Here is a 144179-nt window from a genome sequence, read left to right as displayed (position 1 = left end):
ATGCAATAATCGTCAAAAGTCTGTGACATAAACTCTCCAATGTTATCCAGCCAAATCAACTTGATCGGATAATTAGGGTGGTGAGCCCTTAGCTTAATAATTTGTGCTAGGAGTTTTGCAAATGTAGCGTTGCGTGTGGATAATAAGCAAACATGTGACCATCGTGTTGGTGCATCAACCAACACCATAAAGTATCTAAATGGTTTGCATGTTGGTTGGATAGGTTCAAAAATATCCCCTGAATAAACTTATGAGGGTTGTGAATAATCTTTGTAATTCTGGGTTGAGTATTCAACTGCCCTAAAGAACATGGTTTGCGTGGCGGGAATCCAATGTAGGGTTGGATAGGTGCATTATATCATGTTTGGGATGTCCCATACGGTCATGCCAAAGTAGCAAAGTGCTCTGGAACTCAAGCATAGGGTCGGCCACATGGTGGGCTTTTATGCTGCGAATGGTTGTGATGTACAACTCACTTGGGAGACAATCCAACTTCTCGTGAATATGCTTCTGGTCATACTCGTAAGAAGTGATACAAAGAAATTCATAACCATTCGCTTTAGTGGTTTCAATATGATAGTGATTATCTCGAATATCTCTAAAACTCAGCAACATTCTTCTGGAACGTGGAGAATAGAGGGCCTCTTTAATGCTTAAGATAGTACAATTAGATAACATGATACGGGCATTTCTGTATCTTTCAATCAAGTTGGATAAGCTTGAGAAAGTTGTCAGAGCTGCTTTCTTAGGTACAAAGTTAGTAAAATAGTGTCACTCATGCAATATGGTGTGTGTGGTAGCACTATTAGCCAAACAACTAAATTCCCCACTAGACATACCTAGAAATAAATTGATTGAATTAGTCACATGCATAAATATAATTCCATTCATTCAATTTATCAATTCGAGAAATAATATCCATAATTCAAAATAAACCAAAAATAAACAAATTATTTCAAATACTTAGAAAAAATGTCCAAAAATTAAACCATAAACCTAAAAATTAGGGGAGGGGGTCCAGCCACTCCTAGTGGGTTCGGCTACTAGGGGTAAAAACACCCTAAAAAAACATGTCTTGAAGAATAAAACCTATTCGTCCATAGGAGATGATGCCTCTTAAAAATCTGATATCTCCATGGATGTAGTAGCATATTCAGGATGTTCCATATGGGCAAAGTTAGACTCATGACGGGAATGATACTTGGCAATGGCCTTAGGGATAGCTTTGCATACACGTGACCAATGATCCTTTAAGCCATAGTGGTAGCACATGTCCATTTCAGTGAAAGCCGATTGAATAATAGTTTTTCCTTGGTTCTTGAAGTTTGAGGCCTTAGGGGTAAGGGGTTAGCGCTTCTAGGTTAAATTTCCTCCCTTGGGTAGGCCTTGGCTCTGTTGACCTTGGGCCCATGGTTGGGCTTGCCATTCATTACCATGGCCACGACGATTTTTTCGTCTTTTGTGGCTACTAGAATTGGTCGCATGGGCTTCAAGCGCGACGTTCGAGCTAGTGGGTTGAGCTTGATGATTTTTCATCAAAAGATGGTTCCGTTTTCAACAAGAAGTAAAACAAAGATCAAATCCAAAAATTTGGTGAACTTCTATATCCTATATTGTTGCTGCACGATAATATATGTGGCATGGAAGGTCTAATAGGTCTTCTCTAAGATATCTAATTCGGTTAAGTCCACTTTATAGAACTTAAGCAGTGATCAGATTCTACAAACTTCAAAGTTGTATTCATTCACAGATTTAAAGTCTTGGAAGCGTAGATGTTGCTAGTCATGTCTTGCTTCAGGCAAGTAAATGTCTTTCTAGTGATCAAAACGGTTGGCCAGAGCAAGCTAGAGGGTGCGTGGGTCCTCTTCAGCGAGGTACTCGATTTGTAATGCATTATGAATATGTCTTCGAATGAAGATCATTGCAGTAGCTTTCTAAGTTTCATTGACGGGTTTGTTGTCGGTAGATGCATCGATGGTGGCTTTAATACCCTTTGCAGTACGATTAAGCTTCACGTCTTAAACCCACTTCAGGTAGTTTCTTCCAGATACTTTCAGAGCGTCGAAATCAAGCTTGTTCAAGTTCCACATATCTCTAAAACGGAGGGTACAACAAAGAGTGATTAGTCATATGGTGATCTATATATATGTATTAGTTTAATTTAAGCATGAAAGCTATAGGTTTCATATGGTAAGTTTTGAATGAAAACTTCGGGTTTCAAAGGCACTAAATATGAAACTACAGGTTCAATTTACTTTTATAAACGATTAGTTCATAAAGGAGAGGTTCTTGCAATAATACAGAATGCAATATGCTAATTTAAGTGCAATGGATTTGAGTTGCATCAGGAACTCAAGTGTGAGAGCTTCGGAACTACGAAAGGATGTCAACGGTTCAAAGTATAAAAATAAATTATTGAATTGTTAATGTCCAAAAGTGATCTTCAGGTCAATAATTTTGGATTAATTATCAGATTAATGGATTAAAGGTCATTTTTAATTAATTCAATAGATTGGGACCAAATGGGGTCGATCGTGGAAGCAAAATAATGACATACTGGTCATATTAGCTTTAGTCGGTGATAAACCAAGTGACAATTAAATAATTAATTAGCGTAAACCAAGTACCCCAAAAATTATTTGGGTATGATTTATAACGCAGTGATGCTAAAATTGGCATTGGGTCAAAAAATAAAATAACGTGGCCTAGCCAAAAGTGGGCTGGCTACAATGTAGGGACGGGCCTTGCAGCACGACTACAGGCCACAGGGACACGGGGATGACTGCAGGCCTCGGGCTGAGTGATCTGGGTAAGCCCAACAGCAAAAGCTGCTGGTTTTGGGCCTAAAAACCATGCACGGGTGCAGGCCCAACATGTGCTGGCCTACGGGTTGGTGTGGAGAACCCCAGCCGAAGCTGGGTTTTAGGTCTTTGGGTCAGGGTAAGTCAAGCCCAGCAGCAGAAGGCTGTTGTCGAGTGGGCTAAAGGCTGAAACAAAGCCCAGCAAATAATAGGTTGATACGGGCAGGCCTGTCATGGGTCAAGGGAAGCACAACAACTCTAGGCTACTAGAGTTGGGCCAGGGACGCGCAAGACAGGGCTAAGAAGGTTGTAGGCTTCTCAGTTTGGGTTGAGGGACTTCAGGCCCATGTAAACCTACCAGGCCAAAGGCCTGGCACCTCTGTACGTGAGTAGTAAGTCCCAAAGGGCTGCCTTGTGGTCAAAGGTGTCAAAACGACATCGTTCCATGATTTGCTCCATGCGGCTAAGCTGCAAGCCAGCTTTGTGATTCAGCGGTGGTGCTCCTACTGTGTCGCAGAATCCCAGATTTTTCTTTTTGTTTTTCGACATCTCTAGGGTTTGAAAAACCCTAAATTGCTTCTAATTTATTGATTTGCTTTGACTCACAAATTCCACATAGCAAAATGCAAAATAATTGCGTAATGCATGAAACATATATATATATATATATTGACAAATATATGAAACATATACAATATATATATATATATATGTGTATATATATATATATATATCGGAAGGAAAATATAAATATAGGAGGTTCATGCATCATGGAGAATGTTTTCATGCTTCATGGTCGTTTCAAATATCTTACTTTATTTTAAGCGTACCTGATTGGCAGAAAACAAATAAAAGTGTTTGAATTTTGTAAAAGAGAAACTCCTCCTACGATCCTTCAAGCTTTTGGAAAGAATGTGTTGATAACATGTTGTAGGCTTATTTAACTGAACTATTCTAGGGCAATATAGAGGGGGAGGCTGGCGGCAATAAGAGAGAGAAGAGAGAAATTTAATTGTGAGGTGTGTGTTGTATCATCCCATTGTGTCTTTATTTATAGTAGTAGGATAGGTTAAATCCTTACCCTTTTAGGATTACAACTCTAATAGGATATTAACTACTAAAGGAAATATTCAAAGATATCCCTAGATACACTAGGATTTACACAATCACATTCCTATTCTAAATATGACTGCAACAAAATTTTATATTTTAATTTTAATTTTTCTATGCTAAGTGGCAAAGGTTTTCGATGAAAGTTGATTGTTCTATTTATAAAATGTGGGTGGAAGACTTAGGCGTTAGAGAAGGAATCTTGTCAAAGTCAACTGTAACTCTTAAGGATAGAAATTAATATTGTAATTTGCTTATGATTTGTACCTGTAGTAGTGTAGGATGAGATTCTTACTGGTATATCAAGCATATACATTGTATAAATATAAACCTTTGTGTTATGAATAAAATCATTCAAAATATATTTTCTTTATTAGGGGTTAGACGAGTGTCAATTGGAAGAGAAATTCTAAGCCGGGTTTTTTTTTTTTTTGGTGAAGAAATTCAATGGAAGCTAACAATGCATTACAAGATGGTTGCGGTGTCATGCCTAAAGATATATAATTAAGGGCTAATCACGCTGATTTTTTACATGCATAACATACCATGGTTGATCTTCATGACCTCAGACTTATGGTGACCTCAAATTTTTTACATAAGTACTATCACGTATATCTGATATGAAACTTCGTCGGTAGCAATTGGAACTTGTTTGTTTTGATAAGTTATAACAACATTAATATAGTTTATTATGTAAAAAGATTTGGTTGTCTACGAATTTTTAACCTTTTACGCTTTTAATTTTTAAATGTCGCACCCCACCCCTCTCCCCAACAATAATTCATGGTTTTGCCACTGATGAAATTCATACTTATTAAAGACAGTAACGACAATGTGGTAAATTTTGTGCATCTATATAGCATTACTAAAAAATATATTAATTAGGCTCATATTTTAGATATCAAACAACTTGAAATTGTGATAGTTGAAAAATCTAAGAGCATCTCGAAGAGAAGATGTAAAATAGTAGGCAAACAAGATTTGCTTGAACCACATAGGCAAAAAACTATTCCAATGTCGAGAAGATTGATTAAATAATTTCAACTCCCGTAAGGTCATCTGAATTTACAATGAACGAATTTGCAAGGAAGGAGTTTCATTCAATTTTATGTTTGGTTTTTTTTTTTTTTTTTTCCTGATATAAATAACCAAAAGAATGAAAAAGTATGTGGATCTCGGGTTCAACTTTCAAAGTGACGTGGCATTAAATGTTATAAGAATTAGATGGTATGGATTCACAAAACAACAACAAAAGTAATAATTCAAACTAATCTAAGTCATCCAATGCTTGTAATATTTAATACTACATAGCATGGAAGAATTTTTCGTAAATCTCAAAGATTTTCAATATGACATACTTGAAAACTGAAGGGATGAGATAAACATAGGGGGTTTTTTATCCCCCTAGTGGGTATGGCATTTGAGTCTTGTTTGCCTCTCATTTTCCTAGTGCATTGGAAACACTATCACAGGGTATTATTATTCACCTAATATAGCATGTGTATTTACTTATTTATACCACTTTTTTTTTTGTATTAATATAGGGAAGTGTTATTGACATTTCAAAATTTTCATTTTACGATCCTTACAATTGTATTTTTCTTTTTAAATATAGAAAGTTTGGAGTATAGAATGTAAATTTTAGAATGCCAATAACAATTCTCTTAATATATTTTAAAAATCGGACATATCAATTATGTCCTCCATTTATATTGTAATACATTAAAGTATTCTCAGTACGCACAAAAAATTTCTCATTTGATTAAATTACAGATTTAACCTATATAAACAATTTTACTTATTTAGTTTGCCTACACCGTAAGAGCAGCATATGCTTGATTAATCATACGTGAGAAACACAAGGAGTTGATTGGTAGAGCGTCTTTTACATTTTGAGGGTCTTGTGCTAATTTATTCAAAAGGTTCTTATTTAAAAAGGGTCTTGTGCTAATATGGAAAGATAAAAAATTTAGACACCTAGAAATTTAGAGCGTCTCATTGCCACACCCCAAACGCTACCACTGTTGCCTGGATCAAGTTGACTTGATGCAATTCATGCACGTCGCCAACTTGCCATGAAACAGCTTAATTATTTAGTAGTGAATTTTGTTGTGCTTCCTTGAATTTTGTTGTGCTTCCTTGCACTTTCGTTGTCCCTGACTCCCCTACCAAACGTTCCTCTGTATCGCGATTCGCGAGCCGACGTACCTGCAGGACCAGGCCAGCTTATAAGTCTAGGTCTTTCTCCCGTAGACTTTGTCTTGGAGACGACCAAGAAGAATGACTCTGATTTGGTATATAATATACTAGTCTTTTTCGGTATATAATATAGATAATTTTAACGAAAAATTTCATGTATTGTTCACTTTAACGAAAAATTATACTTTTACACTAAAAAATCAATTCTGATACAATTCACTTTACTCTTTTTTTTGTTTTTATCGTTAAAACTCAAAATTTTCAAATAATTTTTATTAATTTTTCTTATAATATACGTATCTTAGAGATGATCAACATAAATGTGTGACAATCGACACTTTTATTTTATTATTTATTTTTCTATTTGAAAAGAAACCAGAAAACAAAAAGGCAAACCAATAAATAATAATCTTACTAACCACTCATAGTCTTTGGGTGTTTTCTTTTATTTTTGTAAATTTGTTTTTCTTTTGAAACCCTAATGGGAGAAGCGTTATTTTGGGTTTATGAAAGCTTCATCATTTTTGCCTTCTCGCTTTATATCTATAGATATAGAGTAGAGTTTGATTTAACATTTATTTGCAGCATCTTTTTAATAAATGTAAGGTCTGCCAACACATGGGGATCTCATTTCTATTAGAAAATTAGTAAAAATGATGATAAAAATAAATAATAAGAATAACATTTTTGATATATAGGATATTAATGCAACAGGTTGTTTATCTCCTTCTGCATCTCTCTCTCACATCGCATAACCCCCTTAAAATTTGTAGGTTCATCCTATATGCTCGAGTAAGAGCTTAAAGTGATATTTTTATTAGTACTCCAAATTTTCATCATGCACTTTGTACTTTATATATTTTGAAAGAACTATACACTTTGTGAACACGAAAAATTCTTGAAAACAAGAGACAAGAATAACGTGTACAAAATAATATTTTTGTGTTTGATGATTTTGGGGTTACGATCTCTTTGTAATTTGGTCCTCTGATTCGATCTCCGTAAGATGTAGATTTGTTGATCCAAGGGCCGTCGAGGCTTGATCTTGGATGAACAGTTGTAAGTTTCTTCAAGGGCCATCGTGGCTTTGATCTTAAAGGTTGATGGAAATTTCTTCAAGGGCCTTCAGGGCTTGATCTTAAATGTTGATGGATGAGCGGATCTTCAAGGGCTTTTGGGCTTGATCTTGAAGAACGGTTGGTTTTCTTCAAGGGCCGTCGAGGCTTGATCTTGAATGAACAGTTGGTTTTCTTCAAGGGCTTTTGGGCTTGATCTTGAAGAATGGGTGCATGGGTTTGTTGAAGTTGTTGATCCAAAGGGCCGTTGGGGCTTGATCTTAGGATGAACGGATGATGAATGATGAACACTTTCTTCAAGGGGCCGTCGGGGCTTGATCTTGAGTTGGTGGGAGTTCTTCAAGGGCCGTTGGGGCTTGATCTTGAAGGAGGATTTGACGAAGAACGAAGAGTGCTTTCTTGATCCTTCGGGATTTTCTTGAGAGCTTTAGAACTTTAAGGCTTCAAGGTTTTGGTGTGTGTAGGGAGTATTCTCTTCCATTTTGGGAGTAGAGAAATGTATTTGTGAATTGGTGTCTCTTCCTCTTGATGGAGAAGCCTATTTATAGGCTTTGAGAGTGAATCACCACCATTCATTTTTTTGGTGAAGTGAGTGGATGATGTAGGTGAAGTGAGTGGAGGTTGTAGGTGAGGTAAATGGATGATGTAGGTGAAATGAGTGGAGGTTGTTGGTGAAGTGAGGGAATGATATAGGTGAAATAAGTGTTGTATTGGTTAACATTTATTTCACTGAAATTTCGATGTCTACACACTTATGAGAGCAAAATGAAAATTTTGAAGTACCAATAAAATAAAAAATAATAAAGCTGAGTAATTCTATTTGGACTTCACTTATCAATGTGATCAATAATTCTATGGAGGACTTGTTTGTATTAGATAGTTATCAATAATGTGATAAGTAAATGTGGCACAAACAGCAACACTCGTATATTAACAGTTAATTATAATTAACGTCTACCAACAATCTGGCTTAATTTAAACATAAGACTCAGTCAGTACCACTAGTTTGAGTACTTATTGTATAACCAAAAAAGAAAAATATATATAAAGGAACCGAGAGCAATTAAGCAATGCCAGCACGAGATCTCCGACTTGGAAAGACCTTGGGCGGACTTTCTTGTTGAATGCCTTGGATAGTCGTGCTTGGTAGCATTCCAAGTGTTGTTGAGCTTCAAGCCTTCTTTCATCCAGCACTTCCAACTCTTGAAGGCGCAACTTTGCATTTTCTTCATCAGTCAAGCCTTCTTGTATAGCCATCCTTAGTGAGGGGATTTGACTTCGAGCGGTAGCACAGCTTCCACGCCATATACAAGAGAATAAGGCGTAGCTTGGGTGGGAGTCCTGTATGTAGTCCTATATGCCCAAAGTGCTTCACTTATTCTTTCATGCCAGTCTCTCTTTGTTCGGCCGATTACCTTTTTTAGGAGGTTGCACAACGTCTTGTTGAATGCTTCTGCGAGGCCGTTGGCCGGAGCATGATACATGGAAGACTTGTGCTGCTTGAACTTGTATTTGTCGCAAAGCTCGTCCACGAGTCGGTTGGAGAACTGTTTTCCGTTGTCAGTGATAATGTAGCGAGGCACACCATATCGGTGGATGATATGCTCCTTGATGAAACGAACAACAGTTTCCTTTTTGACTTCCCTTAAAGGTATGGCTTCAGCCCACTTGGAGAAGTAATCTGTTGCAGCTAGGATGTAAGCTTCTCCTGCAGATGACTTTGGCGTAATTGTTCCTACAACGTCCAATCCCCATGCGTCAAACGGCCATGAAGCAACTGTAGGGTGTAATGGTTCAGGCAGTTGATGTATGAAGTTGGCGTGGAATTGGTAGGCTTGGCACCTTTTGGCGTGTTCCAGGCAGTCCTTCACCATGCTCGGCCAGTAGTAACCCATTCTTTTAAGCTGGAAATGTAGCTTTGGTCCAGACTGATGTGCCCCACACACACCTGAATGTGCTTCTTCCATGGCTTGATTAGCTTCTTTCTCACCTAGGCATCTCAAGAGCACTCCTTCAAAAGAGCGTCGGTAGAGTGTCCCTTTGTAGTAAAGGAAGCGAGGTGCTCGTCGACGTATTTCGGAACGGTGTCTAAGATCATCTGGAAGCTTTCCGTGCTCTAAGTAGTCGATCAGCGGTTGTCTCCACTCTTCAGCATCGACTGGAAGTACTGAGATGACATTTGTATCATCTAGTGACATTTCATTAACGAGCGGAATCACCCATCTTTGGCAAACTGGCACGTCTGCAGCTTCATCTTTTCTTAGTGTCATACTCGAGGCTAGATTGGCAAGAGCGTCTGCCATTTGATTTTCCTTTCTTGGCACATGTTCTAGTGTCACGGCCTCGAACTTTTGTAGCAGTTGAGTTGCCAGCCGAAAGTATGGGACAAGATCATCTTTCCTCACCTCATATTCAGTTAAGAGTTGATTAATTATGAGCTTAGAATCGCCATATACCTCAAGAGCTGTGATTTCCATGTTGATCGCCATTTGGAGCCCGATGATCAATGTTTGGTACTCAGCAACATTGTTGGAGCATAGCTCACTCAGTTGGAAGGAGTAAGGTAGTATTTGCCTTTGTGGCGACATGAATACTACTCCTGCCCCCGCTCCGTCTGCTCGTGCGGATCCGTCGAAGAACATCGTCCATGTCGGGAAGATGTCGATGTAGAACACCTCCTCGTCAGGCAAGTCGCCTGAGATTTTCCAATCAGCCGGGATTGGATGATCGGCAAGGAAGTCTGCTAGCGCTTGTCCCTTGACTGCTTTAGCTGGGACGTAGATGATCTCATATTGATTAAGAAGCAAAGCCCATTTGGCGAGTCGCCCTGTTAAGACTGGCTTGGACATGACGTATTTACAGGGTCGGCTTTAGCAACGAGGTGGATGGTGTAAGTATGCATGTAATGTCTAAGCTTCTGAATAGCAAACACCAAAGCGAGACACATTTTTTCTGTTGGGGAATAGTTCAACTCAGCGTCGGTGAGAGTTCGACTGAGGTAGTAAAGTGCTCCTTCTTTCTGGGATTCATTCTCTTGCACTAAGAGTGCTCCGATTGAACTTTCCTGAGCAGCAATATACAATATGAGCGGTTTCTCGGGCACAAGTGCCCCCAGGACAGGTGGACTTGACAAATATTTCTTTATGCTTTCAAAAGCATTATGGCATGCTTTGTCCCATACGAATGGAACATCTTTCTTCATAAGGCGACTAAACGGTTGACAACGCCTTGCGAGGTTGGAGATGAAGCGTCTGATGAAGGCTAGCCGTCCTTGTAGACTTTTCAGCTCGTGCAGGTTTCTTGGCTTGGGCATGCTTTGAATGGCCTTGATCTTTGATTGGTCTACTTCAATACCACGGTGCTTAACGATGAAGCTGAGGAATTTTCCAGAGGTGACGCCAAATGCACACTTTAACGGGTTCATCTTGAGGTTGTATTTTCGCAGCCTTTCGAACACTATTCGCAGATCCTTCAAGTGGTCTGATCTTTTCTTCGTCTTAACCACCACATCATCTACGTAACATTCTATGTTTTTGTGTAGCATGTCATTGAAGATTTTCTGCATTGCGCGTTGATACGTAGCTCCAGCGTTCTTTAGACCAAAGGGCATCACCTTGTAGCAGTAGATACCTTTTGGAGTACGAAAGGCTGTTAGTTCCTCGTCTTCGAGGGCCATGCGAATTTGATTGTACCCAGAAGAGCCATCCATGAATGATAATGCCTCATGGCCAGTGGTTGCATCCACCATGATTTCAATGATTGGCAAGGGGAAGTCATCCTTTGGGCAAGCATCGTTGAGGTCTCGGAAGTCTACGCAAACACGTATTTGTCCTGATTTCTTAAGGACAATGACGATGTTGGAGATCCACTTGGGGTATTGCACTTCTCGAATAAAGCCTGTTTCGATTAGCTTGTCAATCTCGACCTCGATTTGTGGGATAAACTCATATCGATAGCGTCTTTGAGTTTGCTTTATCGGTCGTGTTCCAGGACTGACCGCAAGATGATGAACAGTGATGATAGGGTCCAAGCCGGGCATTTCTTTGTAGGTCCAAGCAAAGACGTCTTTGTACTCTAACAACAGCTGATAATACTCCTCTATCTCATCCGTACTTAATAATGCACTTACGAAGATAGGCTTTGGTTCCTTACTTGTACCTAAGTTGAGTTCCTTGAGATCATCGACCGTGGCTTGCCCCCCATCTTCGAGCTGTGGTGGTGCAGCAGTGACATCCTCCTCGGGGATTTCGTCTTCTTTACATTCTTGTGGAAAACATCTTGGACTTCCTTTTTAGTGTTGTCTTCTCGAGCTTGTTGGCATAAGGATTGTCTGGTGTGGATGATAGTACGCCTTCTTACTTTCAGTGGTCCCTTTGTGTCGACCTCTAGGATTGCTTGGCGCTTCATCCTTGAAGGAATCAAGCTTCGAACGTCGCCTTTTTCTGCTAACCCATCGAACTTTTCTTCCTTTGGTGTTGTCTTCCTCTTTCCAAAAGGCTTCTTATTATCTTCAAATCTTTCCAAAGCTGATCGTCGCAGAGGAGAGATAGCTGTGTTGCTTTGTTTCTTAGGTTTTAACAACCTTTCAAACAGAGCTTTGGGATGTTGGCGCGTTAAGCCTCTCGAAAACAGAGGTTCGGTCTTGACTACCAATGCGATTAAGCACTGAAATTTTGGAGCTTGAATGGCTCATCCTATCGAAGACCGACGTCCGAGGGGCGGGTTTAGGCTCTTTTTGGTCTTGTTCAATGCTCACGCTGATGTGTTGAGCGCTAGCTTTCTTCACTTTGCTTGAAATCTTCACGGGTGCATTTGGTGGGAAGCTAAGTCCAGCTTTGTTGTTCTCAACTCCGTAATCATGCCCCTTCAACTTCTTTTGAGCCTTAGTGAGGTCACGATCTTTGTCGTTGACGATGTTTGAAACCTTCTTTCCAAGATTTGAAGAGAAAGCAAAGTCATGCCCAGCCTTTGACATGAGTTCGTAGGTGTTTGGGTTAAAGCCTTCTTCAGTCTTCTTAGTTGGAAGAGAGCTTGGTTTCACTTTGACGCCATGTTGCGCCTCCAGACGGTTGTTGAGTCCGGTGGTTTGCAAGTTTTTCTCCTCCACAGTCTTTGTGAGCTTTGCGATTGCTTCATTCATCTGAGCTAGCTGCTCCTCGATGCTAAAGTGTGTTGGCAGACCTTCTTCGGGTGTGAGGGTCTTTTCTACCTTAGTGGCGATAGCTTTGCCTTTTGAGGGCTCTTCTATTTCTACTTCAACCATGTGACAGGCCACAGTAGTGCACTGTTGGAAAAAGTCATTCGGGAAGTACTCATGCAAGGAAACGGGAATGCGTGGCTCCTGCTCCGTAGGTTCCTCAGCATATGTTGTCTTATCATGCTTTATGTTTCTTTTAGGCTTCGCATTGTTGCGGCCGTGGTGATTTCTTCTTTGTTCCATCTTTGGCTGTATGACTCGTGGTCTTGGTTTCCTTGTCTTTTTATAGGTTACCAATATCCATCATTCTTCATCATCAGCATGTGCATCTTGGTCGCTTCCCTCCAATGATGGTTATGTAGGAGGTGCCGTGCAACTTGAGCATTCACGGGAATGGTCAGGTGTCGTTTGGAGAGGCACAGGATTAAACGATCCAAACGCAATTGTAGTGGTATGCGTTGCGGCCGTGTCCTCAAGGTCGAGCTCAATTTGCCCTTGTTGTGCTAGCTTCATGATAAGTTCTTTAAGAACGAAGCACTTGCCAACAAGATGGCTCACAATACGATGGTACTTGCAGTACCTAGGATCGTTTGTGCAATTCATTTCTTCAGGACGCTTGCATGCGGGTAGCTCAATCATCTTTTTTTCCAGCAAGTCATCTAACATGGCAGCCATATCAGAGTCAGGAAAAGGGTACGTTTTCTATTTCAACTCTCTCAAAGTGCTCTTGTATATGTCTTGGGTGCGAGAAGGCTCACTTGCCTTTATCTCCTTCGCTTTCTTCTTGGAGGAGATCTTGATGGGTGCTGAGGTGGTCTTGATGGGGGTAGTGTTGACGGTGAAAGCTTCCTTAGCGGGCTTCTTCCCAGTCTTGTCTACATTTGGGGCGAATACTTTGTCCTTCTTGAAGTTAGTAATCAGCTCATTTTTCCCGTGATTAGCGATACTCTGCTCCATGTCGTGGGAACGAGTTGCCAGCTCTTCGAATGTTCTTGGTTTTATGCCTTGGAGGATGTAATGTAAACCCCAGTGCATGCCTTGAACGCACATCTCAATAGCAGAGGTTTCAGAAAACCGATCTTTGCAATCCAGACTTAAAAAACGCCATCTATTTATGTAGTCGACGACAGGTTCATCTTTCCACTGTTTCGTACTGGTCAGCTCTAGCATGCTTACAGTATGACGAGTGCTGTAGAAGCGGTTGAGGAATTCCCTTTCTAGCTGGTCCGAACTGTTGATAGACTCGGGTTTGAGGTCGGTGTACCAATCAAAAGCGTTACTTTTCAGTGAACGCACGAACTATTTGACGAGGTAGTCTCCCTCTGTCCCAGCATTGTTGCAAGTTTCAATGAAATGGGCGACATGTTGCTTCGGGTTGCCTTTTCCATCGAACTGCATGAATTTTGGGGGCTGATAACCCCTTGGCATCTTTAAAGCATCAATCTTCTTGGAGTAGGGCTTTGAGTACAGTACAGAGTCATGTGAACTTTCTTTGTACTGTGTCTTGATAGTGCTTGCAATCATCTCCTGTAGTTGCTGGATAGAGAGAGATCCCATGAACGTCGTTGCTTAGTCTAGCTTCAGCTTCTCTTCGACTTTCTCTGCTGGAGGCTCCTCTTCTTCGTCGACTTCTTTCTTTACTAGGCTATCATTTGGGTCGACTTTCACATCAGGCCGCGCATCTAGTTGGTTGACGAGTGCGGCAATCTGCAAGTCCTTCTCTTCCACAGTCCGTGTGAGCTTTGCGATTGCTTCATTCATCTGAGCTAGCTGCTCCTCGATTGAAGTTGCTCCAGTGGTCATGACTTGCATGGTTGTACTGCCGCTCGAATCAACGTCGGAGAGTAGGGACTCTGAGTATTTCCTCGGGCTTTCCCCTCTTGATGCCCTTAGCGAGGCTAGGGTGATCACAGGCTCGTGCCTCAGGTGCTCTTGTTCCTTTGACAGAGTTAATGCAGGGGCGGAAGCCGCGGCAAAAAGAGCTCTTGCCTTACTTCGGGTTATGATGCCCGAAATATCACCACTTGCGACGATGATGTTCTTGTTCTTTGCTTTGATTGCAGGAATAACTTGATCCTTTCTTGATGCCATTTGCGTTTTTCGATGATTTGAGGATAGAGATGAGAGGTAGAGATGTCCCACCGGGCGTGCCAAATTTGTGAACACGAAAAATTCCTGAAAACAAGAGACAAGAATAACTTGTACAAAATAATATTTTTGTGTTTGATGATTTTGGGGTTACGATCTCTTTGTAATTTGGTCCTCTGATTCGATCTCCGTAAGATGTAGATTTGTTGATCCAAGGGCCGTCGAGGCTTGATCTTGGATGAACAGTTGTAAGTTTCTTCAAGGGCCTTCGTGGCTTTGATCTTGAAGGTTGATGGAAATTTCTTCAAGGGCCTTCAGGGCTTGATCTTAAATGTTGATGGATGAGCGGATCTTCAAGGGCTTTTGGGCTTGATCTTGAAGAACGGTTGGTTTTCTTCAAGGGCCGTCGAGGCTTGATCTTGAATGAACAGTTGGTTTTCTTCAAGGGCTTTTGGGCTTGATCTTGAAGAATGGGTGTATGGGTTTGTTGAAGTTGTTGATCCAAAGGGCCGTTGGGGCTTGATCTTAGGATGAACGGATGATGAATGATGAACACTTTCTTCAAGGGGCTGTCGGGGCTTGATCTTGAGTTGGTGGGAGTTCTTCAAGGGCCGTTGGGGCTTGATCTTGAAGGAGGATTTGACGAAGAACGAAGAGTGCTTTCTTGATCCTTCGGGATTTTCTTGAGAGCTTTAGAACTTTAAGGCTTCAAGGTTTTGGTGTGTGTAGGGAGTATTCTCTTCCATTTTGGGAGTAGAGAAATATATTTGTGAATTGGTGTCTCTTCCTCTTGATGGAGAAGCCTATTTATAGGCTTTGAGAGTGAATCACCACCATTCATTTTTTTGGTGAAGTTAGTGGATGATGTAGGTGAAGTGAGTAGAGGTTGTAGGTGAGGTAAATGGATGATGTAGGTGAAATGAGTGGAGGTTGTTGGTGAAGTGAGGGAATGATATAGGTGAAATAAGTGTTGTATTGGTTAACATTTATTTCACTGAAATTTCGATGTCTACACACTTATGAGAGCAAAATGAAAATTTTGAAGTACCAATAAAATAAAAAATAATAAAGCTGAGTAATTCTATTTGGACTTCACTTATCAATGTGATCAATAATTCTATGGAGGACTTGTTTGTATTAGATAGTTATCAATAATGTGATAAGTAAATGTGGCACAAACAGCAACACTCAGTATATTAACAGTTAATTATAATTAACGTCTACCAACAATCTGGCTTAATTTAAACATAAGACTCAGTCAGTACCACTAGTTTGAGTACTTATTGTATAACCAAAAAAGAAAAATATATATAAAGGAACCGAGAGCAATTAAGCAGCCCAGGTGTCCTGTTCTACATGGAAATTGAAGAACCACATGCAGCTGCTTTATCATACTATTGCCATGGCACTCCAAAACTTCAACAGCTCGCATGGTCCTTCTTCCAAACCATGGACACAAACAACGACGGCCAAATCAGCTCGTCCGAATTTTACGAATTCTTCAGCAAAGCGGCTACAATTGGATTGTCAACGACCCTAGCTTCTTCGAAAAACTGGATCGCAACCGCGATGGCGGCCCGGATTTTTCCAAAGTACTCGCCTTCTACTACATCATCAAGACAAGGAACATCTTGTGCCGAGGGTGTAGAGTTTACCTCTGCGGCTTGTATTTTACTTGTGTTGCCTGCTTTGATTTTGGACTTGATCATCAAGGAACATATGATCTATGTGCCGCCTGCTATCCCAATAGTAATTTCTATCACCACCGTACATACTTCTTGGATAACCATGTATTGCTGCGCTCCAAACGAGGCCTTCCTCGTGCTCCACCAGATCTCAACCTGGTAAGTGTAGACTATTAATCTTATTATTTGTACCATATTCACTGACAAATCTTTGCTGATGGATTACATCTTTAATAAGGGTGAGACATAGTGTCATTTTTAGAGTCAGTAAATGTGATCCAAATAGTAATTTAGTTGCATTTTATTGTGATCCTGTTCTACCATAGAGAAGAGGATGGTTTAAACCCCAGACCAGCAACGATATTTAGACAAATTTAATTTATGGACCACCTTGTAGATCCTAGATAGATTAGGGTCATAAATATGTTTTATAGATCTCATGTGTAGTAAAAACTAGTAATAGAGCCAGCGCGGTGCTGCGGCATTGTGTCTTGGTACTGTACAATTTTATTTACATTAAGTATAATGAGTGGTGTCAAGAAGAAGTGATATTTCATTAACGGCAACAATAAAAAAAGGTACCTGGTTTTAAAGATTAGAATTATAAAGTGATTCTCATAGGATGATTAATCAGACTTGCAATGTGGCCACGACTGTACAATTTTGTTAATTTGTAATTCAAACCTGCAACCAAAATGAAAAACAACAAAGACTGTTGTGGAATAGTACATGAGAGTCAAATATACAAAATTTTGATGCTCGTCTGCTTGTGTTGGCATTGGTTCAACTTTCAATCAGAGCAAATCGAAAGACAAATAGAGACATGGTCATTTTGATTTACGAAATTACCCAAATGGTCGAAAAGACGTTCTCTGTAAGCTTAACCATACAATGAAGAAGACGAATAGAGATTAGCTTTTTAAGCTGGTTGTTTTGTTTATAATTCTTATCTTTATACATGAGCAAGAAAAGGGTAATGATAAGAATAAATGATAAGAATAACATTTTTGATATATAGGATATTAATGCAACAGGTTGTTTATCTCCTTCTGCATCTCTCTCTCTCACATCGCATAACCCCCTTAAAATTTGTAGGTTCATCCTATATGCTCGAGTTTGAGCTTATAGTGATATTTTTATTCGTACTTCAAATTTTCATCATGCACTTTGTACTTTATATATTTTGAAAGAATAATACAATTTTTTGAAGTACCAATAAAATCAAAAATAATAAAGCTGAGTAATTCTATTTGGACTTCACTTATCAATGTGATCAATAATTCTATGGAGGACTTGTTTGTATTAGATAGTTATCAATAATGTGATAAGTAAATGTGACACAAACAGCAACACTCGTATATTAACAGTTAATTAGAATTAACGTCTACCAACAATCTGGCTTAATTTAAACATAAGACTCAGTCAGTACCACTAGTTTGAGTACTTATTGTATAACCAAAAAAGAAAAATATATATAAAGGAACCGAGAGCAATTAAGCAGCCCAGGTGTCCAGTTCTACATGGAAATTGAAGAACTACATGCAGCTGCTTTATCATACCATTGCCATGGCACTCCAAAACTTCAACAGCTCGCATGGTCCTTCTTCCAATCCATGGACACAAACAACGGCCGAATCGGCTCGTCCGAATTTTACGAATTCTTCAGCAAAGCGGCTACAATTGGATTGTCAACGACCCTAGCTTCTTCGAAAAACTGGATCGCAACCGCAAAGGCGGCCTGGATTTTTCCGAAGTACTCGCCTTCTACTACATCATCAAGACAAGGAACATCTTGTGCCGAGGGTGTAGAGTTTACCTCTGCGGCTTGTATTTTACTTGTGTTGCCTGCCTTGATTTTGGACTTGATCATCTATGTGCCGCCTGCTATCCCAATAGTAATTTCTATCACCACCATACATACTTCTTGGATAACCATGTATTGCTACGCTCCAAACGAGGCCTTCCTCGTGCTCCACCAGATCTCAACCTGGTAAGTGTAGACTATTAATCTTATTATTTGTACCATATTCACTGACAAATCTTTGCTGATGGATTACATCTTTATTAAGGGTGAGACATAGCGTCATTTTTAGAGTCAGTGAATGTGATCCAAATAGTAATTTAGTTGCATTTTATTGTGATCCTGTTCTACCCTAGAGAAGAGGATGGTTTAAACCCCAGACCAGCAACGATGTTTAGACAAATTTAATTTATGGACCACCTTGTAGATCATAAATATGTTTTATAGATCTCATGTGTAGTAAAAACTAGTAATAGTGCCCACGGTGCTGCGGCGTTGTGTCTTGGTACTGTACAATTTTATTTACATTGAGTATAATGAGTGGTGTCAAGAAGAAGTGAGATTTCATTAACGGCAACAATAAAAAAGGGTACCTGGTTTTAAAGATTAGAATTATAAAGTGATTCTCTTAGGATGATTAATCAGACTTACAATGTGGCCACGACTGTACAGTTTTGTTAATTTGTAATTCAAACCTGCAACCAAAATGAAAAACAACAAAGACTGTTGTGGAATAGTACATGAGAGTCAAATATACAAAATGTTGATGCTCGTCTGCTTGTGTTGGCATTGGTTTGACTTTCAATCAGAGCAAATCGTAAGACAAATAGAGACATGGTCATTTTGATTTACGAAGTTACCCAAATGGTTGATAAGACGTTCTCTGTAAGCTTAACCATACAATGAAGAAGGCGAATAGAGACTAGCTTTTTAAGCTGGTTGTTTTGTTTATAATTCTTATCTTTATACATGACCAAGAAAAGGGTAATGTATTCTTCAGGTTAGAGAGCATAATAAGAAAAAGAAGCAGAACCTCTGTGGAGAGCAATGTATTCTGCGGTATACCTGCAGCTAGGTTGTGTAATCAATTTTAGCTGTGAACATTGGTAAATTGAACGTGGCGAAGTTAACATAAAATTGCGTTTAGTGTTATGATATTTATCTAAACCTGTGGCGTAGAATTATGCATGAAAGGGTAAAATGATTGTGAAATTTCAAGTAAATCATTATTAAATGAGTACAACACGGTAAAAATGATTGGATTCAGATGGTTTAATTGAATCAAAGAACATGATAGGAACAGCAGAATTGTTTAATTTATCTAACTAACAAAGAAATGCTACAAAGATTGATGTAACAATTGTTTGATTGTTTAAATGTTCTTTGGCTTAATTAAGGCATCTGGAATGGGTACATCTTCGGAGACAGTGTGTTCACCAGTGCTTTTAGATGCCCAGGTTAATTTATTAGTGGGGAAATTGGTAATTGGACGTGCGTTTAGAGTAGATGAAATGAAGATAGTGCATGCATAAATTCGTAAAAGTCAATTCCCCTAAAGAGAAACATCAATGAAGATAGAATATAAGCATAAAACATTAATGAAAATAAAGTAAAAATTTCTGAGTACTTTGACATACTATTGGTAGTTATATTGATGTATCCACAGAAGAAGCAGAGCAGATGATTGATTCAACCATTCTATATCACTGCGTATCATTTCTTTGTCAGTTTTTATTTTTATTTTTTATCAATCAAATCTAAACCAATCTCAATGGAAAAAATACCAAACAACACTTATTGTCTCTGTACGTAATTTAATCAGTACGGTGCAATGACAAATCAAATGATCAAACAAAGCAAAAAAACTAAACTGATCACAGAATTTAATCAGCAGAGCAAAGTCAGTGACAGGAATTTTTAAATCACATGTGCTCACAGATAACCAATGATCTTGGTATTTGCAAATTGCGGATAAACTGATCTGGAAACCAAAGTTGTATTAGTTTTGTAACCTGCAAGTGAACAACAATCTGTCAGGCCAATACTATTATGTTTTTGCATTAATCCACATAAACAAGATAGACTGAAATGCATAGATTTAACAAATCAAACATACATCTAACCCACCTGAGATAAAACTCAAACATGTAAAAAAAAATGTGTCTTTCAAGGTAGCCGATATATGGATTTATCCATTGACGTTGAGTTTAAGACTGGAAGAGATTTTTGAACTCTGAAAAAGGATTAACACCAATCGATATGACAACCAACACAATCAGTGAACACAATAGTCGCACAGAATTCGCACAGCACTAAGTAACACACAAAAAAAAAAAAAAAAAAAAAAAGAAGACAACATAATGGATATAAGCAAGGGCCTCTTTAGCCGACTCACTTTGCAGCACACACATCCTAAGTTTAAGCATCTAAAACTGAAATTGCAATTTAACCATTCTACATCACCGCCCATCGTTTTTTTCTGAGTTTCTTTCAAATCAAACCTAAAGCAGCCGAAACCCCAAAAAAAAGTATGAAACAGAGTTTACTATCTCTCTATGCAACTTAATCCATGCGAAGCAATGGCAAATCAAATAAGCAAACGAAATGAAAACACCAAACTAATTATAGAAATTTAATTAGCAGAAAAAACTCAGTGAGAATGTCAATTTATAAATCACATGTACCCACAGATAAATAACGATCTTGGTATTTGTGAATTAAGGATAAGTTGATTTGGAATCACAATTCGTAGCATTAGTCTTCAGACCTGTAAGTGACCAACAATCTGTCATAGCAATACCATTTTGTTTTTCCACTAATCCACATGTATAAGACAGATGCAGATACACAGGTTTAACAAATCAAACAGACATCTAACCCATATGAGATAAAACCCAAACATGTCAAAAAAATTTGTGCCTTTCAACGCAGTCAACACATGGATTTGTTCATGTTAAATCACAATCTAAACTAATGTTTCCTCTCCTCCTCTCCTCCTCTCTGTGTTTGTAACCCCCTGCAGCATAAAACCGAGAAAAAACAGACCTTCACACAATCTCAACAACTCCTCCCATCTTTTTCCCAAACACTACGAATCCATTTAAATCCAATAATTATCAATCCATGTCCGAACCGAAAAAAAATAGAAGCGCAAAAACTTACCCAAAAAATTACAGCAGCGTTGCAAATGCCAACAAATCCAAGATTTGCCAACCAAAGAACGAAAATGCAAAATTCTCTTTTAACAGGGAAACCCCAAGAGAGCACCACAACTGGCAATAAAAAAAAACGATTAAGGTTTCATTGAAACAAAGGAAAAACCAAAAATAAAAACCGAAAGAAAATGATTACAGGGGCTCGTTCAAAAACATAAATGGGTTTTAGGAGTGAATTCAATTATCTAATTATATGTATTTATTTTTTTAATGCTCATTTTATAATTTCTAAAAATATTAAAAATCAATTAAAATCTTCTAATATTATGAATTTTCAACCCCAAAAAATATAATTAATATCTTATAACAAAAAAATAATATATTGACATAAATCTATCTGCAAATCATTTTACCCTAACTCAAGTAACAAATATATGAATGTATATCATACATATAAATAAGATATGAAAATTAACTAAAAGGTAGAAAAAAAACATAATATATCTACAAGCAAGACAATGAATCTTACTTGATTATAAAAAAGAATCTGTCATACAGGTAGATAAATATAATTAACCTATGATATAGGTTGATTATAAAAATAAAAACTAAAATCTATAAATGGGGTTTAAAATGGGATAAAGAACAAGAAAGAACAAAATAAATAAATAATCAAAGAGATAATTAGGAAGAAATTTGATTTTTATAATAAATCTTATCATTTAAGAGGTAATTATTGATAAATAAAATAATAAGATTTAAGGAATTGGACTTATTTTAATAAATTAAAATTAGACTATTCCTACTATTGGCTTGAAAAATTAGACCTATATCAATTTCTCCATGATTTGATTATAAAATATACATTGGCTGAATCACACTTGTTCCACAGCGGGATGGAAAGACGCCAAAATCCTAGCCACAACCCAGAAATCCAAAACGGAAAAAAAGGGGCAAACATCAGGAATTCATTACCCTCGATCTCAAATGTCGAAACCTTCGGAACACAAAAAAAACCCAAGTCTAAATAGATGCATAACGGCTGGGCAACCACAAAAATCAGCAACCCTTTCTGCGAAACAAAGAACAGAGACCACAGAGAAGCAGAGGATTGGAAGAAAGAACGGGCAAAACGAAAAGACCAAAGCCGAAATCAGGAAAGGCAACGAAAGAACAGAACCCTAACTCGTTAAGAAGACTCCCGAAGTCAAGAGAATAAGGATGACCAACGCATGGAAAACAGGGGCAAAAGCATCTCTCCGGCGCAAGAACCAAGGGAGACAAACGGAAAGAAAATAGAGAAGCGAGGGCATTTTTGTTCGGACACTGGTGATCTACAGTGTCGGATGAAGCTCACGTTTAGTATATATGATGATATGGTCTTTAATGTATCTATTAGTATTACTAATTACTAATATTTATATTTGGAAGTTTTAAAGAAAAATTCCCCTTACGATTCACTTTTAATGAAAATGACATTTTTACTGTAAAAAGTTACTCTTCGTACTATTCACTTCCGACACATTTTTATTCTTTTGATCAGAACTGAAACTTTTCAAGTATTTTTTTATTAGTTTTCCTTTTATAGGAAGTTTTAACGAAACATTCATGATACTGTTCACTTTTAACGAAAATAACATTTTTACTCTAAAAAGTCACTCCTAGTATAAACTAATTTTAGTTTTTGGGTGTTTTGTAGTAAAAATTCTTTAAAAATCAGTGTTGCCCATCTAAAGACCACTTTTAGTTTTTGAGGACTTGTTAGAAACTAATTTACTGTAACCGTCAAATTTATCAAACGGTTGGAACTCTTAATTCTAACTCATCTTACCGCCTTGCGAATGAAGAACAACTAGCCTTTTTGCACACGCTCAAGCGCGTGCATAAGACATTTTTTGAATCACGGCGTACAACAAGCGACTTACACGTTTTAAATGTAATTTATATGCATAAATTGACAAAATGAAAGCCAAATATTTGAAGTAAATTAATAATCTTAGATCATGCTAGAACAAACCTCTCATAAACCAATTAAAACAGTTGAATCCACATAATAAAATCTGTCTCTATAGAATTTACGTTAAGAATAGAGAAAATAATATTTAATAAACAACTGATTAAATCACATGATTGCTAGCCCCATTGTGAGGCTAAACCCACCATTTCCCCTTAGTGTAGATAATATCGTTTGTCAAAAAAAAAACAATCATTTAACAACTAATTTAATCATATTATTATTCGCGTGTGAAATACTTTTTTTATAACCGGCAGTACATGCCTTTTAAGATGTTTTGAACGTGTTTAAAAATAGAGAAAATAATATTTAATAAATAACTTATTGAATCATATTATTACTAGCTCATTATAAGGCTAAGCCCACCCACTCCCCCTTAGTGTAGATAATATTGTTTGTTAAAAAAAAAAAAATCATTTGACAACTAATTTAATCACATTATTATCCGTGTGCAAAAGACCTTTTTTATAACTGGCATTACATGCCTCTTAAGATGTTTTGAATGTGTTTAAAAATAGAGAAATTAAATCACATTATTGCTAACCTTTGTGAGGTACTGATTATAAAAAAAATAAAAAAATAAAAAAAGCACAAAAAAACTAATTAAAAATGACGAAGACATTTTTTGAATCACGACGCCCGACTTACACGTTTTAAATGTATATGCGTATATTGACAAAAGGAAAGTCAAATATTTGAAGTAAATGAATAATCTTAGATCATGCTAGAAGAAACCCCTCATAAATCAATTAAAATAGTCGAATTCACATAATAAAATCGGTTTCTATATAATTTACATTAAGAATAGAGAAAATAATATTTAATAAACCATTAATTGAATCACATTATTGCTAGCCCATTGTGAATCTAAACTCACCCCACTCCCTCTTAGTGTAGATAATATCGTTTGTTAAAAAAAATAATCATTTGACAACTAATTTAATTACATTATTATCCATGTTTGAAAAATCTTTTTTTATATAGCATTACACACCTTTTAAAATGTTTTGAACGTTTTTAAAAATAGAGAAAATAATATTTAATAAACAACTGATTGAATCACATTATTGCTAGTCTATTGTGAGGCTACCCACCTCCTCCACCTTAGTGTAGATAATATCGTTTGTTAAAAAAAAAAATATATTTGACAAATAATTTAATGTAATTTAATCACATTTATTATCCGCATGCGAAAAACCTTTTTTATAACCGGCATTACACGCCTCTTAAGATGTTTTGAACATGTTTAAAAATCAAGAAAATAATATTTGATAAACAATTGATTGAATCACATTATTGCTAGCCCATCGTCCTTAGTGTAGATAATATCGTTTGTTAAAAAAAAAAAAAAAGTCATTTGACAACTAATTTAATCACATTATTATCTGCGTGTGAAAGACTTTTTTTTATAACCAACATTATACACCTCTGAAGATGTTTTGAACATGTTTAAAATAGAGAAAATAATACTTAATAAATAACTGATTGAATCACATTATTGTTAGCCCATTGTGAGGCTAAACACACCCCTCCCCCTTAGTATAAATAATATTGTTTGTTAAAAAAAAAAAAAAAAAACCTATTATTTGACAACTAATTTAATCACATTATTATCCACGTGAAAAATGACTTTTTTTATAACTGGTATTACACGCCTCTTAAGATGTTTTAAACGTGTTTAAAAATAGAGAAATTGAATCACATTATTGCTAGCTTATTGTGATGTACTAATTTTTTTTTTTTTTAAAAAAGAAAATTTATAAAAAAGACTTGAAAACTTTGAGTTTTAACGATAAAGACAAAATAAAGAGTAAAGCTAATAGTACCGGTATTGACTTTTTAGTGTAAAAATGTAGTTTTTTGTTAAAGTAAACAGTACCGAGAGCTTTTCGTTAAAGTTCCCTAAAAAAACCACCAAAAAAAAAAAAAACTAATAAAATGACGAAAATACCCTTACCTTATTTGATGTATTATTTTAGGATGCTTTTGAAATTTTTTGTCTTGGGGGCATTTTTGTTCAAACAATTTTTGTTGAAGCTTGGTGATACAAAAATTACTATTCACCTTTTCCATTGGCTTTATATATAGATAAACCCTTGAGTTCTTTTTAACGGCAAATCTATCTCTTTATCCTTCCTAGGCCTGGTAAACGGGTCGTGTCTGTTGTGTTCATATCATTTTTGTGTAATACTTATTATCTTAACGGGTCGGGTCGTGTCGCACCCGTTATCTTAACGGGTCCTTAACAGGTCGTGTCACTTTACACGAGTAAAGTGACCTGACCCGTTATGACCCGTTAAGAAAAATGTTTTTTTTCCTTAAATTTGCATATATCACACATTGCCACATAAATATTACTTCAAAACATTAAAACACATTTGTCGTTTAAGTACGACATCTACACTTGAAAATAAGAGCCTAATAAACAAACATCCATACACTACTAATCTATTACAAAATATTAAATGCGCAAGTATATGCAAAATGAAAGAGTTTTTGCTTTCAAGGTTGTAAAGCCTTTCTCAAAAGTTTAAACCTTGCCAATGGAACTCAAAGCTTGCATGTTATTCCTTTTACAAAATCCTCAATTTTCATCGATCATCATGACATAAGATTTTGTGGTATCCACTAGTGTAAATATTTTAAATTGAAGATCAAATTCATCTCTGAACGTTTGTTTTTTACGATTTTTGGCATATGCGATCTTGAAGCATATACAAATAAGTTTGACGGTTGGATCATTGAAATTATTTTCGTAGAATGCGTATCCCATCAAAACGATAGATTCGCTAACACTTGGAGTTTATTTATACTTTCATTAAGTATAACATAAGATTTTGTGGTATCTACTAGGGTAAATATTTTAAATTGAAGATCGAATTCATTCATTGTATTCATATAGGGTCAAGGACTGTAGCTGTAAAAAAATCATCAAAATCGGAGTTAAAATAACCATTAAATCGTGATTTTTCGTTGATAACCGTCGAAAAGTTTTATCCCATTACTTGATCTCTGAATGTTTGTTTTTTGAAATTTTTAGCGTATACAATCTTGAAGCATATTCAAACAAGTTTGACGGTTGGATCGTTGAAATTAATTTCATAGAACGTGTATCCCATCAAAATGATAGATTTACTAACACTTAAGAGTTTATTCATACTTTCTTTAAGTATAACATAAGTGTAAATATTTAAAATTGAAGATCGAGTTCATTCATTGTATTCACATAGGGTCAAGGAGTGTGGCTGTAAAAAATCATCAAAATTGGAGTTAAAATAACCGTTAAATAGTGATTTTTCAATGATAACCGTCGAAAACTTTTGTGCCGTTACTTGATCTTCAAATGTTTGTTTTTTGCAATTTGGTGTATGTGATCTCGAAGTATATACAAACATGTTTGACGGTTGGATCGTTGAAATTAGTTTCGTAGAATGTGTATCCCATCAAAATGATAAATTCACTAACACTAAAAAGTTTATTCATACTTTCATTAAGTGTAACATAAGATTTTGTGGTATCCACTAGTGTAAATATTTTAAATTGAAGATCGAGTTCATTCATGATATTCATATAGGGTCAAGGAGTGTAGCTGTAAAAAATCATCAAAATCGGAGTTAAAATAACTGTTAAATCGTGATTTTTCGTTGATAACCATCGAAACGTTTTGTCCCGTTACTTGATCTCTAAATGCTTGTTTTTTGAAATTTTTGGCGTATGCAATCTCGAAGCATATACAAACATGTTTGACAGTTGGATCGTTAGTTTCGTAGAATGCGTATCCTATCAAAGCAATAGATTCACTAACACTTAGAGTTTATTTATACTTTCATTAAATATAACATAAGATTTTGTGGTATCCACTTGTGTAAATATTTTAAATTGAAGATCGAATTCATTCATTGTATTCATATAGGGTCAAGGAGTGTAGTTGTAAAAAATCATCAAAATCAGAGTTAAAATAACCGTTAAATCGTGATTTTTCGTTGATAACCGTCGAAAAGTTTTGGCCTATTACTTGATCTCTGAATGTTTATTTTTTGAAATTTTTGACGTATGCGATCTCGAAACATATATAAACATGTTTGACGGTTGGATCATTGAAACTAGTTTCATAGAATACGTATCCTATCAAAACAATAGATTCACTAATACTTAGAGTTTATTTATACTTTCATTAAGTATAACATAAGATTTTGTAGTATCCACTAGTGTAAATATTTTAAATTGAAGATCGAGTTCATTCATGATATTCATATAGGGTCAATGAGTATAGCTGTAAAAAAATCATCAAAATTGAAGTTAAAATAACCGTTAAATCGTGATTTTTCGTTTATAACCGTGGAAATGTTTTGTCTCGTTACTTGATCTCTGAATGTTTATTTTTTTGAGATTTTTTGCTGATGTGATCTCGTAGCATATAAAAACAAGTTTAACGGTTAGGATCATTGAAATTAGTTTCGGAGAATTTGTATCCCATCAAAACGATAGATTGACTAACACTTAAAGTTTATTTATACTTTCATTAAGTATAATATAAGATTTTGTGGTATCTACTTGTTTAAATATTTTAAATTGAAGATCGAATTCATTCATTGTGTTCATATAGGGTCAAAGAGTGTAGTTATAAAAAATCATCAAAATCGGAGTTTAAATAACCGTTAAATCGTGATTTTTCGTTTATAACCGTCGAAAAGCTTTGTCCCGTTACTTAATCTCTGAATGTTTGTTTTTTGTGATTTTTTGCTGATGTGATCTCAAAGCATATACAAATAAGTTTGACGATTGAGATCGTTGAAATTAGTTTCGGATAATTCATATTTCATCAAAACGATAAATTGACTAACATTTAGAGTTTATTTATACTTTCATTAAGTGTAACATAAGATTTTGTGGTATTCACTTGTGTAAATATTTTAAATTGAAGATTGAATTCATTCATTGTATTAATATAGGGTCAAGTAGTGTAGCTGTAAAAAATCATCAAAATCAGAGTTAAAATAACCGTTAAATCGTGATTTTTCGTTTATAACCGTGGAAAAGTTTTGTCTCGTTACTTGATCTCTGAATGTATACAAACAAATTTGACGGTTCGGATCGTTGAAATTACACGTGGGTAACACGATACATGATAAGCACATGTAACGAATCAGGTCATTATCTTAACAGGTGCTTATCGGGTTACCCAATAACGACCTGATTCGTTATCGTGTCGATCCGAACACCTATTAATTTCGAATCATATCGTATTAGGTTATCGAATCGTGTCAAGAATTGCTAGACCTAGTCCTTCCCCACCTCTTTTCCCACTTTATAAGTTTCTAACACAGTAGTTAGGTCGTCTTTAACAGAAGAAATTTTCAAGCGGATCGGGAAACCCTTTTTTCATTCGTGGAGTTTTTACAAAACACCGAGAGATTAAAGCACGAAGACCTAAAATTCAAAGCATGAAAGTTCGATCAGATCGCTCCACGAGCACGATGTTCCATGATTGCATTGCTCCAAAATGGCACCTGAGGTCCTGCTACGAATCCAATTTAATTTTGGGCAAATATTAATCAACCCAAGATTTATGCTCTCTTGAACCAAAAAAAAATGTCTCAACAGTCAACCCCCATTGTTTATCTAACCATTTAATTTCTTAATGAAGCTTCCATTAATTTATTTTAAGCATGATTTCAGTTCCCACACATAATATTTTAGAGAAAAACCGAGTAGACATTTAAATTGAAGAATGACCCCAAAGAAAATTTCATAATGAATCAATTAGAACATGACAAGTGGAAATATGAGGATTTTTTTTTTCTCTGAGTGTTTATGTATAAACATATAGTTGAATGTTTTTTTTTTTTTTTTTAAATTTATTGTACATTTTTTAACATATAATCGTAGAAGAGGTAGAGATTTTGGATAGTTAGAAAATGGAGCGATTTAATTACCATGTTATCATTGAATTTTAAATTGATTTTCTGGTAAGACAATTTGTTAATTTGTGTTGTTATATCATGGATGCCGGCAATGACTCCAGTTCCACCGAGTCCACTAGTGATTTGTAACAGTTACTACTTCCAAGCACCTGAAAGGGTGAGTAAATTTCTACATTTGTATTTATAATTCTATTTTTGGTTAATTCATATTTAATTTTCTTTGGATATAAAAAGTAAATTTTGTTTTGTTAATTTGTTCATTTTATTTCAGAGTAAATGGTACGAAGCATATCGCCTGTTTGAGATGGCCGTTGCTGCTGCAAGTTTGGCTGCTAACTGCACAATCATGTGATGTGTACATGGATGTATTGGTTTCCCCACAAAATAAAATTCAAGTTATAATCACGATGAGACAAGTCTCATGTGGAAAGAAATGACCAAACCATATGTTTTAGATTTTTAATATTTCCATTGGTGTATGTTGTATTAAAAAAAATATGAAACGGTGATTTTAGAGAGAGGAAAATTATGGTTGGGCAACAAATATGTTGCTAGAAAAAGTAGCAAAAATGTGTTGTTGGAATTTTCGGATTGTTTGAGTAATTTTCAAGAGAAGATTATAGAAAGCAAGATTTAGATTTAATTATTTTGGTATATTCTATATCTTTATATTGTCTATGTTTTTTATTTTATGGAGTTGTATTTAGCCTCATGGTTAGTGTTACTAAGTAGGATGAGTATTTCTTCGTTCGAAAGAGAAAATTCAAGATTGGTAAGGAGGTTTAAAATGATGGATTTAATTTTCTAAAATATTGTGAAGTACTGTGGCTATGGTGATGATGGGTGGCAGTGGCAATGTTGTCAACTCAGTCTTGCACAAAAATTAGTTCCTTTTACCTTCAAAGAAAATTTTTACATGTCACTTAGTACTATGCTCACAGCCGGTCTTGAGTTTTTTGGTGCTCGAGACGAACATTCAAAATGTGCCTTTTTCAATACATGAATATAAATTAAAAAAAAGTATTTAAAATGGTCAGGCTAGCCCCCTCACATGCATATTTTATTACTCAAGTGTAAGGGTAAACGTTTTTAATCACTTACAAAAAATTCGAACTTGGCGAATCGAACGAACCGAGATATCGAGTTGATGCCCCAAGTCAATGCGGATTCATTCGAGTTTCAGCTACCGACTCATTTCGCCATGACTGCACGGTTAAGTTGGGCTTAAGAGTCGGGATTTGGTACCATCAAAGTTGGGTCGGCGATCAGCCGATGGATGATGGTGGTCATGTAGTGGTGTGACTGGTATCACAAAAAAGGAAGGGCCTTGGTCTGGAACGGGATGTAGGCGGAGGCAGGTTTGTCTAGACTGTTGGGTTTGGGTGTGGGTGTGGGTGTGGGTGTAGAACTTATGAAGACATGGAGAAAGGCTTGGAACTTGGAAGACGAAGAGAAAGTCATGGAATTTAGAAGGGTAAATTACATTCTACCCCCTCAAGTTTGGGATCGATTTCAATTCCTTACAATATCTTTAAAACATTTCAATTTCACACATTTACTTATCATTTTATTTCAATTTCATACATTCGTTAGAAAATTTGCTTAGTAAATCGTTAAGTGATAATGTGGCAAATATGGGATCCATATTTGTACTGATATGACTGCCAAATTTATGCCACAGGTGGCAAAAAAAATAATTTTTTTTGCATTTAAAAATAATTAATTAAAGAAAATTTATTTAAAAAAAAAAAAAAACTATCATTTTCTCAGCCAACAAACACAACCTAGAATCATTTGAACTTTGAAGCGACGACGACTTCAAACCCAGCGCCTTCTTGACCCGGCTCACCATCGACAACGTCGACCTCTGAAGCGACGAAGGGAGCGAAGTCAAAGCACTCTGGTTGGTATTCTCGGATTGTGGGATGTAGGTGAGCAGTTTGGGCCCAGAGATCCAGCAGGATCCGACTAAGGTCTCGTAGACGGTTTCCCGAAGCTTCAAGTCTGAGAGAGAAAGGGGCTCAAAATTAGGGATTTGAAGAGTGCAATTTACCTTGAGTTGAGTGAGATTAGGTTTTTGTATAGAAGCACCGCAACTTCAATCGAAGTCTTGAGACGGTTTGGATTTCGAGTGTGAGATGTGAAGAGGGAGGAGTGGGAGAAGGGAGGGGAGGTGAAGAGAGTGGAAGAGTGGAAGAGAGGGAGGTGGGTCAAGGGGGTTTCTAGGTGTGTTTGTTTTTGTTTTTTTTGTTTTTTTTATTATTATTATAACTTTTCTTTAATTAATTATTTTTAAATGAATAAAAAATTATTTTTTTGCCACGTGGCATAAATTTGGCAACCACGTCAGCATAAATGTGGATCCCATATATGCCACATCATCACTTAACGGTTTACTTAACAAATTCTCTAACGGATGCATGAAATTGAAATAAAATGATAAGTAAATGTATGAAATTAAAATGTTTTAAAGATGTTGTAAGGAATTAAAATTGATCCCAAACCTGAAGGAGTAAAATGTAATTTACCCAATTTGGAAGATGAAGAGAAGACCGAAGCGCCGAAGGTGAAGAATCGAAGACGCATTGGCAGGGGCATTGTAGCAATTTATTTTTTATTTTTTTTAATATACCTGTATGTCTAAAATGGATTTGGATCCCATCCGGATTCAAATTGTGGGAATCCTAGGAATCTTCACATCTTAACCATTCATTGTGCCTCGTGCGGTAAAAAATTATTTGACTTTTTTTATTTAAAATTAAACACAAATAGTACCTGATGAAAACTGACCGCGAGATGTACGATTAATGACTAGGACAAAGTGGATCTGGAGAGGATCCTCTTCCGTCTAAAACAATTTGGTGCCCTCAACAATTTTAGGCCCTGTTAGCACAAGGCTAGGGCTGGACCTGACTACGTTCTAGTCGTATTCCTCTTCACTTATAAGTGAGAGGTCTTAGGTTTGATTTTCGCCAAAAGCAAATTTGAATCACATTATTGCTAGCCTATTATGAGACTTAGTCCACCCCCTCCTTTTAATGTAGATAATATCGTTTGTTCCAAAACAAAAAAAAAAATTAACGTCAATTTCTCTGACTGCAAATTTTAACAAAGAAATTAGCTATATCAATTTGGGAAATTATAATTTTGAGTAAATTACATTTTACCTCATCAGGTTTGTGTTTAATTACAACCTACAATATTTTAAAAATATTTCAATCCCATAAATTTACTTATTATTTTCTTCTTTCAATGTAATTTACACTATAACCTTATTCAAATTTAAAATTTATTATGCTCATCCAAACGGCTGGTAAATTATTGAGGTTTTTTTTTTAATTTTTATTTTTAAATAAAGCAATGTTATCATGGAAAAGTCTTTATGGGAAATTTCGGTCGGAACGGAACCAAATAATTCCGATGCTAACTCAAAAAAGTACTGGAATCAAATATTAGTTCCAAATTCAGAAATTTGGATCATCGAGAATTTCATAATATAATTCAGATCTCTTATGTTACGCAAGAGTTTGAAAATTTTCAAATTTTTATATATCTACCATTCAATATTTTTTCTGAATTTTTGTAATATTTTGTAGGCCGTTATTTGTGTATATGACACAAAACATATTTGACAATATAAAATAGGAAAATATCCTAAAATTGGACAATTTCTTAATCTTGGGACAAAAATAGGACAAGTCGGCCATGCACATCATGCACAAAACCGAAATCACTAAAATACCTACATATAAATGGGTTATTTCCACCTATTTTCTGATTTCTCCATCTACTCTCTTTCTCTCTCCCTCTTCCTCTCTCTTCTCTCACTTTCTCTTTTACGCACTTTCTCTCCCCTTCTCACTGAGCACACATGGTGCACTGTCATCCAACCAACACCATCCAAATCGAAGCCACCACCAATTTGATCTCGTCCTCACGAGTCCAAAACACCTAGCCTTGTCACGAATCCCATTCCCGATCGTTGGGATCGAAACTCAAGCAGGCCACGAGTTTTCCAGCCATTTTTTTACAACACGGCAAACAACCGAGGCTCGAGACAACCACCACTAGACTCTCATCGAGGGTGGGAATAAAGCCTAGTCATTAAATGCTGGTGTGTTTGTGGATGAATTTTTCAGGATTTGCTCATCATATGTACACGACATCACATGATATGTACACGACATCACATGATATGCTCATGACATGTGACATCACCACCATATACATTATATGCACACCACATGCACATCATATGTACAGTACATGCACATCATATGTACACGACATCACATGATATGTACATGACATCACATGATATGCTCATGACAGGTGACATCACCACTATGTACACTATATGCACACCACATGCACATCATATGTACAGTACATGCACATCATATGTACACGACATCACATGATATGTACTCGACATCACATGATATGCTCATGACATGTGACATCACCACCATATACACTATATGCACACCACATGCACATCATATGTATAGTACATGCACATGATATACACATAATTAGAGATCGAGCAACAAGCTGCTTTCACATTAATAAGAAACTTTAACAGCAACCTATTGGCATAGTGGATACAATTAAAACATAATTGTTATGTATATAAGGTTACAGTGACAGTTTGGAAGGTCTTGTTACGTACATCAATCATCGCTTCACTGTGCACATGGAAAACATGATACTCATTTTTATTCCATGCACACATGGTCCTTAATGTCCTCCAAGCTTTTTCTTAATTTTTTTTTTCGCCGAAGCCAACTAGGTTGTGGTCATACTCACTAAATTCTGGGGCACACCATATGCACATTACGGAAATTTTTTCACAAATTTCACAAATTTTTGGATTGAGCTCAGATCTTTGAGTATAACATGTGCATGTCGTGTACATACAGTGCATAAGTGAGCTTAATATGAAGAGAGCGAACAAGAATGCGAAACAATCTAAAGAGTTTATATTTTGTCGTGAGTCTTCACTTTCTTCTCTCGCTCTCCCACCTCTTTCCCTCTAGTTTAATCCTTGTTTGGCCTGCCTTTATCCACATTACAAAATCTAGCATGAGCATCGGTTTCCTACTCTCATCCCTCTTTTGATTGATCTCATGTAAAATTTTTATTCAAGTTTCACTAATTATGTCGAATTTGAATCTAACTTCAATTTTTTCCTGTGAGTGTTCACTTTTATAATGGAAAGCAACCAATAAAATATTCAAGCTCTTTAAAAGTAATTACATGAGTTGTCTGGCATTAAGGTTAAGAGAAGTTAGTATGGAAGGAGTTACTATCTATAAGCAACCGAAGAAGGTCATAAAATAGGGAACACAATTGAGTTTGTCTCTCATACTTCGATCCATACGGTTTCCTACTCTTGTAAAATGTTTGAAGCTAAGTGCATATTGTGTCATCATGCTTTGAGGGTATTTGATTCGAGTCTGCATGTTTGTATTTAGAGAGAGGAGAAACAGTGGGGGAAGAAGATGACAGGGAAATTTTGGGAAGAAAAAAGACAGGGGAGAAGAAGAAAAAAAAATGAACAATTAGATTGATCTCATGATATATTAATTAGTAGAAAAAATAATTATGAGAATTATTATAAAAGAATGATAAATGATTATATTTAATAATTACCATGTGGCGAGTTTTAAGTGGACTGTAGTGCCACTCAGCAAAGTACAGTGACAAGCCAAGCCCCACACAAGTTTTTTTTCCATCCAAATGGTTCATAAATTATTGAGGCTTATTTATTTTATTTTTAAATAAAGCAATGTTATCATGAAAAAGTCTTAAATCGGAAATTTTGGTCGGATCGGAACCAAATCATTCTAATGCTAATTCAAAAAAGTATTGGAATCAAATATTAATTCCAATAAGTTTAGAACTTTGGGTCATCTAAAATTTCATAATATAATTCAAATCTCTTATGTTACACGAGAATTTGAAAATATATCTACCATTCAAATTCAGATCTCTTATATATCTACCATTCAATATTTTTTTCTGAATTTTTGTGATATTTTGCAGGCCGTTATTTGTGTATATGACATAAAACATATTTGACAATATAAAATAGAAAAATACTTCAAACTGGGACAATTTCTTAATTTTGGGACAAAAATAGGACAAACCGACTATACATAAGCCATGCACACCATGCACAAAATCAAAATTACTAAAATACCCACATTTAAATGGGTTATTTCCTCCAATTTTTTGATTTCTCTCTCTCTACTCTCTCTCTCTCCCTCTCTCTCTCTTATCTCACTTTCTCCCTCATGCACTATTTCCCTTTCTCACTATGCACACATGGTGCACTGTCATTCGACCAACGCCATCCAAATCGAAGCCACCACCAATTTCATCACGTCCTTATGAGTCCAAAACACCTAGCCTTGTCACAAATCCCATCCCTAAAATTCAAGCAGGCTGCAAGTTTTTCGGCCATTTTCCGGCAACACAGCAAATAACCGAGGTTCGAGACCACCACCACTGGACTCGCATCGAGGGTGGGAGCAAAGCCAACCATTAAATGCTAGTGTTTTGTTGGATGAATTTTTTAGGATTTGCTCACTGTATGTACATGACATCACATGATATGATCACAGATCTGAGCTAACTCAAAAATTCAGAGCTCACAGCTCAGTTTTCAAAAAAAAAAAAAAAAAAGACGTCATCACTTGTGACGTCACCACCATATACACTATATGCAAACCACATGCATATGATATGTATAATACATTCACATGCACATGATATGCACAGAACTGAAGATCGAGCAACGAGCTGCTTTTCGCATTAATAAGAAACTTCAACGGCAATATATTGGTATAATTAATACAATTAAAACATAATTGTTACGTATATAAATAAGGTTACAATAGTAGTTTGAAAAGTCTTGTTATCTACATCAATCACCACTTAACTGTGCATGTGGAAAACATGATACTCGTTGTCGTTATTTCATGGACATGCATAATCCTTAACGTCCTCTAAGCTTTTTCTTAATTTTTTTTTCGCCGAGGCCAACTAGGTTGTGGTCTTACTCGCTAAATTCCGAGGCACAACATATGTGTATCATAACTAGTGAATATTCCCGCTTCTCATATTAAGATGTAGCCACGCACACCACATGCACATTAAGGAAATTTTTTTTTCACAAATTTCACAAATTTTTGGGTTGAGCTCAAATATGTGAGCATAACATGTACATGTCATGTATATAAAGTGTGGAACCGAGCTTAATACGAAGAAAGCGAACGAGAATGGGAAACAATTTCATCCATATCCTTCTTTCTTCATTCTTTCCACTCTGATTTCTCTCTTTTCCCTCAAATTTATCCCTTCTCCAAAAGGCAACTTACCTTTAATACGTTTTTTCATTTAATTGCAACAAAAGCCAAACCCTATTTTAGTGCTTATACATTTGGATCGAGAGAGGGAGCAGAAGGAGGGAGAAGACAGAAGGAATGAAAACCCACATATAAATCAAAGAAATGATAAAAAATAAAAACTATCAAAATTGAAGGATTTGGGGTCTCCTCCAAGAAACACCAAACCAATCACTTCAACTCCAAAAATCCATCAATCAAAAAGCAAAATTAAGCAAACTCAGTTCACAAAACCTACAAATGAAAAGGTAAAAATTGAAGAAGATGGGTGGGTTAGAGAGAGAGCTATTGTCCATATTCGAAATGTAGAGAGAGAGAGAGAGAGAGAGAGAGAGAGAGAGAGAGAGAGAAAGAGAGAGCTTGGGCGAAGAAGATGGGTGGGATAGAGAGAGAGCTCTTGGAAGAAGAAGATGGGTGAGTTAGGGTTATTCGAATTGGAATTGGGTGAGAGAGATTTTCTCTCTCTTGTCTATGTTTCTCTGTCTCTACAAAATGAGAAATGAATGTTGGAATTTCTGGATAATCCATTTATATGGGAGGACAATTTGGTCATTTCAAGGTGTAGGAAAAATCCTATTTCTGTCTGATTGTTGTGCATACCGTGTGCTTATTTGAAATCTCCTATTTATGTTCCAAGATTAAGAAATTGTCTCATTTTAAAGTATTTTCCTATAAAATATTAGGTAAGATTATACCCTTCATTTTTCACATATAAAAGTATGATTAAATATACAAAATACGAAATAAAAATATCTAAATATAATAACACACATGATAAAATAAGAATATAAATGATTTTTTATAAATGTGATATTCACATACTTATTTTTATTTCTCAAACATCTTTATTAATTTTTTATTGTTGATATTCTTCAATTTAATTGATCCGAGGATCAAAAATTAAGAAAAATACGTGAAAAGTAAAAATAATGTAATAATGCTAAGTTTGAGACATTCCGAATTAAAGAGATACATTCTAATTGCCATCCAACTCTTTTGGGAAAATTTCAGAATCGAAAATGTTGATTCGGAACAGAAATTACGATTGGGAATGGAATCTCCAATCCAAAATACACCCGTACCTCTGTCCTTAGCCTCGGACAAGTGATCCACACGTTCCAACTCCATAGTCCACACCGCATCCAAACCCCATCTCACTTAGACTGTCCTGCCCTTCCACATCCCAAAACAGACAAAAACATCCTCCAGTCTCTCCACTCCAGTGTTCCCAAAAGTAGCCCTTTTTAACCTGTTGCTGTCTGGCGGGAAGTTCAGAAGAGGCAAAAGGGGAAAACGAAAACCCCTTCTCTCTAAAACCCTAACTTGGATACAGTTTCAGTGTTTCACCGCCATGTACTGGCTCGCTACTCGGAACGGCGTCGTCTCTTTCCCTCGCTGCTGCCATCTCGCTCTTCTTCTTCGCTCCCGTCCTCGTAAATGCAGCTCTTTCATTCCCTCTCCTCCGCTCATGTACTCTCTCTCTCCTTCTCTCTCTATGAAATAATTTTCTGTTTTATTAATTTATGCATGCTGATGTCTTTGTGTGTAAAATTGTTGAATTATGAATTTATATTGTTGTATATGTTCTTGGGTCATTGAAATTTCAATGAAAGGAGAATCCTTTTGAAGCTTTAGAGACCTTGCCTTATCCACGAGATTTGAATTTCCATCGAATAAGATTTCGGAAATGCCAAGCTTGGTTCATCGATGAAGAGTAAGAAATGGTTTAATCGGTCTTTGTCAAAATTTCAATTTTGGAAAATACTCTTTCCGATATGTTTATGTAGAGATTATCGTAACTTAATTAAAATCAAGATACTTCAGAAGCAAAGAAACAAAATCGAAACTCCCCATAAGTGCATTGGTGTTTTTGGTAATGTGCAATGAACCAAAGCTATTACTCAACAACTTAATTCGTTTTATTGTAAACATACTTATGAAAATGTTTGAGGATGCCTTACAAAATGATAGTATCAATCAGCCTTGGTATAAAATTCAAATGTGGTCTGATGAGAATTCCCTTCATTTAATTAAAAGAATTAAAATAAATGCTTGGAAACAGAACAACTATTCAAGAACTAGCCATACCCACTGGCGAAGTAGGTAATACTTTTTTTCCTTCTTTGTGTGTGTCTGTGTACCTTTAATATTCATCTTTAATTTTATTCTTTTACTTTAACTAGCACAATGAGATTATTTTTTTGTTCTGCATTAATAGTGGACAGTTTCGAAGGATTCGTTGTTTCAAAGATCAAAAAGTTTCAGGAGGAAGCAGAAAAGGGACCAAAAAACTTAATGCTTTGAATAATTTCCTGGATGAAAGAGCTCTTTCTAACATACTTTGGTGGAAGGAGGTTTGTTACTGCACACATTTTGCTGTTGTGAATAGACAAGTTCTCTTTTTTTGGCTCATTGGGAATATGATTTCTTGATATCTTCACTGAAGATCTTTCATCGTCACACGTGTTTCATTTGCAGAGGATGGAGATGTGCAGGAAGCCTTCAACTGTCCAGCTGGTTAAAAGGCTTGACTATTCCAATTTGCTAGGCTTGGACGTTAACTTAAAAAATGGGAGGTGAGATCTTTTTATGATACTTTATCGATCTTATTGTTATTTCAATTGTGTGTTTATGGAAGAGACAATGAGAAGAAAAAACTCATGTGTTATGTACCGTTCTTTTCTGCTCTTAGCGGTTGAGCTTGTTTTCCTTTTCTTGTAAAGTTTTATGTAAATATTCATATGACCTCTTTTTTGCATCCTTAGATGACATGAAGGACTAAACTGTAGGTTCCTCAAATTTAGCTCCCTGCTGTGGGTCGTGGATAGGTTAAAGAAATGCCAATGATAGCCATCAAACCTGCAAAGTGTCAGGTTACAGGTTTTGAAATGAGAAGACTTGGGTTGATTACTGTGCTCAACCATACGTTTCATCTCTATTTCATGCCAAAGTGAACCTAGAAAGAAGCTCGGTGTGTACTTAGAAGTTTGGTCCTTCGTGCCAAAGTTTAAATGTTTAGATGTAAAGACAACTGAGTTTGAAGAATCTTACATAGATTTATAGACCCTTTGAGTGCTGTTTGAAACATGTAGGTCTGTTTGCACTACTCGCATTCATGATCAACAGGATTTTGTACTTTAACTTTCTTGAAAGATTAGAGGCAGAGAATGGATCAAATTTCTATGTGGACTAGAAGACAGTAAATTGTTAATAGTTAAGAGTTTTAGTATGGATTATTTATCTCTAGTATTTTGAATTTAAATATAAAAGGGTTGGAATTATAGCATCTTTGTAGTACACGTGAGTTGTAGCAGCTTGATGTTCTTTGTAATAGCACTACTCATCTTTTATCCAAAGAAAGGTTGTTGCATCTCTGCGTTGGCAAAAAGTCCCTTTACATGTTTTGTGCACGTAAATTTCCCAAATATAAGGAATTGAATCCTGACAGAAATAATTAATTTACTCTTTTCTGAAAGATCTCCAAGAGTTTTTTATTCATAGTAAAAGAGTATTCTTTCAAACATTTACATGTTCATAGGTTTTGATAGAAAACTATTATGGTCATCTTTCTTGGAAGCTTCAAAAGATTGTTTCGTTCTTTGTAAAGCTCATTAAGTATACCTTGTTTGTTTTAGTCTAAAAGAAGGAACGCTCAACTGGGAGATCTTGCAGTTCAAGTCAAAATTTCCACGTGAAGTTTTGCTCTGCAGAGTATGTAACTACTTGTATATCAGCCCTTTTGGTATTAAGAAGCTTTTAATGCTAAATTTTTTCATGCGATCTTTTCTACTTTATAATTGGTCTGCCTTGTTGAAATCTCTTAACATTCGTAATATGTTTATATATAGTTTATTAATTATAGGTGCAACAATTGTTTTATTTTATTTATTTTTCAGGTTGGTGACTTTTATGAAGCCCTTGGAATAGATGCTTGTATTTTGGTTGAATACGCAGGTTTAAATCCTTTTGGGGGTCTGCGTTCAGATAGTATTCCAAGAGCTGGTTGCCCGGTTGTGGTATAGATCATACTTTATTTTCGTATGCATGTTATATTTGGATTCCTTGAACTTCAAATATTTCTAGACATTGAAGTTTTATTCTGTCACAATTCTTACTTTGTCATTTCTTTCCTAATTTTGGAGAAACTGTATATACTTAATAGTAAAAACCCTACTATGCATTTGTACAAGATTATCAAAAAATGGGGCCTTGTTAAAGTATCAACTTTGTTCCTCTTGGTTTTCCCTGGGAACTATACCATGTTTAGCAAATTGAATATGCTTAAGAGGTCTTTCACATGTGTTATTAACTTATTATTTTGCATAGCTATAGGATGGTATGTTGGGAATCGTGCTAAATAATTAGTATGGCATAATTTCTACCCCATTTTTTTGCTTCTTTCTTCCAAAGTTTATAAAATTATGTTTTTCCAATTCAGCCCAATATAAAGAAATGTTTCTTGTCAATTTTTTTCAATCAATTCCTTACGCATATTATCATGTGTTTATTCTGTCGAGGACTCAGTGCATAATTATATATGATTTGCAGAATCTTCGTCAAACTTTGGATGATCTGACACGGAATGGGTTTTCGGTGGTGAGTATAGCATTTATGATAACTATACTAATCATTTTATTGTATTCATAAATTATCCTGGTGCATTGAAGTTTTAACTACTTTTTTATGTATTCACTTTACTGTTGTCCGGAATATGCAATTACGCCTTCAGGTCCTTATTGTTTTCTGCTCCATTAATGGATGATAGGTCTACTGCATAATTTGTATGTTTGCACCTTTGAAACGCTGATGCATGCTTCATACGGTGTTCATCTTGTACTTCTGTTGCCTTTAGTGGTGTATCATGCATCCATTGCCTTATATGGTCATTTTTTTGTCATCCAACTAGTTTGTTCAGTGTTCATCGTCTGATTGGTTGCTCAATGATCATGCTTTGGTCCTTGTAGTGCATTGTGGAAGAAGTTCAGGGCCCAACACAAGCTCGTTCCCGTAAAGGGCGTTTTATATCGGGGTAATTACATGTGGATAACTCATTCATTTATCGTTTGTCATTTTGTTATATAACATACCATTAAACAGATTTTTTTGTTTCCTTTTTTGAATTGAGTGATAGAAATTGTTTTATTGTTTATTTTGAAGAAAGGGATAGATATCTAATCCTGAAGCATGTTATTCTGTGTTCTGAATTTCTGGTACAACACAGTTGGTACAGTTGCATAAAAAATGTTCTCAATGAACAGTTATCTACGTCACAAATACACGTGCTGCTTCTTGGAAATTTAATATACATGTGGTCTTTTATTTTGTTTTTATAAAAATTATTAGATTTTTATTGAAGATGAAACATTAAGCTTCTTATGGTTGTTCATATTTTGATGTCAGAAGTTTCATGTTATTTAGGGTGTGGAGCATGAAAATTTCCTGTATCCTTATATTGCTTCAGAAAATTTTATTTTTGAATTTGAAGCCCAAAATTCTTGACATGCATATGTTTCTTCTGACTTGTTTTGTTGAGTATTTCAGGCATGCTCATCCTGGTAGTCCTTACGTCTTTGGACTTGTTGGGGTTGATCACGATCTTGATTTTCCAGAACCAATGCCTGTTGTTGGTAAGAATACATTATATTTTCTCAAAAAGTTAATTCACTAGATTTTCCCGTCCTTGATTATTTAATGCTTCAAGTTAATTTTGCACTCCAATTTATGCTAAAAATCAGTTCCTAAATTCATGTGTCTTTCTTAAGGCTGTAAGTTAGATTCTGTTGTCCATGGTCCTTAAGGGCAATACAGCTATCTTAGGTTGACTTGTGTAAGGTTCATTAATACTGGTAAAATATATGTGGCAGGAATATCTCGTTCCGCAAGAGGGTATTGCATCAATTTTGTCCTGGAGACCATGAAAACTTATTCGTCGGAGGATGGTTTGACTGAGGAGGCCTTGGTTACTAAGCTTCGTACATGTCGGTACCATCATTTATTTCTGCATACGTCTTTGAGGAACAATTTCTCAGGTAGATATAACTTCTAAATTAATGTCAAAAATGGTTGGTGCATCCTTTATTGCCTGTGGGGTGCTTCTGTTAGGCCAAATTGTAAACTTGTGCAGAGGATATCTGATTTTGGTTGTGGCTTGCATTTTTCTCTGCCAAGTGAGGCATAGACCTTTTGGGAAGTTAAAGTTAATGCCTCCAGATTAAGTTTCTGTTATTAACTTATTCTACACCTTGAATTTTTTTTCCCCTAAATGTGCCTTGCAAATATTTTGAGAAACCTTCGTTTCCCATAATATAAGTTTTGGGTGATTATTTTTTCTTGCTCTTCAACCAAGAAAATAAAATTTCTTTTTCATAACTTTATATAGTTCTCTTATCTTTCTGCTATTCTTCCTTAAGTAGTTTATTTGATGCTTAATTATATCAAGAGTCTCCTTTACAGGCACTTGTCGTTGGGGAGAATTTGGTGAGGGAGGCTTACTGTGGGGAGAATGTAATGGTAGACATTTTGAATGGTTTGAAGGCAATCCTGTCACTGAGATTTTATCTAAGGTTAACATATCTAATGAATTTATTGTGTATTCCACTTTTTGTTCACTGGCATATGGTATGAGATGTCCATCATATGTACACGACATCACATGATATACTCATGACATGTGACATCACCACTATATACACTGTATGCACACCACATGCGCATCACATGTTAGTACATGCACATCATATGTACACGACATCACATCATATGTACATGACATCACATGATATGCTCATGACATGTGACATCACCACCATATACACTATATGCACACCACATGCACATCATATGTACAATACATGAACATGATATACACATAATTAGAGATCGAGCAACGAGCTGCTTTCACATTAATAAGAAACTTTAACAGCAACCTATTGGCATAGTGGATACAATTAAAACATAATTGTTACGTATACAAGGTTACAGTGACAGTTTGGAAGGTCTTGTTACGTACATCAATCACCGCTTCACTGTGCACATGGAAAACATGATACTCGTTGTTATTTCATGCACACATGATCCTTAATGTCCTCTAAGTTTTTTCTTAATTTTTTTTTTTTGCCGAAGCCAACTAGGTTGTGGTCATACTCACTAAATTCTGGGGCACACCATATGCACATTACGGAAATTTTTTCACAAATTTCACAAATTTTTGGATTGAGCTCAGATCTTTGAGTATAACATGTGCTGCGAAACAATCTAAAGAGTTTATGTTTTGCCATGAGTCTTCACTTTCTTCTCTCACTCTCCCACCTCTTTCCCTCTAGTTTAATCCTTGTTTGGCCTGCCTTTATCCACATTCCAAAATCTGGCATGAGCATTGGTTTCCTACTCTCATCCCTCTTTTGATTGATCTCATGTAAATTTTTTATTCAAGTTTCACTAATTATGTCGAATTTGAATCTAACTGCAATTTTGTCTTGTGAGTTTTCACTTTTATAATGGAAAGCAACCAATAAAATATTCAAGCTCTTTAAAAGTAATTACATGAGTTGTCTGGCATTAAGGTTAAGAGAAGTTAGTAAGGAATGAGTTACTATCTATAAGCAACCGAAAAAGGTCATAAAATAGGGAACACAATTGAGTTTGTCTCTCATAGTTCGATCCATATGGTTTCCTACTCTTGTAAAATGTTTGAAGCTAAGTGCATATTGTGTCATCATGCTTTGAGGGTATTTGATTCGAGTTTGCATGTTTGTATTTAGAGAGAGGAGAAATAGCGGGGGAAGAAGATGACAGGGAAATTTTGGGAAGAAAAAAGACAGAGGGGAGAAGAAGAAAAAAAAAATGAACAATTAGATTGATCTCATGATATATTAATTAGTAGAAAAAATAATTATGAGAATTATTATAAAAGAATGATAAATGATTATATTTAATAATTACCATGTGGCGAGTTTTAAGTGGACTGTAGTACCACTCAGCAAAGTACAGTGGCAAGCCAAGTCCCACACAAATTTTTTTTCCATCCAAATGGTTCATAAATTATTGAGGCTTATTTATTTTATTTTATTTTTTAAATAAAGCAATGTTATCATGGAAAAGTCTTAAATCGGAAATTTCGGTCGGATCGGAACCAAATCATTCCAATGCTAATTCAAAAAAGTATTGGAATCAAATATTAATTCCAATAAGTTTAGAACTTTGGATCATCGAGAATTTCATAATATAATTCAAATCTCTTATGTTACGCGAGAGTTTGAAAATATATCTACCATTCAAATTCAGATCTCTTATATATCTACCATTCAATATTTTTTCTGAATTTTTGCAATATTTTGTAGGCTGTTATTTGTGTATATGACATAAAACATATTTGACAATATAAAATAGAAAAATACTTCAAACTGGGACAATTTCTTAATTTTGGGACAAAAACAGGACAAACCAGCTATACACAAGCCATGCACACCATGCACAAAATCAAAATTACTAAAATACCCACATTTAAATGGGTTATTTCCTCCAATTTTTTGATTTCTCTCTCTACTCTCTCTCTCTCACTCTCTTTCTCTCTCTCTTATCTCACTTTCTCCCTCATGCACTATTTCCCTTTCCCACTATGCACACATGGTGCACTGTCATCCGACCAACACCATCCAAATCGAAGGCACCACCAATTTCATCACGTCCTTATGAGTCAAAAACACCTAGCCTTGTCACAAATCCCATCCTTGATCGTTGGAATTAAACTCAAGCAGGCTGCAAGTTTTCCTGCAACACGGTAAACAACCAAGGCTCGAGACCACCACCACTGGACTCGCATCGAAGGTGGGAACAAAGCCAGCCATTAAATGCTAGTGTTTCGTTGGATGAATTTTTTAGGATTTGCTCACTGTATTTACACGACATCACATGATATGATCACAGATCTGAGCTAACCCAAAAATCTAGAGCTCACAGCTCAGTTTTCGAAAAAAAAAAAAAAAAAAAAAGACGTCATCACTTGTGACGTCACCACCATATACACTATATGCAAACCACATGCATATGATATGTACAATACATGCACATGCACATGATATGCATAGAACTGAAGATCGAGCAACGAGCTGCTTTTCGCATTAATAAGAAACTTCAATGGCAATATATTGGTATAGTTAATACAATTAAAACATAATTGTTACGTATACAAGGTTACAGTAGTAGTTTGAAAAGTCTTGTTACGTACATCAATCACCACTTAACCGTGCACGTGGAAAACATGATACTGGTTGTCGTTGTATCATGGACATGCATAATCCTTAACGTCCTCTAAGCTTTTTCTTAATTTTTTTTTTTTTTCGCCGAGGCCAACTAGGTTGTGGTCTTACTTGCTAAATTCCGAGGCACAACATACGTGCATCATAACTAGTGAATATTCCCGCTTCTCATATTAAGATGTAGCCAAGCACACCACATGCACATTAAGGAAATTTTTTTTTCACAAATTTCACAAATTTTTGGGTTGAGCTCAGATCTGTGAGCATAACATGTGCATGTCAGGTATATAAAGTGTAGAACCGAGTTTAATATGAAGAGAGTAAACGAGAATGAGAAACAATTTCATCCATATCCTTCTTTCTTCATTCTTTCCACTTTGATTTCTCTCTTTTCCCTCAAATTTATCCCTTCTCCAAAAGGCAACTGACCTTTAATACGTTTATTCATTTAATTGCAGCAAAAGCCAAACCCTATTTTAGTGCTTATAAATTTGAATCGAGAGAGGGAGCAGAGGGAGGGAGAAGACAGAAGGAATGAAAACTCACGTATAAATCAAAGAAATAAAAAATAAAAAAAAAATCAAAATTGAAGGATTTGGGGTCTCCTCCAAGAAACACCAAACCAATCACTTCAACTCCAAAAATCCATCAATCAAAAAGCAAAATTAAGCAAACTCAGTTCACAAAACCTACAAATGAAAAGGTAAAAATTGAAGAAGATGGGTGTGTTAGAGAGAGAGAGCTCTTGTCCATATTCGAAATGTAGAGAGAGGGGAAGAGAGAGAGAGAGAGAGCTTGGGTGAAGAAGATGGGTGGGTTAGAGAGAAAGCTCTTGGATGAAGAAGATGGGTGAGTTAGGGTTATTCGAATTGGAATTGGGTGAGAGAGATTTTCTCTCTCTTGTCTATGTTTCTCTGTCTCTGAGAAATGAATGTTGGAATTTCTGGATAACCCATTTATATGGGAGGACAATTTGGTCATTTCAAGGTGTAGGAAAAATCCTATTTCTGTCCGATTGTTGTGCATACCGTGTGCATATTTGAAATCTCCTATTTATGTCCCAAAATTAAGAAATTGTCTCATTTTAAAGTATTTTCCTATAAAATATTAGGTAAGATTATACCCTTCATTTTTCACATATAAAAGTATGATTAAATATACAAAATACGAAATAAAAATATCTAAATATAATAACAAACATGATAAAATAAGAATATAAATGATTTTTTATAAATGTGATATTCACATACTTATTTTTATTTCTCAAACATCCTTATTAATTTTTTGTTGTTGATCTTCTCCACTTTACTTGATCCGATGATCAAAAATTAAGAAAAATACGTGAGAAGTAAAAATAAATGTAATAGTGCTAAGTTTGAGAAATTCCGAATTAAAGAGATACATTCTAATTGCCATCCAACTCTTTTGGGAAAATTTCAGAATCGAAAATGTTGATTCGGAACAGAAATTACGTTTGGGAATGGAATCTCCGACCCAAATTACACCCGTACCTCTGTCCATAGCCTCGGACAAGTGATCCACACGTTCCAACTCCATAGTCCACACCGCATCCAAACTCCATCACTTAGACTGTCCTGCCCTTCCACATCCCAAAACAGACAAAAACATCCTCCAGCCCCTCCACTCCAGTGCTCCCAAAAGTAGCCCTTTTTAGCCTGTTGCTGTCTGGCGGGAAGTTCAGCAGAGGCAAAAGGGGAAAACGAAAACCCCTTCTCTCTAAAACCCTAACTTGGATACAGTTTCAGTGTTTCACCGCCATGTACTGGCTCGCTACTCGGAACGGCGTCGTCTCTTTCCCTCGCTGCTGCTATCTCGCTCTTCTTCTTCGCTCCCCTCCTCGTAAATGCAGCTCTTTCATTCCCTCTCCTCCGCTCATGTACTGTCTCTCTCCCTCTCTCTCTATGAAATAATTTTCTGTTTTATTAATTTATGCATGCTGATGTCTTTGTGTGTAAAATTGTTGAATTATGAATTTATATTGTTGTATATGTTCTTGGGTCATTGAAATTTCAATGGAAGGAGAATCCTTTTGAAGCTTTAGAGACCTTGCCTTATCCACGAGATTTGAATTTCCATCGAATAAGATTTCGGAAATGCCAAGCTTGGTTCATCGATGAAGAGTAAGAAATGGTTTAATGGGTCTTTGTCAAAATTTCAATTTTGGAAAATACTCTTTCCGATATGTTTATGTAGAAATTATCGTAACTTAATTAAAATCAAGATACTTCAGAAGCAAAGAAACAAAATCGAAACTCCCCATAAGTGCATTGGTGTTTTTGGTAATGTGCAATGAACCAAAGCTATTACTCAACAACTTAATTCGTTTTATTGTAAACATACTTATGAAAATGTTTGAGGATGCCTTACAAAATGATAGTATCAATCAGCCTTCGTATAAAATTCAAATGTGGTCTGATGAGAATTCCCTTCATTTAATTAAAAGAATTAAAATAAATGCTTGGAAACAGAACAACTATTCAAGAACTAGCCATACCCACTGGCGAAGTAGGTAATACTTTTTTTCCTTCTTTGTGTATGTCTGTGTACCTTTAATATTCATCTTTAATTTTGTTCTTTTACTTTAACTAGCACAATGAGATTATTTTTTTGTTCTGCATTAATAGTGGACAGTTTCGAAGGATTCGTTGTTTCAAAGATCAAAAAGTTTCAGGAGGAAGCAGAAAAGGGACCAAAAAACTTAATGCTTTGAATAATTTCCTGGATGAAAGAGCTCTTTCTAACATACTTTGGTGGAAGGAGGTTTGTTACTGCACACATTTTGCTGTTGTGAATAGACAAGTTCTCTTTTTTTGGCTTTCATTGGGAATATGATTTCTTGATATCTTCACTGAAGATCTTTCATCGTCACACGTGTTTCATTTGCAGAGGATGGAGATGTGCAGGAAGCCTTCAACTGTCCAGCTGGTTAAAAGGCTTGACTATTCCAATTTGCTAGGCTTGGACGTTAACTTAAAAAATGGGAGGTGAGATCTTTTTATGATACTTTATCGATCTTATTGTTATTTCAATTGTGTGTTTATGGAAGAGACAATGAGAAGAAAAAACTCATGTGTTATGTGCCGTTCTTTTCTTCTCTTAGCGGTTGAGCCTGTTTCCCTTTTCGTGTAAAGTTTTATGTAAATATTCATATGACCTCTTTTTTGCATCCTTAGATGACATGAAGGACTAAACTGTAGGTTCCTCAAATTTAGCTCCCTGCTGTGGGTCGTGGATAGGTTAAAGAAATGCCAATGATAGCCATCAAACCTGCAAAGTGTCAGGTTACAGGTTTTGAGATGAGAAGACTTGGGGTTGATTACTGTGCTCAACCATACGTTTCATCTCTATTTCATGCCAAAGTGAACCTAGAAAGAAGCTCGGTGTGTACTTAGAAGTTTGGTCCTTCGTGCCAAAGTTTAAATGTTTAGATGTAAAGACAACTGAGTTTGAAGAATCTTACATAGATTTATAGACCCTTTGAGTGCTGTTTGAAACATGTAGGTCTGTTTGCACTACTCGCATTCATGATCAACAGGATTTTGTACTTTAACTTTCTTGAAAGATTAGAGGCAGAGAATGGATCAAATTTCTATGTGGACTAGAAGACAGTAAATTGTTAATAGTTAAGAGTTTTAGTATGGATTATTTATCTCTAGTATTTTGAATTTAAATATAAAAGGGTTGGAATTATAGCATCTTTGTAGTACACGTGAGTTGTAGCAGCTTGATGTTCTTTGTAATAGCACTACTCATCTTTTATCCAAAGAAAGGTTGTTGCATCTCTGCGTTGGCATAAAGTCCCTTTACATGTTTTGTGCACATAAATTTCCCAAATATAAGGAATTGAATCCTGACAGAAATAATTAATTTACTCTTTTCTGAAAGATCTCCAAGAGTTTTTTTTTCATAGTAAAAGAGTATTCTTTCAAACATTTACATGTTCATAGGTTTTGATAGAAAACTATTTGGTCATCTTTCTTGGAAGCTTCAAAAGATTGTTTCTTTCTTTGTAAAGCTCATTAAGTATACCTTGTTTGTTTTAGTCTAAAAGAAGGAACGCTCAACTCGGATATCTTGCAGTTCAAGTCAAAATTTCCACGTGAAGTTTTGCTCTGCAGAGTATGTAACTACTTGTATATCAGCCCTTTTGGTATTAAGAAGCTTTTAATGCTAAATTTTTTCATGCGATCTTTTCTACTTTATAATTGGTCTGCCTTGTTGAAATCTCTTAACATTCGTAATGTGTTTTTATATAGTTTATTAATTATAGGTGCAACAATTGTTTTATTTTATTTATTTTTCAGGTTGGTGACTTTTATGAAGCCCTTGGAATAGATGCTTGTATTTTGGTTGAATATGCAGGTTTAAATCCTTTTGGGGGTCTGCGCTCAGATAGTATTCCAAGAGCTGGTTGCCCGGTTGTGGTATAGATCATACTTTATTTTCGTATGCATGTTATATTTGGATTCCTTGAACTTCAAATATTTCTAGACATTGAAGTTTTATTCTGTCACAATTCTTACTTCGTCATTTCTTTCCTAATTTTGGTGAAACTGTATATACTTAATAGTAAAAACCCTACTATGCATTTGTACAAGATTATCAAAAAATGGGGCCTTGTTAAAGTATGAACTTTGTTCCTCTTGGTTTTCCCTGGGAACTATACCATGTTTAGCAAATTGAATATGCTTAAGAGGTCTTTCTCATGTGTTATTAACTTATTATTTTGCATAGCTATCGGATGGTATGTTGGGAATCGTGCTAAATAATTAGTATGGCATAATTTCTACCCCATTTTTTTGCTTCTTTCTTCCAAAGTTTATATAATTATGTTTTTCCAATTCAGCCCAATATAAAGAAATGTTTCTTGTCAATTTTTTTCAATCAATTCCTTACGCATATTATCATGTGTTTATTCTGTCAAGGACTCAGTGCATAATTATATATGATTTGCAGAATCTTCGTCAAACTTTGGATGATCTGACACGGAATGGGTTTTCGGTGGTGAGTATAGCATTTATGATAACTATACTAATCATTTTATTGTATTCATAAATTATCCTGGTGCATTGAAGTTTTAACTACTTTTTTATGTATTCACTTTACTGTTGTCCGGAATATGCAATTACGCCTTCAGGTCCTTATTGTTTTCTGCTCCATTAATGGATGATAGGTCTACTGCATAATTTGTGTGTTTGCACCTTTGAAACGCTGAGGCATGCTTCATACGGTGTTCATCTTGTACTTCTGTTGCCTTTAGTGGTGTATCATGAATCCATTGCCCTATATGGTCATTTTTTTTGTCATCCAACTATTTTGTTCAGTGTTCATCGTCTGATTGGTTGCTCAATGATCATGCTTTGGTCCTTGTAGTGCATTGTGGAAGAAGTTCAGGGCCCAACACAAGCTCGTTCCCGTAAAGGGCGTTTTATATCGGGGTAATTACATGTGGATAACTCATTCATTTATAGTTTGTCATTTTGTTATATAACATACCATTAAACAGATTTTTTTTGTTTCCTTTTTTGATTGAGTGATAGAAATTGTTTTATTGTTTATTTTAAAGAAAGGGATAGATATCTAATCCTGAAGCATGTTATTGTGTGTTCTGAATTTCTGGTACAACACAGTTAGTACAGTTGTCATAAAAAATGTTCTCAATGAACAGTTATCTACGTCACAAATACACATGCTGCTTCTTGGAAATTTAATATACATGTGGTCTTTTATTTTGTTTTTATAAAAATTATTAGATTTTTATTGAAGATGATCATTAAGCTTCTTATGGTTGTTCATATTTTGATGTCAGAAGTTTCATGTTATTTAGGGTGTGGAGCATGAAAATTTCCTGTATCCTTATATTGCTTCAGAAAATTTTATTTTTGAATTTGAAGCCCAAAATTCTTGACATGCATATGTTTCTTCTGACTTGTTTTGTTGAGTATTTCAGGCATGCTCATCCTGGTAGTCCTTACGTCTTTGGACTTGTTGGGGTTGATCACGATCTTGATTTTCCAGAACCAATGCCTGTTGTTGGTAAGAATACATTATATTTTCTCAAAAAGTTAATTCACTAGATTTTCCCATCCTTGATTATTTAATGCTTCAAGTTAATTTTGCACACCAATTTATGCTAAAAATCAGTTCCTAAATTCATGTGTCTTTCTTAAGGCTGTAAGTTAGATTCTGTTGTCCATACTCCTTAAAGGCAATACAGCTATCTTAGGTTGACTTGTGTAAGGTTCATTAATACTTGTAAAATATATGTGGCAGGAATATCTCGTTCCGCAAGAGGGTATTGCATCAATTTTGTCCTGGAGACCATGAAAACTTATTCGTCGGAGGATGGTTTGACTGAGGAGGCCTTGGTTACTAAGCTTCGTACATGTCGGTACCATCATTTATTTCTGCATACGTCTTTGAGGTGCAATTTCTCAGGTAGATATAACTTCTAAATTAATGTCAAAAATGGTTGGTGCATCCTTTATTGCCTGTGGGTTGCTTCTGTTAGGCCAAATTGTAAAATTGTGCTGAGGATATCTGATTTTGGTTGTGGCTTGCATTTTTCTCTGCCAAGTGAGGCATAGACCTTTTGGGAAGTTAAAGTTAATGCCTCCAGATTAAGTTTCTGTTATTAACTTATTCTACACCTTGAATTTTTTTTCCCCTAAATGTGCCTTGCAAATATTTTGAGAAACCTTCGTTTCCCATAATATAAGTTTTGGGTGATTATTTTTTCTTGCTCTTCAACCAAGAAAATAAAATTTCTTTTTCATTACTTTATATAGTTCTCTTATCTTTCTGCTATTCTTCCTTAAGTAGTTTATTTGATGCTTAATTATATCAAGAGTCTCCTTTACAGGCACTTGTCGTTGGGGAGAATTTGGTGAGGGAGGCTTACTGTGGGGAGAATGTAATGGTAGACATTTTGAATGGTTTGAAGGCAATCCTGTCACTGAGATTTTATCTAAGGTTAACATATCTAATGAATTTATTGTGTATTCCACTTTTTGTTCACTGGCATATGGTATGAGATATCCATCTGTCTATCGAACGTCTCAGGTTAAAGATCTTTATGGTCTTGATGAAGAAGTTACGTTCAGGAATGTGAGTGTGCCTTCAGAAAACAGACCCCACCCTTTAACCCTTGGAACAGCAACTCAAATTGGTTTGTCTATTTGTATCAACGGTTTTACTTTAGGGTAGTGCTGTTCACACACCCCTTTTTTTACCTCTTACACACCCATGTTAATTTTTGTTCATTGATCTTCTTCAATTCATTTGATCCGATGCCCGAAAATTGAGAGGGGTGTGTGAGAGGTAAAAATGGGTGTGTGGATAGCACTACCCTTGTTTGATTGTCATGATATGAGGTCGTTGTCAAGTTAAAAGTGATTGATATGTTTCTGCACACTTCCAGGTGCCATACCAACTGAGGGCATACCTTGTTTGTTGAAGGTGTTGCTTCCTTCAAATTGCACAGGCCTCCCTTTGTTGTGAGTATATTATGTATGCTTTTCCGTTGTAACAAACTGCATAGCCCTACATTTTGTTGTGACCATATGCATGCTTTTTCTTTGGTGTGCCTGAACAAATACATCACTGCCATTTGATCACTGCCGAGTTTTTCTTTCATTCAAATGACAAATTCCTCCAGTTTCCCTTTTCACTCAGTTCTGTTCGATGTACAATCTCATAATATGCTAATGTACACATACAGCTGTATGTCTGTGTGGGTACATGTTTTCGTACTTTGTTCTTTAGATTTGTTTGTTTCTGATTTCTCAGGTATGTTAGGGATCTTCTTCTTAATCCTCCAGCTTATGATATATCATCCACAATTCAAGGTGAGCTGTGATGTACTTTTTGTACTGCTTCAGCATGAGATCATAGCATCTGAATTCTTTTCCCCAAACATATTGTTTCCTGCCCATTATCTTTTGGTTTGTTTTATACTAAGTCAATCCTGGTGCATTGCTCCCTGACTTTGTACAGTTTCTGCTCAAACGTGTGCCACTACATTCATGTCCACTCACACACCAACTGAGAGACATATTAATTAATTTATATGATATATAGAGGGTGGGTGGGGGCGAACTTAAAAAAGTAACAATTTTAATTAATAAGGGTACACTTTTCCATATACTAGGTGAGTTCCCTGCAGAAAGGCTTCAAAGCGAGAAGACTCAAAATAATAAGAGCCACTAACCTGCGTGATTCAAAGTTTCAAATAAAATGTGTCTGTAAGATTCTAGATTATCTAAATTTATCATAATGTACTAATTACAGTATTTTGTTCCCCTGAGATCCTGAACAATAGATTAGCATTTAACGTGTTATGTTTGACCTGCGTGGCATGCCATCTCATTATTATGTTTTTCTAAATCCTCTGACAAGTGTTTTTTTATTTGTTATTAAATCAGCAACGTGCAGACTTATGAGCAACATAACGTGCTCGATTCCTGAGTTTACTTGTGTTTCACCTGCAAAGGTTGTATCCTGACCTTGTTTTTGTGATTTAAACATAGCTTGCTCTTGCTTTCGTTCTTCGCACTTTTATAAAATATCAAGACCTTAAAACAGTCTCTGTAAATTACAGTTTGAATATAAATGAACTACTGTGAGCTGGTATAGTGAATTACCATTTTTTTATAGACGGTTCTTGGTTCTTCTCTTTCACCAGTGTAAAACCTTTCGTCCTAGTGATATCCTTCTCCATAGTTGGCATTGACCTTTCTACGACTCAAGTATGAATTTGAAGTATCTAGGTTAGCTGAGTAATTACTTCCCAGATTTCAGTCTTTTAATGTTTATTTTTTAGATTTTCGATGCAATGCTGTGAGATTGAAAGGTGAGTATTTTAAGTATTTTCTTCCATTATATCTCTATTTAAAGAATTTTGTCCCGTGTCTCGACTATATTTAACTGTTGAATATAAATTTAGTCAATAAATGGTTCTCACATAATACATGGATGTTTTAGTGAATATGCATACAGGGGAGTATTCATGTGTGTGTGTGCCTCCATATACGCATGCCTTTTTATACCCTGGTAAATAATCCTGGTTGTATGTTTCACAGCTGGTGAAGCTTCTTGAACTGAGGGAGGCCAATCATATTGAGTTCTGCAGAATTAAAAATGTTCTCGATGAAATATTGCACATGCAAAAAGCCCCTCAGCTATGTGAAATCCTGCAGTTGTTGATGGATCCTACATGGGTGGCAACTGGATTGAAAATTGACTTTGAGACATTAGTAAGTACAGCTGCTGAGTTGATTTTACTGTTTTTTCTGATCTTTTTCTTTCAGTTTTTAATGTCCTCTAGTTTACAAGGAAAAGTTTTATAGTTGAATAGGTTAAGTGAAAAACCAACTTCCAAACTAGATGGCTAGATCCTTGTTCATGAAATTTGAAATATCAGGGTTCAAGACCCCTCCTGGAAATGAAACATTCACTTTACAATCTTCAATATGGAGCCCCCTATGTATATTCTTGTTGTCTTCTCTATGAAGGGCACTAGTGCTTAGCCTAACATAAATCTCATAAGTTCCCGCTCTATTTGATTCAAATACATTTAATCTTAGTTCTCAAAGACTTGCTATAAAGGATGTTACACAAATCTTTCAAAATCCATGAAACATCCATTTTGAATTATAGGTATAAGTTTTTTAATAGTCGTAATAAGTTACTAGATTCTTTATAAAACATGTATCTTTTGGAAGGCGTTGGTATATCTTCTCTTTCTTTTGCAATTGAAAGCACTCTTTGGTTGGACGATTATAAATTTAGTAGATTGCTGTGGATTGAGACGTGTAAATCTTGCAGGTATTCATATAGATCCTAAAGTGTCTATACTGTTTGTTTTCCATGCATATAATATTAGTCCCTTTTTTGGCCAGGTTAATGAATGCGAGTGCACTTCAGATAGTATTGGTGAAATGATCTCCCTGGATGGAGAACATGACCAAAAATTTAGTTCTTTTCTTGTTGTTCCTAATGATTTTTTTGAGGATATGGAGTCTTCATGGAAAGGTCGTATAAAGAGAATGCATATAGAGGAAGCGGTTGCAGAAGTGGAAAAGGCTGCTGAGGTGTTATCTCTAGCAGTAGGTCTCCAGCACTCAACTTTGGCTCACACATTTACATGTCTCAAAATTAACTTTAAATTATATTTTCCTAGAAGGCACTACATTAAGATTTCAACATTTTCTTTCCCAATTATAAGCATTTTGATGTACATATGTTCATAGCATTTAGAACTTTGCAGGTTACTGAAGATTTCCTGCCTATTATTTCTAGAATAAAGGCCACCACAGCTCCACTTGGAGGCCCAAAAGGAGAAATATTATATGCACGGGAGCACGAAGCTGTTTGGTTTAAGGGTAAACGGTTTGCACCTGCTGTTTGGGGTGGTACCCCTGGGGAAGAACAGATTAAACAGCTTAAACCTGCTCTAGATTCAAAAGGTAGAAAGGTTGGAGAAGAGTGGTTTACCACAGCGAAAGTGGAGGATGCTTTAACAAGGTGTGCTATTTTCCTTGATATGGAAGTTGCTTTCATTCTTCTTCAATTTGGCTAACCGACACTTTATTTCTTCATTTAGTCCTCTACATTGAATAGAGTTACTTAACCGTTTATTTTCTTTTTCTTTTTCTGTTGTAGGTACCATGAGGCAGGTGCCAAGGCCAAAACAAGGGTATTGGAATTGTTGAGGGGACTTTCTTCTGATTTACAAGCGAAGATCAATATCCTTGTATTCTCCTCAATGCTTCTAGTTATTGCAAAGGCATTATTTGCTCATGTGAGGTTGGGTTTTATGACTTTATAATGCCTTTAAACAGTACTCGTATCATCTGCAATTGTAATCAGCGGTGTGATTTAATAGTTAGATGGTCAGCTAGAATAATTTGTAGGGATCCCTTTCAATGCATAGTGTCTATCTGTACTATAATTTTATTCTGTGGACAGTATTTTCATTGGGTAGTCATAATAAATCAGTTGTTTTCTTGATGTAAGAACTTACTGAGACTATCAGAGTATCACCTGTATTAGGTTTTCTCATTCTCTTTGATCATCTTAAGCATATGTTACACAGATCTTCAATCTGGTTTTAGATATTACTTTTACTCCCTCGTTCAATGAGGGCAGTTTTGTTGTTTCACTAAACCCCAGGAGGTTGGTTTTCTTTGCTCATGTTAAAGGAATTAAATAAGTTGAAAGTTTTCATGGAGTTATTATTTGATGCAATAGAATTTTAACGAAAACTCAGCCATAGAATTTTAACGAAAACTCAGCCTCAGTGAAGCTTTGATCAAATCCTAAGCTGTTAGCTAAGAACTGACTAACAATAAGAAGTAAGAACCATCATCCATGTTATTTTTTATTGTAGGTTTTATAACCTTTCTTTGAATTCCACAAATTTGATCTCTTGGGAGGTTGCTTTATTATTAACATCTTAAGTGTGGTATCTATTGTATTCTGATTTTGTTGCCGGCATATTGCAGTGAAGGGAGAAGAAGGAAATGGGTATTTCCCACCCTTGGAGAGTCCTGTAGGTCGAAGGTAGTGTCAATAAATCACTCTGGTCCTTTTTGATTGACAGCTCACATATCCATATCATGTCTCTTACATCTGTACTGTAACTGTTATATATATTTATTTGTTGGACGTAGGATGTAAAACCATTGAATGGAGGAAATGGGATGAAGATAGTTGGTTTATCGCCATACTGGTTGGATGTAGCAGAGGGTAGTGCTGTAAATAACACTGTTGATATGCAGTCATTGTTTCTTTTGACTGGACCAAACGGTGGTGGTAAATCAAGTTTGTTACGATCAATTTGTGCTGCCGCATTACTTGGAATATGTGGATTTATGGTGCCTGCAGAATCAGCCTCGATTCCTCATTTTGATTCGATTATGCTTCACATGAAATCTTATGACAGCCCTGCTGATGGGAAAAGTTCCTTTCAGGTATGATATCATTGTATGCTGTCTTAGTTGCCTATAGTCAGTAAGTAATGTAGTAAATAGTTTAGTTTCTCCTAAATTAGTTAAGCTCTTCATGCTCAGCTACATGTCCTTAATCTTTCCACTTCAAGCAGGGAGGACTTGAGCCCCTTAATTTCCTTTATGTCTTATCGCGGAATTTTATTATTAGACTGCCTATGTAAACAAGCCCTTCTGCAATTGGATTGCAGTTTTGTCATTGTCTGGGACTTAAGACCCAACTTTACTCTATCTTCATCTCTCGTGCGCTGTAGTTTCTTCTCTCCCTCACCTTCTTCCCTATGGCTTACATGTTATATAGAACAATGTTTGGATCAAATCACAAATTAATCTAAAAGAAAAACTTGCCTAAGTGTTTTGTTTGACGTGATTTTCTGATTCCTCATACATATTTTTAATCATCTGAATCCCATACAGACTGGAATTGGAACATCAACTTTTAATGGTTGCAGCCGTACACACTTCATGTTACCCAATTTCATTGTTTCAGGTGGAGATGTCAGAAATTCGGTCCATTGTTACTGGAGCCACTAAGAGAAGTCTCGTACTTGTAGATGAAATCTGCCGAGGAACAGAAACAGCAAAGGGTACATGTATTGCTGGTAGTATTGTTGAAACTCTTGATGCAATAGGTTGTCTTGGTATCATATCTACCCACTTGCATGGGATATTTAGTTTGCCTCTTAATACAAAGAACACTGTAAACAAAGCAATGGGAACTGTATATGTGGATGGCCAAACAAAACCAACCTGGAAGTTGATGGATGGGATCTGTAGAGAAAGCTTAGCATTTGAAACGGCTAAGAGGGAAGGGATTCCTGAAACAATAATCGACAGAGCTGAAGACCTGTATCATTCAGTTTACGCAAATGAGGTACTTCTAGGAAAGAATGACACAAAAGTTGAACAGTTAAGTTCCACAGGTTTTAGCAATTCTGAGAGATCCCATCCCCCGTCAAGTAGTGCTAAAGTTGAAGCTGTGACAGGATCAACGAACAGAATGGAAGTCCTTCAGAAGGAGGTTGAGAGTGCAATCACCTTGATTTGCCAAAAGATGCTGACTGAGCTCTATAAGAAGAAAAAAACATCAGAACTTACTGAGATGCGCTGTGTTCTAATTGGTACAAGGGAACAGCCACCTCCATCAACCATTGGTCTGTCATGTGTATATGTGATTCTCAGGCCTGATAAGCGACTGTATGTCGGGCAGGTAATTTTTTGTTAACAGAAATTCCTTTCAGTTATTTCTGGTTTTAAGAAAAAAGTAGTCATGATAGTCGCTCTCAAGGTCGGTCTATGTCCTTGATAATTATTGGTCTCGGTCATTGGCTGAAAAAATGACGCTCATGTATTATAAAACTTTTTATTATGCTATGAGTTTCAATCTAATATGTCTACATATTGGTTTCATAGACGGATGATCTGGAGGGACGAGTCCGTGCACATCGTTCAAAGGAAGGACTGCAGAACGCCAATTTCCTTTATTTCACTGTCCCGGGAAAGAGCTTGGCTTGCCAATTAGAGACTCTTCTAATCAACCAGCTTCCTAATCAAGGATACCATCTGATCAATGTGGCTGATGGTAAGCATAGGAATTTTGGAACGTCCAATCTTTCCTTGGATGGTGTGGCGGTATGTAGATAATTCCGCAGATATCTTTATGTACAAGGTTGCTTTTGTTAGGGAAAATGGAGAGATGGTTGGCAATCCTTTAACCTATATATGTATGTATTTGTAGCAGTGGCTGCAACAATTTTGTTTTTGTTCTGTTGCTCCACTTAACGTGTTTGTCAGCCAAGTAGACGGATGTGAAGTTCTGCTGGTACTTGTAATATATTACAATTGTTATTTATCCGATTCTCCTTTTTCTACCCAATCCGCAATACTTGACATATCGTCATTGCTACATTACAGTTTTTGGTTTCATTGAGTGGAAGCATGACTCTTATGAGCTAAAATGGCGAGTTTTTGACTATGCAGATTATATAGCAGAAGTGTATGCACACCGATAAACGGTTCCTTTTTGTTGAGCAGGGTAACAAACTTTGTTTTAGAATGAAAAGACACCCTGGTATCTCATTAATTTGGTTCTACTATAAACATTTTCATGTTGGTTTACAGGAGCCAATCATTGTTACATATGTACAAACCTATTTTTCTTCTTTTGGAATTGAACAATTTCATACATATATGGCTCACTCCTTAACCCACCAAGATCAGCACAAGAAATATAGTCTCATCGTCAAGCTCACTATGTCTAGACGTCAACCGATTTAGCGAACTAAACTTGTTCGATTTGATTCTACTGTCCCAACGATCAATGTATATCATTAATCGAATGCAGAAGACGAACGGCGTAACAAAGCATCTAAGACGAAGGGGCAAGTGCTTCTCTGGTAATTCGAGTGCTTGTTAAGCCAGAAGCCAGAAGTTTTTGTGGGTCTTTGTATTGAGAAGGTAGCCTCCATTTTGTCCCTTTTTCTGTACTCCGACGCAGGTGCAACTGCTTTTATCAATCAAATACTCTGCTGTGTCTATTGGTTTTGTCCCTCGCGTGGAACCTCCAGGCCTCCTGTATCTGTTTGAGGTACACAAAACAAAGAGATTAGCAAATATTCAAGTTGATCAATCTGTTTTCGCACACCAAATCTCAGTAACACTTTGACCCAAAACAAAAATTCCGATGGAAGTTCAAATATCAGCATTTTTGTAAGGCTTAGGAGATGAGAATTTGGATTATTTTTGTAAGAAGCACTGCTGCTCGTCAAAAAAGCGTTTTTTATGACCCAAAATGTCTTTAAGGTATTAAAAACAAATACTAAAAAAAGCTTTTGGTTGTTATAAAGCACTTTTAGATATTAAAAAACAGTACACAAAAAGTAAACTGATCAGCGAGGTTCTTGTTGTAAAAGGCAATGAAAATGTATGAGCAAACTCACCCTAAGATAACTGTAGAAAGACTCCGTCGTTGACCTATAACAAGGACATCCACCCCAAGAACCTTGCTTTGATCTAGAATAATACTTGCTTTGTCCTTGCCTTCCATTATCGCCACCTTCTCTACCCGCACACGTACTTTTGGTTTTGCATGTTTGCATGCATTCTTCATTTCTTCAAGAAACTCCGTGTTCCCTAAGCCTCCTTCTACAGCTGCGGTGGCGGAGCCACCCCTAGGTCTTTTAAGGAACATCGTTATCGTGTATCGCCATGAATTAGGGTTTTCGACATGGAAGAGAATCAATTCATCGTTCTCGGAAACAGTTTTAGACAGTGCATATTGGAGTGCACCTGCTGACTCTTGGGTTGGATCTGCTACCACCATTATTCTCCGAGGCGACGCATTACGTCGAAAGTCCATGTCCCGAAGCTATCGATACACCACCATCAACCACAACCAGAAAACCCCAAAGGGTTTTGCAATTAAGGGTAGGAAGTTTCTTGTTTGTGATTATTATTAGGGTGGGCTGTTACACCCATCCTCCGGACGCGGACAATTTCCAGCAAAGCTCTTGAGGAAAACTGTTTGAGATTGAACTGCTAGCTAAAAGTCTAACACAGAAATACTTATTTCTTCTTCCTTTTATTTCAGACAGAATAATATTCTTTTAATTATGTTAGTTGTTTTTCTTTTCTTGGCCTGTGCATGCATTCAGATTTAACGTAGCTTCGAACAACTAAAATTCAACTTTTTAAGGTTACAACTTGAAATATCTGTCACTTGCTAAAAATAAACTACTAACTCAACAGGATATATAAGTACTAACAAACAAAAACCACCAAACACCCGAAAAAAAAAAAAAAAAAAAAAAAGGGGGAAAACTAAAACTTATGGCCCGTTTGATATATATTTTTTGTTTGTATTCTGGTATTACTGTATAACGAGGGGAAGTAGAAGAAAGGGAAAAATAGAATAAACTAGGTGAGAAAGAAAGAATAGGAGAATATATAAAATTAAATACTATTATAAGTTTTCTTTATTTTTAACAACCAATCCGAACATATTTATATGCTATCCATGTAAGCGAAGTAGTTGTTGCAAAATAAAAAAAAAAAGGTGGATGGAAGATTTGTGAAAAAAAAAATTACAGAAAAAATATCATCAATTTACTTGTCATGCTCGAAATGATTTTTAGTTGTGAAATTTGTTTCGTGTTACAAAATAAGTTGATTTCTCTAAAATATTGAGTTTGCAGTGTTTTCTATAAAAATATGATATTATCAACCACTTACCAGCAAAAAGTGCCTTGTTAATTTTATAACCCATTCATTTCACAATTTTCATTGCCTCCTCTCTTTTATAACCTATTCATTTCACAATTTTTATTGCCTCCTCTCTTCTTCATCTCTATGTCTTTTCTGTAATTTCCCCCCTTTTGTATTTCTTACTTTACAAATAACATGTTTGTGATCAACTCCACATGTTTCCTGCTTGCATGCTTATGTTTTTTTTTTTTTTTTTTTTAAATAAAATCCACAATTTTATTGTAAAGAATGAGAGCTTATAATATCAAAATGCGAAGGGGTATTACTCTTCACATTACAAACACACTAGAACTACTACTCAATAAGATTTAATCACCAAAAATACAAGGAAAAAAAAAATCTGAAACCACTTTCTTGTGTGATTCAAGAAGTTATGGCTTTCGTTCTGACTTGCTATTTTGGTCCTGAAGTCGATTTCATAGAGAGCTAAAATGATAGATTTAGCCTGCTTAATGGATAATTAGCCAAAAAGCGAGAATTAACATAAAGATTGTGAGCGTGCCGTAGTGCTTATCGGGTATGACTAGGGTTCGAATCCTGCCGCTGCTCACCTATTTTTTCATTTCTTCACAGCGTTACACATTTTTTCATAATTGAGAAGAATTTGTTGTTATTGGCTTTTTCTTTCCCTGTGTAAATACAAAACTTCCAAAAGAATCAATAGGCGATAAACTCTTTCTGAAGAAAACCGAGGTTATTTTGTCCATTCCTCACACGTGCCACAACCTCAACCAAAATATAAAAAATAAAAAAAAAAAAAAAAAACCGTCAGCCACATGAGACCGCTTCAGATTCATCTCCCAATAAAGTTTTTCTTACAGTCCTTAAAAATCTTCAATCCAATTATCTCCCATTACAGCCAAAGCAATAGAAGAAAACCAACATAAATAAGATCAGACTGAAATTAGATATCAAACAAAAAGCAAAGCATCATGTTACTGTTTCAAATACTCAATTGAATAACTATATAATAATTAAGTTCCACAATATAAAATCCAATAAGGAAGACACTTCATACCACTAAACTATAAAGAAAACAGGCATAGAAATGAAGAAGATAACTGCACCAAGTTTGATCCTTGAACCAGCACAATTCTTCAGCAACAAAATTGAGAAATGATGTAAACTAATCCAACAAATCTGGGCTAAGTGAGAGTAAGAGATCGAGGTATGAGAGGGATGTGAATGATGGATGAGAGAGAGAGTTGTCTTTTGACACAAAAGACGCATCTCCTTTGTGTTCTTCAAATAAATTGCGTTTTGTTGTATATAATTTTGAATCGGAAAATAAAAATTTAAAATATACAAAATGTGAGTTTAATTCATGAAGGAATACGTCTCTAGACTCTAACTCAATGAGGCACACCATCGTGATCGAGTTACAGGATGCACCCCACCGTAGCCAAGGCAACGATTCCTTATACTCAGAGTCTCTCAGGGGTTGCATTAATTTGTATGGCATTGCCATCGTTTCCAAATAGTTGTATCCCTACACAGTCAGACACCATGCACGTTATATATACACACCCCACTGCCACCACCATTTCTCATCATCCACCAACTGTACGTACTGGATCACTCTTAACTGTAAGAAAACAGAGTCATCAGTTCAACAAGATGGATACTAGGTCGGTTTTGCTCTTTCTTGCTGTTGCGGCAGTCATCCTCTTTGCACCGCTGTTCATGGGGCCCGTGCACCCGCCAGCCCTCCCGCTGCTTCTTGCCTTTGCTATTATTCTTGGAGCCGTTTGGATTGCCCTTAAGCAGGGATCCAAATAATTAAATTATGTTATGTTCTTCTTTGTACTACTCCATGCATGAGTATACTGCATGAGAAATAATAATAATAATGAAATAATAAATATTATGTTACTGACTTAATTGGTTAATTGGTCCCTTAACTTCAGTTTCTGTAGTCTCTCGAGTTTGTGATCAAACTTGTCATGTTTTCCGTCTATTTTATTTCACGTTCCTCCAGTAGGCAAAAGTTTCCCAGGTTATGAATTGCGCTAACTCCGAGTGCAATCAAAACCCGTAGAAAATTTAAAATCGAAAGTCTCACTTCATATACAAATCTTCGTTGCATACTCACTTCTATCCTTAATTTATATATTGACGACTGTGACATATTCGCATCATCCATATTTTAACTTTCTTCTTCAATTTGCATACTATGACTTTTGTCTATCTAGTTTAATTTAATGTCTCTCAACTCTAGATTAAGCTCAATAAAATCCTTAATTTGACTATTATGAAACTAGAGCAAAAAAATTTCAAGAAAATGTCGCGTCAATCATTCAATTATTTTTCTTATAAATTTGACGAAGTCGGATAACATGCGACATTATATAAGACACAAAAATAGTTACAAATCTAATTAAGGAAAAGTCATATTTTAATCAAAACGCATCATATAAACAAAAGTTAACACGTTATTGAGCTCCTTAATATTGTTTGGAAATTAATTTCACAGTTGTAGACGAAACCCCCACCACGGGGCTAACTTTTGGTCTCCAATTAATGATGGATCCAATCCTCCCGGTGAGGAGAAATTTCTTATATGAGTAAATAAACCTATTACATGTCTGGAATTTCATAGCCAGCATCTGAAGAGAAAGACTTGAAAAAGGTAAAGATCTTGTTGTCGATTTCTTTCGAATGACGGTGAGGGGAGAGATTTTTTAGTGTGACTGACAGACGAGATGGTACACCACGTGTCACTATACAAATGATGGGATATGTGTGTTAAAAAGTTAATAACTTAAAAAAAAGGGAGCGGCAACGCCAACAATGCCGCCATACGATGGGAAAATTGGTAACCGGATCCCCTTTGGGCCCAATAAAACTGAGCCTACTGAGCAAGAGATCCGGATCATTGAAATTTGATCAAACGGCTACAAACAGGGGACCCTTTTAAAGTTATAATAATGGTAGCCGTTGGATCAAATTTCAAAGGCCCAGATCCCTTGCTTAACAGGCTCAGCTTTAATGGGTCCGAATGGGATCCGGTTTTAGAAAATTGTAGTACATAGCAACAAATTGATGTGGCATCCTCCAAAACCTTGCATAGATAAATTATGAAGGGTAAAAATCTCGTTGTAAAAACTGTGGATTTAAATTAATATCTTAGTATTATTCCTCTTGAAGAAAGTTGGGGCTTTAACATAAAACTAATTGGCAATACGAGGGGTGACCCAGCCTCTTATAAACCCTTGTAAGGTTTCTCCTTTTACCAACGTGGGACTCTTTTACCTTTACATCTCACACACTGCCTCACTTGTAGTGAATTTTCAAGCCAAACACGTGGACAACATGAATTGAGTGTTGTGGAACACGTGTGACCATTGGGCTTCACACGTAGGGTCAACCTAGCTCTGATACATGAAGAAAGTTAGGGTTCCACCATATAACCAATTGACAATATAAGGAGTAGCTCGACCTCTTATAAGCAGGTTTTTTTCTTTCACCAATGTGAAACTCTTTTACCTTCACCCAACATTAAAGTTAAAGGAAAGGGATCATTTCCGGATCCCTTCCTCCTAATTCATCAAGTCCGGGGATCCAAACCATTGAAATTTTATCCAACAGCTACAAACAAGGGCCCACTTTAAAAGTTATAATAACTTTAGCCGTTGGATCAAATTTCAATGGCTCGGATCCTCGAACTTGGTGGATTAGGAGTAAAGGATCCCCTGAGAGGATCCCTTTCCAAAGTTCAAAAACAATTATATGCAAAAGCTCATGAAGTTCCTTGAGAATCTGCAAAGACGACATTAATTATCATGTTCAGATTTTGATTTCGCGAAGACATTCGCATTTTATTTTTTTTCCCTTCTGTTTCTATCCCCAGTCCCCCTTTTTTCCACCAAACAATTGTTTAAGTAAAGTACTGTTTATCTAAAAACTTAAGAGTAATGATAAGTAAAACAACTTTTTAGATCAAATTTGCAATTCATGTGTGTCAACAATTAAAAATACTGAAAATATAACTTTAACCTATCAAATTCAATTTCTTTTATATAAAACCCGACATAACCTCTTTATTCGAATAAAACTCAATGACCAGACTCCACATAACCACATTCATTAATTACGTTTGACTTTACACATTTTAAATTTTCCCAATGTCTAAAATATCATTTTTTGCATGTTTTAATGTGCACAATTAAACATATGCAGATTTTAAGGAGGATTAATGATTTTACAAAAATAAAAAAAGCACTAATATTCTAAATGCATTGCATGTTATATGAGAATTTAGGATTTCCACATTTTGTAATTAATTTGGTTGATTCATGTTTCTCTCATTCCATAAAATTTGCTTCTAATTTGATATAGGAATTAATTTGGAAAGATATCTTAATCTTAACAAAAATTTTCAATTTGAATATATTTTTGGGTAAATTACATTAAACCACCTCAACTTTAGGTCACATTACAATCTCATACCTCATATTTTAAACATTGCAATGTCATACATCAACTCACGAATTCATTGCAATGTCAAACCTTCGTTAAAAAATCTGTTAAGTAAGCAGTTCAGTGATGATGTGGCAACAGTGAATCCCACATTTGTGCTGACATGTCACCCAACTAATGCCACATGGCCAAACAAGTAATAAAAAAATATTTTAATTATTAAAAATTATTCAATTCATTTAATAATTTATTAAATAAATAAAAAATAAAAAAAATAAAAAAACAACCCAGATCAACTTCCCCTTCACCTCTCTACCTAAGTTCCTATGGCACACCACCCACCTCATTCCTTCCCTTCACTTATCTCTCTCCCTTTCTCTGTCTTAGCCGTACCCATTTATCTCTCCTTAGCGACCTGCTTATCATGGAGCTTGGTGGGAGGTGGGAATTTAGTTAGGATGAAATTTGAATGGCTAGTGGGTGGCGTGGTGGTCCTCGATGGAATCGAATTCTTTGTAATTCATTAATTTGCAAGGGTTAGGGTTTTTGGAGGATGGGATTTGAATGGCATTCGCTAAGGGTTTTGAGGACGGAACAAGTCTGGAAGACAGTGGAGATGTCATGTTGAATGGAGGCGAAGACTTTGGGGTTGGAGAGGTAGGGCATCTGGTTAAAATGGGGGTGCTAATCAAAGGGATGGGCGTCGTTGCGGATTTTGCAGAGGTCAGGAGGGAAAAGGAAAAACAGGGAGAAAGAAAAACTAAGGGAAAATGAAGGGAAGAAAAAAAAGAGAAAAAATTATTTGAATGTCAGTCCACGTGTCAATCAGTACGTCCTGCACTTGCCACGTCAGCAATTAATAGAGAAAATTGACAGAGAAATTGACGAGGTATGCCATTGCAACGAATTCGTAAGATAAGGTATGACATTGCCATGTTCGAAAGACAAGGTATGAGATTGAAGTGCAACCCAAAGTTGAGATGATTTAGTGTAATTTACCCTATATTTTTTAGTGAAATTGTCTATCTTTTAAAATATTTATCAATCAAATAATGTACCTATAATTTTATACCATAATCTATCGTATAAAATTTGTCGAATAATAATGTGCCTATTATTTAATTTTTACAACACTAATGTACCTTCAAAAATAATTTACTTATTGTTTAGTTTTAGCAAAAATAATTTACCTGATGTACCTATTGTTTAATTTAAAAAAAAAAATTAATGTATTTACAAAAATAATTTATCTATCGTAACGAATTCGTAAGATAAGGTATGACATTGCCATGTTCAAAAGACAAAGTGTGAGAATGTGGTGCAACCCAAAGTTAAAATGATTTAGTGTAATTTACCTTATAATGTTTTAGTGAAATGGTCTATCTTTTAAAATATTTATCAATAAAATAATGTACCTATAATTTTATACCATAATCTATCGTATAAAATTTATGGAATAATAATGTACCTATTATTTAATTTTTAACACTAATGTATCTTCAAAATTAATTTACTTATTATTTAGTTTTAGCAAAAATAATTTACCTGATGTATCTATTGTTTAATTTAAAAAAAAATTAATGTATTTACAAAAATAATTTATCTATTGTTCAAATTTTAAGATAAAAATTTAAATGTTCTTATTTAACAACAATGTTTCCGCAATTTTATTTTTTGCTTTTTAATTTTATATGAAACTAATTTACCTATTGTGACAATAATGTATGTACAATTTTATATAAAAAAATTTACCATCTTTTTATTTTTATTTTTTTACAACAATAATGTATCTACAATTTTATTTTTGTATGAATATAATTTAAGGAGCCTTATTTATAGAGACACAAATATATATTATATTTCACACAACTCTACACCTTTTAAAACATTACAAAGAGGGACAAAAAACCCAATAACAGAAAACCAAGCCCAACCCAAAAAGAAACGGACCGACTAAATTACAACTCATGCCACTCGATTATAATCACTAATAAACAGCCACGTTAACCACTACACGACAAAAATCATAAAAACTAACCGGTTCCTTTCCCTTTTCCATTCAATACCCGCGTTCCTCTTCCCCAAACATATCATTTCAAATTCCTATCACACAAAAGATACTTCCCCAGAAGAAAACCCTAAAATCTCCATAGTTTTCGACATTTTCAAGTTGGATTTTCAGTAAAGTGACTCACAAAGTTCAGCCGGATTTCCAGAAAGATCAGTGTTTCAAAGGTTTTCCTACTACTCAAAATTGTCCTTTTGCATGATTATATTTCGAACTCTGTAAAAAAACTAATGCATTATCAAATTTTTAGATGTATTATCAAGTATTTTTGCACTGTTTTTGCAAAAGAAAACTGTAAAAAAACGCATGCATTATCAAGTGCACTTGATTTTACAAAAAATTTAGTGTTCCAGTTCGTGAAAAAACAATTTTCAATGTTTTAGATGTTTCAGTTTCACTTTTTTAGTTTATATGTATACTGATTCTTAAACATCTAAAAAAGAAAATGAATATACGTCTAAATTTTGTGAGTAAAAACATTAACCGTCTAGCTTCAATTCTGCATTTTGAACCGATGCTGGATTTTGTAAATTAATTCTGGTTCTACTTTCTGTTTGTAAATTGATTCTTAAACATCTGAAAAAGAAAATGAGTATGCGTCTAAATTTTGTGAGTAAAAACATTAACCGTCTAGCTTCGATGTTACACATTGAGCTGATGTTGCACTTTGAATTGATGCGCACTTTGTGCGCTAAGTGATGCTGCATCTACTTGTTTGCTAAGTAATGCTGCATGTAGCTTGTGCACTAAGTGATGTTGCATCTACTTGTGTGCTTAGTGATGTTGCATCTACTTGTTTGCTAAGTGATGCTGCATATAGCTTGCGTGCAAGTGATGATGCATATAGCTTTCATGCTTAGTGATGCTGCATCTAGCTTGTGTGCTAAGCATCTGCCCTTTGCAACTAGTTTGTCATTTATATGACTTCTTATTATTTGATAATTTATTATACTTATAATTGTTTCATTTTGTTTTATGAAGATGACGATAAAAATAAAACATTCTACAATCAAACAGAAATTAGCTCCAAAATCTCCTGTCGTAAAGCTTTGCGCAACAGATGAGAACTATACTCAAATAAGACTAAATCTCTTGGGCTTTGCAAAATAAATACAAGAGCTTAAGCCAAAACTTCAAGAAAAACCAGAAGTCTTGGCATTCATATATAAGTCACATTTTGGCAGATTAGTGAAAGCTTAAATAAAAGGTGAATTATAAATGAATAAATCAAATTGGGATGTCACACATATAGTAAAGGAAAAACAAGCAACCGAAGTAAAGTTTGAGGAGCAAAAACAAGCAACTGAAGTAAAGAACAAACAAAAACCATCTTAAACTAACATTTCAATTGTTATGAACTTTGATGCTTAAAATTACATTGTTATAACTTACTTTTCCCTAAATAAAATTTAAAAAAAAAATTACATATGTTTATGTTTTTCAAATGTTACATTTCGTTTTGAGTCTATTCATTTCAAATGTTACATGGCTTTTTCATGTTCATTCATTTTCTCCATGATATAAAATTTGCAAAATTGGGAACAACAAGCTTCTCCCTAATAACTCCTTGTTATAAAAACATGTATATAACACAAAATGCCAAAATGTTTATATAAAAATGATGTTGCACAAGTATTACGTTGAAAATTATAAAATGTTTATTGGGGGGACCACACCCCAAAACTTATGCTAACTGATTTTGCAAGATTTTATGAGCTGACGCTGCACAAATATTACGTTGAAAGATATTGTTGATATAGAACTGATGATGCACAAGTATTATGTTGAAAAATATTATGTCTCCTATCCATACAAACATGAACTCAATTGCTAAAAATTGATTCTTCATAAATTGGGGGACCAAAAATTACAAAATACAAAAAAAAACTGATGTTGCATACAAAACATATAACCTGATTCTGCATAAAATCAAAAACTTATTCTGAATGAAAAATAACAAAAAATTAATCTGATAACAAACTTCCATAATACAAAAAAAAATCCAACACTCAAAAAATAAAAATAAAAATCAAATTAAATTCTGACATGTCTACTTGTTATGGTGTGAAATCTAATGACAACGACTACATCTTACACCTCTTGTCTCATTTTTAGACTTGTAACAATGAATACGTGGTCTACCACCTTGTCTCCTTGGAAGAGGGGGCTTAACAGGAGCATTTAGTAGATCAAAAGTGGGCTTGTTCAAATCAAAACTGGGACAATAGGAAACTAATAGCTTAGCTTATAAGAATAAACTTTCTAGTAGTCAGCGACAAAATCCTCAATATTATGATGATTATGCAAAATAACTTGCAAAACATGAGAACAAGGAAATCATTTATGCTTCCATTGAACACATGAACACTAGTGTTGATCCAACATAACAACAACAAGGTTCCTATCCCCCTGAACCTCAAACATATCATTAGATGACCTACTAACAATCCAATGACTACTTTCTTGAACAAAACCTCTAAGATCATCTTCCTTTCTTGGACATAATACAAAGAAAACCATTTTTCTAATACACGTCTCTTGTCGGACATCATGACCATCAACCTCCCCCTAATTGATTCAATCAAATCAAGAATAGGCATCCGACGCTCTTCAGAAATCATTGCGTTAAATGATTCTGCAGTTGCATTACTCATTTCACCCCACCAATTTCCTCGAAAATGTATAATAGAATAATACTCTTTTGGAATATCATCTAAAAATGAATCGAAAATTTCTCCGCCAACACTTCTCATTTTCTCAATATTGCTATCTAAATCTTCAACACTACATTCATATGCACAATTTTTGAAATATTCACACAACTGATCTTTCAAATATTTATTACCTGCAAATTGCTTCTCTAAATTTTCCCTCAAATGTATAATGCAAAAACCATGAGAAGTAGTAGGGAAGTACTTTCGAATAGCATTCAAAAGTCCATGATGTCGTTCGGTAATAAACGTGATCTTCCTTCTTTGGTAATTTAATATCCTAGCCAAATGTCAACAAATAGCATCTACTTCTCTTCATTTTCTATGTCAACAATACCATAACACACAAGGAAAATCTCTGTATAGAAAAAAATTTAATAATTATATCAAAAAATAGGTTCTACACTTAACATTACTAATTCTACACATTATTAAACTGATGCTACACTTTAATAAACTAATGTTGCACATTATTAAATGATGCTGCACTTTAATACACAGAATGATGCACATTAATAAACTGATACTGCACATTAATAAACAAATGATGCATATTATTAAACTGATGATGCACTTAATAAACAGATGCTACACATTATTAAACTAATGCTGGATTTTAATAAACTTAAAAGAAACTTACCATTATTTGCATTTTGAGCACAACAATTAAGAAGAGTACTAGTATATATTTCCTTAAAAACGTACCATCAAGGAACAACATTGGTCTACACCATAGGAATCCTGTAACATAAGCTCCAAAAGATATGAATAACCTTTCAAGCCGATTACTATTATTATCAAATTCTAGTGCACAAAAGGATCCATCATTGGCATGCACACACTCATCAAGGTACCAAGGTAAAAATCCAAATGAGAGAGCCTCATCACCATTAACCTCATTATGTGCAATATCTTTGCCATGCCAAGCTGCATGCTATTTAACATCAAGACCATAATTCTCCTTCATTTCTCTCATAACATCCTTTGCCTTAATAAACCGATTCAAACGAACCATGGCAGCCAATAAAGAGGACAAAAAAGGACCAAACCTTTTATTCTCTTTTTAACGAATGCGTCCAGTGCAAGTATGAATATTATTTAATTTTTTGATGATAAAACAACCACTAGGCTGTTGCACAACAACATGAACACACCACTAACACCCCTCCGACAGTTTTTTTGACCAAATAGCAGTAACACGCTTCCAATCATTCCTAGTGAACTTAAAATTAAAACCAACCTCAATAGAGTATTGTGTAAGTTTTCTACGAAACTCTGCACCATCTTCATAACTTTGACCCTATAAGAAATATAACTCTGCCAGTCATTTGTTACATAATGGTGAGGTCCATAAGATATAAAACTGATGTTGCACAAATATTACGTTGAAAATTATTAAATGCTTATTGGCCTGCGCGCACGGGGGGGTGGGGGGACCCCTCCCCTCACCAAAAAACCTATGCCAACTGATTTTGCAAGATTCTACGAGCTGATGCTACACAAGTATTACGTTGAAAATTATTGTTTATATAAAACTAATGTTGCACACTGATGCTGCTACGTTGAAAATTATTAAATGTTTATGGGGAGGTCCCCCCAACCCTACCCCCTCCCCCCCCCCCCCCGGCGCCAAAACTTATGCCAACTGATTATGCACGATTCTATGAACTGATACTGCATAAATATTAATAACCTTCGCCAAACTAACTCATAATACATTCCAATTCTAACAAATATATATGATAACTATACTGCAAAAAACAAAAGGAACTTCAATGAAAAACGAAAGCAGTACAACGAAAAATCACATTCGCCAAACACTCGATCAAATAAGGTCAAACCGAATCAAAATCTTCAAAACTAAAAAACCGCGACTGCAAAAAATAAGAACAATCCAAAAAAACTCAATGCAACCAATAAAAAACTGAAAAATCAGAGACACTTTCAAAATCTAAACCGAAATAAATTCAAAAACACACAACACTTCGAAAAACTAAATCAAAACACATAAATTCAGAGAGATAAACTTGAGAGAAACACTTACCTTCGAACAAAATTGAATGATTCAAATAGAAATTATGGCGAGAAATAATTGAGGAGATGATGAAATATAAATCGGACTAGATAAACTTCCAAAAGAAAGAAAAACAGCAAAGAAATGAAAATATAATATGAATGATTAGAATCACCGCCAATCACTATTTAACGGAATACGTTAATCCGTTTCTAATTGAAAAGCCGAACATGACGTCATCTTACACGGATTTTAAAAATGTCCTTTCTTGAGATGTTTAAAAAGTGTAGTCTCAATATATAATTAAGTATTGAAAATATACTCTTAAATGTAATTTTTCCTATAATTTCTACAATTTAACTTTTCAAAAAATGTAACTCCGATTTTATGTTTTACTATTATATATATGTTTTTGTGTTCACAAAATAATTTACCTAAAGTTATATAGTTAAGAGCTATGGTAATGCATTATATTAATTCATTGTTAGACAGATAAAAATGTTATAGCCATAATGGTTGGTTAATCATGGTTGTATGGGAATAGTTATAGAAAGTTGTAGCATAAATTGTAAATGACTTATATTAATAGGTTACTTATTTTCTTATGTGGCAATTTATTTAAATTTTGAGTTTTTATTGGATGTTTATTCATAGGTGGGTTTTTATCCAAGGTATATGAGTTGTATGGATCTATATATAAACAACCCTAAAAATGAGTACTTTAACATTAGTAATGATCCAATTATGAACAATCATGCCATATTGTTTACAAACTTGAGTGTAAAGCAGCGAGTAATTGTTCCAACACATTTTTTTATTGTACCTTAATATTCTACAACAAAGAATGAGAATTTTTTTTATATCAAGTAAAAAGTCAATTTTCCCTGGAAATCAATCAATCAATTTAGAACAACAGAAACTAATTAACATTCATAAAGAAAGATTGGAGACGAAAGGGATGCCTCAACAGTTGTGCGGTGGTCCACCTCTTTCCCGCATCCTTCTGCAAACAAGCCTCAATAAAACTCTAACTTTTAGGAAGCCACCTCTGGCAAGCTTGGCAACTCTCCAAAACATATGGCCAACATGAGGGATGGCCAGTGAGGACTCTGACATGGGCCAACAGTGGATAGTGACCCACGTAGAGCTCTATGATGATGAGCCCAAAACTCCATATGTCACTGGCATAGCCATTGTAATTGTCGCCGTAGTTCCCCTTGTTGAATCTTTCAGGGCTCATGTATGCGTAAGTACCAACGAGGAAACTGCAAGCACAGTCCAAGGTTAAGGACACGATCTTGTTGACGCCAAATTAAAAGATCGGCAGGCTTGATGTCACGGTGAGTGATGTTGCATGTGTAGATATAGATCAGGGCGCTGAGCACTTGACATGCTATGTGGGCAAGCTTGGCCTCGGAGAAGGTACCATTGTCTTTGAGTAAAGTTTCGAGGCTGCCGGAGTCCATAAACTCCATGAGGATCTTGATGTCTCTCAATGGTTATTCAAAGAAGGCTTCACAGCGGACAATGTGAGGAGAGTTGGTGCTGCAGATGATTTCAATATCTTGGAAGAGATTACATCGGACAGTAGGGTATGTGTCGCTACTGACGAATTTGAGAGCGCAGGTGGTGGAAGTTTGCTTGTGGTGAGGAGTTCGAGTGTCTCGATATTGGCTGCAGACAGTGGCAAATTCAGGAAATAATATTAAGGGGTCCATAAGAATAATGTGCGCAACGCGCAAATTTTTTTTAACAAAAATAGCATGCATATCGTCATTTCATCGAGTATTAATAGGCCTGAAGTCATTTGGAAATGCATACTGCACACCTGTTAATGTCTCATTTGCGTGGGTAACTAACATGTTCCAAGGTTGCTCCCATATGAATGCTTAACAAAGAAACACACTAACAATGTTTGATATCATTGCATCAAATTAATATATTTGTCCAAGAATAATGATGCTTTGTTATTCTTTGAGATCACATTTCATTTACTTTGCATTTTTGGATAGTTTTTTACTTGTTTCTTTTTTTCCTCCTACAATTGTAATCACAACCAACAAACAAGTCAGAGGTAAATAATATTAGGAATAGACTGTAAAGGGGCAACACCTCTCTAATGCATTTTATCAAGCAGTTGAAGGGCATATATGAAGGGCAACTCCAACCTTTAAAGGGGCAGCACCCAAGTCATCCGTGGACATTCACCGAAAAGTTCGGAAAGTTAGCACTCAAGTTATCCGTGGACATTCACTAAAATTCGGTGGGTCAGCTCACCCATGCCCCTCAATGCATCAACCCCTGGCTACAGAGGTTGACTCAAAGGAGCAATTAGTGTTTGTCAGTGCGGGAGGCTGGAGGGGAAGAGAGAAACATGGGCAGTGCTCTAAGAGAGGGGCCAATGGGTTCAGTTGTCAACGTCGAATGAGAACCATGGTGAGTAGGGTTTTGAGTAGGTAGCTAGGTAGGGTTTTGGCCATATAGCTAGGTTTATGAGTTGCTAGTATGTTAGTGAAAAGTATCAAGGTTAGCAGTATATTTAGTCCTACTACAAATAGGTTTTTATTAGACTTGACATTATCCTTTTCTGAACGGGAATGCGCTACTTTTAACATTTGTTTTTTTTAACAGGAAACCCTAACACCAATTATAATGCGTATATAATTTCATTCTTCTCTTTCTTAATATGTTCCTGCTACTAGACTCACTCTAATGTCTTATTTTCTCACCCCAATCTAATCTCACCCACTGCAAAAATAAAAAAAAATTGAAATGTAATTTTCTCACCCACTATTATTACTAAAATAACATCTTTTATATATATAGAAAAATAAATAATAGAGTGCTAATAAAGTAAGTCGAGCCTCCACTCACCACCAATGGCTCTACCCAATTTTTATTCCAGTTAGAATTCCAGAGTCTAGTCACTTCTTAGATCTACAACTGTTTACGACTCTCCTTCATTCCCTCTCTCAAGACCCCAACGCAACCCCCTTCCTTCCCCTTCCAAATCCCATAGCCAAACCTCATGTTGGGTTCCCAAAATTTTATCCTTATGTCCCATTTCCAAATTCACGACAACCCAATCGCATCCCTTTGATCCCAATGCCCTTTTCTAGTCTCTCATTTTATTTTTCAATTTTTTAGGGAATAGAGAAGATAAACATTTTTTTCTTTATTTTTTTTCTTTGTTTGTGCAATGTCATTTTACAAGAGAATAAAATTGGTATTAAAATTTTTATTAAAAAGTGAATAGGGAGATAAGATAGAGGAGTGAATTTATCAGCACTCCTAATTAATATTTTAGATTTTAACCAAATAATTATTACTTATATTATTTACTTTTTTTCCAAATTACTTCTCTTGTTTTACTTTTTAACCATTTCTAATCAAATTTTTTTGTTGTTTAACAAAATTATGTTCTTGACCTCCTTGATTTGGCTCTCGATTTTATTTTCTTTTAAACTGTCTTTTGATGCTCTTTCATCTCATTCTTTCAAACGAAAGAAATTAGTTGGGCAAAATGACATTTCTTCGCCTTATGTTTTGGTCGATAAAACTTCATCGAGAAAAGTTCGTCATGCAAAGCTTGTTGTGCACAATTTTGCCTGATGAATATAAAAAATTATCGGGTAAAAGCAATTTGCCCAACAGATTTTTCGACAACAATTTCTTTGAGCAAAAATGTGTAGACCAACTTTGCTCGACAAACCATACATGACCAAATCATTGTTCCCGCCCAGGATGCGTGTCTTCACATCATGTCGAACACCCTTGATCAGAGCCTCAGTCGTAGGCTAGGGAAACTTTATCGGGACATATGGGGAATGCCCGCTATTATAAGACGATGATCTCCTCCTCCAGCACGAGCACGGACATGTCGCAACGTTGACATCGCAAGTTGCGAACCTACAGTAGCTGCTAGTGGCCTAGACTGCCCATATTAAGGCCTAGGATGCCCACATTGCAGCCCAAAAGACTAGGATAACCCAAATCATAGAAGCTTTTCGGTTGTCCAGCTCCCTGTTCCCTGGACCAACTGCACCTTCGACCTCCCAGCAGCCCCTCAACCCAGTACATACAGAGCTAACCGTCGAAGCTGACCTGGACTATTTTGATTTGTAGTTTTTTTTTTTTTTTTTTTGAATTTTTAAAATTTAAAAATAAATTATAAACAATTAAAAAATATGTATATCCAAAACAGTTTGCGCAACGACAAACCGTCGTAGCACTAAAGTAAAGGAAAGGAAATAATTCATTGTGCAAAATACTAAACGACAAATTACTTATAATTTAATACTTTTAAAATTATTGGAAAATAATAAAATGTCCTTGCACTAATATTTGGACAACAATAGTATTCGTCGCGCAAGTATACATACCTAAGGAAACGTTTTCGTTGCCATTATTTCAATGCAACAACATATTTTGTAGTTCTAAATCTTGCGCCACAAAGGGCTTTGTCCCTTAAAACTTAGTGCAACTAACAATCCTTCATGGTTCGAAATCTTATGCCACGAAGGCCTTCGTCCCTTAAAACTTAGTGCGATGAATATCACTTTCGTCACGCAAAAGTGTTTGCGAGACAAATTTCCATGTCTTCGTCATGTAAACCCTAACTTCATGAGCTTTGCGCGACAACCTGATGGCAATGAAGCTTTGATTGCAATTTTTTGGGCGCCAAAATTCTTCTCTGTGAAACAGCGTTCATTTCGTCATGGTAGCTTTTAAATGTAGTAGTGTCTGCAAAGCTAACTGGTCATACTGTATCAGTGTAACAGTCCTCATGCAAGGGTTACACTCTTTCTTCTTTTCTATTTTTTTTCTCTCATAAAGTGCCATAAAATTGTTTCAACCTCTTATTCATAACAAGTGTCAAGTGCCACATTGTTCTGGCAAGAAAAAAGCTCCTAAAGTTCCTTAAGAGTCTGCAAAAACTGCATTAGTCATGCTTTGATTGTATTTTTGGGAAGACATTCGCATTTTACCTATTTTTTTCCTTCTATACTTTTTTTCTCTAGTCACCCTGTTTTCCACAAAACAATTGAAAGTAGTCTTTTATCTACGAAATAATTTAAATTTGAGTGCAAACTGTTGAGTAATTTGATTCAACATATTTTTTTTTTCCTAAAATTGCATGAGAAAAGAATGGGAATATAAAAATTAATTTTTCATCACATTTCGATTTTCCGTGGAAATCAATCAATCAATGTACAACACTACATAAGAAACTAACGTTCAAAAAGAAAGATCGGTGACGAAGGGATGCCTCAACAACTAACCGGCTGTCCACCTTTTTCCAACTTCTTTCTGCAAGCAAGCCCCAATAAAACTCTTCAACCCGTGCGAAACGCCAACAGGCAAACTCGATGGCTCTCCGAAACATATAGCCAACATGAGGGACGGCTAGTCGGGACTCTAACCTAGGGGAAACAGCGGATAGTGACCCACGTAAAGCTCCATGATGGTGAGCCGAAACTACATATGTCACTGGTGTAGCCATTTTAATTGCCACCGTAGTTCTCCTTGTTGAATCTTTCAGGGCTTATGTGCGCAAGTCTCGACGGGAGAATTGTAGGCGCCGTAGGAGGTTAAGGGAACGATCTTGCTTACACCAAAGTCGGGGATCTTCACTTCCATGTTACTGTTCACCAAAAGATTGGCACGATGAGTGATGTTGTGCGTGTGGAGATAGTTCTGGTCATTGAGAACTTGACGTGGCACGTGGGCAAGCTTGGCCTCAGAGAACACGCCATTGTCTATGAGTGAAGTTTCGAGGGTGCCCGAGTCCATGAACTCCATAAGGATCTTGATGTCTCCCAAGAGCTGTTCAAATAAGGCTTTACAGCGGACAATGTGGGGAGAGTCGGTGCGGTGAAAGATTTCAATCTCGCAAAAGAGATTACACAGGACAGTAGGCTCTAAGTCACTGCTGACGAGTTTGAGAGCGTAGGTGGTGGAAGTCACTTATGACGAACCTAGTAGACCTTGCTGCCATTACCTTGGCCGAGGAGTTCAAGTGTCTTGAGTTCGGCAATAAAGATTGAAACGGAAGAGTAGTTGGCAATAGCTATGAGTTCAGGAAGATAGAGGGGCAGAAAGAAACACATGCAGTGATCGGAGAGAGAGGCCAAGGACTTTAGTTGCCGACGTCGAATGAGAGCCATGGTGTATGGGGTTTTAAGTAGCTAGGTAAGGTTTCGACTCGAGTACGTAGCTAGGTTTATGGATTATGGTAGTCGAGTAGCTAGGGCATTGATATATATAGCTTGCCTAAAATGATTAGTAATTATAGTAGGATACCTGGAATTAACTAATTTCCTAATGCAACCTGTGTTTGTGTTAATATTTGAACATTGGACTTAGATGAAGAAAAGCCCAAGATTACCTAATTAAAGGGGACTTATCCGAAGCCCAGCACCGAGCCCAAAGGCAGATTGAAGCTTTCTCAGCCAAATATAAGCCATTTGCCTACAATTAAAGTGACAAGTGATGGAGACTAACCTACTACCAGCCAAAGAACATTTTCTAGTGGCATTCCAAGTAAAAAGCTGATGACTTACTACCCTCCAAGTGCTTTCGGGTAGGAAAAAAGCTACAACAGTCAGGCTAAATCGCCTCTAAAAGGAGGAAGAGGCCCCAGAGACAAAGACACTCAATTAATCAAACAAACAAACATACAAACTCTGCTCTCAAGCCAGATTTGCATCCAAAAGCTGTAATCGGCCCAAATCTTATATCTTTTTAGCGACAAGCTATCTCTTGTCCAATTTAAAGCTTTGTTACCTCCCTTAGTGGCGTAGTATCGATTCCCTTGTGTAAACTTGTTTACCATCCATCATTTTTTAGCATATAAACCCTGTAATCTCAAAGAGAAGTGACTGCAAGAAGTTCAACCTTGCCAAACAAGGTGAAATCTTGCCCGAGGCTCTTTGTTTGCTTTCTAAGCTAATAGATCTATTACTTAATGCGTTCTCCACTGTGTATTCAAGTCATATCCACCTGTTTTCCTACTTTAAGAGTCTTATTTGTATCTGGATCTGGTTCGTTTAAATGAATATGTCTCCATTAAAAGCAATTTAGGACCAAACAAATGACTTAAAAGGGATCTGGACTCCCTTCATTCGAACATACAAGACTATGAACTAAAAGTCCTTGTTTACAAGGCAAGAAAAAGAACTTAATGTGGACTTAACCCATCCATGACAATCCTTTGATAACAAGAAGTCCGCGTAACTTGAGGCGTAAGTAATCGATTAAACACACTTGTTCTACATTTATTATACTGAGATAGCAGAGGCATGCCTAGCACTCAGTTAGTTTTGATTGTGAGCCCTATGGCCTACACCTAAGGCCTTATAAAGGCACCTTTCAGAACTAACTTTGTCCTCTTCTTGTAGCACATCAACAAGCAAGAGCCTGACTACACATCCAAAGTGCCAATCCCTTAGGAAGCTCTGCTGAGGTCCGAAGAGCCCTCTCCAGAGAAATCTTCGCCCAAACATAGTTTTGGCACGCCCGGTGGGATTTTCGTAGTCTTGTATGCCAAGAAGAAGAAGGAAGGAGAAAACCTTTAGTTGGAATATAGAATACGGGCCACCCTAGCATCTACCAAGATCGAGCATGACAAATCATCCAGAGGATTTTTCTTCCCTGCAAGGACCAGCTATTCTAGAAAGCCCGACTTCATCCGAGAAGTCGGGCGGGAAAGTAATCAATTAAGATTTGCAAGCCACCAAGGTACAAGTGCTATCACTCTGGAAACCAAAGGAGAAGTAAGCAGACTCTGTTCTTTAACAAGAAGTTCGCAAAGAAGATTAGATCTGGAGTACTCTACTCCAAAATATGGTTATTCCAGGGAAGTGATAAGAGAAGTAAGCCCTAAGAAAGGACCAGTTATCCCCCTATTTCCTTTGCTTGAGGAAAAGAGAGATAAAGGAAAAAACAAGGAAGGATCTGGAACCAGTCAGCCAGTGTTGGAGGAGATCTTAAAAACAGAGTTACTCGACCCCTTATTATTTTCATTAGATAGTAAGGGCAAAGCAGGCAAGAAAGAACGAAGTAATCGGAGAATCCAGTGGAAAAGGCGAACCTACCAAGGCAGGCAAACCTCCTCCTTATAGGCCACCACTATTGGCTAATAAGGAAGGAAGGTCCAAATGGAAGAAGCCCGAACCAAGGAATGAGACTTTCTCGGGCAACGATCGTAGCCCGAAGTGGGAACCTCCTCATACCCCACATGATAATACAGCCAACCAACAACTTAGAAATGAGTTAGTTGAGTTAAGGAAGATGGTGGTCCAGAATGCTTAACCTCAGGCTTGCCCGTTGTTCATGATCATCTACCAGAAGCCATATCTCAAGCATATCGATGAGCATAAGCCGTTTCCACTCAACTTCAAGATGCTCGCGTTCCCCACTTTTAGTGGAGAAAATGGCAGTGTATCCTCTAGAGATCACATGTTTGGGAACTCGTTGGTAGGTCTAGCATCTCATTGGTACTCTCTTCTGCCCCCTAATTCTATTTCTAACTAGGGGCAAATGAAGATGGCTTTCCATCTATAATTCTATAGGATGGAGCCCAAGATGTCTATCAATGACTTAGTAGAGGTGAAGCAATATGAACATAAGTCTACAGAGGACTTCATGATGAGGTTTATAATGACAAGAATGAGGTGCCAATTCCATATCAATCATGCCCAACTTATATCCATTGCTTAAAAGGCTTTAAGGCTGCCTTTAAGGAAAAAGTTTTATGATATATAATTCAATGAGTTGCAAGAGTTGGTGATTGCAGCCACAGATTATGAGAAGTTGTTGCTTGAAGAACAAGTGAAACACTCATCTAAGGTGCCTCATTTCTACAGAAGTAAAACCGCAATCCACTAAGTGGAGTTCAAAGAAGCAGAACCAGAAGAAAATGATGACCATGAGAGAAAAGGGATGTACATGTGTGCGGCAGAGATGACTACCCCCTTTAAACCTTTAATAGTGAAGGGGTTAGTTCAATTAGTCAAGGATCAGAAAGTGGTGATAAATGATGGTGGATTTGTCCATATGAAGCCCCCTAAATACCAGAGTTACTCTTTCGATATAACCAAGGCCTCAGAGATCTATGAAGACTTGGTGCGGATAAGAGTAATTGTGCCCGACAGCACTAAAAAACTACCCAAACCCGAAGAATTGAGAGGAAATAAATATTGCAAGCTGCACTACAACTTTAACCACTTTATAGTTAACTGTGTCCAGTTCAGGGATTGGATACAAGACCTCATAGTCAAGGGAAAGTTGTTGTTGGAGAAACCCCAGGCTAATATGATGATTGACACAAATCCCTTCCCAGAAGCCCAAATTAACATGATCAACTTGAGTTGGGCTGAAAAAGGGAAACGGAAAAAAGTTGGGTTGAAAAAGAGAAAGGGAAAGCTACCTGAGAAGTCAAGGCTGAAAGGTGGGCAAATGATAGACTAATAGAAGGAACTATTAAGTTGCCTGAGAGACCCAAAACAGCCATAGTTAAAAGGCTGGTGTTGTGTAGCAAGTGCCAATGTGAATGTGAGTTAGAGGTACTAGCATCAGGAGATATTATTGATCAAGAATTGATCAAAAAAAAAGAGAAAGAAGAATGAGAAGCCCGTATGAGCATCATGCGGGCAGCTGAGAAAGAGACATCCATAAATGTTTTCCAATGATTGGGATGAGATTCTCAGCCAAAATGCTTGTTAGAGGTATTCAGAAATTATGAAGCCACTGAAGCAGGGGAAGATAGAGAAGCCAAAATACCAAAATGGGTGGAGGTAAGGCCACCCCAGCCAAGCTATGTCGGTGGAGATGTCAGAATAAAGGAGAGGATAGTGTATCCAATCATGAAGAAAATCCTGCCTGACTCGGGCAGAAATGGTACATGGTTGGAAAAGAGGGAAAGCCCGTCAAAGAAATAGGAGCATCTATGATCAAGAGAGTTCAGAGGTAGCACAAAGCCCACATGAACTCACTAAAAGTCTCTGCAGCCTAAGAAACCTTTGAGAACGTGAAGTTTGAGAAAGTACCTCATGGGGGAGAAATCAACTTCATTGGAGAACCAAAAAAGAGGTAGAAAAGGCAAATAGAAAAACAGAGGGGGAAGGAGATCATGTGTCACAAAACCCTCATCCTGGGAAGTATAGAATCTTGAGGAGAGCTCAGGAAGACATGGTAATGTTTTGGAACTATCTCGCCTGAAAGAAGAATGCCTTCACCATTGTTGGTTGATACTCTTTGTGAAGTTCCAGGACAAATGCCAAACTTTGGCATAACTCAGGAGAAAGCGCTACCTGAACTAATGTTACCCAAAGAGGCACAGGCCTAGTTAGATGAATTCATCGACCACATTGGAGGCAAGAAGGAAGACTTACTTGAACCTCACAAATTCCACGTAAACATGACATATGTTTTATCTGCCATGTTTTGCGCCGAGCTGGATCAACCTGCCATAATGAAGGGTGATTACTTGACAACAGAACCTATGATGACATATGTTAGTGTTGAAGAAGCGGGAAAAGAAGAGTCGGGCAGCGTAGGTTTGCCCGAGCCCACAAAGAAAGAGCCCGAGAGAGTGTACACAAACAGAATAGTCTTCATTCGACTGACCTTGGCTCTAGCTAACCATCTCAAGCCTATATATGTAACTGCTCATCTAGAGGGGGTACCCTTCAAGAGGGTTTTGATTGATGGAAGAGCTGCAGTCAATGTGTTACTATATAAGCAGATGAAAATGGTGTATAAAAGTGAGGAGGATCTTATCCCCACAAATCTAACAGTTTCCAGTTTCTCTGGGGCCATCACCAAAACTCATGGGATATTGGCCTTGGAGGTTGACTTGGGCTCCAAGCAAATCATGCTAGCTTTCTTCGTCATGACTAGGCCGAGATTGGATTCATCAGAGCTTCTCTGTGCCTTCCACCTTGCACCAACAAGTAGCAATTTACCATGAGGAATGAGCCATGAGACTAGGATTTTGGGAGATGGTGGAGGCCGAGTCACGACCATTCCTTCCCACAGCCAATGTGGCAAAAGCCAACTTTTATAATCCTAGTATTGGGATTCTCCAGTGATTAGAAGTTAATGAGAATAGTCGCCCGACTAAGGTGGCAACCCAAAAGCTTCTGGAACAAGTGTTATTCCTCACCAAGGAAGAATGGGATAGGCCCCACATTGTCTCAACTCCCCAACACCAGTAATGTCAGAACAAAGAATAAAAGACTAAGTAGTTGCAGTCAGGTCCTTAATCAAAAAATTGTTGGTGTATGGAAAAGAGAGAAATTCAAGAAGGGGAGAAAGTTATTGCCCGAGTATACAATAAGAAGGTGAGGTTGAAAAACTTCAAGAAATGAGAATTAGTTTGGAAAGCAGTTTTGCCTTTAGAAGCTCAAGTAAAAGGCTTTGGGAAATGGAGTCCTACTTGGGAAAGTCCTTTTATTATTCACCAAGCACTAGATAAAGGAGGATATTACTTGATAGATTTGGAGGGAAACTTGGAAAAACATCCAGTTAGTGCTAAGTTTTTAAAGAAATATCATCCGGCCTTATGGGATGTGAGAGATTGTTATATTGAGGAAGCCTAAGCAGGTTGAAAGGGGTTGGCGTTAAATTAGTATTGGTGAAACTTCAATGAGAAGCAAGTTCGAGCAATGATGCTACTGATAGGGTTGGGAGCATCTCTTCAGTAATAAGAGGAGGGACAGTTCCAATTGACGGAGGAGGAAGAATCTCAGGAGCAGGAGCAGTAATAGGAACAGCAGCAACTTTGACCTTCTTCTTAGGACGAGGAATGGGAATCCCCTCCACCCCAGAGGCTAGGGGAGTCCTTGGAAGATCTGCCTTGCCCACCAAAGGTGGAGGATATTCGTTCGAGCCTTCTCCAAAACCCTGTCACAAGCCAAGAAAAACAAAGTAAGGAGGTGGCCCTCGAACCAAAGTTAAAAAGAAAACAAAAGATGAGGAAAGTAGTTTACCTGAGTAGAGCCTGAAGCCTTAAAAGAAAGAGGAGTAAGGACACTTGGTTATTAAGAATGATCATCTTTGCTTATGGGAGAAGTAGGGATAATACCCGAACCCTCACCAGAACCCTATAGGCATCAAAAACGACAAGTGTCAGGAAAATAGTTTACAAAAAAAAAAAAAAAAAAAAAAAAAGCAAAAGTTTAAATAATAATATACTTGAGGTTGAGAGATGGGCACTTCAAAAGCAACAACTACATCAGGAGAAGCTGCCCAAGAAACCCGTAGGCTAGTTACCTCTGAGACCACGGGGAACTCAAGGAGTATGGGCTCCCCGAAGGTTGTTGCTGCTGGTTGGCGAGACTCTTGTGTTGGGGTGGACTGGGAGAAACAAGGGAGAATAAGTATGAAAAGAGAAGACTTTAAACATACAAGTGTCAAAATCAAAATGCTCACCGAATTACTGTTGTCTACCACAAAGTACAGCATCTCCCCAGTTGACAGGTCAAATTGAGAAGTAGGAGTCACCACGAAGAGAGGAGAGGTTGAAAGAATAGAAGAAGAATCATGCCCAACCTGAGAAGCGGACTCTCCAACCTTAGCCTACAAAAGTGAAAGACAAGTGTTAAAACTCCAAGATTGGCAAAGATACAAGTCTGAAGAATGAAAAAGAGATATACCTTTGAAGACTTAGCCCGAGCAGGAGAATCTTGTACTATTCGGGCTGGAGGTAAAAATGCCTTAGGCGGAGAGATCCTTTCTTCCCTTATGGCCTGTTTTAGAAATCGGGTAAAGAGTCAAGAAGAGAGTAAAAAAGATGAAGGGAAAACTCAAAAGAGTAAACTTCAGAGGTAAGCCTTACCTCCAGAGCTTCAAGAGTGGAATCTTGCAGATCCTTGGCCTTTTGATACATCTCGGCCCCCAGAGGATCCTCCCTTGAAACAACGTTCGGCTTTTTGGTTGCTTGAGGTCCTAGATTCAAGGAAAATAAGGTTGTTAGCTCTTAAACACAAAATGCAAGTAAGAAGGGAAGGTTGAAACAAAATCCACTTACTAGAAGCCTTTTGTTTCTTCCTACCCACGCCCGCCTCAGTTACAGAAGCGGAAGACATGGAGAATTTTGAAGCCACTATGATTATGGTGGTCACGATGTGGGAGTATACAACATAGCTAACAAAGTTGTGAAGCCAATTTATGAATTTCGGAAGTGGAGAGTTGATCCATGGTGAGCGGTAGATAGTACACAAAATGTATGTGTTATGTAATTGATCTCATTTCTTTTATGTACAAATGAATCTTTGAACACCAAAATTAAGAGCTTGAATTCTGGAAAATGAATTATGTACCGGAAGAAGCTGAGGTTATAATTCAATATCTCTCTATCCAGCTTTTTAGCTTGTAGAGCAATCAAACTGCAGCAGGAAGTATAAAATTAGAGGCAAATCGTTTCTTCAAGCTCCAGATACTCTTGATCCATAATTCAGATATGTCAGGTCAAATCTCAAACAGCTGCAGAATGCTGGTTCAGAACTCAGAAGTGACCACAAACACGTCAAAAATCTCAAACAGCTGCAGAATGCTGGTTCAGAACTCAGAAGTGACCACAAACACGTCAAAATCAAGATATGCTTCTACTGCAGGCAAGACATAATTCAAGCAACAAATGTCGAAATGCTTTCAGTATTCAGCAATGCTGGTTTGCCATTGGTGGCCACAATATTGCATCATCTAGACCTTTATCAGCTTTTGGCGTTTAATTTCTCTAAAAGAATCTTGTTCAGGAGCCCTGGATTTGCTTTTCCTTTTGATAGTTTCATTACCTGCAAAGAGTTAAAATGTTCAAAACCATATCACTCAACTTATGAAACATTATCAATAGCTTAATCATGAATAGAAAACTGAGCATATGGATTACAGTTTGATAAAATTTTACCTGCCCGCAAAATAATCCTGCAGTTTAGTTTTTCCACCACGATAATGTTCCAGCTGCTTTGGATTCTCTGACACCACCTTTTCTACCATTTGTTCAATCTCAGCAGGATCTACTATCTGTTACAAACCCGAGTCATTAGAGAACTTTTAATTTGTTACAAAGTTCTATACGATATTATCCTCATAAGATGATCTTATTTCACTGTTATTGGCTGCAGCAGTGCAGAAATTCTATATGATATCATCTAACGTATTTACTCTAATTGGAAACTTAGACAAATTAGTAGGATCAATCGGTTATTTTAGGGTCACATGATTCATATTGTATTTGAAAAAAAAAAATTGGATCTCCATTGTTATCCTAACTTTTTAACTCGCATAAAGTAGGGGGCACATAAAGAAATCGAAATAATGTCTTTGACTTCTGAAACTAGATAACATCTGCGAAACATCCAAAAATAAGATATACCACCACCAATTTTACCAATTTGGTAAGCGGGAAATAATCCAGAGTCCAGACGACACTGTTATTTTTAGAAACATTGTGGTGATAGGTGTTGAATTTGACACAAAAAGGGAATGAATGCTATATTAAGCCAAGGCACCGGATACTTGAGAAGGTGCTCAACCTTCGGCACATTTTTAATCTAGCATTGGATCAGAGAATCAGATAAAATTACTGAGCAGCAAATATAAGAGCAATAAAAGTTTAAAAAGCCGCGACATCGGACAGAAAAAATAGACATTTATAAGAATGAATTACATCTCATGACCAACTTTATAGGCCAGCTTGGTCCACTACCAATATCACCAATATTGTTCCAACTTAACCACATATTATTAATATTAGGTGTTGGGTTCTATCACAAAAGGCCTTGGTGATATTAGGGGTGGAAACTCCGATATAATAATTGTATATTATTGTGTCATATAACCGTTGTGGGATTCTATTCTCCAACATCTCACACATTTGAACATTTAAAAATTACAAGCCTGGAAATAAAGTGAACTTGCCTGAACTAAATCTTTTTCTTCAATCAGTCCCTTCACAGTACCACCCTTGGCTAGAAGCTCAAACAGTATCTGCAAATTCCATTGATCTTAGAAATACATAAAATTGCAAATGTAGTCTGAAAGAAGAAAAGAAAACCAGTTACCTCTTTTCCTATTTTCCCACTAATAGTCTCATCTTTAATGGAAGCTATTAACTCAGCCAACTCTTGGGGGCTAAGCTTAATCTCATTGATGGTCAATTTTTCATTTTTCATATAGGCAGCAACATCACCCATTATCCAGTTGGTAGCTAGCTTCACATCGGCACCCTTTGTAATAGTAGTATCAAAAAACTCTGCAACCTAAGGTATACAGAAAGCAATCAGCCCCAATTCACATATAACATATGATGCCATTTTTTAAGACGAAAACAAAAATAATAGGCATGCATATTATGCCATTTAGATCATCAACCATTTGTACTTGAACATTGAATGGATGAAATGACTGACCAAAGGCTTTTCTTGAAGTAATTTCTTAGGGAAACATCCACTGACACTAAAAACATCTGGTTCAAACACACAGTAAGAGATTGATAAGACACTCAAGAGAAAGATGGCCAGTCCATCAAGCTCGGCATGTACAATTGCTAGCATTGTGAGTTAACATTAACTTTTCTTTTGTTTTTCTTACTTTGTGTGAATTACATGACCTTGGGAATTTAGAGCAACTCCTAGAGAGAGCAAGCATACATAATTTCTACTTCTTTAGTTTCGGTCATAATTTCTAGAAATATAGAGCAACTCCCACATTCTAGAAACTTTAACTTTTCTTTTGTTTTTCTTACTTTGTGTGAATTACATGACCTTGGGAATTTAGAGCAACTCCTAGAGAGAGCAAGCATACATAATTTCTACTTCTTTAGTTTCGGTCATAATTTCTACTTCTGTTTGTTCCTTTAACTCCCAAATTCTAGAAATATAGAGCAACTCCCACACAGAGCAAGCATTCAGACAATAATACAGAGATCGTACGTTTATGTCGTTTGTAAGAAAAATAACATCCTGCATGCTCAGACCCATCTTTTCATATCTCCAACGCTTCATTTCTGGAAGTTCAGGCAATGTATTACGAATACCATCAACATAGTCATGGGTGAGGAAAACTCCTGGAAGGTCTGGTTCTGGGAAATATCAGTAGTCAGCAAGTCCTTCTTTCCTTCTCATTGTAACTGTTTTCTGAACAGCACAATAAAGTTAACAGAGCATGTAGCTGGACACAAAGGAACGTTTTACACAATAAGGATGATAAAGGTACTATCACCTGAGCTCCTTCTTCCCATAGATGAGTTTCCTGTACAATTTCTTTGTTCTGGCCTTGACTATGAAGAAGCACCCGCCTGGAGATTTCAGAATCTATTGCCCTGCTCACAGATGAAAACAAATTCAAATTTTTTATCTCCACCTGCCAATATGTAATAGGAAGAATTATATCAGTCGCCGAAAATAATATATAATTGTACTGCAGCAAAAGTTGGTCAAATAGAAAAGTACTCATTACATTCGATTTATATTGTAACGTTTTTCTATCTTCCAATCTGTCTTTCTTCTGGTGAGTGGGCGTGTATGTGCTATAACTGTGGATTTCTAATCCCAAGGCTATGACTTTGACAGTTATGACGTAAAAGCTGAATATAACCTATTTAATACCGCATCTCTTTATGTAAAAAAAATCTATTTTTCATATCTCATTATGTCATTCAGGTAAGATCTTTGTCAAACACAAAATGCTTCCTTTCTGAGAAAATGTCACCAGAGAATAAAAAAGAATAACACTCTGTGGATATTCTTTAATGCAGGAAACTTTTAGCAATAACGTTTCTTTAATTTGAGAACGCATTGAGAAGTACCAATACCATTAACTTTTTCTAAAAGAATCGGCAATTCCATTAAAATGTGATAAAATTACCTGATTATTTGCAAAGAACAAATTCTATTTTATTCCAAGAACCTACCAGGTTAACAATTTCAATCATTTGCCACAGCTGAAGTTATGACATTTTGGTATCTCTTTTTTTCCATGTTTCTCTTTATACTAGATTTATAGTTGCTAAGAAACAGAAAACGTGAAGTAACATACCGTTGTCCCAAACTGTATTTGCCCAATTGGTGACATTCACATCACAACGAAGTGAACCCTCTTGCATATTCCCATTACTCACTCCCAAGTACCGAACCAACCTCTGTAATTCTGCAGCATATTCTGCAGCTTCAATACCAGTTCTCATATCAGGTTCAGAAACAATCTCAAGCAAGGGCACCCCGGCTCTGTTTAAATCAACCTGCAAGAAATAAACAAAAAGTATCCAGAAAAGTGATAGGCTGATAGCGTTAACCTCAGCCTCTGACAATCTTCATAACTGATGACAAGTAGATTACTATACATACATAAATAGTTATTGTTATTCCAAAGTAAATTTCAAAGCACATATTTACGCAGAATTCAAAACACTGTACTAATCTAATTAAGCCTTTAAAGTAGTAAAACAAATAGAAGAAAATAGGAAACAAAAAAATTTCTGAGAATAAAACCAGAATGTAGCTTTTTTTTCAAGAAGAAACAATTTTTTATTCCAAAGAAACAATAAAAATATAATCACGGACAAGAAGTCCGCAAAGGCACCAACAAAACAAGATAAATAGCACCATCACCCTGACATTTAGAAACTATAGAAACAAAACCAGAATGTAGTTCACTCTTTTATAACTTATAAGAAGTAGAACAATGCTGATGGAAAAGTATGAAAGGAAAGGCACTTTCCTGTGAGTAACGTCCACCTTCTGAATGAAGCAGATTCCCTGCATCCTCTTCCATGTGAACTCTTGTAATGCCAAACTTTCTATGCCCACCACCAAACTCTAGCGGAAGATCCACATCAATGTAGCCACCAGTGGCAATTGGAACATCAAACTGTGATATTTGGTAACCCTTTGGAAGGTCCAGGTAAAAGTACTGTTTCCTATCAAACTTTGAGTTGAATGACATTTTGCAATTGAGTGAAAGTCCCACTTTAACTGAAGACTCAATAACCTTCATGTTCAAAACCAGTAAAGCGCCAGGCAGACCCATACATATGGAGCAGACGCTGGTGTTTGGTGGAGAACCATAATTATAAGGACAAATAAAAAAGGCCTTGGTAAGAGTGTTGAGCTGGACATGAGTTTCTATACCTATGACAGCTTCATAGTCCTTTGAGGCTTTCTCAAGTGTTTTGTTCTGAATATTCGGTGCTACTTTCACTTGTGACTTAACCTTTTCTTGTGTGGTGGCCGTCTGGGTTTGTGCGCTCCTCATTGTGCAATACAAAAAGACATCTTTTCTTCTAAGCAATGCAGTTCGATGGAGCAAACAAGGGTTCGTGTGAAGGCTTCTAAAGATCATGGAAGCCATCTTCGTAATCCAGTTGGATATCAAACAATGCAGAGGCTGTCTTCCCAAACATTATGAAATGCATGGATTAGTCGAAAAACAGGATTATGAGGGTAAGTTAATTGAAACAGCTACAATTGAATGATATTTTTCAGAGAGAATATTTAATCCTAAGTTTCTAACCGTGTCATTCGCCTATTCGAACAATATATTTGAATCAAAACACATCGTAATCCAATTTAATCCATCAACAGAAACACAAAACCCACTTCCAATATCACCCAAAAAACAAGTTTTTCCAACTGAGACAATCCGTCAAACAGCTGGTGGGCATCACAATTAACCCAAGAAAACAACAAAAAACGGAAAAAGGAGTGTTCTTACATTAAGAGAGGTCAGGCCGCAACAATGGCGGATGGGGAGAAGTGACTGAGGAGGAGTGGAGTGGCTACCATAGGTTCATGTGGTGGGAGAAGAGGAGCTGGGATATGAAACTGGAAGTTGAAACTTGAAACATGGGTTATCGCATGTACAGTAAATTAACATAAATTTCGGAGTAAATGGTAGCAATAGTACTTGATTTTCACTCAGCAATGATCATCGATTAAAAATTCATTACCATTGGTCTCTTAATTCATCAAAACATGCAGCTATGATCCTTCAACTAAAAATTCATTACCATTGGTCTCTCAACTTTAATTCAATTAGAGAAATGGTTTTTCAACTTTAACTCAATTATAACAATGGTCCTTCCAACATAATTAATTTTGACAAAATTCTAACAAAGTTGACTAAAAGGAACATAGTTACACGTTTTAATGAATTAAAGGATCCCAATTATAGCAATGGTTCTTTCAACATAACTTATTTTGACAAAATTCTAACGAAGTTGACAAAAAGAATCATATTTACATATTTTGATGAATTGGGGGACCAATAGTAATAGATTTTTAGTTAAGGGATTGCTCCAATTTGATTAAAGTTGATGAACCATTGCTATAATTTACTTTAAATTTGGAGTTTCAGCATCGCCACAGTGAGCGTGCCGGAGTGGTTATCGGGCATGACTAGAAATCATGTGGGCTTTGCCCGCGCAGGTTCGAATCCTGCCGCTCACGTTTTTCGTTTTTATTAGAAATATTTTTAAGTTAATTCCACAATTCAATTCGACCAAAGGGGAATACATAATTACTCCCTCAATTCCAATAGTACAAGGTTTTTCCTTTGTTTTATTGGTTCAATTTGCTAAAAACAACAAATGATCCGTCGTTAAGTTAATATGAATTCTTACATAAAAATACGTTTTTCCTTTGTTTTATTGGTTCAATTTGCTAAAAACAACAAATGATCCGTCGTTAAGTTAATATGAATTCTTACATAAAAATACCTGTAGAAACAAGCAGTCACATTGATTTTGGTGATACCAATTCAAAATTTTAGATAGGATAGTACTAAAAAGATGAAATAGAAAATGAGATGACGACTTTTGCTTCATACCATTTACTCCTTATGGCTTGTAAACTTTTGTGTATAAAGGAACTTTGATAAATGCAAAGACTATCCCATTTTCTACCATTTCAATAAACAACTGTACTGAAAAAATCTAAAATATAGCAGATAAGATTGTGAATATGGGTCATCATAACATTTTTGTATTTAGTTTTGTAATTTACCAGATAGTATGACCCCCTAAATTGTTACATGACGTAAGGCCAAAGAAAATAGGAAACCAATTGATAATGAATCTCATATTTATAGGAGGAATGGCCTTTCATAGGCTTATAAGATGTTGGGCTACTTCATATATTGTCAATTGATTTTTATGGTGGAACCTCAACTTCTCCATTGTATGAGAGCAGGTTATCCCAGGTGTGAAGCCAAACGGTCACATGCGCTCCATGTTACCCTGTTGTGTTATCCACGTGTTAGACTTGAAAATTTACTCACGTGAGAGGCGTGCTGAGAATGAGTCTCAATGAGAAGTGGGACCTTGTATGAATTTATAAGAGATTGGACTACTCCTTATATTGTCAATTAATTTTATAATGAAGCATTAACTTCTTCAAAACCTTTTAAGTTAGTCATAAAAAAATTGAAAAAATGGTACATCATTCCCTTTTCTTCTTTTTTGGAATAAATCCGAATGAATACGAATGAAGCATGAAATTCAAATTTGGAAACTTATCTAACCAATATCCAAACTTAAAAATTTGTATAAAAAAACTCAAATAATCACCAACATAAAATACTACAAACAATAGAATAAAAAGGAAATTTTCCAAGGACAAAAATGCGGCTGACCTAGGTTTCTTGATTCTTAATTTTCTTTCTGGACGGTAACTCATTTTTTTAAACATAGGACGTTATCTAGATTAGGAGATAGGAAAATGAGCTCAACCTCACTGGACAAGCCATAATAATTTAGTCCAAATTTGTATTGACGAAAATCAAACTTAAGATGTCTTTAGGGTTAAAATTGAAGTGCAATAACACTACCTAGATTAAGGGCTTGTTTGGAAGTATATTTAAAATAACTGAAAGCGTTTTTGGTGAAAATATTTATGAAACCAATCCTTAGTAAAATCGCAAGCAGTGGCGAAGCCACGTGAGGGCGAGGAGTGGCGGCCGCCACTCCCCTCGTCGAAAAAATTCGCTTGGAGGGCTGGTTCAGCCCCTCCCCTCATCGGAAACTCGACTGGTTTTCACCCCCTCCCTGTTTCGATGATCTGGTTCTATCGCAGCAGAGCTGGATCCTTTTTTTTTTTTTTTTTTTAAACATCTAGGTCAAAACGATGTGGTTCCCTAAAAAAAAAAAAAACAGCGCCATTTTGATAAGTGTGAAAAAGAAAAAAGAATATTGTGGGGGGGGGGTGCGGGGCCTCAGACCCGTGCATGTCCCCCTTTTCTTTTTCAGCTTTGCCTTTGCCAATCAGAGAGCAATGCTTGCCCCCCAAATTCCCAGCAGCTACGCAGCAACTTGGCAGCCAACGGACAGAAAACCAGCCACTCTCCAAGCTCCAGCCGTCGCCAACCACTCAAGTCAGTCTCCAGCCACTCTCCAACCGCGGCTTGCAACCTTCAAAGCCATTCTTTAGGTAAATTTTTTAATTCCTAAATTTATAATCCCTAACCCTAGTTAATTATTTAATACGAATGAGTTTTTATTGGTATAGAATTATATGGTAATGCACTAATATGGTTATTGGTTATTGATTATTGATATGATTATATGATTATTGATATGAAATTATTTTTTAGGGTGAAAATTAAAATTTGAATTCTTGATTCTTGATTAATTAATTGAATTATTCCATAATGTATACAATTATTCTTATTCATATACTTAGTTGAATTGAATTTTTATTTATTGAATAATTTGTATGCTTATTGAGTTATTGGTATTGATTAATTGAATTGTTGGTTGGATTAGTTATTATGCATATTAGGGGTAATTATTTGGAAGCTTATGCAAGTGGTTGGATTGGTTGAATTGTTGGTTGGATTAGTTACCATGCATATTAGTATAGTGTACTCTAGCATTAAGAGTCTTAAGAATTTTTATTTTTTCCTTCCATTTTACAGTTACGTAATGGAACGATACTATAAGAAACAATGCTTAAATCCTCCTTCAAACATTTTTGGTAGTTCTTCTCCTTCAAATATTCCGAGTAGTCCTCCTCCTTCAAATATTCCAAGAAGTCCTTGCACTCTTTTAAAAAGATTTAATCGTTGCCATTTTTCTTTAATCTTGCACTCTTTTAAGTTCGCCCCTCCCCACCCCCCCGGAGAAATCCCGGCTTCGCCATTGATCGCAAGTGAATCCTATAAAAGTATTTGAAGTGCTTCTGAAAAAAGCACATAACTGGTGCTCATTTAGCTTTAGGATTTTTGTAATTTTAAATGCTTTTGAAATCCAAGTATATTTTTTTAAAAAGTGTTTTTTGTAATTTTAAAAACACTTCTAAACGAAGCTTTAATGACGGATGGAAACTGATTCTTAATTTTGTTTTGTTTTCTTGATTTTCCTCTCCCAAAGCAGAAGGACCCACCTCTAATTTGGAAGTGTTTTTGACCTTGAGTAGAAATCAAGTGAAAGTGAACGAGGACAAATTTGGAGTCGCAAATTATGCCGGGGACGGCGCTCTCTCTTTGTCGATCTTCCTCTCTCTCTCTCTCTCTCTCGCTGCTGTTAATTTATACCAGCTCAAGTAGCATCTAATTACCAAAAGATACAGCAATCAAGAACAAGAAGAAAACGATGGAGGGACAGCAATCATGGCGGCCCAGGCTCTCGTTCAGGAGCGCCACCATAATGATGTGCTTGCTCAACCTGATCACGGCGCTTCTACTGCTTCAGGGCTTTCTCTCCTCCGCTACTTCTCGCTCCAAACTCTCCGCCTCTCGCCTCAATTCAGGTCTCCCTCCCTCTCTCTCTACAATCTGGCTCATGGGTTTTCTTTATCTTTGCAAATCATGCTGACCCATCATCTAAATTTCCTCACTTTTTGAAAAAAAATTTGGGTTTTTCTTGCTAACCCATCATTTGCTTCTTGTTGTTGATTGGATTGGTGACCCATTTCGTTTGAGGTTAGGGAATTAGGATTTCTAGTGCGGGGTTTAGTGGTTTAATTGTATTGTTATCTTGTTGTGCAGCTTTATGTCGATCTTCGAAGGTTCCGAATGTGCTTGAAATTTAGTATTTTAGGCTTGAGGGTTTTGTGATTGAGGTCTTTCATTTAGTGCAGTTCACAGTTGGTTTTTTTGGATTTTATCCTTAAGTTGCAATGTCATGAGGTTATCTTCCTAGTTCGGATTCGGACCAGTTCAATTTTGAAAACTAAATCCCATATAGAGGTTTTTGATAACTGAAGAGCCTTGAATTAAACTCTTAGGATTAAAATTGTGCAACTGGTGTCTTACTCTTTTCCTATGAGGCTATGAGAGAAGCAACCACTTCTTTGCAGGAATTTTTTACCATGTGTAACGTAGTTTACTCGCGTAGACTCAGTATAGTTTTATTTCTTAATCTTAATCTTCCTTTTCCATCTATATGACCCTAGTTTAGGGCTGGAGGATGGGTTTTAAGGTAATTATGAGCAAATTTTAATAGAAAAAGTGCTCCAAGATGGTGATTGTGAAGGCATTTTGTGAACGAAGCATTATGCTAGCATGAAACCTATATTTGAATGACTAAAAGATCCAGTTTTGATTAAGCAGGCATTTCATGAACGAAGCATTATAATAGCATGAAACCTATATTTGAATGACTAAAAGGTCCAGTTTCGATTTAAGCACCATGGTGATTGTTAAACTATGGTGTGTTCGTTATAGAAAGTTAAATATACTAATTCATGAATCTGTGAAGGGATATTTTGTTCATATGCTCTAATATGATAATTCTTGACTTTAACTTGGTTTTCTTTAATCTTTTTCCTGTGTATGTGCAGCTGCACTTAGGTATGTAAGAGAATCTGAAGAAATTCGTTTTGCTATGCGACCCATGGAACTGATAAAAAGAGTAAGTATGAATCAGTGTTAGAACTATTATGCATCGATTATAATTCTACTTAAAATAAACTTCTACAGCTAGTAACAAACGAAACGGAGAGTGCCCGTGTACAAACTGAACCAATACTTACTGTTTGTTTGTCTGATGTTTATGTGCACTTTCAATTGTAATTGGAACTTCTTGTTTATAAAAAATTTCAATATCACACAAATAGTTAAACCTTGTATAATTCATGGTTTTGTGTACAATTGGATGTTCATTTAATTTTTTTCCTATTTCAGGTGAAGGAAATCCAACAAGAAACAAATGCAAAACCAGAAACTGTCAAAGAGAACGACACACGGCAGACCGTTGCAGTTGGCCTTTCCAAGAGGTTGAAGGATCTACATTCTGTTAATGATGCAACCAGCGTCAAAGGTGAAAATATGTCATTTTTTGTCCATTCTGAGACACTGAAATGGGCTATTGTTCTTGTATGTTATTTGTGTGTGTCAATTGTTTATGAAAATCAGATAGTTGCTCACATTTTAAGTTAGATGTGAACCAATCTCAGAGAAATTGTCGAACATCCTTCACTTCTTTAAACGTTAGAGCAGATGGATACATCGGTTATGGTTTCTTGTGTAAATACTAGCCTACGCTATAACTATGTGCTGCTTCATTAAAATTTGGTCAAATTATTTTTCTGACTTTAGTATTAGTACGTGCAAGAAAGATTCATAGCATTTTTGGTGCATTTTTTTTGTTCAGATGTCAACTTGTGTTTATTGTTATGAGCTAATTTTCCCAATTTGCATAATGTCCTGCAGCCCTGGAAGAGTGGCGTAAACGAAAGATGGAACGAGCAAGACTACGTCAACTAGAGAAAAATGGAACACTCGCAACTCAAGCATGAGCTGTATTCTTCACAAAGTAATCTTCACTACATACTGAAATTCGGATACCAAGTCATCCCGAAATGTGCATATTACAACTCTGATTGTATAACAAACAAGGTTTATATATATGAGGATACAAAAGTTTACCAAAAGAACTTGACAGTCATGGTCATGCTTACAAAGATGTAGTCAAAAGCCCTCTCGATTGCAATACTCGTATTATGTTATATATTCGCTTGTGTCATCGTTTTCCTTTTAAGGAGGAAACAATCAAACCTAGTTTAAGAAGCACCGGCACCTTTGTAGTCTGGTGACCTTTTCTTCTTTCATCAATATGTCAGCGGATTTCGAGCCTCTACATTTACAAATGTTGTATTTACGCGCATTTGGTTAAATATGAAGTATTTACGCGCATTTGGTTAAATATGAACAATTATCGCAATCTTATTTTAACGTCTATGTTCAGACAAGCAGTTTAGGCAGCACAGTGGCACGTAATTTCTTCAGACATGCCGGTGTGCCTTGAGTATCGATCATTTTTTAGTGCAGCAGTTTATTCTTGCTTTCAAGTTACCTGTTACCCTAAATCCTCAATCATCACCATCATACTCCATTATAAATGAATAAATCAAGGAATTAAAGAAAACCAATCCATCCAAACATACGCGATATATGTGGGCACGAATTATACAATTCTGTACAAAGTTTAGCCATTTTGGTTGTGATAACATATACAAAGCTACAAGTACAGAAGATCAGTACAAGTTGTTCTTACAAACTCAACAAACCTAAAGACATCTACTATCAGTTGCGTGTATGAAGACTTGGTCCGAAAGGTCCAGGAAACCGGGAAAGCCTAAAACGTCAGAGAAAATCATCACAGCAGCATCTGGTGGCTCGGTCTGCGAGTTCTCAATTCTCTTTTTTTTTCACCAGCCCGCGACTTCAATTGCCATGTACATGAGCCACGTCAATGCTTTTGGATAACCTGATTGAAAAATTTACATTTTCGGCATCTAGTTGTGAGGAAACATTCATGGACCAGAAAATTCGGAAGCCAGATACACAGCTTAGTAGTCTGAATGCCACCTGCATAATAAGAAAACAAATTAGAGAGCTCCAAGAACCATTGAGTATGCCATTTTTATAAAAGCAATCGCGACAATAACCAAACACATCCAGTATTCTGTTTTTCCATGTATACACCTGCGTAACATGATAACAGAAAATTATGTGGACCATAAAACCGAATGGTTTCCGATCCAGTTGCACAGCAGCACAGGCCGGTAAGCTTTCAAGTATGCACCATGTATCATACACAGAAATCTAATGAACTAATTATGACTATAAAAAGCAGAGAAACAGTCACTAGATACAATATTTAGTGCATCATTTTTCTGCCGACAGTAAATTTCCATTTGAAAATTTTTGGTTTAAATTTTTTACAATAAATAAATATAGAACTGCAGAAATAAACAGAAGAGAACTCCAGGAAGCCGCTCAACTTATTGTACTTTACCAAACTTCCCCTTCCAAACACATAATTCTCTTTCAAATGACAAGATTTGCATGGCTCCCTCACTTTAAACTGCCTAACTTTGCAAAAGATATACACCAGGAACAAGTTATGCGTGTGCTCATGTGTGTCTCTCTCTATTCACGCGAACAGGCAAGGGCATGAGACGCGTGTGTCTGTAAAGCAGCCAACTGAATGTTATCGATTGTATGGATATATACAATTTGACATTGCAGAGGATTTTCTAGCTTGACAAACCTAAACAATGAATTGGTTTTGAAGAAAATACAAGAACGAAATACACTTTTAATGAACAAGAAGAATTTCAAATTCAAATAGGTTATTGCGTATTCTAGTCTAATTGCAATGAACTTTACAGAACTCTAATTTTAATAGTAAGGACTTTGTCACAGAGAAATATGATTCTGACATAGATTCCTAATTTCCTACCACATGGCAAATATCACAAGCAAGAATTTCAGATTTGGCATTGGTTAAGCCAACTTAGATGACAAGATGTTATCTGAAACTATGGTGTTGGTGCAGAGGTGCAAGGACATTGATATGACACGTACAGGGAATACAAAGCAAACTTGTATATACTTTCATCCACATAAAAGCTATCATTAATCTCAACGAGAAAATAATTATATGTTCAACTAGTATATGACAAAAGAAAACCTACCCCAATAATAAATTTGTTAGCGATCAGAAACGTTGTGTTCATTTATTAATTTGATCAATACTTAGATAACTAAATGGTTTCCTATTCCACAGAACTTTTTAAGGGTAATCCATTGAACGAAGATGCAAGGTTGGAATTATTAAAATTTAATTGCAGGGTGATTCAAACAAGGAAGTTTTCACAAAGGGGTATGCTATCCCACACACCCTTTTTTACTTCTCACACACCCCTTGTTAATTTCTGTCCCTTGATCCTCTTCAATTCATCCGATCCGACGGCCGAAAATTACAAGGGTGTGTGAGAAGTAAAAAGGGGTGTGTGGATATCAAAACCCTTTCACAAAGTACAGGCATCCTTTTTGAAAGAATTTCCTTACAAATGCAGAGACACATGCGTGCTCGCACACACACACACACGCACACATATATTAAATTAGCGTACAGCATTGATGAAAGAAACTGAATATGCTAGTAACCGAAAAATATAAACTGAATATTAATTGGTACATTTTGAAGCAGTCAAAAATATTTTCCTCAAATTTTCAAGGTTACTATATGGGCATATCCATACATATACCCATTCCCCAAATTCCCATACACGCTTAGTAAGTTTACATTTAGCTGCAGCCTAGCAATTATTTTGTACAACTTAAGCAAAAACTTCAAAATACCCTATACAAACACCAAATCAGCTTGACAACCTGAGTCGTATTGTATGTAATGCAGGTTTCAAAGCACTTTGCATCTTTACCTTGCAACCTCTTAAAATAGCACAAGTAGAAGTTCTATAGGTACAATTTATAGCTATCTAAATCTAATCTGATGCCTCTATAATGTTTTTAAGCAAGAAATATGATTCACTATTGTTCCTGTGATGTTTAATGATTACTGAATGGGCCAGTTGAAGTGCATTCGAGATTCTTTCCTGTTAATCAATTAAAATTCCAGGACAGTTAAAGTAACTCAATTTCCTAGGGAAAGAATGTAAAATTAAAGTGTCCCCAAATTAATGCCTTTTATTGAAGTCAACCATAACTCAAAGGTAAACCATGGCATTTTCCCTTCACTGGACTTTCACATATCTATTCAACATGAATTTCTTCTCCCTTTCCCTGTACCAAACTCCACTTCAAGAAATACTACACTAATTAAATAGTTTCTTTCTCCTATTTACAGGATAATAGATTCCAAGTTCATTGGACAAGGCTATTTATTAGACATCACTTTGGGCTTCAGTTTCATTTGGATTTAGTGACTGCCCCCTTCTTTCTCCGTTCAAGGGATTGGGAAGTGCACTGTATTACTTTCATTGCAGTTTCTGTGGACCCGCTCTCTTTAGGGTTGGGGTGGGTCGGTTTGTAAGTTGTTGTTTTATAAGTTTTCGGTTATTTTACATAGGGGACTGTATACCATGTGGCCTTTGATTGCACTTCTCATCAATAGTAAAATATAAAAAGTACAAGAACAAAGTCATAGATTTTGCTAACAAAATTATCTTCTTTAAAAGTTTATCCAATAATTGCTTCAAGGTACAATTATTCCACAAATTGCCACAATACTCAGGTTGCATATGTCAAATATGAACTCCAACCCAAATGGTTTGAGGACCCGACGGTGCACTCACTACCCATAACCCATATTGTTCCATCTGCGCTCATTAGTAATAGAATGACATGAAGACTCAAATGGAAAGCAATGGGACAATGACTACAAGCACCAATACTTATAACCCTAGCAAAATAAAATACCAGAAAAGTGTCATTACCATTGTATACTGAAAACTACATATTTTGGGGTCAGAATTTTTATTTTAATGTGTTTGAATGTACAACAGAGAGTACCATTAATCAGGACTGAAAAGCACATAATTTAACTCTTCTAGCAATCAAAAACAAGCCTGCCATCCTAACCAAATGTCTTCCTTTTGCAAAGCATAATTTGATGTTCAGAATATGCAAAAGTACATTCGATAAAACTTGTAGCTGAAACTTATTGGCAAGAGAAATATTTAATAAAACAAACCAAAATAGTTGTCTTAATGATAAGAAATTTTTATTCTGTTGGGGTTAGGATAGTCAAGTCATGAGAAAGGGTCAGAAAATGGGTTGGGATTAGGCTAGGTCAATGGTTCAAATCCTTTTATCCTAACCCAAAAAAGGGGGTGGTGAATATTTGTTTCCTTTGGGTCATGAACAAATATGAGAAATATCTGATACTCAAGTGTCTTACTGCAGTAGTCAAAACTAAATGTTGGTGAAAAACTGTTCTAGTTCAGCATTCATGTCCTCCTATATTCCTTTTAAGTTGTAACTTATTTTTACTCACTTCAGTAAATTTATTAACCATCACAAATTACAATTTTCAAGTCTTTCCCTGAGCATTCAGAATATTATAAACCAAAATCCCTGAGTATAATTTATAGCCAGAATCATGGTCCATGAATCATGATATTACCCTAGCATACAAATTAATGAACAATCTTGCTCCAGAGCAACACAAACGGAAAATGTTAATCCTAAGTAAATAGACTAGAATGACTAGGTTTTATATGTAACAAGACAAATCACCTCCAGCACAGAGAAATATAAAGGCCCCTTCCTCCGAATAGTATGCTTCACCATATGATTACTAGAGTATATCATTGCACAAAGAATCACATACCTAGCACCAATGAATAGGTGACAAGGTGACATTGAAGTTTGAACAAGAGCTACAACAAAGCATGGGAAAACAGGGCAAGCTGATCTGGTGTATGACCAAAAAAATAAGAAAGATACAAATGCTTTTACTGAGAAATGAGTTGGTTTTACCTTAGTATATCATACTCCCGTAACTGTCAGCATGATTTAATATCATTGCCCCATCAAAATTAGTTACAGATAGCAAGTTTTCCTGTCCATTCATCAGCCTCAGACACAGTAGCCACCCCATAGTCAAGGCTCAACTCCCTCATAGGAGGGATGTTCTCCATTGCGAACAGCATGAGATGAGGAAACATCAAATTATTGTGATCATACAGTACAAACTGCACCATCACATTCGGAGTGGAACTGTGGCTCATATAACAAGCAACATTTCTCATTTTGGATACATCCATAGCAAAATCCAATGGTGGGATCGAAGGATAAGTTGGACGTACATAATCAGGATATATCTGGGATAAATCTCCCCATTCTGTCCATCTATCAGAAAACCGATGTGGATAAACCAAGGTATCACCATTCATTGCAAATATTTGAGCCATTTCCCTAGTGAGAATAACCCCTGTATACTCACATATAAAGGCACCGGCATGTATCAAGTCCAAGGACCTAACTCCCCAACCTGTTTCTCTTGATCTAAACACTTCCAGTCTATTTCTCATACCTTTTTGAGTGACACGATTCCGGCATGTTGGGGGACAATGGCAGAAGGGCCCGCACTCAAAAACCACAGGCTTCCCTCTCAAAAGACACCCATTGTCATCATAAGCAAACTCGCCTCCATTTTTCAAAGCACAAAAGCAATTACCAAAACAACCGTCAACACAATCACACCCGGTCCCCTTCCCGGACTGATGAAATACTTGTGTTGGAAACACAGTTGCCGCAAGATATTCATAATACATGGGATCCTGATCAGAATCAATGTCATTGAACAGAAAAACTGGAACATTCTCCTTCTTATTAGAAATATCCAGACTGAGATACCCCGACTGCCTCACAGACAATGGGCTGGCCCTAAGGCTAGCCGCAAACTTAAGAATGGCGCTACCCATCTCGCCTTGCCCTTCCATTCTCAGAAGTTTAAACTTATAAACACCAAACCCCGACTTCCCCACATCAAACCAACAGTCAAATATTCTATACAAGCCATCATAAACATAAACCTTATGTGAAATACCACCTTGGCATTTGATTCCTCGGATAACTCTCACTTCAATCCCATAATGCATGCTCCTCTCCAATGCCAAATTCCCACCTTCCAGCTTCTGATGAGCACATTGTTTATTAAACTTGTCCTGTCCTCCATGACCGGTGTAGATAATCACATCGCCAGCATCCTCGTCGTCCTCATAGCCACCCGAAACAATAATGCTGGTTGCAATTGGCTCGTGATTCGAGCTCTGGCTCGCTGGAAGATAGTCGATGCCAGCTTGGACTTGGCCATGTAAACCCACCACACACAACTCCATACGGAAAAAGAAGAGATCGCCAACGTACACCCCAGGAATCGAACCCACGATCCTTTTATCGCGATTGAGCCACAACCCACGATCCCTGAGCGCCGTGGCGGCCTGCAAGTCGCCACGGACTCGCTTCCCGTTTCCTGGGTTCCGCTTCTCCTCCGCCGCCACTGACAGTATCCGAATCGAGTCGTAAAGCATTCGGGTTTTCCGCACCACGTCACGGAAGTACCTCTGGTCCTCGATGTTGAGATCGGTCACCCGGACGAGCTCGGAGGACCGCTTGGGGTATTTCCTTCGCGCGACGACAGCCTCTGTTATCTGGGTTTCTTGAGGAACCGGCACAATTGCTCGCGCATCCGGGTCCAATACTTCGACCTCGCCGTCGCCGATACTCTGGAGCCCTTTAGCAAAAGCAGTTCGGAAAAGCTCGGAAATTCGATGGAACTCCGAGTACACATTCTCCTGGTCGGAGGGTGCGGCGGAGGAATCAGATACGGGGGTGTGGTTCTGGTCGGAGAAAGGGTTAATTTGGGAATTGGTGAGAGAGTTGGGGGTAGGAGTGGAAATGAAGGGTTCTGGAGGCAGTTGGGGCAGGTGGGCATCGAGTGGTTCGTCGAAAGGTTCGAGCTTCGGTTCGATTTTGGGGACTTTCATGGATACGGCGGAGATGGTAGTGTTTGGGGTAGAGCCGGCGGCGGATTCTGGGAGGTTATTGAGGTCTAAAATTGGGATGAGAGAGCCCATTTCGTCAGCAGAAATGAAGTGGGTCTGAGTGGGAGGAGAGTATAGTGGCTGTGGAGGTTGGGCATGGAAGTTTGCGGTTGCGGAGGTGGGCGTGCCTTTTCTTTGTTTAGGGTTCTGCTGAGAAATTTGGAGGAGCTACTCTCATGGCGGATTTTGAAATGAAAATTTTGACAAAAGGTGTCAATTTTTCGCGTCCATTTTTGGTAGCAAATTGTATGCAACTTGACTATTTTTGGACAGAATTGCCCCTCACACCCTAAAAATTAAAGTTGTTTGGGATCTGATCTTAAGAGCTTTGGATGCTACCAATTGCTCATGCTTAGGACAGCATGGATGGACGATTCCAACAAACAATATGGGCTGAGTTCATGTGTTACATCATTATATTGACGGGTCCTACTGAGTTAGATCTAACAATATCAAAGCATGTTATGTACGTGTAAAAAATTATCGTAAATAGAATAAACTATCGTATAATAGAGAAAAATTATGGATTTTCAAGAGAAAAAGTTCGTTGTGGATATTTAATTATACCATTATATGTTACCCTTTTTAAATTTAGGACTGAAATTATAAAATAAAATATAGCCAAAATTTGTAATTATCATCTAAATCGAACCAAGTTGTCAATATTAAATGTTGAATTAAGTATTATACATGCCTTTTAAGTTTGTGGTCAATTTCAAAATGAATACTATTCACGAGATCATAACTTTGTCACATTACAAGTCGTCACTTTGGAAATTATTCAATTTACACATTTTGTTAGGTTGACAGTCGTTTTGACTGTTAGATATTGATGTATCAATATGAAAAGAAAGACTTAGATGAAATGAGTTCATCGCTACATGTTGTCCCCCATTCAATAATGCATAGCAATGTTCAAGACCCCACCCCCCACCCCCAAAAAAAAAAAATCCATCAAGCATACCACAAAGAATATATCAAGGTCGCTTTAGAGATGAATAATGATTTCACACACTCGTTTTCTCGCTTTGCACTCATTTTTTTATTTGACCTTTTAATTTTTTTTTTCTATTTTATTCAATCTGAAGATAAATATAAAAGGAATGTGAGGTGATAAAATGAAAGTGTGAAAATCACTACCTTCTAAAGAAAATGTGTGAACTAGTCAAATATCAAACGTAGGTTGCAATGTCAAAATTTGAAAATTTTGGGGCTCATTTTGAACCCAACTCCAAAACTCAATATTGTGAAATGAACTAAACCTTTATAATCTTTTTACACTTGGACATTTTGTTATGAGTGTGTTGAACCATATATTTTCACAAAGGAAACTATATTAGCAAGTCTCATAAAAATGAGGGGTTTTAGTGAACAGAGGAGTTCACTTTTTGGACAGGAAAATGCATCAAAAGGCATGTAAGCCCAAGACAAGCCCACGTGTTAAAGTTTAAAGGCCCATTCGGTGTTTTCTCAAGTTCGAAGACAAAAGGAAAAAGAAATAAAAAATTATAGAAAAAGTGGAATCTGTTGATCTTTGTCGACTTTATTCCAAGATAACTTGTTTTCTCAAGTTTGAAGACAAAAGGAAAGAAATAAAAAAAATATAGAAAAAAGTGGAATCTGTTCATCTTTATTCCAAAATACTTTTCATCATTTACTATCATTTTTTGTCTCACATAATAATATCAACCGTTTAATATTTTTTTTCTTTTAATAAATAATATTATTTATACTAAAAAGAAGGGGTGCGCTTAGCTTTGCAACGGTGTAGCAATAATATTGTTCAAATTCATCTAATTTGGTGAGATTAGAACCTAAGATGCCTCACTTACAAATGAAAAGGAATATCACAAAACTGTGGTACTAAGTGGCAACCGTTTACTATAATTAGAACAAAAATATCGAACCCAACAGTCTCAAAATTTCTCCACTCCAATAGTTATAAATTTTTTAAGCTGTTTTTCAATTTACACTTTGAAGTTCTCTTTCATATATGTAACGATTAATGTCTTATGAAAGCAAAAAATTGAACTAAATTGTCATTTTCTTTAATTTATGAATAAACGATATTATCTACATTAAGAAAAATGAATGCATTTAGTCTCACTAAGGGCTAACAATAATATGGTTCAATTTGCATTTAACTAGAATTGATCCTAAAACATCGCATTTTTAACTAATGTTCTTTTTTTTTTAATCAACAGTTTTTTTATGATTAATGTGTTTTAAGTTCTTGGAAGAAAGTAACTAGTTTGAATTAATATTACATTTTTCTTATATTTTATGTATCACAACATCACAAATTTGGGTGCCACTTGCTTTAAAGTAGATTTAGAATTAGACATTAATTGATGCCCCTCGAAAGAACTGTTTAATCTCATTTTATCTCTTGAAGTTAGTCTTGTCTCATTTTGCTTTATGAAATTGTCATCTTTATTTTATTTAGTCAAATAAACATTAAATTAGCGAACAAGTTGTATGTTGAAAGGTATGTCAAAAATGAAATGTCTACACTACCTTTGAATTTAATATCTATTTAACGGAATGGACAACAATATTATGATATAAAAATAAATAAGACGAAAATGGTGTTTCAGGAGTAGAATGAGAAAAAATCGAGTTTAAAGGATAAAATAAGACTAAACAACAATTTCAAAGGAAAAACACTTAATAAGCTTTAGAATTCTGTCTGCATGCTATGCATGCGTAGGAATTTATCGTAAAGCGTGTTTTTTTTTTTTTTTTTTTTTTTTGGAGAAAATGGTTGGTTGTGAAAAGTATTGTTTGATTACCATATTACCTTGGGAAATTTTATTTGGATCCTAAAAACTTATTTTTACACTCAACTTACATATTTTTATTATTGAACTCTCCACTTTAATCCTAAGTTAATGTGAGATCCTATTAAGTCATATCACTTTCAAAATTTCTTCACTTCAATGGTATCATTCGTTCAACTTTTGGTTCAAATTTTAATATATGTAAAAGAGTATATAGGATATATTCTAAATTGGAGCTATACGTTGAGCACAAAACGAATTATTTTTTCGCCTTTTACTGAAGAATATGTTCTTCATTGCTTATGAAAGGAAATAATCGAACCAGTCATTAACCATATTCGTTTACCTTGGTTATCCTACTAATTTGATGCATAACCAAATTAATCCTAATAGTAGTGTTGCATTTGTTCGATATGCGGCTTAATGCACCGACACTAAAACATAGATTGGTTGAAAATAAAAAATAAAAAAAATTTTGAAATCAATAAAGTGAGATTCTATACAATTAACGTACTACCTATAGCATTCAAAAAAATTCTACGGTTCCCTTGATTAAGTTTAGTGAACTATCTTGACCGTTAAATACTTTTGACTGAACATGGAGTTGTTCAATTTTGGACCAACAATCTTTACGCGTAGACTGTTACAACATGGCATTAAATTTCAATGTGATTCAATGTTATAATTAGAAGAAACGTAATATTACACTATAATTGTCAATTTATTTTTTGACAAAAAAAATTGTTAAAATTTTGTCCACTGATACATAGTAGTGTTGAGTTTACAAAATACTATTGTTATTACATTAACAACGTTAGTTTTTACAATGTGAATGTCGTGCTACAGTGTGAACATAAGATATTATGTGTGGACGTCATCGTATTAGAGAATCATTACTATTCCATTTTGGGCCCCACGCCAACTTTGACGTTAAGGCTATTACAACATGACATTAAGTTTCAATATGATTTAACATCTAAATTACCAGAATGTAGAATAATATTATAACTGTAAATTTTGTTGTCCAATATTACATAATATTTTAAAATTACAAAAGGGTTATTATACAAAATGGTCTCTGAGATTTGCATGATCAATAAAATGGTCCCTAAGATTAAAAATCAATAGAAATGATCCATGAGATTGTCCACCATCCATGATTTTGGTCATTCCGTTAAAAACGATTTTGGGCAATTTTCAAAGTTTTGTAACTCAATCGTTTCTTAATCAAATTCGACCCATAATATATCAAAATGAAGATAGGAAAGTGGAGAATATGATTATACCTATTTGGAAGCCCAAGGGTTGCCAAAGATGGGCGGGAAATAGCCTGAAAGGTGATTGATCCGCGGAAAAATTGAAAAACTCGCCGGAAATTGGGTAAACTTTAAATGTTCATAACTTCTTCAATACTCAACCAAATCGAGTGATTCAAAAAAGAAAATATTACTTCTTGATGAGGCAAAGAGAATGGTACCTTTTTCGAAGGCTAAATCTCCATGGTTTGGTCGGACAACGGCTCGAAAGTGGCTAACCATTTTCGAGTTAGCCACTTTCGAGCAGTTTTTAGGCCAAACCACGGCGATTTAGTAGGAAAGAAAGATATCATTCTCTTCGTCTCATTGAGAAGTATAATTTTTGTTTTTGAATCACTGAATTTCGTTGAGTATTGAAGAAGTTATGAACGTTTAAAGTTTACCCAATTTCCAACGAGTTTTCCAGTTTTCCCTCGGACCAGTCACCTTTCAGGCTATTTTCCGGCCATCTTCGGCAATCATTGGACTTCAAAATAGGTATAATCTTATTCTACACTTTCTTATCTTCATTTTGATATATTATGGGTTGAATTTGGTTAAGAATCGATTGAGTTACGAAGCTTTGAAAATTGCCCAAAGAGTTTTTAACAGAATGATCAAAATCATGGATGGTAGACAATCTCAGGGACCATTTCTATTGATCATGCAAATCTCAGGGACCATTTTGTATAATAACCCATTATAAAATGACATTGTTATTAATGCAACAACGTTGATTGCTACATCACAAATGTCTTGTTACACTATTAAAGTAGGTTTATAGATAAAACGACAGATTCAAGTATTAGTTAACATGCTCAATAGGTCATATTAAAAAGTTGCAACATAACTTGTTAGACTATATACACGGTAGACAAATACAATATTATTTCACCTAAGTATTGATATTAAGTTAATTGCTTCTTCTCAGGCTGTAGATGTGAACTAATACATTTATGGCATGTTTATGTGTCTGGAATTAGAGTAAAAATGATGATGATTTCATACAAACAATTTACTAAATACCCCTGAACCAGATTTAAAATAAGTATGATTATTATACTGCCCGTGTGTTTTTTTGTTCTCTTCCTCCGCCTCCTTATCGTCCCATTTACTTTTATGTTTTTTCCCATCTTTTCCTCCCCTCTCCCACGCCGCTATCTTCATCATCGACCCAATAGGTAAGCCTAGCAATTCCTGACACGATCCAATAATTCAATATGACGCGACACGAAATTAACAAGTGTTCGGGTTGATACGATAACAAATCGAGTCGTTATCGGGTAATCCAATAAATACCTGTGAAGATAACGGGTTGGTTCGTGTATACACGTGGGTAACACGATATACGATAAACAAAATATTAATTTTATAATTTTATAACCCTCTATAATAATTATATATATTAATTTAACAATTTTATTGTCACATCCTGGCCCGGGCCCGCTACACCACCGTAGCACGATATTGTCCGCTTTGAGCCCCAACTACGCCCTCACGGTTTTGTTTTTGGGAACTCATGAGCAACTTCCCAGTGGATCACCCATCATGGGATTGCTCTAGGCCCTTTCTCGCTTAACTTCGGAGTTCCTACGGAACCTGAAGTCAGTGAACACCCAAAAGGCCTCGTGCTAGGTAGGGATGGGAATATACATTTAAGGATCACTCCCCTGAGCGATGTGGGATGTCACATTTATACCCCTAAAAACTATAATAATTATATATATATATATATATATATATTAAATTAAATTTTAAAAATTGGTGACCATTAGATTGGCTTAAATATACATATCATTCAATTTCCTAAGTGTTATACGTACAAAATAAATAAATTTAAATCTACTTAATAAATAAATAAATATATATATATATGTACACTATTGAACTTGATGGGATACGAATTATATAAAACTAATTTCAACGATTTAACCATCAAACTTGTTTGTATATGCTTCGAGATCACATCAGCAAAAAATCGCAAAAAAACAAACATTTAGAGATCAAGTAACAGGACAAAATTTTTCAATGGTTATAAAACGAAAAATCACAATATAACGGTTATTTTAACTCCGATTTTGATTATTTTTAATAGTTACACTCATTGATCCTATATGAATACAATGAATGAATTCAATCTTCAATTTAAAATATTTACACTAGTGAATAATACAAAATCTTATGTTATACTTAATGAAAATATAAATAAACTCTAAGTGTTAGTGAATTTATCGTTTTGATGGGATACGCATTCTACGAAACTAATTTCAACGATCCAACCATCAAACTTGTTTGTATATGCTTCGATATCGTATACACCAAATATTGCAAAAAACAAACATTTAGAGATCTAGTAACGGGACAAAACTTTTCGACGGTTATCAACGAAAAATCACGATTTAACAGTTATTTTAACTTTGATTTTGGTGATTTTTTGCAGCTACACTCCTTGACCCTATATGAATACAGTGAATGAATTCGATCTTTAATTTAAAATATTTACACTAGTATATACCACAAAATCTTACGTTATACTTAATGAAAGTATGAATAAACTCTTAAGTGTCAGTGAATCTATTATTTTGATGGGATACGCATTCTACGAAACTAGTTTCAACGATCCAACTGCCAAACATATTTGTATACACTTCGAGATCGCATACACCAAAAAGTATAAAAAACAAACATTTAGAGATCAAGTAATGAGACAAAACTTTCCGACTGTTAAAAAACCAAAAATCACTATTTAACGATTATTTTAACTCTGATTTTGATTATTTTTTATAGCAACACTCATTGATCCTATATGAATACAATGAATGAATTTGATCTTCAATTTAAAATATTTACACTAGTAGATACCACAAAATCTTATGTTATACATAATGAAAGTATAAATAAACTCTAGGTGTTAGTGAATCTATCGTTTTTATGGGATACACATCCTACGAAACTAATTTCAAATATCCAATGTCAAACTTGTTTGTATATGCTTCGAGATCGCTTACGCAAAAAATTGTAAAAAACAAACATTCAAAGATCAAGTAACATGACAAAACTTTTCGACGGTTATAAACAAAAAATCATGATTTAACGGTTATTTTAACTTCAATTTTGATGATTTTTGGCGGTTACACTCCTTGACCCTATATGAATACAACGAATGAACTCGATCTTCAATTTAAAAAATTTACACTAGTGGATATCACAAAATCTTATGTTATATTTAATGAAAGTATGAATAAACTCTTGAGTGTTAGGGAATCTATTGTTTTGATGGGATACGCATTCTATGAAACTAGTTTCAACGATCTAACCGTCAAACATGCTTGTATATACTTTGAGATCACATACGCCAAAAATCGCAAAAAACAAAAGATCAAGTAACGAGACAAAACTTTTCGACAGTTATAAACGAAAAATCACGATTTAACGGTTATTTTAACTCCGATTTTGATGATTTTTTTACAGCTACACTCCTTGACGCTATATAAATACAATGAATGAATTTGATCTTCAAATTAAAATATTTACACTAGTGGATACCACAAAATCTTATGTTATATTTAATGAAAGTATAAATAAACTCTAAGTGTTAGTGAATCTATCGTTTTGATGGGATACGCATTCTACAAAACTAGTTTCAACAATCCAACCGTCAAACTTGTTTGTATATGCTTCAAGATCGCATATGCCAAAAATCACAAAAAACAAACATTCAGAGATTAAATACGGGACAAAAAACTTCGACGGTTATCAACAAAAAATCACTATTTAACTGTTATTTTAACTCTGATTTTGATGATTTTTTACAGCTACACTCCTTGACCCTATATGAATACAATGAATGAACTCGATCTTCAATTTAAAATATTTACACTAGTGGATACCACAAAATCTTATGTTATACTTAATGAAAGTATGAATAAACTCTTAAGTGTTAGTGAATCTATTGTTTTGATGGGATACGCATTCTACGAAACTAGTTTCAACGATCCAACTATCAAACATGTTTGTATATACTTCGAGATCGCATACACCAAAAATTGCAAAAAACAAACATTCATAAATCAAGTAACAGGACAAAACTTTTTGACGGTTATAAATGAAAAATCACGATGTAACGGTTATTTTAATTCCGATTTTGATGATTTTTTACAGCTACACTCGTTGATCCTATATGGATACAATGAACTAATTTGATCGTCAATTTAAAATATTTACACAAGTGGATACCACAAAATCTTATGTCATGATGATCAATGTAAATTGAGGATTTTGTAAAAGGAATAACATGCAAGCTTTGAGTTCCATTGGCAAGGTTTAAACTTTTGAGATAGGCTTCACAACCTTGAAAACAAAAACTCTTTCATTTTGCATATCCTTGCACATTTAATATTTTGTAATAGACTATTAGTGTATATATGTTTGTTTATTAGACTCTTATTTTCGAGTGTAGATGTAGTACTTAAACGACAAATGTGTTTTAATGTTTTGAAGTAATATTTATGTGGCAATGTGATATGTGCAAATTTAAGAAAAAATAGATATTTTTCTTAATGGGTCATAACGAGTCGGGTCACTTTACCCATTGGGTAAAGTGACCTGACCTGTTAAGAACCCGTTACGGTAACGGATGTGACACGACACGATCCGTTAAGATAATAGGTGTTACACGAAAACGACACGAACACGACAGACACAACCCATTTGTCAGGCCTACCAATAGGTATCCCCTCCCCACCTCACCAGCCACCACCACTGCTATTTCCCTCCTTTTCTAAATCATATAAAATCCAAATCCACTAATTCGAACACACTAGAGTACTCAATGCACCGGAAGGTCCAACATCTTAGAATTTTGTTTCAACATATTTGATGGGATAACACTTGGAACACTCATTAGTGAGCATGGACCTTTTAATTTTGTTCAATGTATTTTAATCCATGGTTTATTATTTAAAAAAGAACGAACTTGTTATTTAATATTTTAGACTTTAAAAAAAAGAAATACATAACATTTTTATTGGATCAAATTAAAAAGCGAGTACAGTATGCACTAATAAGTACCTAAATATTATCGTATTTCATTTTTGGAATTGAATGATTATAAATTTCTCATAAAATCAAGTCTTTTAATTCCTCAGGAATTTGAGTAAGGATAATGCTAGTAATTTAATTCTTTAGAAATTTGAGTAAGAATAATGTTAGAGAGTTCAAATTCTTTAAACTAAAATTGTAAACTGAATAATGTGTCATCAATAATAAACGAACACGTTAATCGATAGTTAATTAACAAACCAACCATCTACAATCATATCATTTAGTTTGTCAATTTGATTTAAGGAATTTGATCTATTTAGCATTACAGTTGAGTAATGATAGCAACTTAATAAAGATCTTCTAGTCCCTAGAACGAAACAAGAATCATTCTCGACAATGAAAGATCTACCCGACCTGTTAAACTTTTTGCCACTGTTAAAGGCCAGATATTTACGTACTAGAAGTTCTAAGCTATAAACATCAAGTTTTTATGATGATCAGAGAAGTATGAGGATCTTAAAAGTACCCCAGACCCAAACGGCTTTATTTTGAAATCCTCAGCATCACAACCGTCGATTCATGGTTATCATGATCTCCACCGCTGATGCGTGGGCCCACAGGGGTGTTGGACATGGCTATGCAGTGTAGCTGAGATGTGTGTTAGACATTTCTGGTGTTGTGGATAACCCACCGTTTGTTTAAAGTATGAAACTCAGCCAAAGGGAAAGTCGTTTCTTCGGCAGTAGAATGAGCAAATCAAGACACGTGTCGCACCACCTGTTAACCAATGATTCACATGCAAATCTGACTGCTTTACACGTATCGCATGCCTGTCAAAACACCATTGACGTCGGCTGCCTCGTCTATAAAGAGCCAAGCCAACCTCTTTGCTGTTACCAAAACAACTTCGTTAACTTAGTGTGTGCACTCAGTGATATTTTGTAAGAAATACCGAGAGAGCTGTTTGATCTGTTGCTGGTTTTTCTGTGTGTGTGGAATTTGAGGGAGAGATGGCTCAGACTGTGGGAAGGAACGTGGCAGCTCCGTTGCTGTTTCTCAACTTGATCATGTATTTGATCGTTGTCGGTTTTGCTAGTTGGTGTCTTAACAGGTTCATCAATGGCCAGACCAACCACCCAAGTAAGTTTTTTCATCAACTGCCTCTTTGCTTTGTGGTATTTCTTGCTTAATGGTGGCTTTAACTCCTAGTTACCGCAGACCGGGGTTCGGCCAGTTGTCTCTGAACTAATCCCCTTCTTGTAGATTAGATTTGTTTTCAGAGTAGCCTCGAAAATCATCTCGTCAAAAACAAAAACTCCCAAACTAAATTCGTTTTTCGAGTTTTTGGAATTAAACTCGGTGTGAATATTTGGGCAGGTTTTGGAGGAAATGGTGCGACAATGTTCTTTTTGATATTCTCCATGTTGGCTGGAGTGATGGGCATAGCGTCAAAGCTGGCCGGAGCAAACCACATCAGGTCTTGGAGGAGTGATAGCTTAGCTGCAGCAGGATCATCCGCCATCGTCGCGTGGGCTCTCACTGCACTGGCCTTTGGGTAAATCTCAAACCCTGATTCGATCACATAGCACTTAAGCACGCTTAATGTCGTTTAATAGACTTATCGTGTGGTTAATTAGTCGGATGATTAATTGAGTTGCTTGTTAACAGGTTGGCATGCAAGGAAATAAACATGGGAGGACACAGAGGATGGAGACTGAGGGTCTTGGAGGCTTTCGTAATAATCCTGATGTTCACTCAGCTCTTGTACCTCTTGATGCTTCATGCGGGCGTCTTCAGCAGCAAGTACGGCCCGGGCTACCGTGACACCGACTACCCAGTTACTGGCGGGGATCCGATACACAAGGGCACCACTGGAGGAGTCCCTGCTTCTAGGGTTGTTTAAGGCATAGGGATAGCATAGCACATTCGAAGGGAGTGAACTGTCTCTTGTTGTTTCCTTTCCGTTTCTGGGAAGGTTTTGTACTTCATAATTTAATGTGGAATTTTAAGTGTGTTGTTTTGTGATTTTTGTGGGTTGTATAGGTAGGGAGTAATCGGTGACCAAGTGTGGGGTCGTGTGCATGTTTGCACGGACATGTAATGTGGGAATTAGTTCAATATTCAGCATTATGCATGTGTACATCATATGTAGATGTATGCATGGTTTTAGTTAATGCATGCTCAGCATCCTCCTTGATATAAATCGGTGTGTGTTGGTGTTTTTGAATGCGAATTCCCATTCGGTTCCTAGCTAGGTGATGAGGAAGTAAAATTAAAAAGGAAATGCTAGGTGACTAAAATTTTAAACTAACTTTGTAAACATGACCAAAAGAGAGAGGGGGTGAGGTCACAAATGAAGTAGGAGTGTTTTATTGGCAACATAGATTCAACAAAAAATCAAAGAAAGTTTTGAAGTGATGAGGAGAGAGACTAAGAAGTCAACATTATAATCATGTGTTTTATAAGCGATGATTTTATTAATTGAGTTAACAAATTAAGCTCCGAAGCCTTGTTGCCTACAAATTTGAGTGAGTAAAATGGCCTACTAAACTTAATTGGGATGGGTGTGGGTGAGCCGAGCTACTAAACTTTTACAACACTCTTTAGGGTTTTTTCAGAAGAAAGCTACCATGGTTGCCTTGTTGTAAACTTCCAAAAACCAGGTATCTTAAATATTCCGATGTTGAATTCATTATCTTAGCAGACATCAATTGGAATACCTCTAAATTTGTTGTTAATGGTAATCGAGTATTAGCAAGCATTCAAAAACTTGATTAAGCCCAGAAACAGAACAATTATATCCCTTTCCTTCAACCAAAATGTGGTAATATAGAATCAAAGAGAGTACCAGAAGCTCAAGCAACAATATATCAAATTCCTCTACCCTTGTAAGTAAGGTCAAATTTCGTGGATGACGAATTTCAAACCAATTTATTCACCCACACTTGCTGTAAATACGAATTAAAAAAGGTAAAGAAAACTAATGAAAATGGTTTGAAAACTTTTGAGTTTTAACGATAAGGACGAACTAAAGGGTAAAGTGAATAGTATCAGATTTGATTTTTTAGTGTGAAAATATGATTTTTCATTAAAATAAAAAATACTGCGGATTTTTCGTTAAAACTCCCAATAAATAAAGATCTGTTTGCAAGAAAAATTAGCTAAAACTCAGCAACTGCCATGCTTGAATCACATTCATCTATTAAGAATCAGCTCTTAAGCAGCAACTATTTCAAAGTACAAATGACAAATACAAGGAAATCAGAACTTAAGGAGAAGGGTAAGGGAAACCCATCAAATCAACTTCCCCTGGACTTTTACATGATGTTTAGACTAATTCTTTCGAAAATAAGCTGACAACGACGCAATTCCAAGCTTAACCTTCGGTGATAAAACCTTCCTTGCGACCTTCAAACCCTGGCCGCATGAGCTTTTTCTCTCTTTTCGCTATTTTCTGGTTTATCTTCTCTTGCTTCTTCTGCGATATGTTATCTGATCTCTTCTTCTGTTTATCTGCTTTCATCTTCTCTGTGGTTTCAACCCTTCCCTTCCATTTCTCGGCATTCTTCTCATGCCGCTTCTTCTCCTTCTGAATGCTTTGTTTCAACAACTTTGGATCATCGTGAACCTTGATCCCAGCAGCTCTACTTGTTGCTGCTTTCCAAGAATGCTTCTGCGAGATTATGTCACCTTTTTCTGGATCTTTCTTGGCTTCTTGCAACTGTTTTGCCCTCTCAAGCTCCTGCAACTTTGACAATTTTTTCTTCTTATTTGTCTTACCAAGCTCATCTTCATCCCCAAGTTTGACATAACCGAAAGTCAGCTCCTTTGCAGCCTCTGCAACATCTTTCTCCACTTTAGCCGCTGAATCATCACTAGTAGATTTCTTACCATCAGATAAGCCTTCTCTCTTCCGTTTCTTCTGGTCAGTTCCTTTCTTCTCATATCTTTCCTTTCGCTCAATCCTCTTCCTTGCTCTCTCTGAACCTTCACAATGCCGACCAGCCCGAAACTCATCAAGTTTACGATGAAGCCGTTGCTGGAGTTCTTCATATGTCACTGAACGTTCGTCATCTTCCACTGAACATTCATCATCTTCCAGGCCAGGCACCACAGGCTTGATCTCTATTTCGTCACTATCACTCTCATCATTTGATTTCTTTTCCAAACTTTGCTTTAGCAAATCAAGGGTTGTCTTAGAAGACTTCTCTGGATCCAACCGTTCTCTTCGAGCTTTCTTAATGTTTTCCTTTGATTCCTTCTTTGCTGAAGCTTTTGCAGTCTTGCTGAGACCTTGAAACCATGGCTTATCATCATTGTCAACGGGTAGATAGAACCTAGCAGGGATGAGCTCAACTAACATGTCGAAGAATTGAGAATGCTGATGGATAATAGACTTCAAATTGAGAATTGGATTGGAATCACTGATATGACTTCCTCTTTTTTTCTTCATCTGCAAAGTGATCAAAATTGAGGTAAATAGCGAGCACCAGATAACCGTTGTGAACGGATGTCCAACTGAAGGAATCAAACCAGCACAAAGAATACTATGGGTCTCCCTCTCCCTCTCCCTCCCACCACACACACACTATACAACCAAACCACTACTTAAGAAATTTTCATTTGCCATGATAAAACCCAGCAGCAGTAAGATTTCATATAAAACAAATCAAGCAGAAAATTAAAATTAAAAATTGATAAAAAAAATCAGATGAAAATCCAGTTATAATATTCAGCATTCAGCAGAAGAAATAATGATAACAGATCATGCAATTTAAGGAAAACCCAGCTAAAGTAATCAGCAAAAGAAATAAATTACAAACATAATGGAACTTTGCAATCTGATAAGGCCAGTTTACATTATGAGCATACAAACAAAATCACTAAAAAATTAAAATAACTGTGTTCTTATGACAAGTAAATACCAATGCCCTAAACCATCCACGAAACCAAATTAAACCCACAAACTTAAACCAAAAAACGAGATTACTCAAGTTCTTTTAAGCTAAATAAAAATCAAGAGAACTCAGTTGCACAATAATCCGTGAGTGTACGAGAGAAGAAGATGAAGAAAAAGATACCGTGGTGAATGCCGCGGCGTCGATACAGAAATCAGCAGCTGAAGCCTCTCTTTTTGTTTTTGTTGTTTTTGGTCGTAATGGTTAATTCATAGAAACAAAAATACGAAGAACCCTAGAGGGATGGGATGGGCTTCTAGTGGGCTCAAATCATGTTTTTATTTATTATGGAAATGGACTGGGCTGTTTTTGCTGACATTTCGACGGCCTGATAAGCATTGGGTTTTTTCTTTTTCTTTTTTTTTTTGAAAGCAGAGACATTTTCAGTATGTTGCAAGAAAACCTGTATATCGTTATAATGTTGGGACTAAATTAATTTAAGCCTAGTTAGATAAATGGTTCTTGTGATGATAAAGTATTCGAAAAATAGCTCATATGGTAAAAAAATTCGGATTTAAACTCATATGATGACATCTATTAGAAATTAAGTCCAACATCTAAATATTCATTAGTTTCTCAATTCAGCTTTCCTTCTTTATTTCTTTTTTTAAGTAGAGGGGTTAGATAGTGCAACGTCTTCAACAAGTTTATCATCAACGTTGTTCCAGAAACATGCTTAGCACAATATAACCAAGAACAAGCTTCGAACACTGATTTAATAAATTTGTCATTTTTTTCTATATTAAACAAATGACTTGATTTGATAAATGGATGAATTGAATCCAGATCTTTTCTTTATTAGTAGAACCTAAAAAATCTCCAACTCAAAAATTCACAACTGCAACTAAAAATAATATATTAAAATAATCTACAATAAATCTGGTTGTTTAGTAAAATCGAGAGAGCTCGGCTCCATTTTTGCTCATCCATGTGACTTTTTCTGTGTTTTTTTTTTCCATGAATAAAACTTACAATTTCAGAGCAAGGATATATGGTAGAGATGTACAAATATTCGAATTATTTTTTCTTGTGTTTCTCTCCAACCGTTAGCATCCCAAGTGGAAAACATGGAGGCAACAAGTTGATTCTAAGCTATGGTCGGCCCCTTCGAAATTGACAGTGGCGGCGGAGGAAGCTTGGTGGTTGAGTGTGGAGCCATGGCTAAAGGGGTTAACAAAGAGTTAACGGAAATTTTGTTTTTGTGATTAAATTCTAACAAATTTCACCATAAGGTTTAAGTCCTAATGCTTTTATAAAGAGGGTTACCTTCCAACTCCCCTATTGTCACAAGAACTATTTATTTAATTAGGCCTTAGTTTTATTATTACTAGCAATTGTACAGATGCTATTGATGTGCTTATTAACTTTTTTAAAATAAAATTTACAATAAGAGAGAATATAAAATGGTTGCTAAAACTTTTGGGTGACGACCTTTAAATGATTTTTCATCGCTGAAGAGCCAGTTCATATCTTTAGTGATTGTTTCTGGATAACTATTTCGAGTAAAAGTTTATTTTATTTGGAAGAGAAACATGGAAGAGGTAATGAGGGCAACTGATATGGTTACCTCATGTTGGGGGACTTTTAGGTCAAGGTGGACTTGGGAAACATCCTCTTGTCTCCATTGGTTCGGTTTCGTACCAAATCCCGGAATATCTCGAAAGAATTGGCACGTCTTAAGAAATATCCCAATTAGATTAATGACTCGAATATAGCATGATTAGGCAAATAATGACTTGATCAAGAGAAGCGTGGTGTGGAAGCTATTAGCATGAAAGGGAGAGAGTTTGCATGGTTGTATGGTGTTCTAGGTTGGATACTCTGGGTTTCCTAGGGTGGTAATAAGGTTTTTGATGGCTGGAATACTCAGAGGGAGGTTATGTAAAATACTAAAACTGCAGAGTGATGCCTCTTGGGATATTTTAGGCTCTCTGTTATGATGGATCCTTTCTCTAGCTCATGACCTATATTTGTAGTTGAATGATTAATTCCCAAAGAATCTCTAATTGTGGCTTGGTTTGTTTCACCTCTTTCTCCTTAGGCATTCACGTGATTACAAGGTTCGGGGATTTGGTTTCTCTCTAACTAAGTTGGTTAACTCCTTAGGGAAAAGGGAAAACTAAGTTTTGGTTCTCTCCCAAGCTTACCTATATGGATCTCAAAAGTTATGGGCTTGGATCTTTAGGCCCCAAGCAGCCCAAAGTCTTCCATAATCTTGGCTCCACATAAGCCTGGTAAACTTCTATAACCATCCACACCATAATTCACTTAACAGGCTCGAGCATGTGACTTGGGCTTATTTTAGCGTGAATAGCAATTAGCATGACAAAGCTTAGCGTGACGAATATGCATGGGCATGGCGTGATTTATATAAATATCTGACTTAATTACCGTAGCATGACATGGTTGTGAATGTATTCATTTCTTGATCCCGCACCTTTGCATATATTTAGGCTTGACTTAAAGCTTGCATGACAATTGGGCCTCGAGACTTGGTTGGGCTTGCCCGTGACATTTTTGGACCTTAGCACCTGGCTGTGAGGCTTTGAAGGAAAACAATAAAATTATTTTGTGTTTAATTTACTATATTGCCAATAACTTTTATTTTGGTTATTTTTTACTTTTGTTGGCATGGTTAATTTGGTCATGTCACCTTTTTTCTATTAACAAATAAAATTTTGTTAATAGTTAGTTTTGATAAGGAGAGTTTTAGAATGGTTATTCCCACTCAGTGTCTTATCTCCCTACCAACTTTTTAATGAATTTTTTCATTACAATTTGTCCATTTGTAGAATGGTTGATAAAGACCTTAAAAGATATATAATAATAATAGTAGTTAGGCGCGAAAGGGTAACATGAGCCCTATACTTACAATGGGTTGTGAAAGGAATGAACAATATGTAAGCTGAATTTGCCAAAAAGACATAAAGATGAAGATAGAAGGAATTCTAGAACCATAAAGTGTGGATGCCCTTTCCAGGTAAAGGGTGAGAAGCTAGCAACTGATGATGATTGAATATTAATTGTAGTTATTGAAGTGTTTAATCATACATTAGCAGAATATTTGGAGGACCATTGCATTACTGATAAATTACCGTCGGATGATACTTCGTTATTGGGGAATAGCATTTTTTTGTTTTTAAATAATAATGATGAAAAAATAGCATATCAAAATTATTTTAAAAATAATAGTGGATGAAAAAAATAACATTTCAATCACCCCAAAACCCTATATGAACCCAGCCCTTAGAAGAAGAAAATCAATCCAAAAAAAAGAAAAGAAAAATTGAAATGAAAACTTGACCACTTAAAACTATTGGAAGGTAAATTTACTGAAATAAATTAAACTTGACAGCACAAATCATCATATTATGTGCAGTGGAAACCATGAAATCTGAAACTAGAATGATTGCAACACAAACCGATCAGAGAGCCACCACCAAGGAAAAAATTTTGAAACATGAAAACCAAACAGCAGAAAATTGACAGCAAACACAATATAACAACTGAAAGCTCCAACCAATTCAAGTGAACACCTTTCCATCTTCCCCTAGCAAATTAGCCATGCCACTCAACGTCAATATGTGAAGTCAACTGTTAGTAAGTTATTTTTAAACTTATTAACAATAATTACTACGTGGAGACAATAATTTCCATATATGCTTAACAGTGATGAAAAAGAAATATGACAATCATTAAATTTTTGGACCTTTGCAGTTGATGATGAAGCGCCATATTAAGCTAAGACAATGTGTTAATGAGATTCTGCCAAATTTATTGGAACACTGAGGCACCATAAACGACAATAACTTATATCTAGAATTTAACATCAGCTGATCCTAATCAAGGTACGATTGGCGTTGGTCAGGTGGGAGGCGTAACACTATATGAAAGACTTTTCAGAAGTCGTATGAATTGATAGTGAATTTTAAAAGAAATAACGGTGCCAAACATGTGGTATAAAAAGTTTTATTAATTAAAATGTTAGGTGACACAACCTGACTGGACAACAATTAAAAAGGAAAAGAAAAAGAAAAATGGGGAGTTGGTCACATGGGAAATGGAGAGAGAAAGTCTTTCTTAATCGTGGGAACCAAGATCCAAGAACAGTAGAGCCATGATGGTCTTCTCTGTGTTCCTTTTTGTCTAAAATTAGATATTTCCAAAAGTTCTGTTGCACGACATCTACACAGCCATGGTGATCTTCTGTCTTTCACCACTTGCCCAGACTTTGGGTGGTCCTCAAAGATCCTCACAGACGCTTCTTCGACCTTCCAGGTGGTCCCGGGTCCTTGAGCGAATCTGCCTCTGTATACTGGTATACTTTCACAGGGCTTACGTGTTAATGAACCAAAATACTTGAAATAACATTAAAGTCGATATTAAAACTTCATCCCTGAGTCTCACTAAACCACAAGACAAAACAAACAAAAGTGTTAGAAAAATATAAGACACAACATCGTTTGACTCAAATTCTTCATGAGGACAATTCATCTTCTTTCTGATGTCTCACAGTTCTACAATTGTAGGCTTGAAGCTTCTAGAAATTTCTTATACAATGGTCATGATAGACCCGAAACCACTCTAATACCTTAATGGCTCAGCCCATTCCTTCCAGGTAAGTCCTTCTCAGCAGACACTACCTTCACATTAATTCTTTGTGAGCTCATTTTATTCTCAGCTTATCTCACAATAGAGGATGAGTTAATGGGTCAAAGTCTTGTCATACCATCAGTCAACGATCAGGTTACTAGATGTATGAAAGTGATAGAAATCAATGTGTGGTTACAAAAGTGAGACAAAAAAAAAAAAAAAAAAATATAAGTACGAAAACTAAAATTTAGGTAACTTACTATAATGTAAATTACCATATATTCATAGTTCAAAACACTAAAACATGCCGTCTCAAATTTCTATAATTCCATCTAATTTTCTTTAAGGTTAAGTACGGATAACTACCCAAACTTTTAGGGGTAGTTTCAAATTATAGTCGTAACCTTTTTAAAACATTTCAAAGAACTATTTAACGTTTTAAAAATTAGATATATGTTAAATCACAAGCATTGAGTGATGATCTGGGCAAATATTGAAGCGAGATTTCACTCTCGCGTAATCTAAAGAGCTCTAATCTCCAAACCGATCCCATTTAATTAGACAAAGTTAGTGCTTGACATTAATGACATCATCAATTAATAATATATGAGTAACATGTAATATAATTTGAATGAAATGGTAACTATCATTGATAGCGCTTGATGTTGAAGGGCACTTGATCCATTACAATCAACAAAATTAAAAAAATGAGTTCAACAAGTCCTCCAGATGAAATACAATGTTGATGACAGCTTGAATACAATTACATATATATAAGACTTATCCTCTATGGGGAAACAATAATAGAAAAAAGTACAGAAAAATTAAGAGATATAGATGACGCTTGATGCTGCATTAACAAGTAAATACTTGGTGACGACTGACGACCGTGATGGCAATGCATGCCTACCCAAGCGTGCGCGGTATAAAATGTATAAGCTATAGGCAAACCAAAGGGCTGACCGATTGACCAGAATTAGAGCATAATTGGTGTTTTGATTCGTAGATACTAGACAGTCAAAAAGTTTAGGTTAGAAAGGCAAATGGGGGCAAACTAGTTCCTAGCTAGAACTTGAACACAGATGCACTCAAATTGTTTTAATGCTTATTGAAAGATTTAGATTAAGAGATTAATTATTTAATTAATCTTTTAGGGTTGGTGTTGCTGCTTTTGTTGACATCATTTAGGGTTTGAAATTACAGCCCGACATATGCTGGATTAGGCGGCAATGAAGTTGATAGTGTTGTGATTGATCTAGGACAAGAAGTTTGGTTAATCAGCCTTTTCTTCCAAAAGTTTTTGATGTCGATGCATTAAGATAAGGGTTGGCTCCAAAGACGAGAGAGGGGGCAAAATATAAAAGAACAGAATTTGAAATCAATGCTGTTTTGGGATTTTGGAGCTTTGTGTGAATTTATAAAAGTATCCATTCTTAAGATGATTTTTTTTCTTCTAAAGTATGACAATATGCAAGTGGTCATTGCATGACGATGATGGTTCATATCTCGTCAGTAACTAATCTAACATCTAATCTAATTTAACAAAATTTGTCGTTTGACAAAAATAAAAGTATGACAATATATTGATCCTAGAAAACAGTAACTTCAATCAAAACAAACTTTATAACTCACTATTCTAACAAACTTTATAACTCACTATTCTAAGTTTACAAATGTCATTGAATAATAAATAAAAAGAGCTATAAACATAACCTTCACTAAATAGTAAAAAGCAGTTCAATCTTAAACAATCAAACAAAAAAAAAAACTTCAAAAACTACAACTTTAAAGTTTTACTTCAATATATAGCATTATTATATAGTAAAATTGAAAAAAAATTATTTTTCAAGATGATATTATTGGCACTCCAAATATCTCATTACGCAATCCAAATTTTTTTATTTAGGAAGGAAAAAATTTCCATTTATAATGAGTGCACAACAAGATTTTAAAGTGCTAATAAAAACAATTCTTTTTAAGATATAGCATTATTACACATAAGTTTAGATGGAAAAAGTTTTTGGGGCCTTTCAAATTTGAGGTCCTGTGTGATTGCACCTTTCACTTCCCCCAAAGCTGCCTTTGTTTGGGATTCAAATTCAACAACAATATAGTTTGAATGACAAGCTTTTCATATGTTGTGTTTTTTCAAACAGAAATTGTGTGCTTGCATCTGATGGCGGATCCAATATTCGAACATTGGGATCATAACATTAAAGACCTTAGTTTCTTAATAGAATTAGAGTACGAAGCGCGCAAAAAAAGTTCAGTTTAGTTGCTTGGGCATTTCGTCGAACATTTGGTGGGCTTGTTGTCGTCAACCGAACCATTTTGTGCACATGTCAATATATATCGACATATGCCAAAGCAATTTAATGAGCACTATAAAAAGAATTTGTTGAGTGCTACGATCGAACAAACAAGCCGCTGGAAATGGCAAGATAAATTTTATATTTATGGAGGAAATAATGGACATAGATTCTCTACAATGACCAATGTAGACCAATTGAAAAAGGATGTAATGCTCCTTCACAACACTTTTTTTTTTTGGGTACAAAATGTCACGAGTCCCAATCTTGTTATTTCAACCTATGACTTCTCCTTTGGGCAGTAACGAGGGACACATTGGATTCGATTCAAAACTTGACACAACTTACCGAGTGTTGGCGAGATATGCTTAGCAGGTATTACGTCAAACACTTGGTGGACACAAAAGGAATTCATACCAAACATTCGAAAGGTCATTGGAAGACCTTCACATGTATATTTTCTTAGATTTCGAGTAGTCCTGAGATCACTTTAGTCTCGATGTACATCCACCATTGCTTGCGCCTGATTCAAAATTAAAACCACTAGGATTAGCCTATTGATACAGGTGGGTAGAGAGTGATAAGTAGAAGTAAATTAAGTTTAGAATTCAAACTTGTTTCAAAGTTAAGCTAGAATAAGACAGAATTGGAATTAAGTAAAGTGCTCAACAACATGGGAGATTCAATTTAAGGCATCTTTTACTATTGCTACCATTACACCGAGTTAGCTCGTCAACTGCGTAATTAGTTGGTATATGTATTGTTCGTTTATGTTCCATGGATTGATTCCACTAGAGCACATCGCTTTCAAGCCACACTTTAAGTTGAAATAGCAAAATAAAAGTCCCAAAACCTTGCATTGGCTATTATTGACCTATATATTGCCCACTACGCTATATATATGATGCCCACTTTACCAATATTAATGGTAAGTTGTTGATCCAAGTTAAATCTTGGATGTTTCACAAGTGGTCTTGTGAGTTTGTTGCCTACCTTGTGTAAATGTCAAAGGATTACCCCTTGAGTTTGAAGAAGCGGAGAGCAAAAATGAAAAATCACAAAGTATAAGTTTGATTCCAAAGTTTCTGGTCGGTAATTGAACTTTGTTTCCAATCTGATTGGTCGGAAATTTACCTCTACTTCAAACCATTTACACAAGTGAGAGGGTAATTTTCCATAGCTAGTTCGTGGGGCTCTCTTTATGTGGTAGGGGTGGGGATAGATTTCCCCACCCCACATCCGGTTTAAATTTAGAAAATAAAAATAGAAGTTGTATTGGCAATTCAAAAAGATTATTTGCACTCATATGTATGTATTTTTATTCATTATGTTTTTTTATAAAAGAAGAGTGATGACATTTGTGTGATGCCGATACATCTCTAGTAGACCTTGATTTTGAATGGAGAAAAAAACTCAGAAATTCTACTTTCCCAACCTTTTTTTCCAGTCTTCATTAACAACTAGCATGTGCCCACACACTGTGTGTATGGACATTTTTTTTTGGTTTTGTTTTTGAAATGAGAAGGAGAGAGGGAGAGAAAGAGAGAAAGAGCGAACATGAAAATGAGGATGAATTTTTGTTTTTATTTTTATTTTTTAAATTAGAGATTTGTTGGGATTATATGTAGGTGATGCTTTTCGAAAAGAAAAAAAATTGTAAAATTTAGTTTGTGCAAAATTACTTTATTGTCCATAATTTTATTGTGTCAAAAGACAAAAATGTATTTTCACTTTTTTTTTATTGACAAAAAAAGTTTCATTAATATATAGTTTAGAACTTTAGACTACAAATTGCAAAGAAAAAATAAAAGAGATGGTGATTTTTTTTGTTGGAAAACAAATGCAAGGTGACTGATGAATGGTTAAACTGCAGTGGGGAAATGACCTAAGCATTAATTAGAAGTTGGAGTATTTTTGCTAACCAACATAAAATATAGCATATGCTTAAACTGCATTGGGGAAATGACCCGAGCATTAATTAGAATTGAGAGCATTTTTGCTAACCAACATAAAAGATAATATACGCTAATCACTTTATTTATCATTGTTAAATGAGTTTGAATTTCAATATTCGTATTATGTATATGCACAAATCTTAAAATTCACACTCATCTAACGATGATAAATACGGTGATACTTAAAGTGGTGAGTAAAAATGCTCAAAAAGAAATTTCACCAAGTTAAAGTTTTTTCTTTTTCCTTAGGAGCACACACAATTAGGGTTAGGGTAAATTAGGTCTGCAGCAAGTAGGTCTCTATCACAGTGGTGGAGAGAAGTGTTATTATTTGATAAAAAAAATAAAAATAAAAATAAAAAGATCTGCTGCTATAGTAACTGAATTATTGCATGAAACACCGAAAGCCATGGTTTGGGGTCAAAAGGAACAAGCAGGACGGCAAGCTGAGAATCAGTTTGACCCATGCTGCCATCGGTGTATCATATCTAATGCTGATCATTATTTCTTTAATTCTAATTAACTATTTATTCTGCTTGCTTTTTACCGGCCAAGACAGCAACGGTCAACCCCAGCCCGTAGACTTGAAGTCAAATATGCAAATCCAGATAGGTTAATGTTTCTGTGGTACAACTAAGAACTAATTAAGTTCAGAATTATATCATCGTGCACTAACATTAATCAAGTTTACCTACCTTTCAACATCTCAAGTCCCAGTGGCTGCTGGTCAAAGAAAAATTGAACAAGAAAAAAGGCTTTTTAAGAGTATCTCCAAATCTCCAATATTAGGGACTCCCGTTGAACAAAAAAAAAAAAAAAAAAAATAGGGACTTCCACCATTAATTTTGAGGACTCATTTAGAGATTTTAAAGGAATATTTGGGTCTTAAAAGAATATTTTCTGCAAAGTATAATCCCTAAATAAAGGGACTAAAATTTTAAAACATCATTGTTCATTTCGTTGGAGTATTGTGGTAGCTAATAAATATCAAAAAGTTATCTCTAATGTTGAAAGAAAAAACAAAAGACAAAAATAAAAAAAAGAAGATGTTGTACATCATTCCCAGATAGAGAAAAAATCCAAAAAGAGAAGGCATTTCCACGTGGGTGGGGTTGTTTCCCACTCAAATCAACAGTGGACCCACTTTTTGAGTCCCTGTATACAATCTTCATATTTGAGAATTTTTTTGAGGTTTCCGGCGAGTCTCTATATATAGAGATACTTTGAAGACTTCTATTCTAACTCATTGGAAGCCTTTTGTCCTTATATTTAGGAAATATACAGTTGTAGGAACTCCAATTAAGGTCTCCATTAGAGATGCTCTAATGATCAACTGCACTTGCCATGCATACACACTATTAGAAATTACCATTTGCTTGACAAATCAAGTTTCATTAGGCACATTACTTGCCCGACGAAAAAAAATATTTAGTCAGGCAAAAGTGATCAACATTTGGGTTTTTTTTTTCTTTTTCTTCCAAAGACTTTAGACAACTGAACATTTTGAGGGATAAATTAAATGTCATCGGGCAAATTTTTGCCGCCAATGAAAAAAATTGGTGCGTACTTTTTCCCAATGGAAGAAGTTTGTTGGGCAAGGTATATTTTATAATTTAAGGTTTAGGATTTAGGGTTACAATTCGTCGGGCAAAATAAAAGACTTCATCAGGCAAAGGTGAGAGACATTTTGACATATTCAATTCCTTCAATGACTTTCACAGTTTGCAAAATTAATTTCAACAATCCAACCGTCAATGTAGTTCATATATACTCTACGATGACATATGCCAAAAATAACCCAAATGCAAGTTTTCGGGATTAGGTGTGACATCCTACATCACCCAGGGGAGTGATCCTTATATGTATATTACCATCCCTACCTTGCACGAGGCCTTTTGGGAGCTCACTAGCTTCGGGTTCCGTAGGAACTCCGAAGTTAAGCGAGTAGCGTGCGAGAGCATTTCCAAGATGGATGACCCATCGGGAGTTCCCAAAAACAAAACCGTGCGTGGTTGGGGCCCAAAACGGACAATATCGTGCTATGGTAGAGTCGGGCCCGGGAAATGGTCCCGCCCGGGCTAGGATGTGACATCTACGGGGTATATTTTATAATTTAAGGTTTAGGATTTAGGGTTACAGTTCGTCGGGCAAAATGAAAGACTTCATCGGGCAAAGGTGAGGGACATTTTGACACATTCAATTCCTTCAATGACTTTCACAGTCTGCAAAATTAATTTCAACAATCCAACCGTCAATGTAGTTCATATATACTCTACGATGACATATGCCAAAAATAACCCAAATGCAAGTTTCCGGGATTAGGTAACTAGACGAAATCTTTCGGTGGTTGGAAATGTATCATCACGATTAAACAGTTATTTTAGCTCTGATTTTGATGACTTTTTACAACTACTCCTTGACCTTAGAGGAATACAGTGAATAGACTCGATCATCAATTAAAAATACATACACTAGTGGCTACCACAAAATATTACGTTATACTTAGACCTGGTTTGGTACTGAGGTAATTCTGAAAAAAGCTGCTATCAAAAAAAGCTGGGAGCTGTTTTTGTGTTTGGTAAATACTCAGCTTCAGCTTTTTTTCACAGTTTTGGATGAAAAAAAGCCAAAAACAAGAAGCTGCAAAACCTAGCTTTGAAAAACCAGCTTTTTTTCACATCTGTTTTACATAAAAGTTTACCAAACACTCTAATACTGCTTTTTTTTTTTCAAAAGCACTTTTACAAAAAAGTTTACCAAACACTCTGCTGCTTTATTTCACAGCTGCTTATTCTCACAGCACAGCAGAAGCAGCTTTTTTTCAAAGCACAGCAATACCAAACCAGCCCTTAATGGAAGTACAAAAAAAATTCTTGTGTTTGTTGAATCTATTGTTTTGACGGGATACACAGTCTATGAAACTAATTTTCACGAACTAACTGGTAAACTTGTTTGAATATAGTACGAGATAGTATGCGCCAAAAATCATCAAAAACAAATTGTCAGAGATTAGGTGAAGGAATTTTTGGTAAGTTTTTTTTTATTTTAATGAAATTAATTTTTTTTGTTCATAGCGGAAATTGAGGGCAAATAAGGCTAACTGGGAAGCAAAGCAGTACCCCTTCACTTCGGTACTTGCCCTTATTTATCGGGTTGACGAACAGTAGGAGACAGCTTCGTTTTTCCCTGAAGTCGATGCCTGGGGGATATACATGCCAATTATGGAAATCAAGTGGTTGCCCACATTTATATAAGTATTTTGTTCAAAATTTCAATTTCAAATTTCATTTCACTTGAAACTTTTATAATTCTAACCGATAATCTTAATTGGTTTCTCTTTTTTCTCTTTTGTAGGTTTCTATTTTGCAGAAGAAGGACGAATACCTAGGCAACATCTATTAGAAACAACTAAAAACCCCAATGGAATAGCTAACACCTGATCCAGATGTGTCTCTATAGCTATTGATGGACAGGGTTGGGCAACAGAAAGGCTGGGACTTCCGCAGCCTAGGAGCGGGTAGGGTTTGAACCTCGAGGGATCTTCTTCATCTAGCTCTCAACCTAGAAGCGGGACGCTTTCCAGACTATAGTAGTTGGAGATGAAATTAGAGGCTATGCGTCAGCAAGAAGAAGCTCGGGAAGAATTTGCACACCAACAACAGAATAACTTTCAACTGTACATGCAAGAGATGGTTGCAAGCAATGGTAGCCTCTGGCATTCGCCTCCTCGATCCTCCGAATGACATTCTCCCGCCATCTCGAATGACCTTCTCCCGCCATCCCACAGCCACCCTAGGAGTAGTTAGTTTAGGATATTTTACATATATTTGTATCAGTTTTAACTTCATTAAATAATTTGTTTTTATATTGTATATTTTTTTTGAATTAATATAATTAAAATTAAGTTATTTATTTAAATTAAATATAATTCAAATTACGAATTTCTTAAACAAAAAAAGTAAAACGTTTGTTTGACGAATTATTTTATTGAGCATGTATTTTGTATTTTTTTTTTCTCTATAAAATCTTTGCCCCGACGACTATTTCGTCGGCAAAATATTATATATGTTTTTATTTCTAAAAAATATAGTTTTGCCCAATGAAGTAATGAAAAATTCATTGGCCAAAATTATAAGATTGTCGTCGTTTAGGATACTATATCAGCTCAACAATGGGTTTTCACAGTGAATACTATCGTCGGGCAAGCTTGGTTCATAAGTTCAAGTTGGTCAACGCACTTGATGCGACGAAATCATCGTCGGTAATTTCATCAAGCAAATAGTATTTACATGATAGAATTTTATTACTCATTGGGCAAACGTTTGAACAATGACTTTTGTTCAACCAAATTTGCCGCCGAATATCCATCAAGCAAATAATTAGGCGATAAAACCTTATTTGGCTTGACAAAATCTTTTTGTCTGAAAAAGGCTGTTTTTTTTGTAATGACAGTAACAGGTATAATACTAATGCAACTTTCAGTAGCACATGAACTATTGCCTTCTGTTTTATATTTTGAGAGCACCACCAAATGACATTGTATTATGGAGTCTTCTTTCTGTTCTACATGCATCTAGAAATATGATATAGGTCTACCAATAATAGAAAAAAATAATAATAAATTAAAAAACTTCCAACTTAATTTGTCATCCCTCACCCTACAGTCCTTTAGTGAGTATTTTAAATGGTGGTGCCATCCATACATTTCTCTCAACTTTCTGTCGCTGGATCCAATAAATTAAACAAGATTGATGGATAAAAATTAACAAGGAGTGCATGAATAGATATTTTAGAATGATGTATTATTCTTTTAGCAAGTATTCTAAAATGATAATTTGCGTGTGAAGGATAGTTGCTTAGAAAATAAAAATCTTAAATCCTATACTATATTAATTTTGAATTACATAATAACAAACTAGTCTTCATGCACGCGCTCACGCGCATGCAATAGACATTTTTTAAATCACGGTGTGCTATGCACGGCTTACACGTTTTAAATGTATTTATATGCATAAATTGACAAAAGGAAAATCAAATATCTGAAGTAAATGAATAATCTTAGATCATGCTAGAAGAAACCTCTCATAAACTAATCAAATCAGCTGAATTCACATAATAAAATCGGTCTATATAGAATTTACATTAAGAATAAAGAAAATAATATTTAATAAGCAATTGATTGAATCACATTACTGCTAGACCATTGTAAAGCTAAGCACACACCATCCTTATTAGTGTAGATAATATCATTCGTTAAAAAGAAAAAGAAAAATAATCATTTGATAACTAATTTAATCATATTATTATCCGTGTGTGAAAAACCTTTTTTTATAACCGACATTACACTTCTCTTAAGATGTTTTGAACGTGTTTAAAAATAGCGAAAATAATATTTAATAAACAACATATTGAATCACATTATTACTAACCCATTGTGAGGCTAAGTCCACCCCCTCTCCCTTAGTGTAGATAATATCGTTTGTTAAAAAAAAAAATTCATTTGACAACTAATTTAATTACATTATTATCCGCGTGTGAAAATACCTTTTTTATAACTGGCATTACATGTCTCTTAAGATATTTTGAATGTGTTTAAAAATAGAGAAATTGAATCACATTATTGCTAGCTTATTGTGATGTACTAATTAAAAAAAACAAAAAAAATTATTATTAAAAAAGCACTATTAAAATGACGAAAATGCCCTTACCTTAGTTGATGCATTATTTTGGGATGCCTTTGAAATTTTTGTGCAGAAGCCATTTTTTTGAATCACGGTGTGTTACTTGCAACTTACACATTTTAAATGTATTTATATGTGTAAATTGACAAAAGGAAAGTCAAATATTTGAAGTAAATGAATAATCTTAGATCATGCTAGAAGAAACCCCTCATAAACTAATTAAAGCAGCTGAATTCACATAATAAAATCAGTCTCTATATAATTTACATTAAGAATAGAGAAAATAATATTTAATAAGCAATTGATTGAATTACATTATTGCTAGCTCATTGTAAGGCTAAGTTCACCCCCTCTCCCTTAGTATAGATAATATCGTTTGTTAAAAAAAAAAAATCATTTGACAACTAATTTAATCACATTATTATCCGCGTATGAAAGACTTTTTTTATAACCGGCATTACACGCCTCTTAATATATTTTGAACGTGTTTAAAAATAGAGAAAATAATATTTAATAAACAACTGATTGAATCATATTATTGCTAGCATATTGTGAGGGTAAGCCCACCCCCCACTCCTTTAGTGTAGATAATATCATTTGTTAAAAAAAAAAAATCATTTGACAACTAATTTAATCAGATTATTATCCGCGTGCAAAAGACTTTTTTTATAACTGGCATTACACGTCTCTTAAGATGTTTTGAACATGTTTAAAAATAGAGAAATTGAATCACATTATTGCTAGCCTATTGTGAGGTCCTAATTTAAAAAATTTAAAAAAAAAAAAAAAAGCACAAAAAATTTATTATTAAAAAAAAATACTAAAATGACAAAAATGCCCTTACCTTGTTTGATGCATTATTTTGGGATGCCTTTGAAGTTTTTTGTCTTGGGGGCATTTTTGTCCAAATATTTTTGTTGAAGCTTGGTGACACCAAAATCACTGTTCACTTTTCCATGCATTATTATATATAGAAAATAATATTTAATAAGCCATTTTTTGAATCACGGCGTACTACGTGCAACTTATACATTTTAAATGTATCTATATGAGTAAATTCACAAAAGGAAAGTAAAATATTTGAAGTAAATGAATAATCTTAGATCATGCTTGAAGAAACCCCTTATAAACTAATTAAAGTAGCTCAATTCACATAATAAAATTGGTCTTTATAGAATTTACATTAAGAATAGAGAAAATAATATTTAATAAGCAATTATTTGAATCACATTATTGCTACCCTATTGTGAAGTTAAGCCCACCCCACCTCCTTAGTGTAGATAATATCGTTTGTTAAAAAAAAGAAAAAAACAATCATTTGACAACTAATTTAATCACATTATTATCTGCATGCAAAAGACATTTTTGATAACCGGCATTACACGCCTCTTAAGGTGTTTTGAACGTGTTTAAAATAGAGAAAATAATATTTAATAAACAACTGATTGAATCACATCATTACTAGCCTATTGTGAGGCTAAACCCACCCCCCCCTTAGTGTAGATAATATCGTTTTTAAAAATAAAAAAAACAATCATTTGACAACTAATTTAAGCACATTATTATCCGTGTGCGAAAAACCTTTTTTATAACCGGCATTACACGCCTCTTAAGATGTTTTTAATGTGTTTAAAAATAGATAAATTAAATCACATTATTGCTAGCCTATTATGAGGTACTAAATTTTTTTTTTTTTAAAGCACAAAAAAATTAATTATTAAAAAAAGTACTATTAAAATGACAAAAATGCCCCTGCCTTATTTGATGCATTATTTTGGAATGCCTTTGAAGTTTTTTTTGTTTTGGGGGTATTTTTGTCCAAATATTTTTGTTGAAACTTGGTGACACCAAAAGCACTATTCACCTTTGTATTGGCTTTATGTATAAGATTAGAAGTAGTAGCTGCCTAGAAAATAAACAATTCAAGAGGGAAAAAAAAAAGAAAGAAAAATAAACCAACCATGGCCGGTGTTGGCAATTTGAGTCATTGATCATGGTTGGTTGCTGATTAAGCATGAATTTTCTTTCCTTAAGTTTTGTTTGGGAAAATTAAATTAAGTCGAAATTAAACCTTTATACAGCCAACCTTATTTAGTGAAATGTTTTTTTTTTTGTTGTTGTGGTTGATGTTGTAAAGTTGAAGCTTCATAATTTTTGTGTGCTGGGGCCACTGATCAGATTTGTTGGTGAATTATATAGAAGGTCTCTTTTATAATTTCATACATGATGCATCTAGCCACATCCATAATTACCAACTTGCCAGCTAGTTATAAAAAGGTAAATTAAACTCTAGTTGCATGGTAGATTAATTCACGCACCTAAAGCGTTGTGACGGCTTCAACAGCCTATACAAATATTACAAGCAGATGGGTATCATTCATTTGTTCAAAGGGCCACCAGCAATGCATACTTTTACGTTAAGTGCGTGCTTTTTTTATTTTACTATCAAGCACAAGCTTTCCAACATTCTTAAAACTGAGTTTTACTTTTTCCTCCGCCTTTTGGTGGTGACCGTGCATGAGTGAAAGGGACGGCAAAATCCTTCGATATTTATGCTTGTCAAACGCGTATAGAAGTTACAGAAACCCATACTTTTTACTGAGTACTGCTCTAGGGATTTTGTCCATTATCTATGACACTTTTATTGACAAGTTTATCCAAATTAATTAGAATCCTTCATGCATAATTACTTTTTGTCATGGTGCACTAATACAATACTTTTGACAGGCCATTAGTGATTTTTATTGTAATTTTGTTAAAAATCGCAGGCTATTGATTAGTAATTAGATTTTATGGTTTTATGAGCTTATATATATACCGATAGGTGATAGAGTTGCACCGATGCTAAATGTAGAACTTTGAGGTCCATACTTACCAAGTAAAAATCATCAGAGAATTGTGAAAGATTTACACTTACAAGTTAAGCCGGCTGATACGTGATTGCTCTCCAAGAGCAAACGACTTCATACAACCAAACAATATTAAGGCTTCATATCCAGAAGAATTAAGCATGTTGGAGTTATTTTGTTTATTTTTTATTTATGAATAACAGAATAGTTCGTTCAATTAGCAACATGGCATAGTTAACAAAAAAAAAAAAAACGCATATGTCCAGAGTTATATTACATGTTATCTTTTATCAATTATTTTGTAACTTGGGCGTTGTCATGTGGTAAGAACAATTCAACACAAGTGTTTCTTCATATATTTACTCGTAAAGATGTTAATTTCACAAAATTCTATAAATGATTGTCAAAATTGTGCAACACTAATATAAGATCAAACAATACCTCATCGAAATAAAATGTAGCACCACATACTACAAAGAACAAAAGAACCAATGCATATTTGTCGATTCACCCCCTGAATTTGTATGGAACTTCCAATTTCTCCTCTGAACTTTAATTTTAGCTGATTACTCCCTTGAACTTTTATAATTAGCCAATTTTCCCCCTAATAAACCTTAATTTTGACCGATTACCCCCTGAACTTTTATAATAGCCAATTTCCCTGGCGTTAGATTTTTAAAACTTTAATCCAATTTTCCATCAATCTTGATCACGGAAACAACACATGACAACTGTATGAGGGCAAAAATGATGAAAATTGGATGGATGAAAAATTGAATAAAATCTAGCGCCAATGGGGAATTGGCTATTATTAAAGTTCAAGGAGAAAATTGGCAGTTACATACAAGTTTAGGGGGCAAATCAACAAATATCTCAAGAACCAAAGTAGGTTGTCAATGTTTTCAACAAAATCAATCATTGCTTTTTTTTTTTTTTTTTTTTTAAGGGGTACAACTGGTGGCAGGTCACGATTATCCACCCATTTCGGATACTGAGAAGACTCACAGAGGCATTTCAGCCTCCCCCTGGCCACAAGTTTGACTTCCACACCAACAACGGGTTTCGAACCCAAGACCTAATCCGTCATTTACCACTAAGCCATCAGCTCGTGATTAAATCAATCGTTGTTCAACTCCTTTTTAGTTCTAACAAGATTCTTAATTTTTTTTTTATTTAATTTGGAATAAGTTTTCACTATATATGCATCGTTCATATACCGATCAAGTACTGTTTCTTGAACACTTCAACGTATTCTTACAATGCACTGACAAGAAGATTGAGGGAGGAAATTAAGATAAACTTATCTAATTATTATCTAATTATATCTTTCATGGATTCCATATCTATGAATCTTGCTTTACTGCTGTTGAGCAAATCTTTGCACACGCGTGTGCTTACAACAATCGTATAACCTAGGATCTTAATTAAGATTTGTGTAATCATAATACTAATTTTGGCATCATTTCTTCTTTCACCCAAATAAAAACTTAAAAAGTAATTCTCCTGAATAATGATTGGCTTAACCTTTGCTAGTGAAATTCCAACTCAACAAAAATATCAAGGCCCAAAAATAATTTTATAATAAGCAATGGTAAATAGACTCTATCACGAACTCATTTAGTTTTCGAAATGTGATTAGGCAGTAAGTGTTTCTAGAAACTAGTGTATGCCATGCCACAACATTCCCTTCCAACAAAGAAAAAGACAAAGCACAATTAGTTAAATAATTAGGGATTGAAACCCCACATCATGCCCTAACTTTTATCCTAATCTTCTTTGAAATGACACCCGGCCTTAAATCAAATTAAAAAACAGGGCAAGGGTTAGTAGAATAATTAAGGAACCCACATGGTCAGATCTTTCTAGCTTTAAGCACGTACATTCTTAGCTGTTAAACAAGTGCAAGATATTTCACTTTCTTTGATTATCCGTACTAAACACGGATTAGTGTTGTGTAGAAATAATTAATCATAGAAAATCTGATGTGATATAGTGACAAAGAAACATATGAACATTTCATACATTTAAGGTTGGTGGCTGTGTAATCAATAGTAATAAATAAAGTAAAGGAGATTACATCTAGGAATTAAAGTTAAGCATGGACAGTTTAAAGTGGAACCGGATCTTCTTTGCAATGAATCAGTTCATTTTAGTCATTCATCAGTTGTCCTATGGCTAGAAATTGTTTTGAACTTTTTATTTAAAATTGAATACAAACAGTACTTACAAAAACTAATTATACAATATATAATAAACGACTAAGATGAATTGATTGTAAGAATCCGAAAAAGATCCTCAACCGTTCACAGCCATTCCAATTTCCAAACAAAATACAATATGTGGCTAAAGGGCTTTTAGTGTTTGTACTTTGTACCGAAGCTTTTGCGTACCTCGAGAGTGAAACTTTAAACCGAAGCTCGCAAAGTTACTGTATACGGTTAAAGGAGCAACTCTGTTGGGGATGAGCAGGTTGCAATTGGCCAGTTGGCCTGCAAGGCCGGTGACCGGCAGTGCTTCTGAGTAACCGGTGACCGGCAGTGCTTCTGAGTAAAATATAAGTTCCTTCGAATAAGAGAACTACATTTATGTAATAAAAATAAATGAACAGATGCACCATGCATGGTAGAACTGAGGTTTGATCTAGCATATGATGGCAAAATAAAATAAGGACGATGTACATGAGAATGATTTTATGAGGAATAATGTTAGGGACATTACATTTTTTAAACCAAATTGGAAAATCAAATAATGTGTCATCAATAAGAAACAAGCACGTTAATCGACACTTAATTAATAATTCAATTATCTACAACCACATCATTTAGTTTACAAATTTAATTTAAAAAAATTATTCTACCTAGCATTACTCTTTTATCAGGGCTGTAAACACTTCGATAACAAAGTACTCTTGAGTGCTTAGTTAACTTCTGGAAAACCCCTATTATATATTTCTTTAGGAGTAGTTTTAAGGGGTTTATTTATTTATTATTTTGTGTGTGGAGAAAGTGCATATGCAAACGTACTCAAAAGAAGATTTCGAATCTTATAAATATTGTAGTGTCCACTAAGTTTAAAAGATTTTTCTAAAGCTTCAAAGGTTTTAACACTAACTTTAAATATATCATTGCCCATTAAGTTTCAAGGAAACTAACAAGTGACAAATCATCGTGACCCTTGCGTCTAATATATTTGTCTTAATGTGTTCATCTTGAGCATTACTAATTCACATTAATGGTAACCAAACTTTACCAAGGTCTACTAGTATATACAAGGTTTTAAAAGACATTAGACACTAGTCAGGCGGCAGGTTGGGCTTAGCACCTAAACGGATTTAAGTAAATTTGTTATATATCGTATAAATATGTGCCTAATTATACTTATAAAACACATGATTTCATTGAGATACATAAGTTGCAAAATAAAATGACATATAGATTATAAAGTATTAGAATATAATGAAAACATGAGGAACAATGATATAATGTGTGTTAACCTAAGTATTCAACAAGTCTCTTACAATATAATGGAAAAAATAAAATGCAAAATGAAAGTTTTGTATTTTCGGTCTAAATGAGAGTCCCAACCTTGGCGGGTGTCTAGGTGGGTTTGGCGGTTAGGCGGGTGCCTAAGCAGGTCTAGGCACCCTTTCTTAATTTTGAAATGCCTACGGATTAATCGGGGCAGTGGCCAGCCGCCTAGTGCCTAGACGGGGCCTAAGCCCAGAGCCGGCCCTGAGGGTAGCCGGAGTAGGTGCCCGCCTAGGGCCCCCACTTTAGAAGGGGCCCCAGTTTTTAGGCGGAGCTAGGCATGTCTGTATGGGGATTGGGGGGGGGGGGGGGAGAGCTATGCAGACTTATATGTAAACACCGGAATTTGAAAATCTTTTGTTGTAGGGTCGGCCTCGTGCAAGGAAGAAGACGACCCTATTCCCAACATCATTTAATTGCACGATTTTACTTAAGATGGTCCCACCATCTTTTTTTTTATAGATGCACGTCTTCTCCTTTTCAAATAGTCCCCACTATCTTATTTTTACTTTTTTGCTTCTCTCTTAAATATCACCTTTATGTTTATTTTTATGGGGTTTTATTTCCCTATTTTAAGATCACACCATATAAATTTTTATTATGTACCTAAAAGGCTAAAACTCTCACCTTTTTGAAAAATTTCAAATTAATTAGTTTATATGATATATAATAAATTATTCAAATCCGCATTGTTCACCTAGGCGCGTATACGAAAATTACAATCCTCTTCACTCTAGTATGTTCCCTAGTTGTAAGATGTTGTCTCTGTAATCCAACCATTCATTCATTTATTGAATGTAATAAGTACTGGGTAGGGACTTCATTTATTGAATGTATTTTCTCTAGCTGTAAGATGTTGTAACAATAGAAAATGATTGGAATTTGGCGTATTGGATAAGGACTTTTGTTTTGGTTTGAATTGATTGAAAAATTAGATTATGTAAACTTAATAAGTGCATTTGCATTTAAAAACGCGAGACGGGTAATATTTGAGTAATGTTTGTATATCTTTTTTTTTATATATTAATTTTTAATGATATGTGATTAGAAATAAACTTTTCATGTATTTAGTGATTTTTTTTTACACGTGTCAATGTACAAAAGGGTCGAGAGTCAGAGGCCCCACTTTGAAAGCTCACCTAGAGCCCTCAAATTTTCAGGACCGACCTTGCCTAAGCGGTGCTAAGCAAGAATTTTTAAAACAATAAGTATATAATATGAGTGACTTTAAAACACCATATATTAATGTCAACACAAAACATTTTATATCTGCATGCATTTCGAGACGAATGTGTTTACCTAACAAACTTTCTCAAAATATAAGAAACTTGAATCATGCATTCACTCTTAAATCTGAGCTCCGAGTTCCATTTCTCTCCTCATCACTATGAGTTCACATCGAAGAATAAATAAATAAACTTTCCCAAAGTTAATATTTATTTGTCTCATAATCCATCATCTTTCATGTGTACAGATCACTTATTTTCATAACATCGCCTTCACCCGCGAAGCAATTTTACAATTTTACAACATAAAAAACCCATGCTGCGTGTGGTCCATAAGAGCAGTTTCATCCTTAAAGACTTTGCGCTAGCACCCAGCGCATTTATCCACTCAAGTGAACAGTAATAGACCACAGTGAACAGTAATAGGCCAAAGCATCTCCACCCCTAAAAAAAATAGCTTAGTCCATTTTATTAAAATATTATTATTTTTTATTATAAAATAATAATTTAATTTTTCTTCTCTCTCTGGACTCCCTGCTTCTTCTTCTCTCTGGAATCCAACCCACACTACGAAACGACGCAACCCACAGCTGAAACACCTCTCCATTTCGATTGAAGCTCCAAAGTTGAGTTACGAAGGTAAGTTTGTGGGAGTTACAAAGGTCCACAGCTAGAAGAAGATAGCTTCTCGATTGAAGCTCAGTTTTGATTGGAGTTTACTGGGGTGGTTCTGCTTTACAAACAGCCTCTCACCAACCTCACCAATAAATTCGGCGACTGCTTCCTCCTCCGGATGGGGCAGCGCAACCTCGTCGTCTCCTCGCCGGAGCTTGCCAAGGAGGTGCTCCACACCCAGGGAGTCGAATTCAGGTCGAGGGAGGCGTGACGGTATTGCCTAGCGTCATGTAGGTCGGGCAAGGGCTCAGCACATTCTGAGCCTGCCTAGAGACCAGCTTGGGCTGGGTGCCAGCCTATCTGCTTGGCTGGAGTGGATTGGCTGGGTGCCAGGCCAATAATTTGGCTGGGTGCCGGCCTAAAGGTTCCCCGGTGGAACTGCTCTAAAGCACTAACATTCCAAAAATATAGTAGAAAATAATAAAAAGTACCACGTGTCCCCAAGGTGACGTTCCAAGACCATCAATACCTCGAGAATTATAATCCCCCAACACCCAAAATGGCGTCATCAAATTAATATTTAATCCATCCTTTAGAGTGATTACTTGGAACAATCTCCTTGAGAAGTAAGCAGATCCAACACCTGGTCGAACTACATTGGTCCTCTAGTAATTTTCAAGTTAAACAATGCCACCACCCACTTAATTTTAATTTAAAATATATCAGGCTATGCTTAGTATGCTAATGGAGCTACTAATTATTGTTGTCCAAATGCATAATCACTATGTACGTGGCCTCAATCCATGGAATTCCTATTTCTCTTTTGTCGCACTTTAGCATCCAAGAACCTAACGTTTTGAATCCTACTAGAATGTGTCACCCAATGCAATGGCATATTTTTAGCTTCCTAAAATGCCCTAACATAAGTCACTTAGTACTATGGTCTAGTAATATTTCTTTTCATTTGTAGGTGAGAGGTTTTAGGTTCAGTTCTTGTCAAAGGCGAATTTGAACCACATTATTGTTAGTCCATTGTGAGGCTAAGCACATTTCCTCTCTCTTAATGTAAATAATATCGTTTGTTCAAAAAATAAAAAAAACCCTTGTATAAACCAAAAATTTTGATCTTCTTGATTGAAGCATATTAGCCACTTGATTGGTCTAATATTTGGGGTTGATCCATGATGTTAAATCATAAATCAATAATGACGACACTTAGACCATAAAGATGGATTTTCTACAATGCGAACGCATTTCTAACCATTAAATTGATAGGTTTATTTTTCTCAATGTTTTATGAAAGGGAAGTGTTATTGGCACTTCAAAAATCTCATTCTACACTCTTCATAAGTGTATTTTTCTTTTTTAATATAGAAAGTTTGGAATGTAAAATGAGATTTTTGGAGTGCTAATAACAATTCTCTTATGAAATCGATGTATTTTTTCTCACCACTATAAACTATGGTGTATATTCATAATACACATCATCATCTGACACGTGTCTTTTCACTTAACCATAATTTTTTTTTCAAAATTAAAAAAGAAACATTTAATATAAAAGTTAAACAAAGTTAGTTAAAATGACATGTGTTAGATGATGAAATGTATGATGAACATATATTATAGTTATAGTAGTGAGCGAAAATGCTAGATTAATCAAAATTCACTTGATTGTTGTTTCATTAGGTGAATGAGAACACGCACCAAAGGTGCACACCATAAGGTTCCAAAAAAATAAATAAATAAAAAAGGGTGCACACCATAAGGAGATCAAACTTAAATCATGAAACCATCATAGACCAATTACATATGGAAAAAGCATGGCAGAGCGATTTTCGATTGACACTCCAAAATTATTTTGTAATCCAATTCCTGCTCTCTAAACAAATGTTCACTTGTATTTTATAAAGTTGAAGTGGATAACGATCATATAGCATGTAGGCGCCAACAGATATTTTTTAGGATTATATTATTGATATTTTAATAATCTTATTGTACAGTCTTCATAAGTGTATTTTTTTTTCTACATATAAAAATTTGAGAGTGCACAATGAATTTTTTTAAATGCTCAATAACAATTTTTTTTTTAATTATAATTAACTAATTCTCGAATCTCTAAAAGATAAGAAAGATAAATAAATTAAACTGATATTTGTGAGAGATCAGATCATACCTCAAATAGTTGAAAGCAAAGGGAAGATTTTGAAAACGACAGCAAATTGACTGATGGGATTTTACCAAGTGAGGGCTTATGCTGCAGATGTATAAATATGCAAACAACCACTCCCAAAAATACCACACCATTTGGAAGACAACATCTTTGGTC

At 35.6% G+C, this 144179-nt stretch overlaps 8 protein-coding genes, 1 long non-coding RNA gene, 1 other non-coding gene and 4 pseudogenes across 15 annotated transcripts; 6 read left to right on the top strand and 8 right to left on the bottom strand.

Moving 5' to 3' along the window:
- The first annotated feature begins 15668 nt into the window (after window positions 1-15668).
- On the top strand, window positions 15669-18651 carry LOC137737484 (uncharacterized; annotated as a pseudogene).
- Window positions 18652-18960: 309 nt separating this feature from the next.
- LOC148691833 (uncharacterized) lies at window positions 18961-21322 on the bottom strand. 3 transcript variants are annotated; one of them, XR_015954827.1, is made up of 4 exons: window positions 21120-21322; window positions 20646-20724; window positions 20085-20190; window positions 18961-19969 (listed from the first exon to the last, which is right to left on the bottom strand). It is a non-coding gene; the product is annotated as an uncharacterized LOC148691833 (long non-coding RNA). The 3 variants fall into 3 exon arrangements; XR_015954828.1 differs by lacking the exon at window positions 20085-20190 and having other exon boundaries at window positions 20642-20724; XR_015954829.1 differs by lacking the exon at window positions 20085-20190.
- Window positions 21323-37451: 16129 nt separating this feature from the next.
- Window positions 37452-43118, top strand: LOC148691832 (DNA mismatch repair protein MSH1, mitochondrial-like). The gene is made up of 10 exons (XM_088683432.1): window positions 37452-37932; window positions 38681-38816; window positions 38941-39038; window positions 40098-40173; window positions 40359-40478; window positions 41011-41058; window positions 41427-41491; window positions 42004-42089; window positions 42327-42491; window positions 42916-43118. Exons 1-10 carry the CDS (start codon window positions 37814-37816, stop codon window positions 43116-43118), a joined length of 1116 nt encoding a protein of 371 aa, XP_088539558.1. The 5' UTR covers window positions 37452-37813.
- Window positions 43119-47281: 4163 nt separating this feature from the next.
- Window positions 47282-59624, top strand: MSH1 (MUTL protein homolog 1). Its single transcript, XM_068476977.2, has 22 exons — window positions 47282-47616; window positions 48365-48500; window positions 48627-48724; window positions 49784-49859; window positions 50045-50164; window positions 50697-50744; window positions 51114-51178; window positions 51691-51776; window positions 52014-52178; window positions 52603-52712; window positions 52803-52908; window positions 53161-53236; window positions 53529-53587; window positions 54164-54231; window positions 54821-54994; window positions 55640-55846; window positions 56008-56264; window positions 56403-56546; window positions 57245-57302; window positions 57413-57712; window positions 58239-58958; window positions 59162-59624. Exons 1-22 carry the CDS (start codon window positions 47498-47500, stop codon window positions 59390-59392), a joined length of 3423 nt encoding a protein of 1140 aa, XP_068333078.2. The 5' UTR covers window positions 47282-47497; the 3' UTR covers window positions 59393-59624.
- A 321-nt stretch (window positions 59625-59945) lies between these two features.
- On the bottom strand, window positions 59946-61106 carry LOC137736089 (uncharacterized). Its single transcript, XM_068475424.2, has 2 exons — window positions 60688-61106; window positions 59946-60326 (listed from the first exon to the last, which is right to left on the bottom strand). The coding sequence occupies exons 1-2, from the start codon at window positions 61104-61106 to the stop codon at window positions 60161-60163; spliced, it is 585 nt and encodes a 194-aa protein (XP_068331525.1). The 3' UTR covers window positions 59946-60160.
- A 13036-nt stretch (window positions 61107-74142) lies between these two features.
- Window positions 74143-74941, bottom strand: LOC148691831 (mitogen-activated protein kinase kinase 7 pseudogene; annotated as a pseudogene).
- Window positions 74942-78374: 3433 nt separating this feature from the next.
- Window positions 78375-80968, bottom strand: LOC148691830 (mitogen-activated protein kinase kinase 9 pseudogene; annotated as a pseudogene).
- A 3901-nt stretch (window positions 80969-84869) lies between these two features.
- Window positions 84870-86391, bottom strand: LOC148691829 (uncharacterized). Its single transcript, XM_088683431.1, has 7 exons — window positions 86257-86391; window positions 86065-86174; window positions 85883-85975; window positions 85659-85805; window positions 85373-85583; window positions 85217-85227; window positions 84870-85130 (listed from the first exon to the last, which is right to left on the bottom strand). Exons 1-7 carry the CDS (start codon window positions 86312-86314, stop codon window positions 84870-84872), a joined length of 891 nt encoding a protein of 296 aa, XP_088539557.1. The 5' UTR covers window positions 86315-86391.
- A 550-nt stretch (window positions 86392-86941) lies between these two features.
- On the bottom strand, window positions 86942-92137 carry LOC137738449 (glutamyl-tRNA(Gln) amidotransferase subunit B, chloroplastic/mitochondrial-like; annotated as a pseudogene). Its single transcript, XR_015954630.1, has 9 exons — window positions 91941-92137; window positions 90942-91613; window positions 90267-90468; window positions 89451-89591; window positions 89162-89365; window positions 88292-88489; window positions 88149-88217; window positions 87139-87251; window positions 86942-87026 (listed from the first exon to the last, which is right to left on the bottom strand). The product of XR_015954630.1 is annotated as a glutamyl-tRNA(Gln) amidotransferase subunit B, chloroplastic/mitochondrial-like (transcript).
- A 455-nt stretch (window positions 92138-92592) lies between these two features.
- Window positions 92593-92674, top strand: TRNAS-AGA (transfer RNA serine (anticodon AGA)). Its single transcript has one exon. It is a non-coding gene; the product is annotated as a tRNA-Ser (tRNA).
- A 2874-nt stretch (window positions 92675-95548) lies between these two features.
- LOC137738067 (uncharacterized) lies at window positions 95549-98301 on the top strand. Its single transcript, XM_068477670.2, has 4 exons — window positions 95549-95971; window positions 97004-97074; window positions 97347-97482; window positions 97875-98301. The coding sequence occupies exons 1-4, from the start codon at window positions 95815-95817 to the stop codon at window positions 97958-97960; spliced, it is 450 nt and encodes a 149-aa protein (XP_068333771.2). The 5' UTR covers window positions 95549-95814; the 3' UTR covers window positions 97961-98301.
- A 278-nt stretch (window positions 98302-98579) lies between these two features.
- On the bottom strand, window positions 98580-105394 carry LOC137737505 (histone-lysine N-methyltransferase family member SUVH9). 3 transcript variants are annotated; one of them, XM_068477009.2, is made up of 2 exons: window positions 102954-105394; window positions 98580-99032 (listed from the first exon to the last, which is right to left on the bottom strand). In XM_068477009.2, exon 1 carries the CDS (start codon window positions 105053-105055, stop codon window positions 103013-103015), a length of 2043 nt encoding a protein of 680 aa, XP_068333110.2. In that variant the 5' UTR covers window positions 105056-105394; the 3' UTR covers window positions 98580-99032; window positions 102954-103012. The 3 variants fall into 3 exon arrangements, with proteins under 3 accessions (XP_068333110.2, XP_068333111.2, XP_068333112.2); XM_068477010.2 differs by having other exon boundaries at window positions 98580-99635; window positions 102954-105227; XM_068477011.2 differs by lacking the exon at window positions 98580-99032 and adding an exon at window positions 102533-102853 and having other exon boundaries at window positions 102954-105237.
- A 9635-nt stretch (window positions 105395-115029) lies between these two features.
- Window positions 115030-116363, top strand: LOC137738432 (membrane protein PM19L). The gene is made up of 3 exons (XM_068478067.2): window positions 115030-115280; window positions 115518-115695; window positions 115809-116363. The coding sequence occupies exons 1-3, from the start codon at window positions 115151-115153 to the stop codon at window positions 116041-116043; spliced, it is 543 nt and encodes a 180-aa protein (XP_068334168.2). The 5' UTR covers window positions 115030-115150; the 3' UTR covers window positions 116044-116363.
- Window positions 116364-117321: 958 nt separating this feature from the next.
- LOC137737560 (uncharacterized) lies at window positions 117322-119357 on the bottom strand. Its single transcript, XM_068477081.2, has 2 exons — window positions 119222-119357; window positions 117322-118593 (listed from the first exon to the last, which is right to left on the bottom strand). Exon 2 carries the CDS (start codon window positions 118591-118593, stop codon window positions 117517-117519), a length of 1077 nt encoding a protein of 358 aa, XP_068333182.2. The 5' UTR covers window positions 119222-119357; the 3' UTR covers window positions 117322-117516.
- Window positions 119358-144179: the final 24822 nt, after the last annotated feature.

Source organism: Pyrus communis, chromosome 13, assembly GCF_041283825.1.
Source record: "Pyrus communis isolate YQ-2024b chromosome 13, ASM4128382v1, whole genome shotgun sequence".
Lineage (NCBI taxonomy): Eukaryota > Viridiplantae > Streptophyta > Magnoliopsida > Rosales > Rosaceae > Pyrus > Pyrus communis.
Note: the sequence above shows the minus strand (reverse complement) of the source record. Positions and strands in the feature narration are given on the sequence as shown.

Coding starts and splice junctions, on each gene's coding strand:
- MSH1 (XM_068476977.2), top strand. CDS start 47,498: ATGTACTGGCTCGCTACTCGGAACGGCGTCGTCTCTTTCCCTCGCTGC. Junction 51,179..51,690: donor AAAGGGCGTTTTATATCGGG/GTAATTACATGT, acceptor TGAGTATTTCAG/GCATGCTCATCCTGGTAGTC. Junction 52,909..53,160: donor TGGAACAGCAACTCAAATTG/GTTTGTCTATTT, acceptor GCACACTTCCAG/GTGCCATACCAACTGAGGGC.
- LOC137737560 (XM_068477081.2), bottom strand. CDS start 118,593: ATGAAGAAAAAAAGAGGAAGTCATATCAGTGATTCCAATCCAATTCTC.
- LOC137736089 (XM_068475424.2), bottom strand. CDS start 61,106: ATGGACTTTCGACGTAATGCGTCGCCTCGGAGAATAATGGTGGTAGCA. Junction 60,327..60,687: donor CTTTCTACAGTTATCTTAGG/GTGAGTTTGCTC, acceptor TACCTCAAACAG/ATACAGGAGGCCTGGAGGTT.
- LOC137738432 (XM_068478067.2), top strand. CDS start 115,151: ATGGCTCAGACTGTGGGAAGGAACGTGGCAGCTCCGTTGCTGTTTCTC. Junction 115,281..115,517: donor TGGCCAGACCAACCACCCAA/GTAAGTTTTTTC, acceptor ATATTTGGGCAG/GTTTTGGAGGAAATGGTGCG. Junction 115,696..115,808: donor CTCACTGCACTGGCCTTTGG/GTAAATCTCAAA, acceptor GCTTGTTAACAG/GTTGGCATGCAAGGAAATAA.
- LOC137738067 (XM_068477670.2), top strand. CDS start 95,815: ATGGAGGGACAGCAATCATGGCGGCCCAGGCTCTCGTTCAGGAGCGCC. Junction 95,972..97,003: donor CGCCTCTCGCCTCAATTCAG/GTCTCCCTCCCT, acceptor GTGTATGTGCAG/CTGCACTTAGGTATGTAAGA. Junction 97,483..97,874: donor TGATGCAACCAGCGTCAAAG/GTGAAAATATGT, acceptor AATGTCCTGCAG/CCCTGGAAGAGTGGCGTAAA.
- LOC148691829 (XM_088683431.1), bottom strand. CDS start 86,314: ATGTCTTCCGCTTCTGTAACTGAGGCGGGCGTGGGTAGGAAGAAACAA. Junction 85,806..85,882: donor CTCGGGCTAAGTCTTCAAAG/GTATATCTCTTT, acceptor TCACTTTTGTAG/GCTAAGGTTGGAGAGTCCGC. Junction 85,584..85,658: donor TGGTAGACAACAGTAATTCG/GTGAGCATTTTG, acceptor TGTTTCTCCCAG/TCCACCCCAACACAAGAGTC.
- LOC148691832 (XM_088683432.1), top strand. CDS start 37,814: ATGTACTGGCTCGCTACTCGGAACGGCGTCGTCTCTTTCCCTCGCTGC. Junction 41,492..42,003: donor AAAGGGCGTTTTATATCGGG/GTAATTACATGT, acceptor TGAGTATTTCAG/GCATGCTCATCCTGGTAGTC. Junction 42,492..42,915: donor TTTGAGGAACAATTTCTCAG/GTAGATATAACT, acceptor TCTCCTTTACAG/GCACTTGTCGTTGGGGAGAA.
- LOC137737505 (XM_068477009.2), bottom strand. CDS start 105,055: ATGGGCTCTCTCATCCCAATTTTAGACCTCAATAACCTCCCAGAATCC.